Source organism: Hypanus sabinus, chromosome X1 (genome assembly GCF_030144855.1).
Source record: "Hypanus sabinus isolate sHypSab1 chromosome X1, sHypSab1.hap1, whole genome shotgun sequence".
Lineage (NCBI taxonomy): Eukaryota > Metazoa > Chordata > Chondrichthyes > Myliobatiformes > Dasyatidae > Hypanus > Hypanus sabinus.
In genome coordinates, this window is record NC_082738.1 from 60303029 (window position 1) to 60447207 (window position 144179).

Below are 144179 nucleotides of genomic sequence, written 5' to 3' on the forward strand. Positions count from 1 at the left end.
CCCTATTTATTTATTATTTCCCCCCCCCCTTTTTTCTCTCTCTGCCCATCACAGTGCCTGTTCTCCATCTTCCTCCAGTGCTCTCCTCCCCTTCCCCTTCCTTTCTTCCAAGGCCTCCCGTCCTATGATATTCCCCCTTCTCCAGCCTTGTATCCCTTTTGCCAACTTCCCAGCTCCCCCTCCTGTCTTCTCCTATCATTTCGGGTCTCCCCCTCCCCAATCTCTTACTATATCTTCCTTCAGTTAGTCCTGATGAAGGGTTTCGACCCGAAACGTCGACAGCGCTTCTTCCTATAGATGCTGCCTGGCCTGCTGAGTTCCACCAGCATTTTGTCTGTGTTGTAATTTCCAGCATTTGCAGATTTCCTCGTGCCAACGCGAGCAGCTGTCTATCACCCTCCTGCAACCACCCAGCTCAATACGTTCGTCGATGTTTCATTTTGAATTTGGAAAAATAACTAAGATACGCATCTCTCATTTCCTCAATTGCAGATAACAAGCAAGGTTCCTGCGGAATGTTTTTTTTAATGTTTATTTTCACTCTCGACAGGCAAATGTATTGGACGTAGTGACAGGTCTTTGCTCCGTAAGCGCGCAGTTGCCATGCGCTGCGGTCGCGCTGCCTCTTGGTTGCCCGTCGTCGGTCGGCCCCGTATTGTGAGCGGTGGGGTTTGCAGTTTTTTGTTATCGAAGGCTCTTTTTCCAGGGCCCTGGTTCGGATCCCATTCCGAGGAAACAGTCGTAAATATATTCCTTCCTGTAGCTGTTCCCTCCGGTTCTTAGCTATTGTCCGTTTCCCCCACCCCCATTTCACTGCTGGTCCTTCCGCCTTCTAGTGCACCTCGCTATTTAGGAGACCCCCTCTCACTGCGTTCTCCTCCCCACTGCTGTTAGTTTTTCCACACTACTATTACCCCCGCCCCGACTGCTTCAGGCTCTTCCATCCTCCCCCTTCCCCACTACTATTGCTCCTTTTTCTCCCACTGCCGTTTTAATCTAACTGGTAGAACTTCCTGCTCTTACTGGGGTTCGTTTCTTCTTCCACACACAACGCACCAGTGTTGTTTCTATTTTAAATTCTCGCTCTGATTTGTTAACTCAAAGCCGGGAGAAGGTAAACCAGCCTGCGACAGAGAATGAGGGGTTAATGTTGACTTGAAAACTATACTACATAATTTGTATTTTTTTCTTTCAATATTGAATAGCTGACTAAAGAATATAGAAGTTTTTGGCTATTCTCAGTTTCCTTTAAATGTTTTCCCTTTGCTTTCCTTAACCCTGGTTGATGAACTTATGGCCTTGCTTCTGAGGTGGAAGGTTGCAGATTCAGGAGCCAGTGCAGAGCACTTTCAATTCAGGATACCTTTTGTATATTTGTTGCAGTATTGCTTGAATATGATGAAAACCTGATATATTTTCTGCCTTTGACAGACAAGATGCTGTAACCTAGAGCACCAGATAAAGTGCTAGAGGAACTCCGTGGTCAGGCAGCATCTGTGGAGGGAATTAGACAGCGGACATTATTAGTCATGATCTTTCATCAGTGTTTCAGGTTGAGGTCCTTTGGTTTTTCCCTGAAATGCTGACTGTCCATTTTCATCGGGAGATGTTGCCTGATCACTATGTTTTACCAGAGAGGGTTTCCACCTGTAAAAGGCACCTGAAACCAAATAATGCATAGTTTCTGGAATCTGAAATAAAAGCAGAAAATGCTGGAAAGACTCAGCAGGTCAGGCTGTATCTGTGGAAAGAGAAACTGTTACTGTTTCAGATTATCAAGAGAAAGTTTTAATGATAATGCACGTGAAGCATTAAGTATTTTTTCTCTCCACAGTTAGTCTTAATAGCTGAGTCTTTCCAACATTTGTTTTTGAAAGTTACTTGTCAACATTTTTTTGGATCATCACCAAGAACTGAATGATTATTTATTATGCCAGAACTGTCGACAGTAACCTTTTCCATTGATGCTGCCTGGCCTGCTGAGATCCTCCAGCATCTTGTGTGTGTGTTGCTTGGATTTCCAGTATCTGCAGATTTTCTCTTGTTTGTGACTATTTATTATGGCCACTTTATTACTGTGTGAAAATTGATTTTTTTTGAAATTGTCATAATAATATTTGGGGTATTGGCTTTTATTTTGAGATTGTGAATCAGTTCCTTCCTTACTGAATTATTTGTTTAATAAATCACATACACTTAAGTTAGAATTAAACATTTTTTTGAAATTTATCAAAATGAAAGAGCTCTACTTGGTCCATGTTTTGCCTCAGTCTCTTTGCATAAGTTGAATGAATGAAAATGAAATGTGAGAACAGATTTTATTGACTGTATATCATAGAGATAGAATCAGGAGTAGGCCATGCAGCCCATGATTTATAAAATCATAAACCATGGCTATTTTACTACATTAATGCCAACCTCCTGCATTAAATACTTGCCGTTTAACATCAGAGATGATTTTCATGTTGGTGTACTTTTTCTGGCGTTATCAGAGGGAACAATATTGATGTTCCATCTGTTGATAAATGGGGCAAATGTATATATCATAGTTCGGAGCTCATTTGAGCTATGAGGAGGAATGCTAAATGCATTGCAATGTTGGTGAAATGAGTTGTCAAAAGGGTAGAATGAGGGAAATGTGAGTTTGTTTACATGAGAAGAAATAATTGAAAAACATCTCTTTAAATCATATGGACCTGTTAAATGTTGGTGTTCAGAAGGATTTTAATGACTCGTATGTGAAACAGTCAACATGCAGATTTCAAAAGCTAATGATAACTGTGACACAACATAGCAGTCAATCTTGTTTGCTAATAATATCCATCGTCTGAAGTTGCCCAAGTCAATTCAGATTTGCCTTAACAGTTGAGTTTGCTCTGTGAAAGGTAAAGACAGGGAAAGACAGGAAAGCAGATCAACATCTGAATGACTAAAAACAGTTGTGAACTGTGTTTATATTTTGGAATGACTATCAAGATTTGATAGTCATTCAAATGGAGGGTTATGGGCTGAGTGCAGGTAGGTGGGACTAGGTGAGGATAAGTGTTCGGCATGGACTAGAAGGGCTGAGATGGCCTATTTCTGTGCTGTAATTGTTATATGGTTATATTTGATAAAATAAAATTAATACAGAAACATTCTCCAGTATGTTGATGTAATTCTGAAGGTTTTGCATTGCATTTTCCAAAACCTCCAGGACTGGGAAGATGGGTTAATTTATTGCTGTACATTTTATGGTTCTGTTTATTCATTCAGCTATAAGTTATAAGTGTTTGATACCCAAATCAAAGTAAGTAAGTACATTGTTCAACTTGTCTACTTATTATAGATTTCCTATCATGGATACAGATTTGTATGATGAGTTTGGTAACTATATTGGTCCAGAGTTGGATTCTGATGAAGAAGATGGCATAAGCAGAGATGAAGATCTGGATGAGGTGAGGGGAAAAAATGTTCTTTAAACACTGATATGGCTCAAAAAAAAAATTCTTATAGGATGTTTTGATGATACCAAAATATACCCTTATGGATTGTAATTTGTATTATAAACACAATTGTAAAAATATCTTGTGTATTAAATAATATCTTAAATTTATATCTTGCCCATTTATGGAAACAATTGCTTTTTCATTAGAGTACCATTACAGATCCATTGTTTAGCTTTTATTGCATTGTTGTTCCTCTCTGCAGCTCGTGGCGCATCAGCGGCAACCTTTGCTGTTTCTTTAGCATTTTGTCTATTTTACAAGTCTGAGTTGCTAGCTCGATGCTCAACCCAGCACAGATGAAAAGCATGCAAGGTGCCGGTCAGATTAGAACTTGGGACCCCTCGCCTCGCAGTTCAGTTCAGATGCCACTAAACCACTGGCTGGGCTTTATTGCCAAGCACAATAATTTCTTTTATTATGAAAGTATTACACTAAAGATACATTCTTGATATCTGTCCAACTTGCCATGGCTTTGTTTATGTGCTTTGCACTTTATCTGTAGTTTGTGTATGGAATCCTCTACCTGGATATCATACAAAGTTTTTCACTATATCTTGGTACACATGACAAGTAATAAACTGATTAACTAGCTGTTATTTTTGATGTAAATTCCTCTAGAAATTCTCACAAATATTCTGTATTCTGATCTTTTGGAACAGTCATAAAATGTGATATTGTATAGAAGCAGTAAAGGTACACGTGACATTAAGATCCAGGTAGACTTACACACTATACTGTGTGCAAGTCATAGGCATGTTTGTACAGTTGCAAAAAAGAGTTTGTGAACCTTCTGTAATTACCTGATTTTCTACATTAATTACTCATAGTATGTGGTCTGCTCTTAATCTAAGTCATAATAATAGGCAAACACAATCTGTTTAAACTAATAACACCAGACAATTGTACTTTACAGAAACATAGAAACATAGAAAACCTACAGCACAATACAGGCCCTTCAGCCAACGAAATTGTGCTGAACATGTCCCTATCGTAGAAATTACAGTCGGCCCTCCTTATCTGTGGGTTCCGCATGCGCGGATTCAACCAACCGAGTTATCAGGAAAACTCGGAAGTTCTCTCTCCAGCACTTGTTTGAGCATGTACAGACTTTTCTTGTCATTATTCCCTAAACAAAACAGTATAACAACTATTTACATAGCCTTTACATTGTATTAGGTATTATAATTAATCTAGAGATGATTTAAAGTATACTGGAAGATGTGCATAAGTTACCACGGATCGGGAATTGAAAAAAAAATGGATGTTCTCTAAGTTGGAACAGGTACATCCGGTATTATTTAGGTGCAGTCAAACGTTTGTCTTAGTATATAGTATATATTTTACCTTTCTATACATATAAAACACTTAAGAAACATATGTATTTCAATAATTAAACCATTGCATTGTAGCTTTCATCAGGGCAGGGCCTTCACGTGCTCCATTATTCTCACTTTATCCTTTAAAATTGTTCCGATCATTGACCGACTGTAGCCTAAACGGTTTTCCAAAGACCGATGGCGTTTCACCTCTTTCCGATCGCTTTATTATTTCCACTTTTTATTTTCAATCGTGATCGTTTTCCGGAACAGAAACACTGCGGTCGGTGGGTCCTGAGCTCTGCCGGGTCCTAAAATCCACTGCACTGAGACAGGTTAAATAAGCTCCAGTGCTCCGCTGGGTCCTTAAGTCCACCAATTTAAGCATCCGCGTTTTTGGTTTCTGCAGGGGGTCCCAGAACCAATCCCTCGTGGATAAGGAGGGCCAACTGTACTAAGCTTACCTATAGCTCTCTATTTTTCTAAGCTCCATGTACCTATCCAAAAGTCTCTTAAAAGACCCTATCGTATCCGTCTCCACCACCGTTGCTGGCAGCCCATTCCATGCACTTACCACTCTCTGAGTAAAAAAACTTACCCCTGACATCTCCTCTGTATCTACTCCCCAGCACCTTAAACCTGTGTCCTCTTGTGGCAACCATTTCAGCCCTGGGAAAAAGCCTCTGGCTATCCACACGATCAATGCCTCTCATCATCATCTACACCTCTATCAGGTCACCTCTCATCTGCCGTTGCTCCAAGGAGAAAAGGCCGAGTTCACTCAACCTATTCTCATAAAGCATGCTTCCCAATCCAGGCAACATCCTTGTAAATCTCCTTTGTACCCTTTCTATGGCTTCCACATCTTTCCTGTAGTAAGGCGACCAGAACTGAGCACAGTACTCCAAGTGGAGTCTGACCAGTGTCCGATATAGATGCAACATTACCTCTCGGCTCCTAAATTCAGTTCCACGATTGATGAAGGCTAATATACTGTATGCCTTCTTAACCACAGAGTCAACCTGCACAGCTGCTTTGAACTTTATTGAACACATTGTTTAATCATTCACAATCCCAGCTGGAAAATTATGGGGACCCTTGTATTTAATAACTGGTAGAACCCTTTTTGGCAGCAATAACCTCCAGCAAATGTTTCCTGTAGCTGCTGATCAGACTTGCGCAATGACAATGAGGAATTTTAGAACATTCCTCCATACAAAAACTTTCAGTTCAAACAATATTTCTGTGATATCTTGCATGAACAGCCCTCTTCAAGTCATGCCACAGCACCTCAGTTGGGTTAAGGTCTGGACTTGGCCATTCCAAAACACAAATTTTCTTCTTTTTAAACCATTCTGTTGTTGATAATCTTATGTTTCGGATCATTGTCCTGTAAGCTTCAGGTGACGGACTGCCACCCTGACATTCTCCTGTAAAATGTCTTGATACAATTTTGAACTCATTGTTCCCTTAATTGAAAGCTGTCTGGGCCCCGAGGCAGCAAAGAAGCCCCAAACCATGATGCTTCTTCCACCGTGCTTCACAGTTGCAATGAGATTTTGGTGTTGTATGCGGTGCCTTTTTTTTCCTCCAAACATAGCATTTCTGCCAGAAAATTAAACATTGCCACAGAGCATTTCCTATAAGTATTGTGGAACATCCGGTGGTCTTTTGCAAACTCTATAATTCTTCTTCTCAGGTCCTCTGAAAGTTGTTTTGATTGAGGCATGGTGCTAAAATTCCTCATCGTCGTTGTGCAAGATCTTTCTTGAGAAGAGTAGGCTCTGTCAGTAACCTGACTTTGTGTGTCTTTTTTATAGGACAGGGCACCTCTGCAACCCACACCTCCAATTTCATCTCATTGTTTGGAACACCTGACTCCAAATAGCTTTTGTAGAAGGTGTTACCCCAGAGATTTATGTTCTTTTTTGACCCTAGACTGTGATTGTTTAAATGGTATACTCAGTATAGACAAGAGGTACAATTACACGCTGACTGTGGTTTTTTGCGGGAATGGGACTCGTTCTCGGGGTTTCATGACGGCTGTTATTTGGCACGCCAAGAGCTTGGCCTAAGAGTTCAGCTCGTCTTTGGAGGGCTGAGATCTCGTGGCTCTGCGGATGGGCGGATTGAAGGTTGGTGTCCGGGCAGATTGGTGTGTTGTGGGAGATGAAAGATCTAAGGCTGTGTGCCCAGAGATCTGAAAAAGCGATGCAACGGACTTCTAACATTGTAAACCAGTGCATTGTTATGTCTCCTCTCACTGTGAAATGGAGACACCTCTTTCTCCCGTATTAGAGAGAGAGAGAGAGCCTGTGGTATGTCGAATACCGGGTGAGCAAGTGGTATTTGGAGTACTGCAAGTCTGTCTTTGTTGCTTTGCTCACGTTTGAGTGCTCGGTGACAGGTGCTGATGCTTTTTTTTTCCCGGTGGGGGGAGGGCAGATCGTTGCTTGCTGCCGCTTACTAGCTGGGGGGAACTTTGGGGTTCCAACATTTAACTATCATTCATTCTTTGGGGGTACTCCTGTTTTCGTGGATGGTTGTGAAGAAAAAGCATTTCAGGATGTATATTGTATACATTTATACAATAGTATATTGTACTATTAATTTAGGCAGATTGTGTTTGTCTATTATTGTGATTTAGATGAAGATCAGACCACATTTTATGAGTAATTAATGCAGAAAGCCAGGTAAAGCAAAGGGTTCACAAACTTTTTCCTGCAACTGTAGCAAGGGTGTGTAATACTTCTGCACAGTTTTTTGTCAATGTGGAGTGGAGAGCGAGTTTGTAAATCTGGCAGGAGCAAAGGATGTTGGGAGAAGCGCGGCAGGTGAGGTGTGGTTGAGAATGAATGCTTGGGGGGGGGGGGGTTTGTGGTGCGGGTGCAGACAAACCCAGCCCTGAGACACCAGGCAAGGTAATTTGTTTCTAGACAATTGCTTTATTGATCATTACAGAATGTCTCTCTGGTGTTTTCTGCTCCCTTTCCACTCCCTTCCCTTTTCCCAACCATGATTCCCCTCTCCCTGCCCCCTACCCACTCTCCATTCACAATAGAAACGCATATTAGAATCAGATTTATTGTCACTCACAGATGTTACGAAATTTGTTTTTCTTTTTGCGGCAGCGGTATAGTGCAATAATAAAATTACTTTGGAGCTGTTGGACATAGATACAGTTGTCAGCCATACCTAGCATGGCCCCAATTCAGTTTCAATTAAATTAAATGTTAAATTTGTTTTAGTTTTCTTTTTAATTGTATAATTTTAAGAGAACATAGAACAATGCAGCCCATGATGTGCTGAACTAATTGGAATATTAATTATGTACCTAACTAAACTAATCCCTTCAACCTACACAATATATTTCTTTCTAAATGATTTAGCAGAAACTTATCGGACCTGTTGAGGTTTGGGTCCAGCATTCTGCTGCCTGCGACTTAGTTGCTACTTACAAATTTTGCTCTACAGGATATTAGGGGCTGTTCAACTGCAGGACATGTACAATGTGGGAGGCATACTAGAGTGCCTATTTAGCCATTGACCATAACTTTGCAATTTGTGGCTGAGGATGAATTATAAGGGTAGACCATCTATTTTGCTGCTCATTCTAGTCTGACACCTATAATGTTACAATCCTTGCCCAAATGCAAGGCACAAGCAGACATTTGGTAAGGAATGCTGTGAAGAAGTTTTAAAGATGATTGCTACCAAAATTGTTTTCAAGACTAAATATTCTTGGCAAAGTCACATTTTCTGTCCTGAAGTTGATACTTAAAAATGAAGTAGTTTTTTTATGTTGTCCATATTTTGATGTTAGTTAAAAATTCAAAATGAGAGCCTATAACAAACGTCTTAACGAGTCCAAATAAAAATTTGTTTTCTATAATGGATGGATGCATGCTCCTCAGCCAGGTGCCATTATTTATGTTGTATCAGGCTGGAGAAGAATTTTCTGAATTTTTTTTTATCATTGCATAAGCTCATAAGGGTCTTTTTTTCAAGCTACAAGTTTAAATGAATGGAAGGCAGCTGTAGGACATGTCATATTTATCTTTCAGCTAGTTACTCAGTAACATATACATATGTTTGTGTTGGAATAAATAAGGAGGATGAGGAAGATGAAGAAGCTGGAGATCAGGATGAAGATCATGTTGGAATGGAAGTGGTGCTGCATGAGGATAAAAAGTATTACCCCACTGCAGAGGAGGTATATGGACCTGAGGTAGAGACAATTGTTCAAGAGGAAGATACTCAGCCACTTACTGGTAAGTAAGGTGATACATTTTAAGTAAATTAATAATCTAATGGGTATTAAGGTATTGTTCACTGTAGTTAATTCTATTATTTGAAAACTGCTTCTCCTAGAGCCATAGAACATTACAGCACAGTACAGGCCCTTCAGCCCTCCATGTTGTGCCGACCCATATAATCCTTAAAAAAATACTAAACACACACTACCCCATAACCCTCTATTTTTCTTTTATCCATGTGCCTGTCCAAGAGGCTCTTAAATACTTATAATGTTTTAGCCTCCACCACCATCCCTGGCAATGCTCTGGGAAACAGGTACTGACTATCCACCCTCTCTATGCTTCTCATAATCTTGTAGACCTCTATCAAGTCCGCTCTCATTCTTCTACGCTCCAAAGAGAAAAGTCTCAGCTCTGATAACCTTGCTTCTTATGACTTGTTCTCCAAAGCAGGCAACATCCTGGTAATCTCCTCTGCACCCTCTCCATAGCTTCCACATCCTTCCTATAATGAGGTGACCAGAATTGAACACAATACTCTTAAAGTGCGGTCTCACCAAAGATTTGTAGAGTTGCAACATGACCTCTCTACTCTTGAAATCAATCCCCCTGTTAATGAAGCCTAGCATCCCATAGGCCTTCTTAACTACCCTATCAACTTGCGCAGCTACCTTGAGGGATGTATGGATTTGAACCCCAAGGTCCCTTTGTTCATCCACACTCTTAAGTAACTGACCATTAATTCTGTACTCAGTCTTCTGGTTTGTCCTTCCAAAATTCATCACCTCACACTTATCCGGATTGAATTCCGTCTGCCATTTTTCTGCCCAACTCTGCAGCCTGTCTATATCCTCTTGTAACCTTCGACAACCTGCAGCTTCATCCACAACTCCTCCAATCTTCGTGTCATCCGCAAACTTACTCACCCATCCTTCCGCCTCTACATCCAGGTCATTTATAAAAATCACAAATAGCAGGGGTCCCAGGACAGATCCCTGCGGCACTCCACTAGTCACCGACCTCCTACTTTCCTTCTGTAACTACCCTCTGCTTTCTTCCTTTAAGCCAATTTTTTATCCAAACAGCCAAGGTTCCACTTTAACCCATGCCTCATGACTTTCTGGATGAGTCTCTCGTGAGTGACCTCGTCAAATGTCTTGCTGTAGACCACATCCACTGCCCTACCCTCATCAATTTTTTTTGTTACCTCTTCAAAAAACTCAATCAGGCTTGTGAGGCACGATCTTCCCTTCACAAAGCCATGTTGACTATCCATGAGTAGACTACACTTCTCCAATGCTCGTAGATCCTATCCTTAAGAATCCTTTCCAGTAGTTTGCAGACCACCGACGTAAGACTCACTGGTCTATAGTTACCAGTTTTTTCCCTAATACCTTTTTTAAATAAGGGAACTACATTTGCCATTCTCCAGTCCTCCGGCACTTCCCCTGAAGCCAAAGAGGATTCAAAGATCATAGCTAATGCTCCAGCGATCTCTTCTCAATTCCCACAACAACCTGGGGTGTATCATATCTGGCCCTGGGGATTTATCAGTCTTGAATTTTTTAAGAAGATCCAGCACTACTACTTACGCAATCACATTGTCCAGCACACAGGCCTGCTCTATTTTGACCTCACCCTGATCAAGATCCTTTTCACTTGTGAATACTGAAGCAAAGTATTCATTTAGGACCTCCCCAACCTCCTCTGCCTCCAGGCACATGTTGCCCTCTTTATCCTTTAGCAGTCCCACCTTCGATCTCGTCATCACCCTGTTCTTCACATGCGCATAAAACGCCTTGGGGTTCTCCTTAATCCTACATGCCAAGGCCTTCTCATGCCCCCTTCGAGCCATTCGTTAGTCCTTCTAAGTCCTTTCTTTAGTTCCTTCCTGGCTACCCTATATTTCTCATGAGCCCCTCCTACTTCCTGCTTCTCATATCTAACATATGCTTCCTTTTTTCTCTTGACGAGTTGCCTCACACGTTTTGTCAGCCATGGTTCCATTTTCCTACCATTTTTTCCTTGCTTCAGTGGGACAAACCTGTCCTGAACCCAGCTCAAGTGGTCCCTAAACTTCTCCCACATTACTTCTGTGCTTTTCCCTTTGAATATCTGTTTCCAATTTACTCTCGCTAGTTCCTGCCTCATCCATTTAAAGTTAACCCTTCCCCAGTTAAGCAGTTAACCATTTTGTCTGATTTTATCCCTATCCATAGCTATGCGGAAGCTAAGGGAGTTGTAGTCACTCTCACCAAAATGCTCCCCCACCAAGAGGTCTGTCACCTGACCAGGTTCATTACCCAGAACTAGATCCAGTACAGCCTCTCCTCTCGTCGGCCGGTCCACATACTGTGTCAGGAATCCTTCTTGAACACACCTGACAAATTCAGCCCCATCTATCCCCCTTGCACTCAGGAGGTGCCAGTCAGAATGAGGGAACTTGAAGTCACCCATATCTACTACCCTGTATTTTGTGTACCATTCTAAAATCTGCCTATTTATCTGCTCTTCGGTGTCCTGAGGGCTATTTGGGGGCCTCTAGACTACTCCCAGCACAGTGATTGATCCCTTCCTATTTCTGACTTCCACCCAGACTGACTCCCTTTGCAGCTTCCTCCCTTTCTATAGCCGTGATACTATCGCTGACCAGCAATGCCACTCCCCCCCCCCCTTCTACCTCCCATCCCATTCCTTTTAAAACACCTGAACCCCTGGACCTGCATCATCCAATCCTGCCCTTCCTCCAACCAAGTTTCAGTAACGGCCACAACATTGTAGTTCCACGTACTAATCCATGCTCTAAGTTCATCCTCCTTGTTCCTAATACTCCTGGCATTCAAATAGACACATTTCAACCCCTTTAACTGGCTACAATTATGTTTCGTCCCCTGCCTGTCCTTCCTCAGAGCTCTTAGCATCATGCTCTTGTCCTTCTACCTTAATCCCTGCACTCACATTCTGATTCCCACCCCCCTGCCAAACTAATTTAAACCCTCCCCAACAACTCTATCAAACCTGCCCACCAGGATGTTGGTCCCCCTGGGATTCAAGTGCAACCTGTCCTTTTTGTACAGGTCACACCTGCCTCAAAAGAAGTCCCAATGATCTAGAAATCTGAATCCCTGCCCCCTGCTCCAATCCCTCAGCCACACATTTATCCTCCACCTCATTCTGTTCCTATTCTCACTGTCGCGTGGCACAGGCAGTAATTCTGAGATTACTACCTTTGAGGTCCTCCTTTTCAACTTCCTTCCTAACTCCCTGTAGTCTTCTTTCAGGACCTCTTCCCCTTTCCTACCTATGTCATTGGTATCAATATGTACCACGACCTCTGGCTGTTCTCCCTCCCACCGCAGGATATCTTGGACACGATCAGAAACATCCCGGACCCTGGCACCTGGGAGGCAAACTACCATCAGAGTTTCTCTCCTGTGTCCACAGAATCGCCTGACAACCCCCTAACTGTAGAGTCCCCTATCACTACTGCCTTCCTCTTCCTTTTCCTACCCTTCTGAGTCACAGGGCCAGACTCTGTGCCAGAGGCACGGCCACTGCCACTTCCTCCAGGTAGGCTGTCTCCCCCCACCCCCCCCCCCCCCCAAACACAGTACTCAAACAGGAGTACTTATTGTCAAGGGGTACAGCCACAGGGGTACTCTCTAGTACCTGACTTCCCCTTCCCTCTCCTGACTGTGACCCATTTTTCTGTCCCCCGTGGCCCCGGAGTGACCACCTGTCTGTAACCCCTCTCTATCACCTCCTCTCCCTGACCAGAAGGCGGCCATCGAGCTGCAGCTCCAGTTCCCTAACATGGTCCCTTAGGAGTTGCATCTCGGTGCACCGGGTGCAGATGTGGCCGTCCGGGATGCCGGGAGACTCCAGGACCTCCCGCATCTGACACCGAACACAGAAAACCTGCCTCACACACCTACTTCCTTTTGCAATCAGCAACTGCCACGCCTCGTCCTGTTACCGCCGAAGTCTGTTGCGCCAAAGCCCTTTCACTCTGCTGCCTTTCACTCCGCTGCCCACTACCAACACTGCCCGCTGGATATGGCTGTCTTTTTTTTAAACTGTTTGCGCTCAACTGGCTGACATCAAGCGCCTACGCAGTCTGGCCTCTCTCTTCCCCTGAGAACTCAAAATGTCTTCCAGCTGGAAATCCTTAGGTGCTCTCCCGCTGCCTTCTTGTTCCGAATGAAAATCCTCTCCCATTTTCTGTTCTCTTTGGTGTTCTGGTCCTATTGCCCCCCCCCCCCCCCACCCCCCACAAATATGCAGTTTCTAATTTCTAATGGATTTTATTTTAAAATGAAGGCAAGCTTATTTGATTAATGATGTTGGACCTTGTTTTGTGTTCATCATGTGGCTTCTTGGGACTTGCTGGTAAGGTAATCACTATGAAAATGGAAAGGAGTTTTTGTTTAAATAAAACTCAAATCGTTCTGCATCCATCTTTTTAGGCCTTGCTATTAATAGATCTATTTCAGCTGATGTAATAGTTGAGACATTTTCTGTTGAAGTATGTTTTTTTTAATTTCAGTTAATTGCTGTTTTTGAAATTGAAGAGTTTTCTGTCTTTCAGAACCCATTATTAAACCTGTCAAGAAAAAGAAGTTTACACTGATGGAGCAGGAGTTACCAGAAACAGTATATGATATGGAGTAAGTGAATGTTTTTGCAGTACATTTTAAGCCCATCTCAAAATTAAGTCAAGGTTAATTGGAAATAATGATTATTGTTATGGAAGGAGTTTTTGCTTAAAGAGTACAGAGAAAACTTACAAGGATATAGCTGCCTCTGGAGGACCTGAGTTTTAAGGGAAGATTGAATAGGTTAGGACTTTATTCCTTGAAATGTAGAAGATTGAGAGGAGATTTGATAGATTGGGTAATGCAAGCAGGCTTTTTCCACTGAGCTTGGGTGGGACTGCAACTAGAGGTCATGGGTTAAGGGCAAAAGGTGAAAAGTTTAAGAGGAACATAAAGGGAAACTTCTTCACTTAGGGTGATGAGAGTGTGGAATGAGCTGCCAGCACAAGAATGCATGCACAAGACTTTTACTCTAAAACACATTGATGAAGGAAGAGCAGTAGCTGTAGTGTATATGGATTTCAACAAGGCATTTGATAAAGTACCCCATGCAAGGCTTATTGAGAAAGTAAGGAGGTTGGTTCTGCTCGTAGCAAAGTGGTCTTTCTTAGTTGGCATCCAATAATGGATAAAATGGAAAGTCTGTTGCTTGAGTGGATTGATGGGTGTACAAAGTGTGGTGTTCCATTAAGTTATCTTATACTTACGGAGAAATCAGTCAGTCTTTTTAATAAGCTGAAACAGAAAGCACTATATGATCGTGATGAAAGTGTTGCGAAAGTGGAATTTAAAGGTAATCATGGATGGTTTGATCGGTTTCTGCAGCGAGGACAGCTTCATAGCTTAAAGTTTACTAGAGAGAGTGCTTCGGCTGATACTGAAGCTGCTGAAAAGTTCCCAGCAGAACTGAAGAAAATAATTACAGAAGGTGATTATTTGTATAAGCAAGTGTTTAATTGTGACGAAACTGCAATTTATTGGAAAAAATTGCTGAGCACCCCAACCTCCAACGATTTAGCCTAACACACCATCACCAGTGTGCTCGCTGTCTTCTCGATTCCATTAGGTGAAACTACACTGTACTTACATTATTTCTACTTTATATAGGCCGTGTATTTTTATGTGTTATTTGGTATGATTTGGCTTAAAGGTTACTGGAGAGAGTGCTTCCGCTATGTAGTGAGTTTAAATGCTACGCTAGACAGTGCTGCAATGATTGCAGAAAAGTATTTCTACTTTGTAGGCTGTGTATTTATCACATCATTCCTGCTTTTACTATATGTTACTGTTATTTTAGATTTTATGTGTTATTTGGCATGATTTTCTAGGTTTTTTTTGGGTCTGGGAATGCTCACAAATTTTTCCCATATTAATAAATGGTAATTGCTATTTCACCTTACAACATTTTGGCTTACGAACTGTTTCATAGGATCGCTGTACCTTTGGATAGCAGGGGAAACCTGTGTTCCCACACTTTGCCTCCTCAAATCAACCCACATTAATATCTTTCCTGTAATGCCATGGCCTCATATTTAACGGCCTCATGTGCAGCACCTTGTCAAAGGCCTTCTGAAAATCCAAGTGCACAACATCCACTGATTCTTTTCTTTATCTATCCAGCTTGTTATTTCATCAATGAATTCCAACAGATTAGTCAGGCAAGATTTTCCCTTAAGGAAACCATGCTGATGTTGGCCTAATGTCGAGTGTCTCCAAGTACCCCGAAACCATATCCTTAACAATTGCATATTTTCCCAACCACTGCAGTTAGGCTAGCTGGCCTATAATTTCATTTCTTCTGCCTCCCTCACTTCTGGAAGAGTGGAGTGACATTTACAAATTTCCAGTCTTCCAGAACCATGTCAAAATCTACTGATTCTTGAAAAATCATTACTAATGCCTCCGCAATCTCTTCAGTTACCTCTTTTAGAACACTGGGGTGTAGTCCATCAAGTGCAGGTGACTTATCTACCTTCAGACCTTTCAGTTCCTCAAGCACCATCTCCCTAGTAATAGCAACTGCACTCACTTCAGTCCCTTGACACTCTTGAACATCTGGCATACACAGTGAAGACTGATGCAAAATACTTACTCATTTATACATTTTGTCTGCCATTAATATCACTCCAGCATAATTTTTCAGCAATCTACTCTCCTCTCTTTTACTCTTTATAAATATTAAAAAGCTTTTGGTATCATTTTTATATTATTGGCTCACTTACCTTCATATTTCACCTTTTCCATACTTACGGTTTTTTATTTGCCTTCTGTTGGTTTTTAAAAATATCCCAATCCTCCAACTTCCCACTAATTTTTGCTTTATTATATGCCCACTCTTTTGCTTTTATGTTGGCTTTGACATCCATTGTCAGCCGTAGTTGCTTCATCCTGCCTGTATCTATCCTGCATCTGCTGTCATCCCTGCTAGTGCCCCTTTCCAATGAACTTTGGCCAACTCCTCTCTCATGCCTCTTTAAGTCACTTTACTCCACTGTAACACTGATACATCTGACTTTAGCTTCTCCTTCTCGAATTGCAGGATGAATTCTACCATATAAGACCATAAGATATCGGAGCATTTGGCCCACTGATTCTGCTCTGCCATTTTATCATCCAATTTCATTCTCAGCCCTAAACTCCTGTCTCCTCTCTGTATGCTTTCATGCCCTAATCAAGAATCTGGCTTAATCGATGCCTGCCTTAAACATAGCCAATGACTTGGTCTCCAGAACCGCCTGTGGCAATAAATTCCACAGATTCACCACTCTCTGGCTAAAGAAATTTTTCCTCATCTGTGTTCTAAAAGCACATCCCTTTATTCTGAGGCTGTGTCCTCTGGTCTTAGACTCCCCCACCATAGGAAACATCCTCTCCACATCCAGTCTATCAAGGCCTTTCACTATTCAATACGTTTCAACGAGGTCACCCCTCATTCTTCTGAATTCCGTGAGTAGAGGCCCAGAGCCATCAATTGCTCTTCATATGACAAGTCTTTTAATCTGAGGATCATTTTTGCAACCCTCCTTTGAACCTTCTCCAATGTCAGCACATCCTTGCTTAGATGAGGGGCACAAAATTGCTCTCAATACTGCAAGTGAGGCCTCACCAGTGCCTTATGAAGCCTCAACATGCCATCCTTGCTTTCGTATTCTAGTCCTAAATTAAATTAAACAAAACTTATCAATTCTGTCATCCCAATCATTGACATAGTACATAAAAAGAATTGGTCCCAATACAGACCCCTGTCGAACACCAGTAATCACTGGCAGCCAACCAGAAAAACCTCTCTTTATTCCTACTCTTTGCCTCCTGCCAATCAGCCAATGCTGTATTCATGCTAGAATCTTTCTTGTAAAACTATAGGCTCTTGTTAAGCAGCCTCATGGGTTGCACCTTGTCGAAGGCCTTCTGAAAATCCAAGTGTGCAACATCAACCAATTCTCTTTTGTCTATCTTGCTTGTTATTTGGCCCGTAAGAAATAGGAGCAGAATTAGGCCATTCAACCCATTGAATCTGCTCAGCAATTCCATTGTGGCTAATTCTGGAACCCACTCAACCCCGTACACGTGTCTTCTCACCATAATTCTTTGATGCCCTAACCAATCGGGAAATGATCACCCTCTGCCTTGAATATACCCATGGACTTGGCCTCCACTGCAGTCTATGGCAGAGCATTCCACAGGTTCACTACTCTGGCTAAAAAAAAATTCCTCCTTGCCTCTGTTCTAAAAGGTCACCCTCAAATTTGAGGCTATGCCCTCTAGTTCTGGGTACCTTTACCATAGGAAACATCCTCCCTATCTAGTCCTTCCAATATTCGGTAGGTTTGAGTGAGGCGCATCCCTGCATTCTTCTAAATTCCAACGAGTACAGGCCCAAAGCTGCCAAACGCACCTCATATGTTAACCCTTCATTCACAGAATCATCCTTGTGAACCTCCTCTGGACTCTCCACTGACAACACATCCTTTCTGAAATATGAGGCACAAAACTGTTGACAGTACTCCCAAGTACAGCCTGACTAGTGTCTTATAAAGCTTCAGCATTATCTCCTTTTGTATTCTGTTCTTGAAATAAATGCCAACATTGCATTTGCCTTCTTTACTACAGACTCAACCTATAAATTAACCTTCTGAGAGTCTTGCATGAGGACTCCTGAGTCCCTCTGCACCTTTGATGTTTGAACCTTCTCAGTCCACATTATTGTTCCTTTTATCAAAATGCATTATCATACATTTCCCAACACTGTATTCCATCTGCCACTTTTTTGCCCATTCTTCCAGTTTGTCTAGGTCCTGCTGCAATCACATTGCTTCCTCAGCACTACCTACCCCTCCACCTATCTTCGTATCATCCGCAAACTTTGCCACAAAACCATCAATTCCGTTATCTAAATCATTGACAAATAATGTGAAAAATAGTGGTCCCAATACTGACCCCTGAGGAACACCACTGGTCAATGGCAGCCAACCAGAAAAAGCCCCCTTTATTCCCAATTTGCTGCCTCCTGCCTTGTCAGCCATTCCATTATCCATGCCGGTGTCTGTCTTGTACCACCACAGGATTTTATCTTGTTAAGTAGCCTCGTGTGTCACCTTATCAAATGCCTTCTGAAAATCCGAGTAAGTGACATTCACTGCCTCTCCTGTGTCTACCCTCCTTGTTATTTCCTCGAAGAACTCTTAAAAGATTTGTTGGGCAAGGATATTGACCCCCTCAGGTTCAGGTGTAGCTCATCCTTTTTGTACAGGTCATACCTTCCCCAGAAAAGATGCCTATGATCCATAAATCTGAAACCCTGTTCCCTTCATCAGTTCCTCAGCTATGCTTTTATCTGCCAAATCATGGTGGTCTTGTCCTCATTGGTGCATGGCACAAGTAGCAAGCCAGAGATTGTTACTGTGGAGATCTTGCTTTTTGGCTTTCTGCCTAGCTCTCTTTAGACCTCTGCTCTTTTCCTTCCAATGTCATTGGTACCAGTGTGTACCCAGATTTTTCACCCTTTAGAAATGTTGCGGATATGATCTGGGACATCCCTGACCTTGGCACCTGGGAGTTAATGTACCACCTGGGTGTCGCTATCGTGTCCACAGACTCTCCTATTTACTCCTCTTAACTATTGAATCTCCTACCACCACTACATTCCTCTAATGCCCCCTTCCCTTCTGAGCCTCAGCGCTAGAGACTAGGTCACTGCTGCCACCCTATCTCCCAGTATCCGTATACTTGCTTGTTATTGAGCCTCCTACAAAGGTTTATTGATTCACAAGCAAGTAGGTCCTTTGTGTGTCATTCACTTTTCAGGTACCATTCATATTATGTTTAATGCCATAAGATACAGGACCAGAATTAGGCCTTTTGGTAAATTGAGCCTGCTCCATCATTTCTTCATGATTGAATGTTTAGATTCACAGCAGCTCACCAGTCATCCAGCTTTCTAAAATATATTTTCAGCTGTATGTTGAATGTTTCTTTTCTTTTGGCTGTTTTGTTGAATGCACCTAAAGAGAAATTCTAAACATCTATAAATCATGAAATTTAAAAAAAATTCATCTCAGGTTCCTTGCAGATTTGATGGATAATTCTGAGCTCATTCGGAATATTACTCTTTGTGGGCACTTGCATCATGGAAAGGTATGTATTTACGTGTGAAGGTGCTATTTTAATTGTAGAGAAGTTAGTTTAAAATATAGATTGACTGGAGTACACAAAAAATATAAAAACAATTTGTAATAATTTCTTTCAGACAAACTTTGTTGATTGCTTGATTGAACAGACTCATCCAGAGATTCGTAAAAAGGATGACCGTGACGTAAGCATTATTGGCAATTTTCTAAATATATGTTTATCTGCAAAATCTTTTTTTAAAAAAGCTGTATTATTTTTGGCTGTTATTAATATTTTCCCTATGTAGCACAGCAATATTATTTTTAATTCCGAAAGCAAGCTAATAATTGACTTAATGTTAATAAAATAAAAACAAATTTAAAGTCGTTAAAGTATATTTTCTCACCGGTCCATTGTTAGAAACATAGAAAACCTACAGCATAATACAGGCCCTTCGGCCCACAAAGCTGTGCCGAACATGGACTCACTTTAGAAATTACTTAGGGTTACCCGTAGCCCTCTATTTTCCTAAGCTCCATGTACCTATCAAAGAGTCTCTTAAAAGACCCTATCGTAGCTGCCTCCACCACTGTTGCCGGCAGCCCATTCCATGTACTCACCACTCTCAGCGTTTTTAAAAAAAAAAACAACTTGCCCCTGGCATCTCCTCTGTACTTATTTCCACGCACCTTAAAACTGTGCCCTCTTATGCTAACCATTTCGGCCCTGGGAAAAGGTCTCTGACTATCCACACGATCAATGCCTCTCATCATCTTTGCACCTCTATCAGGTCACCTCTCATACTCCGTCGCTCCAAGGAGAAAAGGCCGAGTTGACTCAACCTATTGTCATAAGGCATTCTCCCCAATCCAGGCAACATCCTTGTAGATCTCCTCTGCACCCTTTCTATGATTTCCACATCCTTCCTGCAGTGAGGTGACTAGAACTGAGCACATTACTCCAATTGGGGTCTGACCAGGGTCCTCTGTAGCTGCAACATTACCTCTCGGCTCTTATCCTCAATCCCATGATTGATGAAGGCCAATGCACTGTATGTTTCCTTAACCACAGAGTCAACCTGCGCAGCAGCTTTGAGTGTCCTATGGACTTGGACCCCAAGATTCCTGTGATCCTCCACACTGCCAAGAGTCTTACCATTAATACTATGCCATCATATTTGACATACCAAAATGAACCACCTCACACTTATCTGGGTTGAACTCCATCTGCCACTTCTCAGCCCAGTTTTGCATCCTATCAATATCCTGCTGTAGCCTCGGACAGCCCTCCACACTATCCACAACACCTGCAACCTTTGTGTCATCAGCAAATTTAGTACCCACATCCTCCACTTCCTCACCCAGGACATCTATAAAAATCACAGAGTAAGGGTCCGAGAACACCCACTGGTGACCGACCTCCATGCAGAATATGACCTGTCTGCAACCACTGTTTGCCTTCTGTGGGCAAGCCAGTTCTGGATCCACAAAGCAATGTCCCCTTGGATCCCATGCCTCCTACTGTCTCAATAAGCCTGGCCTTATCAAATGCCTTGCTGAAATCCATATAGATTACATCTACTGCTCTACCTTCATAAATGTGTTTAGTCACATCCTCAAATCTGTTCAGCTACTTTAATCTTCTGAATCCTTTTGAAGTCAAGTAGCTTCGGTCTTTTGCTGAAAGTTTAAATAACTTACATAGGAGAATAATTATTTTTAAAAAGTAACTTTTTTTACTGGAGGCCAGATATCTCCTGATTTTTTTTTAAACATCACAATATAGATGTCTTTGGTTCATTCCAGATTTAGATTTTGCCAAGGTAAAGTGGTCTTTAGGTTAGAATTTATGATGGATGTTAATTTCACATAGACTATTCCTGTAAGGTTATTGTAGTGCTGACTCTCACAACTGGTCATATTGAAGCAACTACTATGGGATGATTGGGTACTGGAGAAAGAAGGGTGAAAGAGCAACGGTTCAAAGCCATGGAATAGTCTACGTTGCAGCCATGTCAGTTATTTGGGACGTGTTAATTAAAACACTGTCCAGATATGCTAATAACTAGAAGGATACTGGAATATTAGAGTAGAATGGGTAGATAAGAAGAAATATTTTCTAATGGGTGTCCTGGGCTTTAATAAGTTGAAGCTGCATCAGTACAGCCAAATTGATCTCCAAATTAATAAATTATTATGTTTTGTGTTTTTTTTTCCTTCAGCTTCGATACACTGATATTCTCTTTACAGAACAGGAGGTAAGCATTCCTATTCAATCTTGTTAATTTATGGAAGGTTTTTGAAATTCTCTTGGATAATTTCTTGTATTTTTACTTAGAGAGGAGTGGGCATAAAAAGTACACCTGTCACAATGGTACTTCCAGATTCCAAAGGCAAATCCTATCTCTTCAACATCATAGATACGCCAGGTAAGTTCTGTGAACTGGTTTCAAATGTTTTTGATTTATCCAGTGAACTAAATAAAAATTATTGTATTATTTTATTTAGTTTTGTTATGTGGTTAAATAATGGTATAAAGTTGATGTTTACTTTAAATTTAAGTACTTGATTGTTCATTGGGGTTTCAGTTGTATGTATCAATATTTCTAAAAGAGAAAAATTCATTTATATTTTAAAATAGTGATTAATAGTAGATTGTAGCGATGCACTACATACAGAGCTGGAGACGACACGCAGCGGTAAGTCGTTTCGAGACTAGTTTATTCAAACTTCGCGGCACTGGCATTTAATCCCTAGCGCCTGCCCTAATGGCGGAAATGACGTCAGAGGTACATTACCAAAGACTCTCCCCGTGTGCTAGCTATCTGTGAGCCGGTTCGCCTGTGCAGAAAGTGGGTCACCACAAGATGTTTTTAAATGGTCTCACCTTAAAGCTCCTAACTATTTCTTTGTTTTCTTTACAGTACCTGCACTTAAAACTCATAAATGAAACTGTTAAAGTGACAGGAAACTTTAGAAGTTTAATCTTATGATTGCCAAGCTGTCAGACAGCTCTCCTACCTTTTTAATCTAAATTCTAAATCTATAATTTACTTTTCAGGACATGTAAACTTCTCTGATGAGGTTACAGCTGGTTTCAGAATCTCCGATGGCATGGTACTCTTCATTGATGCAGCGGAGGGGGTGAGTGGACACATAGACGAAGAGTAACGAATTTCTATAAAATGTATGAAATCCTGGTTCTGGGGCTGAAGATGCATGAGAACACAATTTGCTTGCAAACATGAAAAGAATGTACATTGTAGAAAGTTACTAACTTTCAAGGTGTGCATGAAATTAGAAGGCCATACAGATTTATGTAGCTGAAGATATCAATGTTGTTTAAAAAAATGGGTGACCTGGATTTTGGCTTTGAGTTCTCTAAAAGTGGAGTGTTACTGACTGTTTTAAAAAAAAAAACAGGATATCCATCAGCTGTGAGAGTTGGCAAGGGAATGGCAGAAGGAATTTAACTTGGAAAAGTGAAAAGTGATGCATTTTAAGAAGATAAACCAGAGCAGGACATACACAGTGAATGGCAGGGCTTTAGGCAGTATTATTGAACAGAGAACTTGGAGTACAAGTAGATAGTTCCCTGAAAGTGGAAACGCAGTTAGTCAGGATGATGAGGAAGGCACACCGCTTGTCTTCAGCAGCCGTAGCCAGTGAGTTTAAGAGTTGGGGCATCATGTTATAGTAGTTCTACAAAACAATGGTTAGATTGTACTTGGAGTATTATGTGCGGTTCTGGTCATCAGAATGTACGAAGCTCATGCTTAAGCGAGAGTGGATGCAAAAAAGATTCACGAGGATGTTGCTTCGATTGAAGGGCTTCAGTTATTGAGAGGGATTGGATAAGCCAGTTCTGTTTTCTCTGGAGCAAATGAAGCTGAGAGGTAACATGACAAGTATACAAAATTATGAGAGGCATAGAGTAGATAGCCAGTGTCTAATTCCTGTCATAGGAGTGTATAGAACTAGGCTTATATTGAGAGGAGGGAGATTTCAGGGGACCTGAGGGTTAATTTTTTTTACACATATCCTAATTAGTATTTGGAATGAGCTGCCTGAGAATTTGATGGAGGCAGGAATGATAACAGCATTTAGGCATTTGGACAGATACTTGAATGAAGGATATGGAATTAATGCAGATGGGATTGGTAGAAATTAGCACGATGGTTAGCCTTGATGCAGTGGGCTGAAAGGACTGTTTCTATGTCGTTCAACTCTGATTCTGAGATTTTATGTATATTACACAGAATTTGATTGTAGGATTCCCTTTAGTGTGGAGGGTTCTTGAGCCAGCAATTTGTTCTACCAGATGAGATGGTGAGTCAGGTAGTGCAGTGAGAGATTGTGGGTTGCTTTGGACGCACCTGAAGGCTGGGTTATCCATTGTTTGCGTTAGGAAGTAGGCTGATAATATTGCCTACAGTGTTTATTGGTGGATCCAGAGGAAACATTCTTGCTTTTGCTGAGCAAGAAGGCTCTTGCATGCAAACTCAAGTGCTTTCAGCTGCCCTGTTTTCCAAAGTTCAGCCATCTATTTTAAATATAACATGACTGCACAAATGAAAGACATTGCTGTACTGTTTCAAAGATGTCCTGGCTGAAGTTTATCCCTCAACCAACATAAAAGCAGCTAATTTCAATCTTATCACTTAACTGTCCCAAATTGATCACTGATTTTCCTTTGTTGCATCAGTAACTGCATTAAAAAGTATTGTTGACAGTAAAACAAAGTATTTCGAAGTGTACAGTACTGTGCAAAGGTCGCAGGCACATATATTTAGCTAGGGTGCTTAACACTTTTGCACAGTACAGTATGAAAGTCATCTTATTTGCTTCTTTGTCTGATGTTTTAGTCATCACTGTTTACAAAAGTTTTTTTAATATTCATTAATAGTTTGGCATTCTCCCTGAAGTTGAAAAAGCGACTGCTAAATAAACCCAATTCTCTTTAGAGGATGGTTATCTGAAATGGAAATTCACTGCCTGTTTACAATGGGGTTCTTTTCTGAATTTTAATTAAAGATCCAATGTAAGGGAAAGCTGTGAAAATATTAGTAAATTGAATTTATGGTTGCTGAGAAAGGAAATTTCCATTCCTTATCATCACCATGTCTCTTTATTTTGTAAGTCAAGTATATATATATATATAGAGAGAGAGAGAGAATAAACTTTAAAAAAAATAACAGTGGAGTAATTAAATGCCTGATCAGTTTTATTGACAACTCTTCTGTTTTTAAAGTATATACAATATGGATGATGTGATCTCTGTGTAATGTGCAGGTAATGTTGAACACTGAGAGACTAATCAAACATGCCGTACAGGAGAAGCTGGCTGTTACTGTTTGCATCAATAAAATAGACAGACTTATCCTGGAGCTAAAGCTGCCTCCAACTGATGCATATTATAAATTACGGCACATTGTGGATGAAGTCAATGGTTTGCTTAGGTAGGCTGTCATTTCTCTGTGGAAAATGTGTCACTTTTATGTTATGGAGAAGATTTTTGTTTTTGTGCATTTAAGATCTATTTTAAGAAGTTTTAAAGCAATTTCCTTTATTCAGACTCCGATAAGAATATATCCCGAATGAAGTAATGTAAAGATGTCGAATGTTTTAAAGCTGTCTCAATACTTAGAAAACAGAATCATGAGGTTGCAATTGTAGGCTATGTATTTTGTTTAGAAGGAAATCCAATTGAAAGTATTTTTTCTCATAGCAAATTAGTGCGAATTATTTTGGTTTTGTAGTCTTTTGCAGTGCTGCAGCCTTTAGTATATGTGGTCTCATCTGTGGGGTTGATAAAGCAGTATGGATATCTTCAATACTGAAATCATATAACTTGTTATTTTACTTTGTCTTTCTGCAGTGTCTATTCAACAGATGAAAACCTCATTGTTTCACCACTTCTGGGTAATGTTTGCTTTGCGAGTTCTCAGTACAGTATTTGCTTTACTTTGGGATCCTTTGCCAAGATCTATTCTGATACATATGGTGAGTATTCATTTTAGAGATGACAAATTGTTAGCGCTTATAACTTGTCATATTTTCATCTATACACTATTAAAAATTGTCAATCATTCAGTGCACTTAGGTGAAATTTGAGTTTACAAGTTTTCTAAAATTAACTTCGAGTGTAGTCAATTGTATGAAGGGTGGCCTTGGAAATAACCCAAAATGTGAAGTGCATTTATACACGGCACTAATCAGAATCATTCGGGAAGTTCAGGATCCATTTTGAAAATACAATTTTATGGATCAATATGCTGATATTGGAAGCTATCCAGGAATAATTCAACAACGTAGGGCTGAATCAAAAATCCTTGCCTTCAATAAGAGATTTGGTAATATATTCTTCACAGATGAGGTTGTGTTGTTTTGCTGACACAGTTAACAACAAAATGAAGGTGATTTATTCATTCAAAAGGCAATAATTCTCTACAGACTGAGAACTAAATTAGAGTCACATTTAGAAAATAAACTTTTCATACACATTGTCGAATTCACAGGTAGCTAAAGTGTTTATAAGTCAATAGGTAAGAATGTAATGTCAGAGTGGATATGGCATTAGATCTGAAATATGGATGGCGTGGATAAAATTAGAGTAATTTTAGGTAGTCATTGCATAGAGATAACAATTCCTGGTTATTCAGAGAGATGTCTACTCCATTTAGATAAGATAATTGACAATATACTTTTCAGATCTATGTTCTCCATAACATAAAGGAATTAAGGGGTATGAAACTATCACATTGACAATCCCCAAGCTAAGCTGTGAAAACTATCAGGAAAAACTGAACAAGCTGAAATGCTAATGATAAAACTGACAGGTCACCTTTTACTATGGTTCCATTTATGAAAGGGTGTGATGATCAGATGAATGGAAGGTGATTCAAGTGGGTGGATGGTGGGATAGGCAGGTGAACCATGTATAGGAACCAAAAATTCAAGTAGTCACTGAAAATTTTGAAAGGAAAACCTGATTGCAAATATTAACCCTGAGTAATTGGAATAGGGTATTTCCTATTTCAGAAGTCAGTCAAGTCTAACGACTTTGAGACCATGCTAAAACAAGCTTAGAGGGATGAAGACCAAAAAGCTGGGATAGTAGATTAAAATTTGCAAGGAGTTCACTGCCTTAGATAAGTTTGTCTCTCTGGCCTGTTTCTGTGTTGTATTTTCTGTATAGTTTTCTGCACTATTGTATTTATTAGCTGATTTTTTTGTAACTGAACTGTTTCCATGATCAAAGAACAATCAAGGAGTATTAATCACTTAATTTTATTTCACAAATTTGACATTTATTGTTCTAGTCTACATTTACTGATAGTTGCTTCTGAATCAAGTGCTTTACTCTGGATATCTGAAAATTAGAGGTACAAATCCAATCTCTTAAAATTAAAATGCTTCCTTTCCTGGCTATTATTCAGTGCAAAACTGCAAATTATGTCTGCTTACTGATCTGGATATCCTGTTTAGTATATTTGCCAGATAATACTGCTTGTTTTCATTGCTAGTTTAGATAGCTCTCTGCTAGATGCCTGAATGTTAATCAATCGCTCACTGATCCACTTGGATGAATGGTGTTTAAAGATGACATTCTGCATTCCTTTTTTGTGCATCACACTGAATTATTTTGGATTAGTTCAATCACAGACAGTGTCTTCATGAACATCCTGATCTATCCCCTTTAAACCTGCTTTAGTATAAACAGTGCATGTAAGAAATTGAAAGGTATAAAGTTGGCAACTTTGTAAAATAAGTTTTCTAGATAATTATGAGAATTTTCTATGTAAAAAAAAACTGTTTTACTCAAACACAACATGCTGGTAGAACACAGCAGGCTAGGCAGCATCTATAGGGAGAAGCGCTGTCGACATTTCGGGCCGAGACCCTTCGTTGGGACTAACTGAAAGGAAAGATAGTAAGAGATTTGAAAGTAGAGGGGGGAGGGGGCAATGCGAAATGATAGGAGTAGACCGGAGGGGGTGGGATGAAGCTAAGAGCTGGAAAGGTGATTGGTGAAAGTGATACAGAGCTGGCGAAGGGAAAGGATCATGGGACTGGAGGCCTCAGGAGAAAGAAAGGAGGGGGGGGGAGCACCAGAGGGAGATGGAGAACAGGCAAACAACTAAATATGTCAGGGATGGGGTAAGAAGGGGAGGAGGGGCATTAACGGAAGTTAGAGAAGTCAATGTTCATGCCATCAGGTTGGAAGCTACCCAGCCAGTATATAAGGTGTTGTTCCTCCAACCTGAGTTTGGATTCATTTCGACAATAGAGGAGGCCATGGATAGACATATCAGAATGGGAATGGGACGTGGAATTAAAATGTGTGGCCACTGGGAGATCCTGCTTTTTCTGGTGTACCGAGCGTAGGTGTTCCACGAAACGGTACAGTCTCCCAGTCTGCGTCGGGTCTCGCCAATATATAAAAGGCCACACCGGGAGCACCGGACGCAGTATACCACACCAGCCGACTCACAAGTGAAGTGTCGCCTCACCTGGAAGGACTGTCTGGGGCCCTGAATGGTGGTGAGGGAGGAGGTGTAAGGGCAGGTGTAGCACTTGTTCCGTTTACAACGATAAGTGCCAGGAGGGAGATTGGTGGGAAGGGATGGGGGGGAAACGAGTGGACAAGGGAGTCACGTAGAACCGGCTGGGTAGCCTCCAACCTGATGGCATGAACATTGACCTCTAACTTCCGTTAATGCCCCTCCTCCCCTTCTTACCCCATCCCTGACATATTTAGTTGTTTGCCTGTTCTCCATCTCCCTCTGGTGCTCCCCTCTCCCACTCCTTTCTTTCTCCTGAGGCCTCCCGTCCCATGATCCTTTCCCTTCTCCAGCTCTGTATCACTTTAGCCAATCACCTTTCCAGCTCTTAGCTTCATCCCACCCCCTCCGGTCTACTCCTCTATCATTTCGCATTTCCCCCTCCCCCCTCTACTTTCAAATCTCTTACTATCTTTCCTTTCGGTTAGTCCTGATAAAGGGTCTCGGCCCGAAACGTCGACAGCGCTTCTCCCTATAGATGCTGCCTAGCCTGCTGTGTTCTACTAGCATTTTGTGTGTGTTGTTGTTTGAATTTCCAGCATTTGCAGATTTCCTCGTGTTTGTTTTACTCAAAGGTGTTGTTCCTAGTTTCAGTTACTTAAATGTTTATTGAAATATAGAAACTTTTTTTCTTTTTAAAGGGGACATTAATTACACGGAGTTTGCCAAGCGTCTTTGGGGTGACATTTACTTCAATCCAAAAACGTAAGTGGAAACTCACTCAAGTCATTTCTTCACAGATGAATCTTGTCTTAACATGTTTTCTTTTCTTTAAAAAAGTAATTGAGGACAAGGGGTATTAATACTGAGTGATGTTCCTTTCAGGAACCCAAGCCAGTAATGGCTTAGAAAAGGAGCAAAATTCTCCATCTCAGATCCAACATTCTGCCTCAAAAGAGAAAATTCATCTGTTTTGAGATGACGGGCGTTACCTGAAACATGTTGAACCAAAAAGGAGAGAATTTCGCTCTTTTTCTATTGAATAAATAGCATTTTTAAAGTTTGCTTTAATTTTTTAATTGTTTTGAAAATATAGGTAATTTTATCTGCTTTATTTATAAATTTATAGAATCTAAATTAATTAATACATCACTTGGTCTTTCACAGCTGTTTCCTTCATTGAAATCAGTGGAAAGTAATCTCTGCACTTAGTTCAATCTGGCACCAGGTTTTGAGGTGAAGAATTCAGTTTAGGAGCACAGTTGATAAAATAACAGCAAAATAAAATGAAAAAATGCAACTGCATGACTTGAATTAATACAGAAATGCTGATGTTTCTGTCAGTTATGTGGGAAAATGCCATTTATATTGGAAGTTGACAACATTTTCCAACATCTGTGCTAATGCATTCTGTAATATCTAGATTTATCAGAAATGGACTACCAGCATTTACCCCACTGGTTCTCAATCAAAGAATGCATTAATATTACACCATTGTTATTGTAAAAGTTTTATTTTGTCATCTTTTACAGTAAGATGTAAAGAGTCACCCTTTAAAAAGTAGAATCACACTAATAACGTTTAGCTCTGACACTAGAAACTGAGTTTAATGTAAGTGACTGTTCATTAACTGTTGCACTGTAAATATACTCATGAGTTCACTAGTAACTGAGCTCTGACTAGTGACTAATCCGATCATCAGAAGTTTGCGAGGAAGGGATTTCACTCAGGTCCACTGCCTGGGTAGGAAAAAAGCGGCGGATCACGTCAGCGTAATTGAGCTCTGACCAGTGACCAATTAGTCTTTGATTAGCAAGAGCAAATTAAAGGCAGGGGCAAGCACTGTGGGCATCATCTGAGTGGACATATTCAGAGTGGTGATCTTGAGGCTTTAGCTCTTCAAGGCTTCAGAGAAGAGAGGCATCAGTTAAAGAAAGCAAAAAAAAAGGTCTAGGTAAAGTATTTTTTCCCCCTTTCCTCTTTATATCTGCTCAGTTAGGACAGTAGACATGCCAGACATAACAGTTGACTGCTCGTCTTGCGGAATGTAGGAAAGCAGAAAGACTCCAGGATGGTATGTTGCCGCCAGGGTCCGGGACATCTTGGATTGAGCCCTCAGCATTCTTAAGTGGGAAGGGGAACAGCCAGAGGTTGTGGTCCATGTTAGGTACTAATGACATGGGTAGGATGAGTGACAAGGTTCTGCATAGGGACTTCAAGGAGTTGGGTGCAAAATTAAAGAGCAGGACCCCCAGGGTTGTGAAATCAGGATTGTTACCCATGCCTCGTACTAGTGAGACCAGAACTAGGAAGAGTATATAGTTCAACACGTGGCTAAGGAGTTGGTGTAGGAGGGAAGACATAAGATTTTTGGATCATTGGTCTCCTTTCCATGGAACGTGAGACCTGTACAGAAGGGACAGTTTGCACCTGAACTGGAGGGGAACTAATAGCCTGGCAGGAGGGTTTGCTAATGCTGCACGGTGGGGTTTAAACTAGAGTTGCAAGAGGATAGGAACCAGAGTGCCAGAACAGCTAGTGAAGAGGTTGTGCAGACAGATGTTGGTAAAATCTCGTACAAAGTCAGAAATCAAAAGGTTGAGCATGGTGTGCCTAGAGTCCTGAGCTGCGTATATTTCAATGCAAGAATTATCGTAGGAAAGGAGGATGAGCTCAGGGCATGGATCGACTCCTGGAATTATGACGTTGTAGCTGTTAGTGAGATTTGGTTGCAGGCGGGTCAGGACTGGCAGCTCAGTATTCCGTGGTTTCATTGTTTTAGGTGTAACAGAGTGTGAGGGATGAAAGGAAGGAGGGGTACAGTTACTAGTCAGGGAAAACGTCACGGTACTAATCTGTCAGGACAGACTGGAGAATTTGACTAGAGATGTGTGATGCGTAAAGCTGAGAAATAAGAAGGGCATAACCACATTACAAGCCACCCAACAGTCCTAGGGATTTAGAGGAATAAATTTGTGGAGATCACAGACAGTTGCAAAAAACACAAGGTTGTGATAGGTGATTTTAACTTTCCATATATTGACAGGGAATCCCATACTGTAAAAGGACTAGATGGGATAGACTTTGCAAATATGTTTTGGAAAGTTTCCTTCACCAGTATGTAGAAGTCCCAACGAGAGAACATGCGACATTTAATCTGCTATTAGGGAATGAGTCCAGACAGGTGACAGAAATTTGTGTAGAAGAACACGTTGCACCTAATGATCACAGTACCATTAGTTTCAAAGTAAATATGCAAAAAGATAGGTCTGGTCCACGTTTGAGATTCTAAATTGGAGAAAGGCCAATTTTGATGGTATCAGAAATAATCTAGCAAATGTGGACTGGGACAAGCTGTTTTCTGACAAAGGTGTACTTGGTAAGTGGGAGGCCTTCAAATGTGAAATTTTGAGAGTACAGAATTTGTATGTTCCAGTCAAAATTAAAGATGAGGACAGCAGGTTTATGGAAACTTGGTTTGAGAGATATTGAGGCCCTGATTAAGAAAAAGTAGGTGTATAGCAGGTATAGACAGGCAGGAACAAATGAGAAATATGAGAGTATTTGAATATGAGAAATGCAAGAGAACACTTAAAGAAATCAGGAGTATTGAAAGAAGGCATGAAGATGCTCTAGCAGTCAAGATGAAGAAGATTCTACAGAGATTCTAAGAGATTCTACAGATATGAGCAAAAGGATTGCAAGAGACAAAAATGGTTCTCTGAGAAACCAGAATGGTAATTCATGTGTGGAGCCAAAACAAATGGCAGAGATCCCCAGATGCATTTTTCACATCTCCATTTACTCAGGAGACGGACACAGAGTCTATAGAAGTGAGGCAAAGCAGCATCAACTTCATGGAGCCTGTATGGATTACAGAGGAGTTATTTGCTACCCTGAGGCAAATCAGGGTGGATAAATCCCCAGAGCTTGACAAGGTGTCTCTTTGAACCCTACAGGAGGCAAATGCAGAAACTGCTAGGGCCCTAGCGGAGATATTTAAAACATCCTTAGTGACAGGAGAGATACCAGAGGATTGGAGAATAGCTGATGTTGTTCCATTATTTAAAAAAGGTTTCAAACATAAACTAGGATATTATAGGCTGGTGAGTCTGATATAAGTTGTGGGAAAATTATTGGAAGGTATTTTAAGCGACCAGATAAATAAATATTTGTATAGACTTGTACTGATTAATGATAGCATTGCTTTGTGCGTGGTAGGTTATGTCTGACCAGTCTTAGAGATTTTTTGAGGAAGTTACCGGGAAAGTGGATGAAGGCAAGGCAGTAGATGTTGTCCACATGGACTTTAGTAAAGCATTTGACAAGGTCCCGCTTGGGAGGCTGGTCAAGAAAGTTCAGTTGCTTGGCATTCAGGATGAGGTAGTAAATTGAGTTAGACATCGGCTTTGTGGAGAAGACAGAGAATGCAGCTGGATGGTTATTTCTGTGACTAGTACTGTGCTGCAGGGATTGGTGCTGGGTCCTTTTCTGTTTGTCGTCTATATCAATGATCTGGATGATAATGTGGTTAACTGGATCAGCAAAGATTATGGGGGACAGTGAGGAAGGCAATCGTGGCTTGCAGAGGTTTCTGTTATCAGCTGGAAAAATGGCAGGTGGAATTTAATGCAGAGAAGTTTGAGGCGTTGCACTTTGGGGGGGTGGGGTAGGACCAACCAGGGTAGGTCTTACCCAGTGAACGTAGGGCATCAAGGAGTGTAGTAGAACAAAGGGATCTGCAAATATAGATACATTATTCATGGTGTCACGGGTAGATGGGGTTATAGAGAGAGCTTTTGACACATTGAGTGATGGGATGTTATGTTGAAGTTGTATAAGACATTGATAAGCCCTAATTTGGAGTATTATGTTCAGTTTTCGTCACCTACCTACAGGAAAGGTTGAAATAGTACAGAGAAGATTTACTAGAATGTTTCTGGGTCTGGAGGGCGTGAGTTATAATGAAAAATTGATTATGTTAGGTCTGTATTCTTTAGATTGTAGAAGATTGAGAAGAGATTTGATAGAGGCACACTTGGACTGTGCTGAATGCTTCCTCGGAGATAGAGCACTATGTAAATCAGTGCTATGCGGGGTCTTTATAACATTACGTAAATGGACATGTGTATAAAAAAAAATCAAACCCAAGATACAATATTATTTTATGTATGCACAGTAATTCGTGGAGCAAACAGTAGAGCAGCAACACATTATAGCAGCAGCGGAGGGAAGCAGGTGGTGGTTACATTTTTGAGGGGATCCAGTCTGAGGGTCCTCCTCCAACTTTGGCTGCTTCTTCAAGTAGATGTTGAGATTTGACTGCCTTTTCTCATGAAGCAGTTTTCGGTAGTCGGAAATCATGTAGATCAAGAGAATGCCTCTCTTTTCCTTGTTGCTTTGCTCCCAGGCAGGGTCATTATTGATGAACTAGTCCATGGATTGTGTGATCGTGGTGATGCTAGTGCTGAGGAATTTTGTGGTGAGGTTTCTTGCTGGTGTTTCCTCTTCTCCATCTGTGTCCTCTGATTCACCCAGGATGCATTGCTCTGCCAATTATTAAGGCTCTCACCATGAGAATGCTGTAACTCTTCAACATCACCATCATTAGCATCCTCTAATCCCACTTCATTGGCCAGTTTAATGATGTTTTGGATGACTGGTTCTGCCTGAATTCCTAGAATGTCGTTACGTACTTATGACCATAGCTTCCTCCACGCTCCATTCATGCAGCTTGAAGTTACTTCATCTCAAGCTGCTCTGGTATTGTCTACAGCTTTCATGAGGTTGTAATTTTTCCAAAATTGCCTGATTGATTGTCTTGACCTTTTGTTTCTTCTACAAGTTGCTTGAATGTGCGATGAAGGTAGTAGGCTTTAAAATTCAATATTATACCTTGATCTGGTAAACCTCTTCTACAGAAATGTAGGTCCAAAGCATGGGGTGGCCTGTGGCATTACCATGCACCAACAATGCTTTAGATTCAAGGTCATGCTCTCACAATACCGCTTCACTGCTGGACAAAAATGTGAAGTAGACCATCAATCGTCATCCAGATTTTCTTGTTTTGATTTCCAAATCACAGTTAGACTTGAGTTTAAAATGTCTTTCATTGCTTACGTGTTTCAGAGTGATACGCAATGGGCTGATCCAATTCTTCCAGTCATTCCCACTCCCCTGCCTTCTCCCCATACCCTTTGATGTCCTGGCTAATGAAGAACTTAAATGCACCCAATGACTTGGCTTCCACATCCGTTCATGGCAACAAATTCTACAGATTTACCACCCTCTGACCAAAGTAAAGTTAACTGGTCCTTTGCAACATGTTTCTCTTCTTGGGGGATGAAAGCATTCTTTTCCAAAATAGGCTGTTTCATCCATATTGAAGACAAGCTTGGAAGGATATCCATCCTTTTCGATTATGGCTTGGGCAGGAAAATCCTGTGCTACCTTGCTGTCTGCACTAGCTGCTTCAGCAGAGATAGGTATGCTATGGAGGTTACTGCGCTGTTTAAATCTATCAAACCAACCTCTACTGGCTGTGAATGTTACCGATGTATCTTCTTGAATGTGATTGAAGATGTTTTTTGCCTTTTCCATTATTATCAACTGACTTTGGGGCATGTTTAATTGCATTTGGTCAACCACCCATATATTTAGTCTATTTTCCATTATTTCAAGCAAATGGCTGCTTGAATGAGTCATCTTTGTTGACGCTAACTTTGAGGTGGTCATTGCAGAAGCTTTTATCTTGTCTGCATTTTTTATAGTTGTTCTGATCATTGATGTAGCCAATTTCAAAGAGGCATCAACATCAACCTGATGCTCACCAGCTTCCAAACACTCTATCCCTTGCAGATTCACATCCATTTTCATGCTATTCCTGGACATCTTAGATGTACTACCTTCACTGGAAGTAGCAGGCTGTTTTCCAGACATTATGGCTAAAAAAATAATATGAAATTAATTGGCGAGGGATCAAGAATGTTTACACATGTAGGGGAGGCAGAGTGTGAACTAATACATGATTGACTGTGAATGGCTCAGAACGCATGTAAAGCACTCTCATTGGCTGATTGAATGTTTACTGTAATGGTGGCTGCTCTTGAAGTTTTAAGTGTTTAGAATGAATTTTTGTCATTTAAAAAAAATGTCAATAGAGAATTGAATAACTGCAAGGCACAGTCTGAGCGTATATAAAATTATGAGGGTAAATTGCAAGCAGGCTTTTCCACTAAGGTTGGATGGGACTACAAATAGAGAGCATGGCTAAGTGTGAAAGATGATAAGTTTGAGAACATGAGGACTCACCTAAAGAAAAGGGAAGACAATGTGCAACTAGATTTTTAATGTGTAAGTCAGATTTTTTTCTAATTGCGTATTTAATGAGATGTGTGAATTGGCTTGTTAAACATTCTATATCTACTGTTAAAAAGTAACATTTTGTAATGATTTTCAGCTAATGTACACAAAAACTAATTTTCCCTTTCAGACAAAGAAGGCCCCAACCAATAACTCAGAGGTTTTGTAGAATTTATTTTGGAACCTGTTTACAAAATTATTCTTCATTCAGAGGGTCATGAGAGTGTGGAATGAGTTGCCAACTCAAGTCAAGTCGCTTTTTATTGTCATTTTGACCATAACTGCTGTTACAGTAAACAGTAAAAACGAGACAACATTTTTCAGGACCATGGTGCTACATGAAACAGTGCAAAAACTACACTGAACTACGTGAAAACAGCACAGGAAAAAAACTACGCTAGACTACAGACCTTCCCAGGACTGCATAAAGTGCACAAAACGGTGCAGGCATTACAATAAATAATAAACAAGAGAATAGGCACAGCAGTTAGTGTCAGTCCAGGCTCTGGGTATTGAGGAGTCTGATAGCTTGGGGGAAGAAACTGTTATTTTGTCTGGTTGTGAGAGCCTGAAAGTGGCTTGATTTCAATGTTTAAGAGAAGTTTGATAGTTACATGGATAGTTGGGATATGGAGGGCTATGGTCCGGCTGCAGGTTGATGGGAGTTCGCAGTTTAAATGGTTTTGACGTTGACTAGATGGTCCAGAGTGCCTGCTTCTGTGCTGTATTTCTCATGATTCTATGACTGGTACTTTTGCCACCTGCCGTTAGTGTGGCATTGCTTTATAACTTGATCCAACTCGCCTAGAGAAAAGGAAAGGCAAGAATGTGTAAATAGATCTTTAATGTGTAAATTAGATTTTTATTGTATATTTTAATGAGATTTGTGAATTGGCTTGTTAAACATTGAAAATGTAACACTTTATCATTGATTTCCAGCTAATATATACAAAAACTAATTTTCCCTTTCAGACGGAAGTTTACAAAGAAGGCCCCAACAAGTAACTCTCAGAGAAGCTTTGTAGAATTTATTTTGGAACCCGTTTATAAAATTCTTTCTCAGGTATGTATTGCAAATATGTATAATTTGATGTGAGAGTTGCTAACGATATTAGAAGGAATGTTTTCTTTGGCAAAATACTGTATATGTTAGAAGTCTTGAACAAGAATAGAACTTAGAATATGTACATGTATTTGTGCAAAGAATAGACACTAGCATTCTGCACAAATTTTAGTCAAGGTATAAGGTTGGAAGGTGTTGAATCATTGTGGATAAAGCTAAGGAACTGTAAGGGTAAAAAAAAACCTTGATGTGGTAAGTATGTGGTCAACAAATTACAACAGGAGATAGAAAATGCATGCCAAAGGGCAATATTAATATAGTTTAGGGGATTTCAATATGTAGGTAGACTGGGAAAATTCCAGGAGGGGGCATTTCTAGAGTGCTTATGAGATGGCTTTTTAGAGTAGCTTGTGGTTGAGACCACTCGGGAACCAGCTATTCTGGATTGGGTGTTGTGCAATGAACCTGAATTGATTAGAGAGCTTAAGGTAAAAGAACAATTTGGGGGGTGGGGGGTGATCGTAATAGTGATCATAAGATAATCAAATTCACCCTGAAGTCAGGAGAAGCTAAAGTCAGATGTATCAGTATTACAGTGGGATAAAGGGAATTGCAGAAGCATGAGAGAGTAGTTTTCCAGAATTAATTGGAAAAGAACACTGGCAGGGGTGACGGCAGAGCTGTAGGGGCTGGAATTTCTGGAAACAATTCCGAAAGCACAGCATATATACATCCCAAAGAGGAACAAGTATTCTAAAGGCAAGATGACACAACCATGGCTAAAGAGAGAAGTCAAAGACAACATAAAAGCCAAAGAGAGGGCATATAATACAAACCCCATTTCCAGAAAAGTTGGGATATTTTCCAAAATGCAATAAAAACAAAAATCTGTGATATGTTAATTCACGTGAACCTTGATTTAACTGACAAAAGTACAAAGAAAAGATTTTCAATAGTTTTACTGACCAACTTAATTGTATTTTGTAAATATGCACAAATTTATGCAACACACAACAAAAGTTGGGACAGAGGCATGTTTACCATTGTGTTACAATTACACTTTTTAATTGTTTTGGAACTGAGGATACTAATTGTAGTAGATTTGCAATTGGAAATTTTGTCCGTTCTTGCTTGATATAAGACTTCAGCTGCTCAACAGTCCGTGGTCTCTGTTGTCTGATTCTCCTCTTCATGATGCGCCATACATTTTCAATAGGAGATAGATCTGGACTGGCTGCAGGCCAGTCAAGCACACGCACTCTGTGTCTACAAAGCCACGCTGTTGTAGCCCGTGCAGAATGTGGTCTGGCATTGTCTTGCTGAAATAAGCATGGACGTCCTGGACGTCGCCTTGAGAGCAACATATGTCTCTCTAAAATCCTAATATACGCCTCAGAGTCAATGGTATCTTCACATACATGGAACTCACCCATACCGTGGGCACTGATGCACCCCCATACCGTCACAGATGCTGGCTTTTGCACCTTTCGCTGATAACAATCAGGATGGTCATTTTCATCTTTGGCACGGAGAACTTAATGCTTGTTTTTTCCAAAAACTAGCTGAAATGTGGACTCATCTGACCACAGCACACGGTTCCACAGTCTTTCGGTCCATCTGAGATGAGCTCGAGCCCAGAGAACTTGCCGGCGTTTCTGCATAGAGTTGATGTATGGCTTCCTCCTTGCATAATACGTTTCAAGTTGCATTTCTGGTTGCACCGACGGACTGTTAAGTGACAATGGTTTTCCAAAGTACTCCCGAGCCCAGGTGGCTATAATCGTCACAGTAGCATGACAGTTCTTAGGCAGTGCCACCTGAGGGCTCGAAGATCAACGTTGGTTTCTGACCTTGCCCTTTACACACTGAGATGTCTCTGAATGTTCTGAATTGATTCAAGTAACAATCCGGTGTTACTTGAATATTCTGTGCACTATTCAATCTTATTTTAACTCTGTCCCAACTTTTGTTGAGTGTGTTGCAGCCATCAAATTCTAAATTTGTGTATATTCACAAAATACAATTAAGTTGGTCAGTAAAACTATTGAAAATCTTTTCTTTGTACTTTTGTCAGTTAAATCAAGGTTCACGTGAATTAACATATCACAGATTTTTGTTTTTATTGCATTTTGGAAAATATCCCAACTTTTCTGGAAGTGTGGTTTGTAGAGCAAAAACTAGTAGGAAGTTAGAGCATTGGGAAGCTTTTAAAAACCAACAGAAGGTGACTAAAGTCATTAAGGTAAAGGTGGAATGTTAAAGTAAGCTAGCCAATAATATTAAAGAGGATACCAAAAGTTTTTTCAGATACATAAAGTGTAAGAGAGGCAAGAGTAGATATCAAACTGCTAGAAAGCAATGCTGGAGAGGTAGTAATGGGACAAGGAAATAGCGGACAAACTGAATACTGTGGAAGATGCTAGCAGTATAGTGGACGTTCGAGGTGTCAGGGTTCATGAAGTATGTGAAGTTATCATAACTGGAGAGAAAGTTCTTGGGAAACTGAAAGGTCTGAAGGTACATAAGTCACCTGGAACAAATGGTATACACCCCAAGTTTCTGAAAGAGGAGGCTGAGGAGATTGTGGAGGCATTAGTAATGATCTTTCAAGGATCACTAGATTTTGGGAAAATTGCAAATGTCACTCCACTTTTCAAAAAGGGAGAGGCTGAAGAAAAGAGACTATAGGCCAGTTAGTTTGACCTCAGTGGTTGGGAAGACGTTGGTGTTGATTATTAAGAATTAGGTGTCAGGGTACTTGGCACGTGATAAAATAAGCTGTAGTCAGCATGGTTACCCCAAGGGAAAATCTTGCCTGACAAATCTGTTGGAATTCTTTGAAGAAATGACAAGCAGTATAGACAAGCAGGTTGATGTTGTCCACTTGGATTTTCAGAAGGCCTTTGACAAGTTGCCACACGAAGCTGCTTAGCAAGCTACAAGCCCATGGTTTCATAGGGACAATTCTAGCATGGATATAGCAGTGACTGACTGGCAGGAGACAAGGGTGGGAATGAAGGGAACCTTTTCAGGTTGGCTGCTGGTGACGAGTGGTGTTCTACAGAAGTCTGTCAGAAGTATGTCAATGATTTGGATGGTGGAATTGATGGCTTTTGGCAAAGATTGCAGATGAGATGAAGATAGGTGGAGGGGCAGATAGTTTTGCGGAAGAGGCCACAGAATGACTTAGACAAATTAGGAGAATGGACAGAGAGGTGGCAGGTAGAATACATTGTTAGGAAGTATATTGTCATGCAGGTTGGTAGAAGGAATAAAAGCATAAAATTCAAATATCCAAGTTGCAAAGCGATTTGAGAGTCCTCGTGCAGGATTCCCTGAAGGTTAATTTGCAGGTTGAGTCTGTGGTGAGGAAGACAACTGCAATGTTAGCATTCATTTCAAGGGGACTCGAATTTAAAAGCAAGGATGTAACATTGAGACTTTATAATGCACCAGTGAGGCCTCACTTGGTGTATTGAGAATGGTTTTGTGTCCCTTAATTTAGAAAGGATGTGCTGAAACTGGAGAGGGTTCAAAGGAGTTCATGAAAATGATTCCAGAATTGAATAGCTTGTCATATGAAGAGTGTTTGATGGCTCTGGGCCTGTATTCACTAGAATTCAGAAGAATGAGGGGTGACCTCATTGAAACATATTGAATGGTGAAAGGCCTTGATAGAGTGGATGTAGAGATGATGTTTCCAATGTCGAAGAGCAGAGGACATAGCCTCAGAACGGAGATGAGGAATTTCTTTAGCTAGAGAGTGGCGAATCTGGAATTCTTTGCCACAGACAACTGTGGAGGCCAAGTCTTTAAGGCAGAGGTTGACAGATTCTTGATTGGTTAGGGCATGAAGGGATATGGATAGAAGGCAGGAGATTGGGGCTAAGAGGAAAATTGGATCAGCCATGATGAAATGGTGGAGCAGACTAGATGGGCCAAATAGCCTAACTCTGCTCCTATATCTTATGGTCTTACTTGGATGAAATTTAAAACTATACAAGTAAAGACTGAACATCAGTGAAATCTGTAGCTGTTTTATTTAAATAGACAAATTGAGCAGCACAGTAACACTGCAGGTGGGGTACCTCCAGTGAACTGGGTTTATTTTTGATCTCCAGTGCTGCCAATGTAGAGTTTGCACATTCTCCCTGTGACCATGTGTCTTCTGCCTGCCCCAGTTTCCTCTCACATCTCTGATAATCACTTGATGGTCCTGCAACCATGAGGTGAATTGTGTCCTGTAAATTACCCCTAATGTGGTTGACTGGTAGAAAAATCAGGCTATGTTAATAGACACGTGTATGAAGAGTACAGGGAAAAGTGGAGAAATGGGATTAATCTGATAGCTGGTCGGTCCCTTTCTGCTAAAGAAAGTTATGAAATGATAACACAAGAAAATCTGCAGGTGCTGGAAATTCAAGCAACACACACAAAATGCTAGTGGAACACAGCAGGCCAGGCAGCATCTATAGGAAGAAGTACAGTCGACATTTCGCGTTGAGACCGTTCGTCAGGACTGACGGAAAAAAGAGATAGTAAGAGATCTGAGAGGGTGATGGGGAGACCCGAAATGATAAGGAGAAGACAGAAGGGGGAGCTGGGAAGTTGATTGGCAAAAGGGATACAAGGCTGGAGAAGGGGGAGAATCATAGGACGGAAGGCCTTGGAAGAAAGGAAGGGGGAGGGGAGCACCAGAAGAAGATGGAGAACAGGCAAGGAGTTATTGTGAGAGGGAAAGAGAGAGAAAAAAATACTAAAAATTAAAAATTAGGGATGGGATAAGAAGGGGAAGAGGGGCATTAACAGAAATTAGAGAAATCAATGTTCATGCCATCAGGTTGGAGGCTACCCAGACAGAATATAAGGTGTTCCTCCAACACCTTATGAAATGATACATGGAAATGTATGAAAAAGCAATACTTATGCCAAGTATGATAGAAATAAGACTAAACTTTCAGTTTTTAACTTTGATATAGTTATTGTGAATCCTCCCATTTCGTCAGAATGTGGACAGTGATGCTGATGAACTGGAATGATGTATCCAAGAAAGTTGTCACTGTTGTCCTGACGAAGGATCTCAGCCCGAAACATTGACTGTACTTCTTCCTATAGATGCCACCTGGCCTGCTGCGTTCCACCAGCATTTTGTGTGTGTTGCTTGAATTTCCAGCATCTGCAGATTTCCTCATGTTGTCACTGTGCATTCTTTCGGAGGCATTTTTTTTTGGCGAACCTCCTAAGCTAAACATGAAGTCGCATTATTTAATTTACTATTCATGGTTAGAGATTGTAATGGTGCACTTCCTGGTGCTTTTGTTTATTGATGACACTTCACTCAAAATATCAAGCAAAAAACTTTTCTCTGACCTTCAGATGTCTACAAAATGTAGAATCCAACTTTTCATGAGGAAATGAACTTTGTCATATCTTATGGATGTTGTTAAGCTCTTCATATTATGTTATTTCTCTAAGCAAGAAATAGCAATGTGTAGTCAGTGTTGAGAAGGTAAAGTGGGGCTGGCAGATGCAACAATAATTGGAGCAAGGTAGGAGAAGTGGGAGAAATGGGCAAAGAAATGGCCTCAATGGGGAGGAGAAATATCAAGAAATCATTTTAAATGTTATTAGAAGCTGCAGGATTATAAATAATGTGCTGAAGCTGTTTGTATGAACTCTGCAGGTTGTTGGTGATGTGGATACTACTTTGCCACGTACATTAGATGAGCTCGGTATTCACTTAACGAAGGAGGAGTTAAAGCTAAATATCAGGCCCTTGCTTCGACTGGTCTGTAAGAAGTTCTTCGGTGACTTTACAGGTAATTCACTGGCGAAATGCTTAAGATGCAGTAGGCAATTTTTTTGTGTACAAGTGGCCCCCGTTTTCCGAACATTGGCTTTACAATGCCTCGCTTTTACGAAAGACCTACATTAGTTACCTGTTTTCGCTAACCAAAGAGTTTTCACTTTTACGAAAAAAGGCAGCGCGCGTCAGCCAAGCTCCTCTCCAGGAACTGCATTCAGCATCAAGCCGCCAGAGCTTAAACACGTGTCTGTGAGCATCTGTGCTTTGTGTGTGTGTGCCCTTAAGCTTTTGCACGATCTTTTTGACGATTGCTCATTGTATGGCATGTGAAACCTGGCAGAGCCCATCCCTCTCCAGGTTTTTATTTTACTCAATCCAGGCACAGATGGAGAGTGTGCAAGGGAGCCAGCCGGATTCGAACTCGGGACCTCTCACCCAGAAGTCCAGCGCTGATGCCACTGCACCACCAGCCATTGTGCTTTATCTTGATTTATTTTGTGCATCCATTAGCAATATGTGTCCTAAGATATCGGAAAAGCCTAAGGGAGCTCATAAGGGTGTTACGCTTAGCGTAAAACTGGACGTAATAAAGCGTTTTGATCGTGGTCCACACATTGAACTTGCCTGCGTCCACCATTCGCACTATTTACATGCAGAGAGAAAGAATCTTGAAAGCTGCCAATGTTACTATTGGTTCTGCTCATAGCAAAGTGGTCTCTTTTAGTCTGCTGGGAACTTTTCGGCAGCTTCATAGTTTTAACGTTTACTGGAGATAGTGCTTTGGCTGATACTGAAGCTGCCGTAAAGTTCCCAACAGAACTGAAGAAAGTAATTACAGAAGGTGGTTACTTGTATAAGCAAGTGTTTAACTGTGACGAAACAGCAATTTATTGGAAAAAATTGCCGAACACACCAACCTCTGACTCAGCCTAACACACCATCATCAGTGTGCTCGCTGTCTTCCTGATTCCAGTAAGTGAAACTACACTGTACATACATTATTTCTACTTTATATAGGCTGTGTATTTTTATGTGTTATTTGTTATGATTTGGCAGCTTCATAGCTTAAAGGTTACTGGAGAGAGTGCTTCCGCTACGCTAGTAGTGCTACGTAGTGAGATTATACGCTACATAGTGAGATTTTCGTTATGCTAGACAGTGCTGCAATGATTGCAGAAAAGTATTTTTACTTTAATAGTCTGTGTATTTATCATATCATTCCTGCTTTTGCTATATGTTACTGTTATTTTAGGTTTTATGTGTTATTTGGCATGATTTTGTAGGTTATTTTTTGGGTCTGGGAATGCTCTCATTTTTCCCATATCAATAAATGGTAATTGCTTATTCACTTTAGGACATTCTGCCTCACGAACCGTTTCATGGGAACGCTCTGTCTTCAGATAGCAGGGGAAACCTGTATTTCTCTTTGCATTGATTAAAATATGAATAGAAAGAACCTTCAAAATTGATGGGTTAGAGGAGAGTGGAGAATATTTTTTGACTGAAGAGTAATGGAGCCGAGAACCCTCAACATTTAAAAGAAGAGTTATTTAATGGGTGTTAATGTACAAGGGTGGTGATGGTTAGGTTAGTCTAAGTTGTTCTTTTTCATTTGGCATGGATGCAATGGATTGAATGGAAATTATAACTTTATGCTTTTCTATGTACATAAATGTCCTTGACGTAATTAAAATTGAAGAAGCTATAATATTCAGAATGATTCAAATGTCTTAAAAGGGTAATCTTCATAAAGTAGCTGAAAATAGTACTTTTAGTTTGAACAGTATAACTTAGTTCTCGTATCTGTTATATTAATTGAGTTACGACAAAGAGTTATTGTACAAACCCCCAAGTTTTAAAATATAAATTATGGAAAAGCATTTGATTTTGTCTGTCAGAGCTGTTATAGGAAATCGATGGATAGTTGGTTAAGTTGAAAGCCTTAAACTGCCCATGCGTGGCACTTTGAGGTAAAAGTTAGGAGGATTTGAATGATTCCAAGATTTGACTTAGAAGTTATGTTAAAGTATTAGTATATTTTGTATTAGTAGCTATAAAAGTTCAGGACATGTCACAGTTAAGATTGCTATGTTACTTTATTCTTTATGGTGGGAGTAGATAGAGAGCTTTTTCTCTGTGTGATGTGTATTCTGTAAGAAATTTACAGAATAGCTGTAACCTGCTTAATCTATTAGAACCTGCATGTAAAGTCAATTTGAACAAATTGTTGCAATGAAAAGGACAATGCAGCCTTTTGTTTTCACAATTTATTGCAAATATTACATCTTTAGAAGAGACTTGCTAAAAGACCCATGATACCAAATACAATTTTTCTATAGGTTTGGTGGACATGTGTGTACAGCATATTCCATCACCTCAGTCGGGTGCAAGGAATAAGATCGAACATACTTACACAGGCAACCTGGATTTGGATCTTGGTGAAACAATGATAGAATGTGATCCAGATGTAAGTAAAATTCTTCGAAGTGATTTGCTTGCAGGCTCATGAGGGTGGGCTGATTCCATAACCATAATCAATGACTCACTTGTCAAATAGCAGCAACAGTGAACTAAACTATTTAGTATTTTATTGCTGACTAATGTGGAACATTGTTTTGTAATTTTGGGAAGATTTAAACATTCTAGTGTTCGTTTAATTAACAAATGTTTCTTCTGTTTATATTAATCTAAACCTACGACGATGGAACTGTTATGTATAATGCCTGCACTTTTTTCTTTACATAGGGGCCTTTGATGTGCCACACAACTAAAATGTATAGTACAGAGGATGGTGTTCAGTTCCATGCATTTGGCAGGGTGTTAAGTGGAACTATTCACGCAGGGCAGCCAGTGAAAGTACTTGGCGAGAACTACACATTGGAAGATGAAGAAGATTCACAAATCTGCACTGTGGGCCGGCTCTGGATCTCAGTTGCAAGGTCTTTATTAGCAATGCTTCAACCAATCCTTTGGATAGGTATCTGAACTTAGTGGAAAATTCTAACATCATTGTTCCATGAAAATCAGCTGAATTATTTAGTTTTTCCTTTAGTAAGGAGGCTCATAATACCTATTTAAATTTTTAAAATGGAAATTAGACTGAATACAATTAATTAAAAAGAAAGTAAAGAGAAAAATAATGTTTGCAAATAGTATGAAACTAAAATAGCGATTAATTTGGGGATTCCAATAATCTATCCATCTATCCTCAGCAAAGGTAAAGATGAGCTTTATTTGTCACATGTACATTGAAATACATTTGCATAATTTGCGTCAGTGACCAACACAATCTGAGGATGTGCTTGGGACAGTCCGCAAATGTAACCATGCTTTTAGTGCCAACATAGCAGGCCCACAGCTTTGTCTTTGGAATGTGGAAGGAAATTGGAACACCATGCTTTCACAGGGAAAACATACAAACCCCTTACAGACAGCAACAGGGTTGAACCCTGGGTCACTGGCACTGTAAAACATTATACTAGCCACTACATTAACCTGCAGCCCACGTAGTAAGAGATGAAGTGGGATCTGTTTGGAAAAAATATGATATATTTTGAGATGATGAGCATGTCTTGAATGCTAATATGTACCCTGCGTAAGGAAGACATTATCTGGATCATATTTGTAAAGGTAATAAAACTGGTAATTGCATTGGAAAGGTTCTGCTATAATTAGAACAAGAAATAAACAGGAGTAGGCCATCCAACCCCTCTTGACATGTCTGTTGTTCAGTATAATCGTAACTGACCTTTTAACTCGATGCTACTTTTCTTCACTAACCCCATTTTTGATTCTCCTAATATACAAGAATCAATTTCTGTTCAATATCAATTTCTCTTCCTAAGTATCTTACTCTTAGGCAGTCCTTTGCTTCCAATCCAATTCTGAAATGACTGTTTAGGTAATAATGTGACAAGGAGGTTCTTACACAGTGGATCAAGAAATGACTGATGTTATGGGTGGGTGGGTTAATTATGACACGTCCATCTTCTGTGCTAGACGTCTGTGTGCTTCTGACACATGGATCTGAGGTTCTCTGCCATGCCAGATACTCCCACTGTCAATGAACTTTCAAGGACCAGGAGTCATTTCCCTGGAGTCATTTGGGATCTTGCATCTTTTCAAGGAGGTTGAAAACATTCTTGAATCATTCCGTCTTTCCACTTCGTAATTTCTTCCCTCTTGACAGAGCTTGAAGTAATCGGTTTCCAGAATCTGATGTATGGCATACAAATGCTATAGCTTGCTTAACAATTCTAACTGTATATAATTGGAACTTGGAAGAGGATTTTGCATATTACTGCTATTCAAAACTAAATGGGTATCTGAGTAGTGACCTTTCTTCCTAAAGCTTGTCATGCCAATAGATCTGGGAATGGCTCACTGTTACAGACTAACTTTCCAAATTTACTTTAACTTCTTTACCCCTTAAACATTTTGCAAGTCACTCCCCGCACTCCCAACTGATTGTTTTCACAACATTTTCTGAATGTGAGTTAATCTAATTCATCCTGACTGTAGGAGTTGAGTTGCCTAGATGGTATAAATTCACTGTTTGGAAATGCTAGGACATCAGTTTATGGTTTGGATGGAACTGGGATTGGATCTTGGTTTCCTGCATTGTAACAGTGACCATTGCACAATACTTCCAGATCTCCAGCAGAGACATGGAAGGTGATGTATAAATGTCATTAATATCTAGCATAGGATTTCAGTTTTCCAGTGTGCTAAGGTGACCATGGTTACAATTTGCATCCTATATGACAATCAAACTGAGTGTTATGATTTTAAATTATTGTACATTTGTTAAGTATGTGTTTTTAATTAATAGAAATAAATTCTCAGATTGTGCATTGGTGAAGCATTTAAGTCACTTGTTTATGAATGTTTTAAAAATGTTATAACTTTTAAGGTATCACATAGAGGTTAACAGAGTTCCAGCTGGTAACTGGGTGCTCATAGAAGGAGTCGACCAACCTATTGTAAAGACAGCTACTATAACGGAACCAAGAGGAAACGATGAGGTAACACATTTTGGCTTCATATAAATCCGGTTTGAAAAAATGGAGTTTAATAAATTATCTTAATCTTTTATATAGAAAAGATAAAATCTACCTGTTACAATATGCGTCATTGTCACTGATCCATTTGGAATAATAATTGTTGATATTGATGTGTACTCTGACAGATGACACAATTGGGCTAAATTTCTTCGGTTTCACTTAACCGTCTGGTAAAAGAGCTTTGGAAACAATAATTATTTTTTAAGCTGGAATCAAGATGTGTCATGTATGCCAAGTTCCTTTGTTTGAAATGTTAATGTGGTAAATTCTGTTTAACTAATTGCTGGACTGTTAATAATTTCAGGCTCAGATTTTCAGGCCTCTCAAGTTTAATACAGCATCTGTCATTAAAATAGCTGTGGAACCTGTCAATCCATCTGAGCTTCCAAAAATGTTGGATGGCTTAAGGAAAGTCAACAAAAGCTACCCATCACTAACTACTAAGGTATGAATCCAATATCACTGTCCAGAAAACATTTGTATTTTCTCCAAAAAATGCATGTGTCATTAGTTTAGAACTGATACCTAACTTGAGGACCATATTTCAAGTTTAATTCGCCTATATCATCAGAAGAAATATCTTTTGCAATTTCTGCATTGTCTTCAGGGAAATCTCCTGGACCTGATGGGTTCCCCGTAGAATTTTATAAATCATTCTCTTCACTTCTTTCTCCTCAGTTACTCTCAGTACTATCTGATTCGTTTAACTATGGTAAATTGCCACCCTCTTTTAATGAGGCAACTATTATTCTTTTATTAAAAAAGGGTAAAGACCCAACAGAGTGTTCCTCATATAGGCCGATTTCTTTGCTTAATGTTGATGTTAAAATCTTGGCCAAAGTTTTGGCTTATAGATTAGAAACTGTTATTCCTGCTATTATTTCTGATGATCAAACTGGTTTTATTAAAAACCGTCTTCCTTTTTTTAATATTCGGCATTTATTTAACATTTTATATTCACCTTCAACTGGGATTCCTGAATGTGTTATTTCCCTTGATGCGGAGAAAGCATTTGATCGTATAGAGTGGAACTACCTATTTGCAGTTTTAGAAAAATTAGGCTCCAGTCAAAGTTTTATCTCTTGGATCAAATTGCTGTATCTGTGTCCTACTGCCTCTGTTTTGACTAATTTTCAGAAATCCCAGTTATTTAACCTCAAACGTGGCACCTGTCAGGGATGCCCTTTAAGTCCCTTTCTCTTTAATTTGGCTGTAGAACCTTTGGCGATAGCATTTCGAAGCTGTCCTGAATTGACCGGGATTTGGAAGGGGGGGTGTTGAACATAAAGTTTCTCTTTATGCTGATGATCTATTACTTTTTCTTTTAAATCCGTCTACATTCTTACCTCCAATGTTCTCACTTCTTGATCAGTTTAGCCAGTTTTCTGGCTATAAACTTAATTTACATAAGAGTGAACTTTTCCCAATTAATAAAGAAGCACAAGAATTAACATTTTGTGACCTCCCTTTTAAAGTAGTTCATAATCAATTTACTTATCTTGGAATTACAGTCAAAAGGAAGTTTAAAGATCTTTTTCGTGAAAATTTTGCCAATCTTTTATATGCTATAAAACAGAGTCTGTCACAATGGTCACCTCTATCTATGTCTTTGGTAGGTCGTATTAATGTTGTTAAAATGTATGTTCTCCCTAAATTTTTATATTTATTTCAATCAATCCCAATTTTTATTCCTAAATCTTTTTTTGATTCCTTAGACTCTATTATTTTGTCATATCTGTGGAAGATTAAACGTTCTAGAATTAATAAAGTTTATCTCCAAAAATCTAAAAAAGAGGGTGGCATGGCCTTACCTAACTTTCGTTTATATTATTGGGCAGCCAATATACGTTGTGCTACCTTTTGGTCTTCTTTCCATGGCCAACCCGAGTGCCCTAATTGGGTGGCAATGGAGTTGAGTTCCACTAAAGATTTATCTATTTCTGCACTTCTTGGCTCTGTACTCCCTAGTAGTTTGTCCAGATTAATTGTTAATCCTCTTGTTAGACACACTTTGCGAATATGGGCTCAGTTTAGAAAATTTTATGGTTTCTATGGTTTTTGCTTTTCTAGTCCTATCTTACATAATCACCTTTTTTTTACCTACTGTGTATGATTCAACATTCCATGATTGGTATAGGAAGGGCATTAGACATTTTGAAGATCTTTTTATTGATAATCGCTTCGCATCTTTTCAACAGCTCTCTGTTAAGTTCAATCTGCCTAATGCTCATTTTTTTAGATATCTCCAAATTAGACACTTTATTAATCCTTTAATCGCTAACTTCCCTGAAATGCCTGAGAAAAATGTTATGGATTTATTTCTTTCTATTAATCCACTGGGTAAAGGTTTAATATCATTTATTCGTGATAAATTAGCATTCTTACGGCGTGCCCCTGTGGATAAAGTTAGAATGGCTTGGGAGCATGATTTAAATATCTCTTTATCTGATGAGACTTGGGACTCGATTCTCAAATCGGTTAATTCAACCTCTCTTTGTGCTCGCCATTGCCTTTTACAGTTTAAGATTGTTCATAGAGCCCATATGTCTAAATCTAAATTATCTCATTTTACCCTAAAATAGACCTCTTTGTGATAAATGCAAAAGGGGCAAGGCCTCTCTTGTTCATATGTACTGGTTCTGTCCTAGCTTGGAGAAATTTTGGAAAGATGTCTTCATAACTTTATCTAATGTTCTGAATCACCACTTAGAACCTAACCCTTTAATTGCTTTGTTTGGTTTTTTGGGTGAGACAGATTTACGTTTGAGTTCGACTAAGTGTCGAATATTATCTTTTGCTTCTCTTCTGGCTAGATGTTTAATCCTCCTTAGATGGAGAGATGTTGCCCCGCCCATGCATGCTCAATGGCTTAATGATATTATGTCCTGCTTAGACCTTGAAAAAATTCATTATTCAGTTCTTAATTCGGATATAAAGTTCCATAAGGTCTGGGGACCTTTTATTGAGTACTTTCATAACCTTCCTCTTAACTAAGGTTTTTTTTTGGTCCCTTGCTTTCAGCTCTTTTTTTATTGGTAGTAGGCATTGTTATCTTCTGTTTTTAAGTGTATTTACAGTTTTGAGGGTTTGAATGTCCTGATTTATATTCTCTATATTGTGTTGTGGTTGGTCTGGAGTTTTTTTTTGTTGTGGGGCTTGGGGAGGATACCAATTTTATATGTCTTCAATTTGGGTGCTTTCTCAATTATCTTTTTTGTATTATATTATTGTATGTTTATTTTTGCACTGTATTAATTTTCTTCATTTTGATTTGGGTTTTTTTTCTATCTGTAGTAATGTAGAAAATGCATAAGTTTAAGATTAATTGTCATTCAACCATGCATGAATATAGCCAATGAAACAGTGTTCCTCCGGGGCCAAAGTGCAAAATACATCACCCACAGCACACTTCACGTAGCACAGATAGCACATATAGTTATGATTTCATAAAAATATACAGTCACAATGAGAAAAAAATAATATACCCCAAGTCCCTGAGTTGTCCTGGTCCAGCTAGTACTTCCAATCGAGCAAGCACCAGAGGGCAGCACCGACAAGAGAGGGTCATTCCCCCCCCCCCCCCCCCCCACCCAATATGAAATCCAGCAGCACACACCACCTTTGGTGCCTGCAACAGATCTTGTCTGTCCAACAAATGAGACAACGTGGCTCTTTGCCTTTGGCCTCGCCAAAGAATCAGTGAATCAGACTTGCAGTATTCTACATTACTAATGTCGAACAGGTTCTTGTGAGCAAAATAAAAACATCCAAGACAATCACTCGCACCTTTTTGGACTTCTCACCATCTCAGAACAACCATATGCAACAAGACCAGGTGACAACACAACAACAGCATACAATAAGTCCAGCTCCATTGCTATCAAGCAACTCGCTGATGAGATAGTTCTGCAGTACTTGATGTTCTTGGTATCCAGCAGTGACTTGCGATCTTAAAGGAGACATGCTGGACAAACAAATATGCCTTTGATGTGGAGTGGCCACTGCGTCAGAAGCTGCTGCCATCTTACTAGTAGTTAATAGTTTAATCTATATTTTAAATAAGCTGAAAGTACTGTGTTGATTTAGCTAATATTTACAATACTTGTAGTGCAAGGTTACCTGCACATATTGTATAGAAGAGAAGTGATGGGTCTAGGCTCAAATATAATAGAAAAATGTAAGCAGATTTTAAACCTATTCATTTTATTGCACATTTGTAGTTCAAGTTTCAAGTTTGCAAGCATTTCTTGTTATAGTTGGTTTAGGAAATGTGGATTTTAATTCATTTTGCAGTGTGAAGTTGAAATCTGAGCTATATTTTGGAATGTGGTAGCTAACATCCCTCAAGGTTGCTGCACAGGTTGATAGAGTAGTTAAGAAGGCCTATGGGATGCTAGGCTTCATTAACAAGGGGATTGAGTTCAAGAGTAGAGAGGTCATGTTGCAACTCTAGTATTGTGTTCAATTCTGGTCACCTCATTATAGGAAGGATGTGGAAGCTATGGAGAGGGTGCAGAGGAGATTTACCAGGATGTTGCCTGGATTGGAGAACAAATCATATGAAGCAAGGTTAGCAGAGCTGGGACTTTTCTCTCTGGAGCGTAGAAGAATGAGAGGGGCCTTGATAGAGGTCTACAAGATTATGAGAGGCATAGATAGGATGGATAGCCAGTACCTGTTTCCCAGGGCACCAATAGCAAACACCAGAGGGCATATGTACAAAATTAAGGGAGGGAAGTTTAGGGGAGACATCAGGGGTAAGTTTTTTTTATACAGAGGGTTGTGAGTGCCTGGAATGACTTGCCAGGGATGGTGGTGGAGGCTAAAACATTAGGGGTATTTAAGAACCTCTTGGACAGGCACATGAATGAAAGAAAAATGGAGGGTTATAAGGTAGTGTGGGTTTAGTACTTTTTGTAAGGATTATATGGGTGGGCACAACATGGAGGGCTGAAGGGCCTGTACTGTGCTGTAGTGTTCCATGGTTTATGGAGTATTGTAATAGGAGTATTGTTTATGGCAGCATTCAATATTTACATTGTCATAGTAAACTACATTCAAAGACCACTTAATACTACAAGTCAGTGAGTGAAAGCAAAGTTTATTGGTTTCTGATTATTCACGTGAAAATGTTTATTGCGGTACTTTTACTTAAATTTACTACCAACAAATTTCGATTACTATTAAGAAATTTCATGATGTATGCTGGTGATATTAAATCGGATTCCATCCTTTAGCACTTATGAAAGTATGTTGAGTTTTGTTCTGTTTACTGAAGCATTTAGAGAAATTATAAACTTTTGAATAATACTCATTGCTGTATTACAAAAACTAATCAAGGTAGTGTATGGTGACATATTTAATAATAGATTTACTTTTGAACTTCGGTTTTTACCATGGCATGACAACGCCAATAGGAAACAAAACTAAATTGGTTTGAACTCTCATCAGTGAAAATCTGAGTGTTTCTGTCTTTGCTACAAAAGCTGGCAGCTTTTCCAACAAGTAGTTAAGAAGGCAAAATGTCATGTTGGCATTCATTGCAAAAGGGTTGGAGCTGAAAAATGGGAAGTTTTGTTGAAATTGTACAGGACATTGATGAGGCATTACGTGTAATTTTCTGTGTAATTTCAATCTGTTTACCTTAAAATTTAACATTTACAGGCAGTACAAAGATTCACTAGACTATTTCATGGGATGTGAAGATTGTCCTTCTAAAGAGATAGTTTGGGATTTTATTCCTTGAAGTTCGGAATAATAAGCAGTGGTGTTACTCAAACTTATAAGAATGCTTGACTGGGTATATGTTTGGAGTGTTTTCAGTAATGGGGAAATCTCTGACAAAGGGACCTAACTACAAGCTAAGGGGCTAGTCATTCCAAATTGAGGTATGTAGGAATTTCTTCTCACAGAATGGTGAATCTGGAATTCTCTGCCCAGCATGTGGTGGAAGCTGGGTCAATAAAAGTATTAAGTATGGTGATGAATAAAATAAGTAATCAAGAAACAGAGGGATATGGAAAAATGTTCCCATTTTCTTCTTGTGTACTTGTATTTATATGTTTTATAAGCTATCCAGATTTCTCTAATATTTGTGCTGGAAACCACAGCGGAATTGAATTATCTCTGTGGTATTTCTAATGGAGTACAATTATACATGACACACAAAATTACCCCTGTATTTTAATAAAACTCATGGTAATGTAAAGTTACAATTTTCATCAAAGCGTGAAGTGAGCTTTTAAATTTTTCACTAATAGTAATTGGTCACTTACCCAAGTTATTTTCTGATTTTAGGTAGAGGAGTCTGGGGAGCATGTAATATTGGGAACTGGAGAACTCTACCTGGACTGTGTAATGCATGACCTCAGGAAGATGTATTCTGAAATTGATATAAAGGTAATGCAAATTCACTGATTGTGACTTCATAGCTAATGTATATTTGAGTATTTGATGGCAGTTAGAACATTAGAATGTTTTTGACAAAAACAGGCCATTTGGCCCAACGAAGCATGCAAAATTCCTATTCACAAAGTGTGTTGAAATAACTAATAAGTTTAGATTTGAAAGTCTCTAAGGTACTATTCTCAACTACACAACTAGGTAGTTTGTTCCATGTGTCCACAACTCATTGTGTAAAGAAATGCTCCTTGATGTTTGTCTGAAATCTCCCATTAACCAGTCTCTACCAATGGTCCTGTGTCCTTGTTGATGGATTGATTTTGAAGTAGTAGCTGGTGTCCACTTTACTTAAACCTTTAACGATTTTGAACACTTATATCATGTCTCCTCTCATTCTACATCTACTTAGACTGAAAGATTTAATTCTTTCAATCTTTCTTCACAGCTGATACCCTGCAGACCTGGAATGAGTCTAGTTGCCCTTCTCTGAACTTTACAGTGCCTTCACATCCCTCACACAATTTGGAGACCAAAACTGTACATAGTATTCAAGTGTGGCCTCACAAGCGCATTATACAGCTTAAGGAGAATGTCTCTTCTCTTGAACTCCACTGAGTGCATTATATAGCCCAACATTCTATTAAACTTCCTAATCGCTTCTATGCATTGTCTAGATGTTCATAGTGGTGAGTTTACCCAAATCCTTCTTATACAGTGCACTTTCTAACTCAAGACCACCCCCCCCATTCTATATTTATATCTAACACTTTACTTTAAATTTTGTCTGCCATTTATCTGCCCAGTCTGGATTTTGTTTAGATCCAACATCTGGATTTTGCTTAGATCTAACTATATTGATTCTGCTGCCTGAATGTTATCAGCCCATCCCTAATTTTGTGTTATTGGCAAATTTTATTCGTTTATTTGTTATGTGCTCATCCAAATCATGTAAATTAAAAACAGTTGCGGCCCCAAAACTGATCCCCGCAGAACCCCACTTATACCATCTTATATGTGTGAAAATGATACTCCCACCATAACTCGTTTACTGTTTTTTGAGTCAATTCTGCACCCATTCGCACACCTTACACTGAGCCCTACCTCTTGTAATTTGATTATTAACCTCTCGTGGGGTACCTTGTCAAAAGCCTTCTGAAAGTTCAAGTAAATGATATCAACCGCTCTATTGCTATCATAAATTTTAGTTGCTTCTTCATGGAGCTCCAGCATACTAGTACGACACGATTATCCCCTTTCTGAATCCATGCTGGCTTTCTGCTAACATATCTGTTATCAGCTGCTTTTCCTTTTCATTTTTTATTATTGTTTTCATTATCCTACCTGCGATGCATGTTAAGCTTACTGGTCTATAGTTACCAGGGTCAGTGTGGTCATCTTTCTTATATACTGGGACAAAGTTAGCCCATTTCCAGTCGTTGAAGATTTCATCAGTCTTCAATGACTTTTGAAAAATATATTTTAGTGGTTATATATCAACAGTATCTGCATCTGCAGATTTTCTCTTGTTTGTGATGAGTTAAGGATATCTGCTATGCCCTTCTCTGCATAGTTTAAAACTCCACTATTATTCTTAATGCACTTAACTTCCTCCTTGACTTTTCTTTACTACTAAAAGTATTGAAAAAATCTCTTGGGGTCAATCTTGGCATTATCAACAATATATTTCTCAGCCTGTCTTTTCTCAATCTAAATTTCCCTCTTGACTGTAGCTCACATATTTTCATATGACCTACAATTTAACAGCATTACTATATTTTCTGTATTCCTTATATAGCTGTCTGTTCAGTAATTTTTATATATATCTATTCATCCATGTCGTTGAGCTATTGTTTTTATTGCTTCTTCCAAACTTGGGTATGAACATTTCCTGCAGTGCATGTATTATCAAACTCATTGTTCCTCAACTGACTCAACGTCAAGCAGCTCCTTCCAGCTTATCTTCTGAAGTCTTCACCACATTTGCACAAACTTTGCCTTTCTGAAATTCTGTTTAATGGCTTTAGTTGTACAGTGCACTTCAAGTAAAATTATTGTTCCTATCTACAAAATTCTTTTGCCTCCTAGGTGGCTGATCCTGTTGTAACATTCTGTGAAACTGTTGTGGAAACCTCATCTCTGAAATGTTTTGCAGAGACACCCAACAAAAAGTGAGTTTCTTGTATTTGTTGGAATCGCTTTGTCCATTTACAATACTTAGTAACTTTCATTACTTTTAAGGCAGAAAGTGAATCATTTTATTTTACCCACAAGTTGTTTCTGTTTTGGTCATTACTATGTTGTTAGATCAAATGAAAAGGATTAATAAACTTTTACAATCAATTTTCACTTTTTCCTCAAGTAGTGAATTGGCAACACTTAACTTCCACCTGATTGTTCCGCAGAAACTCTGATATCCCTGTTTGCTAAGTCTCTATTTAACTTGTCAAGTATAGACAATACAATTACAGCACGGAAGCAGGCCATTTCAGCCCTTCTAGTCCATGCCGAACGCTTACGCTCACCTAGTCCCACCGACCTGCACTCAGCCCATAACCATCCATTCCTTTCCTGTCCAAATACAGTTGGCCCTCCTTATCTGCGAATTCCACATCCGTGAATCGTGAAAACCCAGAAGTGCTCTTCCAGCTCCTGTTGTTCAAGCATGTACAGACCTTTTTTCTTGTCATTACTCCCTAACCAATGAAGTGTAACAACTATTTTACATAGCATTTACATTGTATTAGGTATTATAAGTAATTTAGAGATGATTTAAAGTATACGGGAGGATGTGCGTAGGTTATCGTGGATCGGGATCGAAAAAAATTGTAAGTTCTCTTACTAAGTAAGTCGGAACAGGTACATCCAGTATTATTTAACGTCAGTTAGTCAAATGTTTGCATTCATATATAGTATGTATTTTACCTTTCTGTGCATATAAAACACTTAAGAACATATGTTTCAGCGCCGGGCTCGGGAAGTTCTCGAGTTCGATCTAGTGAGAGATTGCTATGGAGTGCGCCGAGTTGATGTGGAGGATTAGAAACCCAAAACCCAATAAGTAAACCACTATGTTGCTTAGTAATAACTGTAGCTTTCATCGGGGCACAGCCTTTCTCACTTTATCCTTTAAAATTGTTCCGATCATTGACCGACGTAGCCTAACACTTTTCCAATGACCGATGATGTTTCGCCTCTTTCTGATTGCTTTATTATTTCCACTTTATTTTCAGTCGTTATTGTGATTATTTTCGTGAACAGAAACACTGCGGATTCAGATCTCTGCTGCTGGGTCCTAAGATCCACCGCATTGATACAGGTTGAATAAGGGACTTGAGCATCCGCGAATTTTGGTATCCACGAGGGGTCCCAGAACCAATCTCTTGTGGATAAGGAGGGTCGACTGTACCTATCTGATTTTTCTTTAAATGACAATATTGAACCTGCCTCTACCACTTATACTGGAAGCTCGTTCCACACATCTACCACTCTCTGAGTAAAGAAGTTCCCCCTTGTGTTACCCCTAAACTTCTGCCCCTTAACTCTCAACTCATGTCCTCTTGTTTGAATCTCCCCTTCTCTCAATGGAAAGAGCCTATCAACGTCAACTCTATCTTTTTTTTACAATATTTTTATTCAGAAGAAAAAAAAACAAGATTTACAGAGTACAACACATAGATACATCTCAACATAACTTGTGTACATTCATATATTGTAATAAAATTGATCAAAATGTTATAGCATAATACAAAGGTATACCACTCTGTAATCAAAATTTTTAAGATAGGTCATACATCATAAAATAAATTTTTTATATAAAAAAACTGTATCTCCCTCATAATTTTAAATACCTCTATCAAGTCCCCCCTCAACCTTCTACGCTCCAAAGAATAAAGACCTAACTTGTTCAATCTTTCCCTGTAATTTAGGTGCTGAAACCCAGGTAACATTCTAATAAATCTTATCTGTACTCTCTCTATTTTGTTGACATCTTTCCTATAATTCGGTGACCAGAACTGTACGCAATACTCCAAATTCGGCCTTACCAATGCCTTGTACAATTTTAACATTACATCCCAACTCCTATACTCAATGCTCTGATTTATAAAGGCCAGCATACCAAAAGCTTTCTTCACCACCCTATCCACATGAGATTCCACCGTCAGGGAACTATGCATCATTATTCCTAGATCACTCTGTTCTACTGCATTCCTCAATGCCCTACCATTTACCAGGTATGTCCTATTTTGATTATTCCTACCAAAATGTAGCACCTCACACTTATCAGCATTAAACTCCATCTGCCATCGTTCAGCCCACTCTTCTAACTGGCCTAAATCTCCCCGCAAACTTTGAAAACCTACTTCATTATCTACAACTCCACCTACCTTAGTATCATCTGCATACTTACTAATCCAATTTACCACCCCATCATCCAGATCATTCATGTATATGACAAACAACACTGGACCCAATACAGATCCCTGAGGCACACCACTAGTAACCGGCCTCCAACCTAACAAACAGTTATCCACCACTACTCTCTGGCATCTCCCATCCAGCCACTGTTGAATCCATTTTACTACTTCAATATTAACACCTAAAGATTGAACCTTCCTAACTAACCTTCCATGCAGAACCTTGTCAAAGGCCTTACTGAAGTCCATATAGACAACATCCACTGCTTTACCTTCATCCACTTTCCTCGTAACCTCTTCAAAAAATTCAATAAGATTTGTCAAACATGACCTTCCACGCACAAATCCATGTTGACTGTTCCTAATCAGACCCTGTCTATCCAGATAATCATAATTACAATAAAGCTTTATTTCGTGGATTTCAGATACTCTATAAGTCTACAGCTCAGTTTGTGAATTGCTTGATGCACTGACATTGCCTGTATTCATCTTTGAGCCTAGATTTCTGTAGAAGAGGTTTACCATTTACATTGCTTTAATTAAGTGTCTTTATAATTGCAAAAATACCCAACTGAATTAGGTCACATATAAGTTAGTGTGCAATTCCTACCAGGTGAGCATAAACCAACCATCAGAAGGTATTATTAATGGCACAGGAGCATGATCCTTTATAATTTGTAACCATATGTGTTTCATTCAACTATCTCACAGTAGCTTGAAAGTTTAGTCTGTGCTCCCAAATTGTGTAATGGAAACAATTGTAATCCTACCTGCCTTTTTTTTTCTTTGTTGCCTGTAAATAGGCAATGGAAGGACTACTGAGATACCTGATTACAGATAACAACACAGGCTATATTTCAGATCACAACAATGATTTAGCAGTAATGCCCTTAGTTTTTGACTTTCTATTATGTAGGTAATTATCTGGCATTGTTTAGCATAAATCTACTTTATCATCTTTTGAATTTCCAGAAAACAAGCAACTTTCTAAATAAATGCTGATAATTTCCAATTAATGGGTGGTGTTAGAAGTAGAAACTGAAGGAGATCTCATAACTTTAACAATTCTCAAGTATTATAATATCCTACCTTAAGAAAACCTTCTGAGTTTTTTCAGTCCTTCTGAGATATTATTCTCAGCATTTTGATACTGCTAGTGCTGAAAAGTAAATAGCAAAGAGACTTTGATTCAGGACATTTGCTTTGTACATTTAAGCTAACAACCTGAAGATGGCAATATATTCACAGAAAGCAGGAAAAGACTACAGAGAATAATAATTGTAAGTAAGTTTTTAAAAATGTGTGCAGTGTTAACAAACACTCTTGTTCCTATCGATGTTTTTTCTTTGGAAGGAATAAGATTACAATGATTGCAGAACCTTTGGAGAAAGGGTTGGCAGAAGACATAGAAAATGAAGTGGTCCAAATCACCTGGAACAGGTATGAAATGCATGCTGTTGCGTTTAAGAATGGGAGTGTAATGTCATTACTGATATCAAATTTTTGCATATCAAATCATAATTGTGCATCAAGACCTTTGACAGTGAATTAAATCTAGGCCAAGAAACATCATTCAGCATATTTTACTTTTTAAAATATCTTAACCACTCACTGATTTCTCCTATATTTTTGTACTTAGAAGGTTTTTTAAATGCTTTGGAGTATATCCAAGGAAAATAATTTTTTAAATTTGTATTTATAGTGCCTTCCTGAACAATGCCAATATCACAAGATTTTTATGATCGTTCTATTTCTAGTTCATTTCTTGTTCAATTAAGACCTTAGATTATAAGAGATAGGGGCAGAATTTGGCCCATCAAGTCTGCTCCATCATTTTCTCTCTCAATTCCATTCTCTTGCCTTCTCCCTGTAACCTTTCACGCCCTAACTGATCAAAACCCATCAACCTCCACCTTAAATGCACCCAATGACTTGGCCTCCTCAACCGCCTGTGGCACTGAATTTCACAGATCACCACCCTCTGGCTAAAGTATTTGCTCCTCATCTCCTTTCTAAATGGACATCTCTTTATTCTGAGGCTGTCATCCGGTCCTAGACTACCCCACTAGAGGAAATACCCTCTTCACATCCACTTTATCTAGGCCTTTCAACATTCGATAGGTTTCAATGAGATCCCCTCTCGTTCTTCTAAATTCCAGTGAGTACAGTCCCACAGCCATCAAGTGCTCCTCGTACAATGACCCTTTCATTCCTGAAGTCATTCTCGTGAACCTCGTCTGAACTCTCCAATGTCAGCGCATCCTTTCTCAAGTTAAGGGGCCCAAAACTGCTCTCAGTACTCAAGTGATGCCTTAATGGTGCCTTATAAAGCCTCAATATCCTTGCTTTTGTCTTCTAGTCCTCTTGAAATGAATGCTAACATTGCATTTGGCTTCCTCACCACTGACTCAATCTGCAGCTTAACCTGCGCAAGGACTCCCAAGTCCATTTGCACCTCAGATTTTTGTATTTTCTGCCTGTTTAGAAAATAGTCAACACTTTTGTTCCTTTTACCAAACTGCATGGTCATACATTTCCTGACGCTATTCCATCTGCCATTTTCCCAATCTCAGTCTTCTGCAGTCTCCCTGCTTCCTCAACCCTACCTGCCCCTCCACCTATTTTTGTATTGTCCACAAACTTTGCCTCAAAGCCAACAATTCCATCATTAAAATCATTGACATAATAACGTAAAAAGAAGCAGTACCAACTCTGACCCCTGCAGAACACCACTATTTACTGGCAGACAACCAGGAAAGGCTCTGTTTATTCCCACTCCTTCCCTCTTGTCAATCAGCCAATCCTCCATCAATGCTGGTATCTTTCCCTGTAATACTATGGGCTCGTAGCTTGTTAAGCAGCCTCATTTGCAGCACCTTGTCAAAGGCCTTCTGAAAATCCCAAGTACACAACATCTACCAATTCTCCTTTGTCTATCCTGCTTGTTATTTCTTAAAAGAATTCTAACAGATTTGTCAGGCAAGACTTTACCTTAAGAAAACCATGCTGACTTTGGCCTATTTTATCATGTGCCTCCAAGTACCCTGCAACCTCATCCTCAACAGTAGACTCCAGTATCTTCCTAACCACTGAGGTCAGGCTAACTGGTCTATAATTTCCTTTCTTCTGCCTCCCTCCCTTCTTGAAGAGTGGAGTGACATTTGCAATTTTCCAGTCCTCTGGTGGAACCATGCCAGAATGTAGGGATTCTTAAAAGATCATTGCCACAATCTCCCCAGCCACCTCTTTCAGAGCCCTGGGGTGTAGTCTATCTGGTCCAGATGACTCATCCATTTTCAGACCTTTCAGCTTACCAAGCACCTTCTGCCTAGTAAAAATATTTGCACTCACTTCTGCCCCTTCTTGACATACTGTTACTGTCTTCCTTGTCCCCTGTTACCTCTCCAGAGTCATTTTCCAGTGGTCCAATACCTACTCTCACCTCTCTTTTACTCTATACATCTGAAAACAAAACTTTTGGTATCATCTTTTATATTATTGACTAGCTTTCCTTCATATTTAATCTTTTCCTTCCTTATGGATTTTTTCAGTTGCCTTCTGTTGATTTTTAAAAGCTTCCCAATCCTCTTAACGTCCCACTAATTTTTGCTCTCTTATATGCCCTCTCTTTTGTTTTAATGTTATATTTGATTTCTCTTGTCAGCCACGGCTGTGTCATCCTACCTTTAGAATATTACTTATTCTTTGGGATGTATCTATCCTGTGCCTTCTGAATTGCCTCTAGAAATTCCAGCCATTGCTGTTCTGTCACTGTCCCTGCAAGTGTCCCCTACCAATCAAGTAATTCATCTGCAACTGATAAATTGCAGGGTGAAATCTATCATATTATGATCACTGATGGTTCCTATTCTTTAAGCTCCCTAGTCAAATCTGGTTCATTACACAATAACTAATCCAGAATAGCCTTTCCCCTAGTAGGCTCAACCATGGGATGTTCTAAAACACACCTCATTGGTTGTAACGTTCTCCTTCGCGTGTAACTGATAACGCCGAATTCAACGTCGAGATAAACCAGTCAATGAGACCAGATCACAGTAAGATTAACCATTTACTGTTCACTCTTCACATTAACATATGGTGAAAACTTGATAAAACAATACAAGATTGATACAGTATTTGTTCCTTCCTTAATATCACATTTCAAGTGTAAATACTTGCAAAGGTGACTATAACTACATTACACTAAGGTGCAGTATACAGGGAGAGTTTACCTGCTCCATTGACTACTTTAAATACACTTCCATGCAAACTATCCGCGACTCTTTAACTAACGAAAGCATAAACATTATCTACCGTCGTTACTTCTAACAGGATCGGCATTAACATCTTAGTTCAATATATCGATTATCTATTAACTTACAGCGTAGCTCTCACTGTGATTTCTCATGCCTGCAAAACAACTTCTGCTCAGGTGAGCCTCGTGGTAAGCCCCCACCCTCGCGCTAATTTCAAACCGGTATTTTCCCACAAGACGCGGCGAAACCGGATGTGACGTCATCGCATGCCGATATATTTTACATGCAATGAATATACTTTAAACACTTCTAATTCTAACTAGAAAATACTATTGAATGAATTACTAAGCGAAAATATTATAAACTAAATAACTGTCGTAAAGACAGCACACTCCCCGCTTGACCTTCGTAAGGTCACAATGAGCAGAGTACAAAACTTAGTCTCTTAATCAGTCATTGGGTAGAAGTAGAATAACTTCTGTAACTGGCCTTTGGTAAACTTTCACATCGCCTTGGTCGGTAGTCTTCAATTCGATCTTCCTGACATGTCCATCCCCGCTAGGGAATGTAGCAGTGATTCTGGCCGTTGGCCAGCTGTTGCGGGCGATTTGCTTGTCCCTGAGCAGGACTAAGTCTCCAACTTGAAGATTCCTGTGGGGTTCTGTCCACTTTTGTCTCTGTTGCAACAAAGGTAGATATTCCTGTCTCCAGCGGGACCAGAACTGATTTGCCAGAGCCTAGACTTGTCTCCATTGCTTTGTGTACAAATCCTTGTCTGAGAAGTCTCCTGGTGGAGGAGGTGCTCCTGCCTTCTGCGTAAGGAGCGTTGATGGCGAAAGTATAAAGGGGTTTTCTGGGTCAGAAGACACAGGTAGGAATGATTGTGCGTCTATAATGGCTGTGACCTCTGCCATTAGGGTGCACAGTACCTCGTGGGCCAATCGGGTGCGTTGCTGCATCTCAGGTTTCCTTTTCTGGGTTTTCCGTAAGGACGTGAACCGTTTGACTGCCTGCTCTTTGTTATCTGGTGAGCGCTGGCGTGGTTCTCTGAAAGGCAATGGGGCAACCCCATTATTTGCTTCATCTCTGAAGACCTTGGTGTCTTTGGTTTTTAAAGAAATGGTATCTTGAGCTGATTGTGCAAGTTTGTTTCCGTGCTCGGTTCGAACGAAAACTGACTGGCCCAGCGACTCGTCGCTTGCCTCGCGCTTGTTAACGCCTTGTTGTGCTTCCTTGATATACATGGAACTTGTGCAGGGTTGAAAAATCGAATGGCGGCCACTCTCTAGCACATTGGCCTTGAGTGTGTCGACCGTCGGTTTGTGTACGTCACCGAGACACACCTCTCCTATCACCACCCAGCCCAGATCCAGACGTTGCGCGAAGGGGGCGTCGAGTGGTCCATTGACCTGCTGCCTAACCTTGTGTACCTGGATAACATCTCTTCCTAATAGCAGGAGTATTTCCGCTTTCGGATCCAGTTCTGGGATGTGTTTGGCGATGTGGTGGAGATGCGGCTGGTGTAGCACCGCACTTGGTGTCGGGATCTCAGCGCGGTTATTCATGATTTCATTGCACTCTAAGAGCGGAGGGAGACAGATGACGACTTTACCATCCAGGGACTCGATCTGGATGCCTTCTGCCTTCCTTCCTTGGGTTTCCATGTTGCCTGAGCAAGTTTTGAGGTAGTATGGGAACCGCTCACTCTCAATGTTGAACAATTTAAAGAACTCTGGACTGACTAGTGAACGATTGCTCTGATCGTCCAGAATCACATAGGCTTTGATGGCCTTGTCTTTGGCTCCTTTAGGGTACACCTTAGTGAGGCAGATCTTGGAACAAGAACGGCTTGACCGAGCTTGACCGCAGACTTCTGTACAGTTTGAGCTGACAACTGTTGTCCTGGGGTGAGCCTCTCCCTCCCCGCCGTCCTGTTGTGGGGGAGAAGGAGCGCTGTCGGTTTGCGGTGACAAGCCGGGATGCATGGCCCCGACGTGATCTGTGCTATCACATTCCGGACACTTCACGGCGATCGTACACTCTCTGGCGAGGTGAGAGGTTGAGGAACAGCATCTAAAACATATTCTTTTCTCCTTGAGAAGAGCCGTCCCCTCTTCAAGGGGTTTTTCCCTAAACATTCTGCATGCTTTCAGGGGGTGAGGTTTGTTATGCAATGGACAATACTCGCCAGGGTCGTTGTTAGTTGTAAGGGCTTCAGTCTTGAGCACTGACACGGGTTTATCAATGTTGAAAACATTCGAAGAGGATCTACCTGGACCCACGAGGCTAGGGTCGTTTCGCCTCTTCGCCTCCTTGCGCACAAACTCAGTGAGGTGCTCAAAGGGAGGAAATCGACCACCGTGGTCTTCCTTGTACTCTGAGGCAACAGTCAGCCACTTGTCCTGCAGCCCAAATGGAAGTTTGTCCACGATTGGTCTAATCCCGGATGGAGTATCTAGGTATACTAGACCAGCTGAATAGCCATCTTCTTTGGCGCCTTGGATCTCCATGAGTAAATCTCCGAATTCTCTTAACTTAAAGTGATCTTTGGCTGACACCTTAGGAAAGTTTTCCAGACGTCGATATACCGCCGCTTCAATAATGTCGGGAGCCCCATATCTCTCCCAAAGTCTCTCCCACGCTTCGCTTAAGGCTAGCTCGGGTTTGTTGATGTACACTGAACGCATGCGTCTCACCTGGTCGCGTGATTCTTTCCCCAGCCATTTCGCCATAAGGTCCAACCTTTGGGTTGCACTGAGCTGGACCCCGTCGATCACGTTGGTGAATGTGGAGTGCCATGCACGGTAATTTTCAGGTTTATCGTCAAACTGGTACAGTCCCGAAGTGACGAGATCCCGTCGTGCTAAATACTGCAGCGTGGGATCGGCTGTAAGCGGCATGCGGGCTGGAGAAGTACGTTGGCGCCTATATGACTGAGGACGCACGTTTCTCATGGAATTTGCCATCCTGGATTCGACCTCCGCGTCTCTTCGCATCGAACTTTGTAACTTTGGTGTCAAAGAATATCGGTTGTCAGCTCTTTCATTCTTGACTTCATCACGGAGCCGCGAGGGTAAATTTTCTTCCTCGTAGCTGGGGAAGTTATCGAATAGGTATGGAGAGGGGAGACGAGCCTGCCAGTCTGTTTGATATTGTACATAGTCGCTTGTGCGTTCCAGTCTGGTCCTTTCTAAAGTAGATCTTGCTTCGGTCAGATCACGTGACCCTTCAGCTTCTTCTATGTACTCTGCTTCCGCCATGGCAGCTTCTCCTTCTCTTTCTAGCTGCAGCACTTGCAACTCTGTCGATATTTTTGCCATTTCCAACTGGGTTTCGGCTTCTCTGGCGGCCTTTTCGGCTTCTCTGGCGGCCCTTTCTTTCTGGATTTCGGCTTCTCTGGCAGCCTCTTCTCTTTGTCTGGCGGCCTCTTCTCTTTGTCTGGCGGCCTCTTCTCTTTGTCTGGCGGCCTCTTCTTTTTGTCTGGCGGCCCTTTCTTTCTGGATTTCGGCTTCTCTGGCGGCCTCTTCTCTTTGTCTGGCGGCCCTTTCTTTCTGGATTTCGGCTTCTCTGGCAGCCTCTTCTCTTTGTCTGGCGGCCCTTTCTTTCTGGATTTCGGCTTCTCTGGTGGCCTGTTTCATTTTCAAAACTGCTTCTTGTTTGGCGTAACGCAGTCGCATCTTGGCAGCTTCTGCCTTGGCTCTTGCCTGTGTGGACTTACTTGATGTCGTTCTACTGCCCTTGTCGCTGGGCGCCATCGACTTGATCCCGGATCGAGCTGACATTGCAGCACTTGGAACACCTGATAACGCCTGGGTGGGCTTACTTGATGTCGGTTTACTGCCCTTGTCGCTGGGCGGCGTCGACTTGATGCTGGATTGAGCTGACATTGCAGCACTTGAAACACCTGATAATGCCACTTTTTCACTGTAACGTTCTCCTTCGCGTGTAACTGATAACGCCGAATTCAACGTCGAGTTAAACCAGTCAATGAGACCAGATCACAGTAAGATTAACCATTTACTGTTCACTCTTCACATTAACATATGGTGAAAACTTGATAAAACAATACAAGATTGATACAGTATTTGTTCCTTCCTTAATATCACATTTCAAGTGTAAATACTTGCAAAGGTGACTATAACTACATTACACTAAGGTGCAGTATACAGGGAGAGTTTACCTGCTCCATTGACTACTTTAAATACACTTCCATGCAAACTATCCGCGACTCTTTAACTAACGAAAGCATAAACATTATCTACCGTCGTTACTTCTAACAGGATCGGCATTAACATCTTAGTTCAATATATCGATTATCTATTAACTTACAGCGTTGCTCTCACTGTGATTTCTCATGCCTGCAAAACAACTTCTGCTCAGGTGAGCCTCGTGGTAAGCCCCCACCCTCGCGCTAATTTCAAACCGGTATTTTCCCACAAGACGCGGCGAAACCGGATGTGACGTCATCGCATGCCGATATATTTTACATGCAATGAATATACTTTAAACACTTCTAATTCTAACTAGAAAATACTATTGAATGAATTACTAAGCGAAAATATTATAAACTAAATAACTGTCGTAAAGACAGCACATTGGTATTCTACAACTTCTCTCTTGGGATCCAGCACCAACCTGATTTTCCCAGTCTACATCTTCTGATTTTATGTCACCTCTTTCTAAAGATTTTTTCTTTTTTTTTTTACCAACAGAGACACACCATGAACCAGTCCTTCCAATACAATTTGTAAGCTTCCAACTATGATGTTCTTTCAGCCACAATTCAGTGATGCCCAAACCGTTGTACCTGCCCATCTCTAATTGTGCTACAAGATCATCTACCTTATTCTGTATGCTGTGTGCATTCAAATATACCGCCTTTAGTCCTGTATTTGTCACCCTTCTCAATTTTGTCCCCATGTTACAGTGCAACTTAACCCATTGATTACAATTTTGCCGTATCGTCTGCTGCCTTTGACAGTCTCACTACACACTGCATCTGTTTGTCTACCAACTACCCCATCCTCAGCCCTATCACTCTGTTTCCTATCCCCCTGCCAAATTAGTTTAAACCCTCCCCAACAGCTCTAGCAAACTTGCCAGCAAGGATATTGCCCCCCCCACCCCCATGTTTGGGTATAACCTGTACCTTTTGTACAAGGTCATAGCTTCCCAGAAGAGATCCCAGAGATCCAGAAATCTGAAGCCCTGCCCCCTGCAGCAGTTGATCAGCCATACATTCATCTGCCAAATCATCCCATTGTTACCCTCACAGGCACAGCAATCCAGAGATAAAGGCCCCTTTCTTAACTACCTTTACTCGCCAATTTGGAGCTCTTGGTTTTCATTTATCCTCACTATTTTATCCCCTTGGACTTTTAGATAGTATTGTTCCAATTAGCTTTGGTTTTCTAATGTGCTATCTTTTACTGCTGAAATAATTAGTGGATAAAACTGGCTGGTCCTACCAACATCGACACCGGATACTCCAAAGGCATTTTTGGCTCATTGATCCATCAGTAACATTTGGGGTATTTTACCAAATCTTGCCAAATAATGCCAAATCACAGCATTAGGTCAAACATTCACAAGGAAACATTCTGCTGATAGCATCTTTTGTGGTTCCTCATTCAATGTGAGCTCTTTGGTTGAATAATTGGGAAGATTCCTAAGAAACCAGAAATTGCTGATTGAGGAACTTCAGTATCCATTATTAAATGCCAAAAACCATGTTGTATAAATGCCTAAATTGCTGGTTGCTAGGTCTGTAGCGGTTAATGAGCAGCCTAATCCAGGGAATAGCCTAATCTTTTCGGTCACTTGTTTATCTGTTAGAAGTGTCTGTACGTGACAGAATTGGTTGGGTTGGCCACCACTTCTCCTTGTGCAATTAAGTACTTTCTTCATGCTGAGGGATCCTGCATTGTATTGGTGTGGTGAGTGACAACTCCACTCTGCTAAATGAGAGATTCATAATAGAATAGATTCATAATAGGCTTATTGAGAAAGTAAGGAGGCATGGGATCCAAGGGGACATTGCTTTGTGGATCTGGTACTGGCTTGCCTGCAGAAGGCAAAGAGTGGTTGTAGACAGGTCATATTCTGCATGGAGGTCGGTCACCAGTGGGGGTGCCTCAGGGATCTGTTCTGGAACCCTTACTCTTCATGATTTTTATAAATGACCTGGATGAGGAAGTGGATGGATGGGTTAGTAAGTTTGCTAATGACACAAAGGTTGGAGGTGTTGTGGATAGTGTAGAGGGCTGTCAGAGGTTACAGCGGGACATCAACAGGAGGCAAAACTGTGCTGAGAAGTGGCAGATGGAGTTCAACCCAGATAAGTGTGAGGTGGTTCATTTTGGTAGGTCAATTAATGGTAAGGCTCTTGGCAGTATGGAGGATCAGAGGGATCTTGGGGTCCGAGTCCATTGGAGGCTCAAAGCAGCTGTGCAGGTTGACTCTGTGGTTAAGAAGGCATATGGTACATTGGCCTTCATCAATTGTGGAATTGAATTTAGGAGTCAAGAGGTAATGTTGCAGCTATGTAGGACCCTGGTCAGACCCCACTTGGAGTACTGTGCTCAGTTCTGGTCGCTTCACTAAAGGAAGGATGTGGAAACCATAGAAAGGGTACAGAGGAGATTTACAAGAATCCTTCCTGGATTGGGGAGTATGCCTTATGAGAATAGGTTGAGTGAACTCGGCCTTTCCTCTTGGAGCAAAGGAGGATGAGAGGTGACCTGATACAGGTGTATAAGATGATGAGAGGCATTGCTCATGTGGATAGTCAGAGGCTTTTTCCCAGGGCTGAAATGGTTGTTACAAGAGGACACAGGTTAAAGATGCAGGGGAGTAGGTACAGAGGAGATGTCAGGGATAAGTTTTTTACTCAGAGAGTGGTGAGTGCGTGGAATGGACTGCCGGCAACGGTGGTGGAGGCAGATACGATAGGGTCTTTTAAGAGGCTTTTAGATAGTACATGGAGCTTAGTAAAATGGAGGGCGATTGGTAAGCCTAGTAATTTCTAAGGTAGGGACATGTTCAGCACAACTGTGTGGGCCGAAGGGCCTGTATTGTGCTGCAGGTTTTCTATGTTCTAGAATCATAAGTACATCGTAGTTTGCTTTCAATTTATATGTCACTGAAAGCGGTGGAAACCTGTGGAAAGCGGCCAGTGAGTGAGTGGGCCAGCGAAGGAGTGGAGATTTGAGGCTTTGACTCGAGAGGCTTCGACGAGAAGAGGCGGAGGACGAGCTTGTTCTCAGTTAGCGTTTAGATAGAGCAGTGAAAGAAGTGCATGGAGTAAAGCCAGATCTAACATATAGAGAGGCTTTGAGGAAAGAGCAGCAGAATAAAGGCTATAAAGGTAGTAAGGTAGAAGGGCTAAAGTGTGTGTACTTCAATGCAAGAAGCATCAGGAACAAAGGTGATGAACTGAGAGCTTGGATACATACATGAAATTATGATGTAGTGACCATTTCAGAGACTTGGCTGGCACCAGGGCAGGAATGGATTCTCAATATTCCTGGATTTCAGTGCTTTAAAAGAGATAGAGAAGTAGGGGGGGGGGGGAGGGGAGGAGGGGTGGCATTACTGATCAGGGATACTATTACAGCTGCAGAAAGAGTGGGTAATGTTGCAGGATTCTCTTTTGAGTCAGTATGGGTGGAAGTCAGGAACAGGAAGTGAGCAGTTACTCTACTGGGGGTATTCTATAGGCCCCCTGGTAGCAGCAGAGATACCGAGGAGCAGATTGGGAGGCAGATTTTGGAAAGCTGCAAAAATAACAGGGTTGTTATCATGGGTGACTTTAACTTCCCTAATATTGATTGGCACTTGATTAGTTCCAAGGGTTTAGATGGAGCAGAGTTTGTTAAGTGTGTCCAGGATGGATTCCTGTCACAGTATGTTGACAGGCTGACTGGGGGGAATGCCATACTAGATCTAGTATTAGGTAATGAACCGGGTCAGGTCACAGATCTGTCAGTGGGTGAGCATCTGGGGGACAGTGATCACCGCTCCCTGACCTTTAGCATTATCATGGAATAGGACCGAGAGGACAGGAAAATTTTTAATTGGGGAAGGGCAAATTATGAGGCTATAAGGCTAGAACTTGCGGGTGTGAATTGGGATGATGTTTTTGCAGGGAGATATACTATGGACATGTGGTCGATGTTTAGGGATCTCTTGCAGGATGTTAGGGATAAATTTGTCCCAGTGAGGAAGATAAAGAATGGTAGGGTGAAGGAACCATGGGTGACAAGTGAAGTGGAAAATCTAGTCAGGTGGAAGAAGTCAGCATACATGAGGTTTAGGAAGCAAGGATCAGATGTATCTATTGAGGAATATAGGGTCGCAAGAAAGGAGCTTAAGAAGGGGCTGAGGAGAGCAAGAAGGGGTCATGAGAAGGCCTTGGCGAGTAGGGTAAAGGAAAACCCCAAGGCATTCTTCAATTATGTGAAGAACAAAAGGATGACAGGAGTAAAGGTAGGACCGATTAGAGATAAAAGTGGAAAGATGTGCCTGGAGGCTGTGGAAGTGAGCGAGGTCCTCAATGAATACTTCTCTTCACCACTGAGAGGGAACTTGATGACGGTGAGGACAATATGAGTGAGGTTGATGTTCTGGAGCATGTTGATATTAAGGGAGAGGAGGTGTTGGAGTTGTTAAAATACATTAGGATGGATAAGTCCCCCGGGGCCTGACGGAATATTCCCCAGGCTGCTCCACGAGGCGAGGGAAGGGATTGCTGAGCCTCTGGCTAGGATCTTTATGTCCTTGTTGTCCACAGGAATGGTACCGGGAGATTGGAGGGAGGCGAATGTTGTCCCCTTGTTCAAAAAAGGTAGTAGGGATAGTCTGGGTAATTATAGACCAGTGAGCCTTATGTCTGTGGTGGGAAAGCTGTTGGGAAAGATTCTTAGAGATAGGGTCTATGGGCATTTGGAGAATCATGGTCTGATCAGGGACAGTCAGCATGGCTCTGTGAAGGGCAGATCGTTCTTTGAGGAGGTGACCAGGCATATAGATGAGGGTAGTGCTGTGGATGTGATCTACATGGATTTTAGTAAGGCATCTGACAAGGTTCCTCACGTTAGGCTTAATCAGAAAGTCAGAAGGCATGGGATCCAGGAAAGTTTTGCCAGGTGGATTCAGAATTGGCTTGCCGGCAGAAGGCAGAGGGTTGTGGTGGAGGGAGTACATTCAGATTGGAGGGTTGTGACTAGTGGTGTCCCACAAGGATCTGTTCTGGGATCTCTACTTTTTGTGAGTTTTATTAACGACCTGGATGTGGGGGTAGGAGGGTGGGTTGGCAAGTTTGCAGATGACACAGAAGTTGGTGGTGGTGTAGATAGTGTAGAGGATTGTCAAAGATTGCAGAGAGACATTGATAGGATGTAGAAGTGGGCTGAACAGTGGCAGATGGAGAAGTGTGAGGTGGTACACTTTGAAAGGACAAACTCCAAGGCAGAGTACAAAGTAAATGGCAGGATACTTGGTAGTGTGGAGGAGCAGAGAGATCTAGGGGTACATGTCCACAGATCCCTGAAAGTTTCCTCACAGTTAGATAGGTTATTTAAGAAAGCTTATGGGGTGTTAGCTTTCGTAAGTCGATGGATAGAGTTTAAGAGACATGATGTAATGATGCAGCTCTATAAAACTCTAGTTAGGCCACACTTGGAGTTCTGTGTCCAGTTCTGGTCGCCTCAGTATAGGAAGGATGTGGCAGCATTGGAAAGGGTACAGAGGAGATTTACCAGGATGCTGCCTGGTTTAGAGAGTTTGGATTATGATCAGAGATTAAGGGGGCTAGGGCTTTACTCTTTGGAAAGAGGGAGGATCAGAGGAGACATGATAGAGGTGTACAAGATATTAAGAGGAATAGACAGAGTGGACAGCCAGCGGCTCTTCCCCAGGGCACCACTGCTCAGTACAAGAGGACATGACTTTAAGGTAAGGGGAGGGAAGTTCAAGGGGGATATTAGAGGAAGGTTTTTCACTCAGAGAGTGATTGGTGCGTGGAATGCACTGCCTGAGTCAGTGGTGGAGGCAGACACACTAGTGAAGTTTAAGAGAGTACTAGACAAGTATATGGAGGAATTTAAGGTGGGGGGTTATATGTGAGGCAGGGTTTGAGGGTCAGCACAACATTGTGGGCCGAAGGGCCTGTAATGTGCTGTACTATTCTATGTTCTATGTTAAATCAGTAACTTTGTGACCCTGTGCACACTCAAGCTACCACTAACATCATGCAAAGGGAACAAGTCTGCTTTAATGTAATTAATCTAAAAAGAGCATGCTAAGAATAGCAATGCATTCACCTAAGTTGAAGCTATGCATTAGGGTCATGTCCATGCTAAATAGCAAAAGAAAAAATCATATATTAATATGGTCCTCATTTTTGAGACTTGAGAGGGGACGTAGCCTTAAGATTCGGGGGAGTAGATTTAGGATGGAGATGAGGAGGAACTGCTTTTCCCAGAGGTTGGTGAATCTGTTGAATTCTCTGCCGAATTAGATTTGTAAATATATTAGTAAATATATCTAAGACAAGGTTGGATAGATTTTTGCATGGTAGGGGAATTAAGGGTTATGGGGAAAAGGCAGGGAGGTAGAGATGAGTGCATGGCCAGATCAGCCATCGACAGGCCAGATGGCCTACTCCTGCTCCTATTTCTCATGTTCTTATGTTAATCATCTAACCCCTCCCCCTGGTGGCTTAATCAATGACTTTCTCCACCGATGTAAGTTAGAAGTGGGAATATACTTGTTTTAAATGCAGTGTTCAGTTCAGTTTGCTACTCTTCAGATAATGGAATAATGTGTGCAGCAAGAGCTGGGCAACACTCAAGTTTATATGTATTATTTTTTTATATATATATATAAAAAATATACGTGTGTGTTATAGATACGTACACTTTTTTATTTAACTAATGAAAAGATTGATAAAGAAAGGAAGCTTGGGATGATAAATGCCTAATTGCATACATGCTAGTCAGACCACCTTCCTTTGATTATGAATTGCTTACTTTTAACATATTCTTAACTTGATCCTGGAAGCCAGCTTTCACCAAAAGCTTAACTGGAGTTGTCACACAAACTGTGACTGCAAGAAGAGGCCAAATGCTGAGTATTCTGCGTTATTGTCTTACTTGCTGATGCCATAAGATCTTACCGTCATCTTTGAGTTGCACTTACCACCCAGAGAAACAAAGACTGGAGGTGTGTAGCTGTGTGGAATCTCATTACCTGTAGGCTTCGATCCAAATCTCACTGTTCTGTATTGCAAGTATAATGCTGTTCCTTCATTTCTACTGACTCAAAATCCTAAAACTTGCCAGTCTGATGTCCACTGAGCATTTTTTGGTTGCATAAGGAGAATGAATTAATTCAAGATAATAGCTCATTGACTTCATTATAGCAATGAAGTTTAGGCCATGTTTGCAAGGAAGGAATAAATATCTTTGGAAGGAATAAATTGACAAATTAAAGCAGCAGATGACTTTGAAACTGATATGGGCAGTTTCCCCATTAGGAGAATAGCAGTAATATATCAGACCTTTCCAGATGGTTTGCTTTTGTTTAAGTATGCTAAACCTATGTTGAAATCCTTTTACGTACAGCATAGTTAATTGTACGCCATTCATTGGTTTGTAAAAGTACAATGTACACTCTGGCATTGTGGGGAACAGTGGGGGGGGGGGGGGAATGCAGGTTGAATAAGAATTGCTTAAAACCATTTCTGCACATCACACACATGTATTGCCTTGTAAAAATATTCAGCCCCCAATGCTTTGCTCACATAAATGAGTATTACGACCAGGGGTTTTGAGCAGTTTAACTGAGAATTTTTGTTTGTGAATCACATGCTCCTTTTTTTCCCCCACAGTAGAGCCCCAAAAAAGGGAAAATTCTAAAGCTTTGAACTAGAAATTCAAAAACTGGAATGTCAGCAGTTCAGAAGTATTCATCCCCCTTTGCTCAGTACTCAGTTGAACCACCTCACAGCTATTACAGCCAGTAGTCTTTTTGGATAAGTTTCTATTAACTTTGCACAACGTGATGGAACAAGATTTGCCCATTCCTGCTTGCAAAATTGCTCAAGCTGTGCCAGGTTAGTTGGGGAGTGGCAGAGGACAGTATCTTGAGTTCTTGCCAGAGGTGTTTGATCGAGTTAAGGTTAGGCCTCTGACTGTGGCAATCAAGAACTTCAATTTTCTTCATTTGAAGCTACCCCATGGTTTCTCTAGCGGTGTATTTTGGGTCGTTGTCCTGCTGCAAGGTGAACTTACTCACCAGTTTAAGTTTTCTGGTAGAGGCTAGCAGGTTTTTATCCAAGAGCTCACTATTTGGCAGCAATCACCTTCCCATCAATCCTGACAGATTTCCATCCCTGCTGCTGAAAAGAATCCCTGTAGCATAATGCTACCTCCACCATACTGTACAGTAGGGATGTTGTTACCTAGCTGATGTGCTGTATTCAATTTACATCTTGCATACCATTTGGCATTGAGGGCAAAAAGTTCCACTTCAGTCTCAACCAACCAGAAGACCTTCTACATCTTTAGAGTATCTTCTAAGTGAGGCTTTGCAGAGTCTTTATGGGCAAGGAAATGCTTTTTTTTTAAACCAGGGTCCATGCCACTCTTCCATAAGTATCCTTTGCAAAGCCTTGGAGATTGTGGAGCCATGAACTTTGTGCCCGTTTGCAGCCGCTGACTTCTGCAGCTCACTAAGAGTGACTGTTGACATCACAGTAGCCTCTCTTACAAGTGCCATTCTTCTCCTGTGACTAAGTTCAGAGCGGCAGCCTGACCTTGGCAGCGTGGCTCTGCTTTCATATTTTTCATTTCTTCATGATGGACTGCTCTGAACTCCAAGGTATATTCAGTACCTTTGAGATGGTCTTGTACCTTTCCCCAGATTTGTGCTTCTCTATTATCCTGACTTATTGCCCTGACTTACCTTGTTTTGTTTTCATTTTGGTTTGGCTTGTTGAAAATCCATTATAAAATTTACTGACGTCTACTACATACGGTTTTGAACAGCAGCCAATTGAAGAGAGGAAGCCTGAAGAGACGTAGTTTGACTCAGGTTCGCTGATCAAGGAGAAAAGGGTGCGACTCATGGCAGTTCTTGGAATTTGAGCAGTGGTCTATCAGCGTTCGGGATTAATTGACAAGAACAGATTAAAGTAAGGCAGGGGTTAGCGGAGTGACCATCATTGCAGTGGACAGAGTTACGAGTGGAGATTCTGAGGCTTTAGCTTTTCAAGGTGGTAGAGAAGGCAAAAAAAAAAGCTGCAGGTAGACTTATTCCCTCATTCTTTACATTTGTTCAGTAGGAACAGTAGAGATGCCGGGGGGAGGAGGTTACCTAGCAGAGGGGAGACACAGTGGTTGGGTCTCTGACATTGAGTCTGACTGTGCAATTCTAAAGGGAAAGGGAGAGAAGAAGCAAGCTGTGGTAATTGGGGGTTCATTAGTTAACGATACAGCAACCAAGTTCTGTGGATGAGAATGTTATTCTCATATGGTTTGTTGCCTCCCAGGTGCCAGGGTCTGACATCTCAGATTGACTCCTCAGCTTTCTTAGGTGGGAGGATGAACAGCCAGAGGTTGTGGTCCATGTAGGTACCAATGACATGGGTAGGAAGAGTGACAAGGTTCTGCAAAGGGAGTTCAGGGACTAAGTTAAAGGGCAAGACTTCCAGCGTTGTGATCTCAGGATTGCTACCCATGCCACGTGCTAGTGAGGCCAGAAATAGGAAGAGTATGCAGTTTAACATGTGGCTAAGGAGTTGGTGTAGGAGGGAGGTCATAAGATTTTTGCATCATTGGGCTGCCTTCCAGGGAAGGTGAGACCTGTTCAGAAGAGCTGGTTTGCACCTGAACTGGAGGGGGGCAGGAACGTTTGCCAGTATTGCACGGTAGGTTTCAAACTGGAGTTGCAGGCGGGAGGGGAACAGAATTCCAGAACAGTTAGTGGAGAGGTTGTGGGTACAGAAGTTGGTAAAAACCTCAGACAAAGTCAGGAATCAAAAGGTTGAGCATGGTGCGACCAGTGTCCTGAGCTGTGTAAATTTCAAAGAAAGGTGGATGAGCTCGTGGTATGGATCAATGCCAGGATTCATGACATTGTAGCCTTTAGTGAGATTGGGTTGCAGGAGGGACTGGACTGGCAGCTCAATATTGCGGGGTTCCATTGTGGTAGACATAACAGAGCGGGAGAGATTAAAGGAGGACAGGTGATACCACTAGTCAAGGAAAATGTCACGACAATGCTCAGTCAGGACAGACTGGAGAACTCAACTAGTGAGATGTTATGGGTGGAAATAAAAGGTTTGATCATGTTAATGACGCTATATTACAGGCCACCTCTAATCCCCTGAGAATTAGAGAAACAAATTTGTAGAGAGAGTGCAGACTCTTGCAAGAAGGTTATAGTCGGAGATTTTAACTTTCCACATATTCACTGGGAATTCTATACTGTAAAAGGATTAGATGAGATAAAGTTTGTCAAGTATGTTCAGGAAAGTTTCCTTAGTCAGTACGTAGAAACCCGAATGAACGAGTATGCAATACTTGATCTGCTATTAGGGAATAAAGCAGGCAGATGATAGAAATTTATGTAGGAGAAAGCTTTGCATTTAGTGATCACAATGCCATTAGTTTCAAAGTAAATATGCAAAAAGATAGGTCTGGTTCATGGTTGAGATTCTGAATTGGACAAAGGCCAATTATAATGGTATCAGAAAGCATCTAGCAAGTGTGGATTGAGGCTACGTCCACAATAGACTGGATAACTTTGAAAACGCCGGTTTCGCGTAAAAACAACAGGCGTCCACACCAAACATTTTTGAAAATACCTCCGTCCACATTAAAACGGGTATTTGGGAGAATCGCCTCCTACTCGGCATACGCAGGACACATCAACAGAAAACAAGCGACAGGTGTTGAATCTCACTGTGAAAGTGCGAGTTTGCAGTTACAGACTAGAAAAACTTAAAACGAAATTGCCAAACGAATAGCTATTTGCTCTCGCGCAGGTGGACTTCAAACTTAAAAAAAAACAAACAAGTACTAGAGCATATGGAGGCAACTGACAGGGGGTTCACGGACAGTATGGCCCAGCTGACGCCGAACATTGAAAAACTGACTTACTCTGTTGCATTAATAAAGCACCTTGTTAAATGTATACTACAGTGTTACCTTGTTACAATGTTACATTAAGCTGTTACACATCTATTGTCAGAGAAGTACTTGCATAAGTAGGTAAAGCATCTTTATAAAGCAAGGACAGAAAACAGGGCAAAGTGAGTATACTTATTTATCCAGTAAGTTATGGTTCAAAGTATTTGGTGAGTACATTTCTAGCTCCTCTGGCTTCAGTCTTGTTGCCGTCTGTTCTGAAATTGTTAGGTTGTATGGGGGGTTGCGTTCAGGAAAACAATGAAATGCTGCCATCTGTTCCGGCACGTTATGCCAGCGTTTCTAGATATCTCTGTGGTCACCCCGTCCACACCACTCTTGCCCAAGTGGTGTTTTCAAATTTACACACTCTGGAGGGCGTTTTAGAAAAGCTCCATTTTTCGGGGAGGAAAACGCCATTTTAGTGTGGACGGAGGGTCATAACAAAGAGAAAAGGCTTCATTTACGGATTTATCTGGCCTAGTGTGGACGTAGCCTGAGACAAGCTGTTTACTGGCAAAGATGTACTTGGTAAGTGGGAGTTATTTAAAAGTGAAATTTGCATAAAAGGTAAAAATAATGTGTAGGGAACCTTGGTTTTCAAGATTTATTGACCCACACTGGTTAAGAAAAAGAAGAGGTGCATAGCAGGTCTAGGCAGGTGGGAACAAATAAGGTGCTTATGGAGTATAACAAATGCAAGAGAATACTTTAAAGAGAAATCAGGAGGGCTAAAAGAAGGCATAAGGTTACCCTAGCAGACAGGTGAATGTGAAGGAGAATCTGAAGTTAAGAGCAAAAGAATTGTAAGGGACAAAATTGGTCCACTGGTAGATCAGAATGGTAATTCATGTGTGGAGCTAAAAGAGATGGGGAAGACCGTAAATACACTTTTTGCATCTGTATTTACTCGGGAGGCAGAACCATCTATAGAAGTGAGGCAAACCTACATCAATTTCTGGACCTCATATAGAGGAGGTGTTTGCTATCCTGAGGGAAATTAGAATAGATAAATCCTCAGGGCCTGACAAAGTGTTCCCTCGTACCCTACAGGAGGCGAGTGTAGAAATTGCAGAGATATTTAAATCATCCTTCGTGACAGGAGAGGAGCCAAAAGATTGAAGGATAGCCATTGTTGTTCAGCTGTTTAAGAAAGGCCTAGAGCAACTTGCACTTGAGCCTACTCGAGGAAAGGCTATCATAGATTGGACATTGCGTAATAACCCAGATCTTATTAGGGAGCTTAATGTAAAGGAACTATTGGGAGGTAGTGATCATAATATGATTGAATTCATACTGCAATTTGAAAGGGAGAAGTATAACTCGCATGTATCAGTATCACATGAAATAAAGGAAATTACAGAGGCATGAGAGAGGAGCTTGCTCAGGTGCATTGGAGGAGGATACAGGAGGAGATGATGGCAGAGAAGATGTTTCTGGGAATAGTTCACAAGGCGCAGGATAGATATGTCCCACAGAAGTAGTTCTGAAATGGCAGAGCTAGGTTGACAAGGGAAGTTAAGGACTACATAATTGCCAAGGGAGGGGCATGTAAGGTAGCAAAAGTGAGTGGGAAGTTGGATAGTTGGGAAGCTTTTAAAATCTGAAAAAAAAAACAACTGAAAAAGTTATAAGAATAGAAAAGATGAAATATGAAGGCGAGCTAGCCGATAATATAAAGCAGATACCAGAAGTTTTTTCAGTTATATAAAGAATAAAAGGAAGGTGAGAGTTGATGTTGGACCACTGGAAAATGGTGCTGATGAGGTAGACAAATGGCAGATGAACTTAACGGGTACTTTGTATCTGGAAGACACCAGCACTTAAGCCAGAGGTGCTTAAGTGTCATAGAGCAGGAGTGAGTGTCATTGCTATTACAAAGGAAAAAGTGCTAGGCAAACTGAAAGGTCTTCAGGTGGATAAGTCACCTGGACCAGAAGGACTACATCCCAGAGTCCTGAGAGAGGTTGCAGAAGAGATATAATGGATGTATTGGACATGATCTTTCAAGAATGGCTTGATTTTGGCAGGGTCCCAGAGGACAGGAAGATTGCAAATGTCACTTGACTCTTTAAGAAGGGAGGAATGCAAAAAAGGGGAATTATAGGCCAGTTAGCTTACCCTCAGTGGTTGGAAAAGTATTTTCTTAAGGATGAGGTTTTGAGGTACTGGGAGATCAATGCTAAAGTAAGTCTGAGTCAGCATAGTTTCAGTAGAGGGAAGTCTTGTCTGACAAATCTATTGGAACTCTTCGAGGAAGTAACATGCAGGATGGACAAAGGAGAGGCAGTGGATGTCATTCACTTGGATTTTCAGAAGGCATTTAATAAGGTGCCACACATGAGGCTGCTTAACAAGATAAAAATCTATGGTGTAACAGAAAAGATACTGGCATGGATAGCAGGCAGGAGCCAGTAAGTGGGAAATAAATAGGGCCACTACTTTTCACATTGTTTTAGATAATAGAATTGATGGATTTGTGGCAAAATTTGCAGATGATACAAAGATGGATGGAGAGGTAGGTAGTGCTAAGGAAGCAATGTGATTGCAGAGAGTCCAGAGGAGGTTCGGGGATGATTCTGGGAATGAATGGGTTAACATATAAGGAGTGACCAGCAGCATTGTGCCTGTATTCAATGAAATTTAGAAGAATGCATGGGGATCAACCTACTGAATATTGAAAGGACTAGATAGGGTGGATGTTGAGAGGATGGTAGGAGCCTCAAAGTTGAAGGGCATATAAAATACAAAATAATTAATTGCACAAGTATTCAACAGCCCACCCCCCCCCCCCCCCCCCCAAATATGACATACCAAATCATCACTGGTGCAGCCAGCTGGCTTTAGAAATCACATAATTAGTTGAACAGAAATGTGTTTTTGGAGACCTGTGTGCAGTCAAGGTGTTTCAAATGATTATAGTAAAAATAGGTGAGTTGGTGTCCTGGCAAAAGCTACACCATGAAGATAAAAGAACATTTACAAGCAACTCCATGAAAATCATCTTGAAAAAAAAATCAGGAGATGGATACAAGGAGGTTTCCAAGTCACTGAATATCCCTTGGAGTACAGTTAAGTCAATCATCAAGAATGAACATAATATAACACAGCTGTAAATCTGCCTGGAGCAGGCTATCCTCAAAAACTAGGTGACCGTGCAAGAGGGGACTAAGGAGGGAGGCCAACAAGAGAACTATGACAACTCTGGAAGAGTTACAAGCTTCAGGGGCCAAGATGGGAGGGACTGTTGCCTGGGTGCTCCACCAGTTGCATCTTTATGTGAGAGTGGCAAAGAGTGCCACTGTTTGGGGGGGGGGGGGGGGAAGAGAGTAAAAAACTCACATGAAATCTCAGCTAGAGTTTGCCAGAAGGCACATGGGAGACTCTGAAGTCAGCTGGAAGAAGGTTTTATGGTCTGATGAAACTAAAATTGAGCTTTTTGCCATCAGACTAAACACTGTTTTGTGTAAGCCAAACACAGCACATCATCGAAAACAGAAAACACGCCATTCCTACCGTGAAGCATGGTGGTGGTTGTATCATGCTGTGGGGATGCTTCACTGCAGCAGGCCCTGGAAGGTTTGTGAAGGCAAAGGGTAAAATGAATGCAGCAAAATACAAAGAAAATATAGGGAAATCCTGATGCAGTTTGCAAGGGAACTGCAACTTGGGAGAAGATTTGTTTTCCAGCAAGACAATGACCCCAAGCATAAAACCAAAGCTACACAGGAACGGCTTAAAAACAACAAAGTTAATGTCCTGGAGTGGCCAAGACAGAGTCCAGAGCTCAATCCAATTGAGAATTTGTGGCTGGACTTGAAAAGGGGCTGTTCAGTCACAATTGCCATGCAATCTGACAGCTTGAGCAGTTTTGTAAAGAAGATTGGGGAAAAGTTGCAGTGTCCAAAGCTGATAGAGGCCTATCCACACAAACTCAAAAGCTGTAATTGCTGTAAAAGGTGTATCTAGGGGTGGAGTTTCAAGATGGCGACGTAAACATCTGCCTTTTAGGCGCTCTTCATTTTTTCAACTATAATCACCCTTTAATCAAATCTTTTCGAACTTAATCATATGAGTTGATACTTTTGATTAACTTTTTTTTTCCTAAAACAATATTTGATTTAATCTTGTCAAACTTGCTACAAGCAAGAAATCGTCTAAGGATCCTTTGTCCATCGACGCAATTTCTCATCTTCTGGATGCTAAACTTGCAAGTTTGGAAAGCAGGCTAGAAAGTAAATTGGTAAGTAAACTGGCAAGTTTGGAAAATAAGCTTACCATGAAAATATCTGAACTTGAAGGAGTTGTTAGATCGCTTGATACTAAGCTTCAATCGCAGGCATCAGATATTCAGCGGCATGAAGATAAGATCACGAACTTACTACAAGATGGTCTCCTTTATTTTTATCATTAATTGGTCGGATTAATGCTATTAAAATGATGATTTTACCGAAATTTTTATACTTATTTCAAGCCTTACCAATTTTTATTTCTAAATCTTTTTTTGATAACATTGATTCAAAAATTTCCTCATTTGTGTGGCAAAATAAAAACCCTAGGTTAAGTAAAAAGCAATTACAAAAATCTAAAAAAGATGGTGGTTTAGCTTTACCTAACTTTAGATTTTATTATTGGGCAAATAATATTCGTAATTTAATATATTGGAAACTAGATTTGGATTCACCATTGTGCCCACAGTGGGTAAATTTGGAATGTAATGAGGTAAAGGGATATTCTCTATTCTCTGTTCTCGGTTCTTGTCTTCCTGCTGATTTAGTTAAATTTAATAAACAAATATCTAATCCTGTTATTAAACATACATTACGAATTTGGTTTCAATTTCGTAAGTTTTTTACTTTGAAAAACTTTGTTCTTGATAGCCCTATCTTACTTAATTTCTTTTTCAAACCCTCTTGGACAGATCAAGCTTTTAACATATGGAAAAGGAAAGGTATAAAATGTTTTCGTGATCTTTTCTTTGAAGATACTTTGATGTCATTTGACCAACTTTCCAACAAATTTGAATTACCTAAATCTAATTTTTTCAGATATTTACAAATTAGAAATTTCTTACATAAAGTTTTACCATCTTTTCCTAGTTCAACTTTAGTGGATTTTACAGATTTGATTTTTACCTTAAACCCTTGTCAGAAGGGATTAGTAGCTTTTATTTATAATATGATTATGAAGATACAACCAGAAATATCAGTTAGAATTAAACAAGAATGGGAAAAAGAACTTCGATATAATATATCAACAGATAAATGGGAAAAAATTTTGCAAATGGTTAATTCCTCTTCTATATGTGCTAAACATGCTTTAATACAATTTAAAATTGTACATAGAGCTCATATGTCTAAAGATAAACTTGCTCGATTCTATTCTCATATTAACCCTCAATGTGACAGATGTCATTCAGAAGTGGCCTCATTGACCCCTATGTTTTGGTCATGTCCCACTTTACATAACTATTGGAAGGACATATTTACTACTATTTCCTCAATTTGGAATATAGATTTACAACCTCATTTTATTACTGCAATTTTTGGCATACCAAATGAAGATGGTAATCAGTTTTCCCCTTCAATCAGACGAATGATTGCTTTTGTAACATTAATGGCCAGAAGGTCTATATTACAAAACTGGAAAGAAGTAAATCCTCCTACCACGTTTCAGTGGCTTTCTCAAACTATTTCTTATCTGAGCCTGGAAAAAATTAGAAGCACTATTTTTGACTCATCAATTAAATTTGAAGAAACTTGGAGACCGTTTATTTGACGTTTTCATATGAATTAATTTGGCCTTTTCCAGACCTTCTTTCTGCTTATTCATGTTCAGGTATGGAGTTCTGGAGTTTTTTTGACACTATCATATACTTGTAAGCTATTACTATTGCCCATGTTAGTTTAGTGTTTTATTTTTCTTAATATATACTTTTTTCACATATTTTCAAATTTTTTCTTCTTTTAATGGTTATTTTTGTTTTTTTTCATATAATCATATGGACTTGATTGATTAAGGTATTTTTTTCTGCTGATGTTTAATAGGATATTGTTATCTTATTATCAACGTGACTTCAAGTCTATTGTATTCATAATTTACTCATTATTATGTTATGTTTTTTTATATGTATATATGAAAATCAATAAAAAAATTGAAAAAGAAAGAAAGATAAGATCACGATTCTTGAAAAATTAATTTGTGAAAAAGTACGTACAATTGGAAGCGCTGGAGAAGAAGGTACATTCGACTGCTAAAACAATAGATCAGTATAAGTTTAAAATTACTGATCTCGAAAACCGATCTCGCAGACAGAATTTGCGAATCATCGGGTTCCCCGAAAAAGTTGAGTCCGGTGATTTAACTGAATTTTTCTCTAAATTATTGTGGGAAATTTTCGGTGGTGAAGGTTTGCATACTAAACCTGTTATCGATCGCGCTCACAGAGTTGCGAGATTTTCGGCTGCGAGTGGCAAACCACGAGCTGTGATTGTTCGCCTTCATTATCCTCGGGAGAAAGAGCTTTTAATTCGATTAGCTCGTAAAAAAGGTATGATTTCTCACAATAGCAACACATTTCGAACTGTTGAAGATTATTCATTCGAAGTAATGAGAGCGAGAATCGCTTTTAAACCAGTGATGGCAGAGATTCATTCAATTGGACTTAAACAAGCTTTAAGATATCCAGCGAATCTTAGAATTATGTTGAACGACAACAGTCAGCAATTTTTTAACACAGAAGCGAAGAAATTCGTTGAAGAATATCAATCTTCTAGTGCAAGTTGAACTATGTGTTATGCTGAAGATTTTTTGGAGAGAAGATGCCATTTCATTTTAAGTTTTAACCTATGAAGCTGGGTTATAACTACTTACCCTGATCTACGGGTCTGGTTTCTTTTTTTTTTTACTATCATCATCGTTTATAAATGCTTTTTTAATTTTTTATAATATCTTTTTTTAAATTCTTTTTTCTGTTTCGGATATACACGTTTATATTTTGTAATAAGGATTTACTTTTTTTAAGATGTCGTTTCTTCTTCCCATAAGACTTTGCTTTCTGTAAACATTTATTTGTTTGCCTGCACTTGGAAATGGGATGAATGTTTTGGATTTTTTTGGTCTTTTTTTTATATATTGTAGTGTCTATTAAATCTTTTTTTAATCCTATTTTGATAACTTTTTTTATTCTATTTTTTAATAGATTGCTGAACTTACATTTATATTTTGTAATATGGCTTTTTCAAAATGTCGTTTCTTCTTCCCATAAGTCTTTGCTTTTGAAACGTCATTTTTCTTGTATTTGAACATGGAATTTTTTTTAAAAGGTATATTACACTTTCAAATTTTAATGTTTATACTTTTTTTTATTAATGATCATTTGTTTTATTATATTATTTTTTTCATTCTGATTGATATATATTCTCTCTTTGCAACCCTATATTTAAATCTGGGTGTTATATAGTTTTTTTTATCTTTTTATGGAGCTGCCATCTTGAAATGGGGGTAATATTAGAGTTAGTTTATGCGCCTGCCGCTTGGCTTTTTTTCAAGGGGTGGGGGGAGGGGGTAGGGATCTTTTTTCACGCTTTTGCTTTTTATTTTTTTGCTTTTAGTTCATGGGCCGACTTCAAACTATTAATATTGGTGAGGTGTCATGTTCTCTGGTTGCTTCTGTATCATTTTTCCTTCTTCCTGAATTATGGGTTATGTGTTTTTTTTAACCTTTCATGATATATACAATTAATATTAGCATGATGGATAAGTCTATTAATTTTATTTCTTGGAATACTAATGGTTTAAATCATACGATTAAACGTAAAAAAATATTTAAAGTATTCCATAGACTAAATGCTAATATTATCTTTGTACAGGAGACCCATATTAGGAGGGAGGATAATCAACGCTTTTTTAGGTTCTGGGAGGGTCAACAATTTCATTCGAATTGTACTGCTAAAATTAGGCGTGTGTCTATTTTTATAGACCCCTCAATTTCGTTTATACATCATGAAATTATATCTGATCCACAGGGCAGATTTTTGTTGATTACAGGTTCACTTTTTAACCGAAAAGTGGCCTTAGTTAATATTTACGCTCCAAATTTTGACTGCCCTGATTTTTTTAAACGTTTATTTACTGCCCTTCCTAATCTAAATGAATATATGTTGATAATGGGTGGAGATTTCAATTGTTGTTTGAATCCTTTGATGGATAGATCTTAACCTATTCGAACTCTTCCCAGTAGATCAGCTTTACTTATTAACTCTTTTATGGTTGATTCGGGAATTACTGAAATATGGCGGTTTTTGAACCCTAAAGATAAAGAATTTTCGTTTTTTTCACATGTATATCATAGTTATTCTAGAATTGATTATTTTCTTATCGATCATCGTTTATTAGCAGATGTTATTGATTGTAAATATGATTCTATTGCTGTTTCGGATCATGCACCTTTGAAGTTATCTATCAAGATTTCGGACTCTTTCATTAATACTAGATCTTGGAGACTCAACGCTACTTTGCTTCAAGATCCAGAATTTATTACCTTCATAAAACAGCAAATTGACTTATTTTTTTCAACAAACTATACCGAAGAGATTGACAGAGGATACCTTGGGACTCTTTTAAGGCTTTTATTCATGGACAAATTATCTCATATTCTGCTGGTAAAAGAAAACAAAGATATATTGGTGGATAAAATTAAAGAAATTGATAAGATTTATTCCGTTACTCCTACCAAGGAACTTCATAAGAAGAGAGTTGAACTGCAAATGGAACATAGCTTACTGTTATCTTCTTCAATTGAGAATCAATTAATTAAGACCAGGGCTCAATTTTATATTCATAGTGATCGAACTGGTAACTTGTTAGCTAATCAATTAAAAGCTATTTCGACTAAGCGACAAATTATTAAAATTCGTAAACAAGACGGTAATCTGACTACTGATCATAAAGAAATTAATAATACTTTCCAAGATTTTTATAAATCTTTATATCAATCAGAACTTGATGGTGATCTGTCTATGATGGATAATTTTTTTAACAATTTGAATATTCCCAAACTGACAGATGAAGATCGAAGTTTATTTGATGCTCCTATTTCTATGGCTGAGGTAGGAGAGGCTATTTCATCGATGAATTCAGGGAAAGCTCCTGGCCCTGATGGTTATATTATAGAATTTTTTAAAACTTTTTCTTCTTTGCTTTCCCCTTGGCTATGTGAAATCTTTAATGATGCATTTATTAAGAAGAGACTACCCCAGTCTTTTTATGAAGCTCCTATTTCTTTAATTCTTAAAAAAGATAAAGATCCTACTTTATGTGCATCTTATTGCCCTATATCGTTACTAAATGTAGACTCTAAGATTCTTACAAAAATTTTAGCTATTAGGTTAGAAAAGGTACTATCACAGATCATTTCAGGAGATCAAACTGGTTTCATTAGGAACCGATACTCCTTTTTTAATGTTAGAAAATTGATTAATATAATTTACACTTCCTCACCCACAACCCCAGAATGTGTTATTTCATTAGATGCTGAAAAAGCTTTTGATAGAGTTGAATGGACATACTTATTTAATGCCTTGAAGAATTTTAATTTTAGTTCTAATTTTATATCATGGATTAAATTAATATATTATAAACCTGTGGCTTCTGTTCTTACGAATAATTATAGATCCTCTTTTTTTCAATTGTCTCGTGGTACGAGACAAGGTTGTCCCTTAAGTCCTTTATTATTTAATATTGCATTAGAACCTTTAGCCATTGCTATTCGTGAATCCCCTAATATTTTTGGTATTACCCGTAATGAGAAATTATACAAGTTATCGCTCTATGCTAATAACTTGTTGTTATATATTTCTGATCCTGATAATTCTATTCCCGCTATTCTATCCTTGTTGGTTCAATTTGGTAGTTTTTCTGGTTACAAATTAAATTTGGATAAGAGTGTACTCTTCCCTTTAAATCCACAAACTTTACTGAATGACAGGATACCATTTAAAATTGTTACTGATAATTTTATTTATTTAGGTATAAAAATTACCAAGAAATATAAAGATTTATTCAGATTGAATTTTTTACCTATGCTTCATCAAATTCAACAACTTACTACTAGATGGTCTCCTTTATCCTTATCATTGGTTGGTCGGATCAATGCTGTTAAAATGATGATTTTACCGAAATTTTTATATTTATTTCAAGCCTTACCAACTTTTATTCCTAAGTTTTTTTGATAGCATTGATTCAAAAATTTCCTCATTTGTGTGGCAAAATAAAAACCCCAGATTAAGTAAAAGACAGTTACAGAAATCTGAAAAAGATGGTGGTTTAGCTTTACCCAATTTTAGATTTTACTATTGGGCGAATAATATTCGGAATTTATTATACTGGAAATTAGATTTAGATTTACCATTGTGCCCACAGTGGGTAAATTTAGAATGTAACGATACACAAGGATATTCTCTATTTTCTGTTCTTGGTTCTTCTCTCCCTGTTGATTTAGTTAAACTTAATAAACAGATATCTAACCCTATTGTCAAACATACATTATGAATTTGGTTTCAATTTTGTAAATTTTTTACTCTAAAAAACTTTGTTCTTGATAGCCCTGTCTTACTTAATTTTTTCTTTAAACCCTCTTTAACAGATCAAGCTTTTAGTATATGGAAAAGGAAAGGTATAATATGTTTTCGCGATCTTTTTTCTGAAGGTAGTTTGATGTCTTTTGATCAACTTTCTAACAAATTTAAATTACCTGAATCTAATTTTTTTTAGATATTTACAAATTAGAAACTTTTTGTATAAAGTTTTACCATCCTTTCCTAATTCAACTTTGATAGATTTTTCAGATATGATTTTTTACTTTAAATCCCTGTCAGAAGAGATTAGTGGCTCTTATTTATTATATGATTATGAAGATACAACCAGAGATATCAGGTAGAATTAAACAGGAATGGGAAAAAGAACTTCAATACAATATTTCAACGGAAAAATGGGAAAAAATTTTACAAATGGTTAATTCTTCTTCTATATGTGCTAAACATGCTTTAATACAATTTAAGGTTGTACATAGAGCTCATATGTCTAAAGATAAGCTTGCTCGGTTTTATTCTCATGTTAACCCTCAATGTGACAGATGTCATTTAGATGTGGCTTCATTGACCCACATGTTTTGGTCATGTCCTACTTTACATAATTATTGGAAGGACATATTTGCTACCATTTCCTCAATTTGGAATATTGATTTACAACCTCATTTTATCACTGCAATTTTTGGTATACCAAATGAGGATGGTAGTCTATTCTCCCCTTCAATTAGACGAATGATTGCCTTTGTAACATTAATGGCCAGGAGATCTATATTACAAAATTGGAAAGAAGTAAATCCTCCTACCACATTTCAGTGGTTCAAACTATTTCTTGTTTAAGTTTAGAAAAAATTAGAAGTACTATTTTTGATTCATCAATTAAATTTGAAGAAACTTCATTCGACACTTTCATATGAATTAATTTGACTTCTTCCAGACCTTTACTCTTATTATTCTTGTTCTGGTATGGAGTTCCGGAGTTTTTGACACTATCATATACTTATAAACTATTATTACTGCCCATGTTAGTTTAGGTTTATTTTTTTTTATTATTTCCTTAAATATACATTTTCGCTTATATTTTATACTTTTTTTCTTTTGATGATTATTTTTAATCTTTTCATGTATAATCAATATAGATTAGATTGATTATTATATTATTCTTTTTCACTGATAGTTTAATAAGATATTGTTATCTTGTTACTAATTTAATTTCAAATCTATTGTATTTATAACCTATTGAATATAATATTATGTTACGTTTTTTTTAAAAAAACTAATAAAAAGATTGAAAAAGAAAGGTGTATCTACCAAAAACTGACTTGAAGGGGGAGAATACTTATGCAAACAATTATTTTGAGTTTTATATTTGTAATTGATTTAGATCACTTTGTAGAGATTTGTTTTCCACTTTGACACAGAAGAGTCTTTTTCTGTTGATCAGTGTTTATATCCACTATGATTTGGTCTATGGTCTCCGGTCAAAGCTCAATGGCTTGATCTCTATGGTCTGTAGTATATGATCTCTGACCTAAACTCTATGGTCTTTGGTCTCTGACCTATGCTCTATGGTGTGTGGTTCATGTTTCTGGCCTAATCTCTAAGGGCTGTGCTCTATGGTCTGTGATCTGTGGCCTCAGCTCTATGGTCTGTGGTCTCTGGGCTAAGCCCTGCGATCTGTGCTCTGTGGTCTCTGGCCTAAGCTCTACTGACTATGATCTCTGGTCCGTGGCTTAAGCTCTTTGGTCTGTGGTCTCTGGTCTAAGCTCTACCGTCTGTGTTGTAGAATCTTTGGTCTGTGGCTTCTGGGGGATTCAAAGTTGTAAAACAATAAATCATGAACACTTCCAAGGGGGTTGAATACTTTTTATACTGTAGGCACTGCAAGTTAATATACAGTATTGCACTTGAGGGAAGCTAGTGTTGTAATTACAAAGGGGATGAATACTTTTCAGTCTTACAGTTTTGGTTATTAATAAATTGTTGGCAGGTTTTGGAATTTTTTTGATTTGACAATGCACAATGTTTTGTACATTAGCTAAAAAATTCTTCAATGCATTTTAAGTTTAGAAAATGAGATTATAAAATGTGAAAATAGTTGTGAGGGTGGAATACTTTTTCAAGGCACTGTAAATTCTATGACTAAACCTCTAAATAAACTACTAAGCTCTATGCCCTTGCCCTTTCAAAGAAGAGTTTTGCACTGCAGTTCTGTATTTTAAGGCTAAACAGGCTATAGCATGAAAAAAGTGTTCAGATTGACAAAGTCCCGAATTTAGAACTTCACTACCCTTATGTGTAAGCATAAGTAAACATATTTATTCACATTTAATTTTATAAAACTTTTTGGTTAATTAAGGAATTGCTTACCTTTGGTTGTATGAGAATTATGAGTGTGTAGCAATGTGCTACACACAGCGCTGAAATAACGACATGCCGTTTCAAGACTAGTTTATTCAAACTTCGCAGCGCTGGCATTTAATCCCTAGCGGCCGCCCTCTCCAGGCGGAAATGACGTCAGGTGCATTACCAAAGTCTTCCCCCCCGCGCGCTTGCTATTTGTGAGCCAGTTCGCCTGCGCAGAAAGTGGGTCGCCACAAGTGCATATATAGTGGATACAGAATTTATGGTTTTGTTTTTTTTCTGTGTGAGCATTACCTATGGTTATTGTCTTCAATAAGGTATGTTCATAAATAATTATGGAGAGTTCTAGTATCCTTTGTGTTTTGGAACTGTTTCAAAGAAACATTAGAAAAATGTTGTTTTAATTTGCTCACAAAGGAAATCATTACAATTTTACTTCTCATGATGCATTAAATAGCTTTTAAAGGTTTGTCATGATGCATCTCTTTCTATACTAATCTAGGAAAAAGCTGGGTGAATTTTTCCAGACCAAATATGATTGGGATTTGTTGGCTGCCCGTTCCATTTGGGCTTTTGGACCTGATACTACAGGACCCAACATTTTGGTTGATGATACTCTTCCATCTGAGGTAAGTCCATCTAGGAATGAAAGGGTATTTTCACTGATTGATCTATTTATTACATCTTCATTATTAGTACTTAACCACACATTGCTCTGCGACAACACTGGTGCCAAGCTGTATGGGTCCTAATGCCCTTCCCTTGGACAACATCGGTGGTGTGGAGAGGGGAGACTTGCAGCTTGGGCAACTGCCGGTCTTCCATTTAAAAAAAACCTTTCCCAGGCTTGTACCCTGGAAACTTTCCAAGGCGTAAATCCATGGTCTATCAAGACTAATGGAGGCCTACTGCTACTGCTACAAGTCTGAATGAAAAGAATAGTAATAAGCTGTTTGGTGCCTCGGGCTGCTTTACTATTCAACAAGTTACACCTGTAGTTGCAGATTTTCAATCAGTAAAACAATTGCACCATGACCCATTGCTTCCTATCATTCAGCCAATCTTGGATCCAGTTCACCAATACACCTCAGATCACTTATGCCATAACCTTCTGGACCACGCTGCCATGCTGGAGTTTGCTAAAGTCCATACTTGCGTATTCTATTCTGGCTTTATCATTTACTTAGTCCCTGTCTATCCAAATACTCAAACGCGGTCCTTTAGAACACCTTCCAGTAACTTTCCCACTACAGATGTCAGGCTTACTGGCCTGTAATTTCCTGACAACACACACAAAATGCTACCTAGCCTACTGAGTTCCTCCAGCATTTTGTGTGTGTTGCTCGGATTTCCAGCATCTGGAAATTTTCTCATCTCTAATTTCCTGGTTTACTTCTAAAGTCTTTCTTAAACAGCGGAACATTAGCTCCATTCCTCCAGTACCTTACTTGTCACTAAGGATGACTTAAGTATATCTGCTAGGGCCCCTGCAATTTTTGCACTTGCGTCTAACGGGGTCCAAGGGCACATCTTGTCAGGCCCTGGGGATTTGTCCACCCTGATTTGCCTCAAGACAGCGAACAACTCCTCTGTAATCTGTACAGGGTCCATGACCTTGTGCGTCGTTGCTCCACTTCGATAGACTCTGTGTCTGTCTCCCAAATGCAAAATTAAGATCTCTCAATTTCTTTTGGCTCCACACATAGATCACCATTCTGATCTTATCTTCTAGAGGACAAATATTGTCCCTTGCAATTCTTTTAATGTACATGTATTTCCCTTGGGATTCTCCTTCACCTTGTCTACGAGACCAATCTCATGCCTTCTTTTAGCCCTCCTGATTTCTTAAGTGTTTTCTTGCATGTCATAACTCCATAAATACCTCATTTGTTTCTACCTGCCTAAAGTTCTGCATCTCCTTTTCTTCTTAACCAAGGCCTCAATATCTCTTGAAAACCAAAGTTCCTGTTATTTTTACCTTTTATTCTGACATTGTGCTGTCAAAATTTCATTGTTGAAGACCTCCCATTTACCAACACACCTTTGCCAGAAAATGGCTTGTCCCAATGCCCACTTGCCAGATCATTTCTGATATCATCAAAGTTGGCCTTTCTCCTATTTAGAATCTCTGTCTGGACCAGACCTATCATTTTCCATATTTACTTTTAAACTAATGGGATTATGATCACTCAATGTCAAGAGTTCCCTTGCACAAACTTCTGTCACCTTCCACGGAACATTACAGCACAGAAACAGGGCTTTTGGCCCTTCTTGGCTGTGCCGTACCATTTTTCTGCCTAGTCCCACTGACCTGCACCTGGCCCATATCCCTCCACACCCCTCTCATCCAAGTATCTGTCCCAAGTTTTTCTTAAATGTTAAAAGTGAGCCCACATTTATCACTTCATCTGGCAGCTCATTCCACACTCCCACCACTCTGTGTGAAGAAGCCCCCCCCCCCCAATGTTCCCTTTAAACTTTATCCCCTTCACCCTTAACCCATGTCCTCTGGTTTTTTTCTCCCCTAACCTCAGTGGAAAGAGCCTGCTTGCATTCACTCTATCTATACACATCATAATTTTATATATCTCTATCAAGTCTCCCCTCATTCTTCTACACTCCAGGGAATAAAGTCCTAACCTATTCAACCTTTCTCAGTTTCTCAAGTTCTGGCAACATCCTTGTAAACCTTCTCTGCACTCTTTCAACCTTATTAATATCCTTCCTGTAATTCAGTGACCAAAATTGTACACGATACTCCAAATTCAGCCTTACCAATGCCTTATACAACCTCACCATAACATTCCAACTCTTATATTCAATACTTTGATTTATAAAGGCCAATGTACCAAAAGCTCTTTACTACCCTATCTACCTGTGACACCACTTTTAGGGAAGTTTGTATCTGTATTTCCAGATCCCTCTGTTCTACTGCACTCCTCAGTGCCCTATCATTTACCTTGTATGTTCTACCTTGGTTTTTCCTTCCAAAGTGCAATACCTCACACTTGCCTGTATTAAACTCCATCTGCCATTTTTTAGCCCATTTTTCCAGCTGGTCCAAAATTTTCCAGCTGGTCCAAATCCCTCTGCAAGTTTTGAAAACCTTCCTCACTGTCCACTACACCGCCAATCTTAGTATCATCAGCAAATTTGCTGATCCAAATTACCACATTATCATCCAGATCATTGATATAGATGACAAATAATGGACCCAGCACTGATCCCTGTGGCACCCCACTAGTCACAGTCGTCCACTCAGAGAAGCAATCCTCCACTACCACTCTCTGACCTGTAGACAACATCCACTGCCTTCCCTTCATCCACTTTCCTTGTAACTTCCTCAAAAAACTCAAATAGATTTGTTAAACGTGACCTACCATGCACAAAGCCTTGTTGACCCTCCCTAATAAGTCCCTGTCTATCTAAATACTTGTAGATCCTATCTCTTAGTACTCCTACTACCGATGTCAAACTTACTGGCCTATAGTTTCCCGGATTACTTTTAGAGCCTTTTTTAAACAATGGAACAACATGAGCTATCCAATCCTCTGGCACCTCGCCCGTAGATACCGACATTTTAAATATATCTGCCAGGGACCCTGCAATTTCAACACTGGTCTCCTTCAAGGTCCGAGGGAATACCCTGTCAAGTTCTGTGACAGCTTGTGCATTTTATTTGAAGCTAACTATACGACAGTGCTTTTTTCTGCCAACCGGTTATAAATCATATCAATCAGATCATGAAAGCTGCATTGAATGTCGTGAATCATATTGATGGCTACCATAACAACTAATGTTAGCTGAAAAACAACAAATCATTTTTTGGACCTGGACAATTATGTTAACCATTTTTTCTTGATAAATTTTTAACTTGATAACAAGAGCACTTGTGTGGAGTTGTACCAGATTTAGCACTAATTTTCTATTTATCACTGATCCAATAATAGGTGGATAAAGCACTTTTGGGTTATGTGAAGGACAGCATTGTCCAGGGATTCCAGTGGGGAACGAGAGAAGGACCACTTTGTGATGAACGTATGTATTAGTTAGGAAGTATTCAAAGTAAATATCATTATTTTGTATTTAAGCACTGGATTGAATCATTTTAAAAACCAAAACATGTAAAATAAGAAATGTCTTGTTATTGTCTTATTTGCATAGTCGGTTTATTCTTTGATTTCTCAAATACCTACTCTGTTAATAGATGTTAGCATGCTAATTTGCAGAGCCCAATCATTTTAAGTTGTGGATTATAATTAAAATGATTTTCTACGTCCTTTTTCTTCCCAATACATCCCAGATAAAATGTATGTAATCTTGGAGAAAAATTTATATCAATATCTTTCGAGCTATTTACTTCCTATTTAATGATATTAAACTCTAATCTGTGAAGACTTGCACGAGGAGTGATTGATATGTTCTGGGCCTAAGGTAGAAGAACTCAGTTTCAGAGAACCTAGCACCTTTATTTTTCAACATAGTCCCCTCCTACATTTACATACTTAGTCCAGCAGTTGTGGAGCATACGGATCTTACCTCCAGAAAGTGTGCACAGATGGGTGATTGATAAGTTCATGGCCTAAGAAGGAGGTGAGTTATACAGCTCTCGTTACAGGCACATGCAGGTCAACTCTTTGAGTGATTATGCTTAAAGTTTGAAGTTAGTAACTCATCTCCTACCTTAGACCACAAACTTATTAATCACCCCTGCTGTGGACACTTCCTGGAGGTCCAAGATCCGTATGTTCCACTAAGTGTGTAAATGTAGGAGGGGACTATGTTGAAAAATAAATGTGCTAGGTTTTCTAAACTTGACTCCTACCTTAGGGCACAAATATATCAATCACCCCTTGTATATCTCTATATTACTGCAAGTGAATGTGAGGGAATATTTTCTTCATTGAGAGAAGGAAATCTTGGAAAGGCAGCCCTTTGTTCATTTTGCATCTCCTTATAATGAATCTTATTGTGTCAGTGACAGAGGGTCTGAGAACAAATTAGAAGCTGCTGGCTACAGCTGAGATCCAAGGAATGAGGCTGCACAAAATCATTTGACTGTTCATAGTGAATCAGTAAGGAACTTCATCCCATCACAAGATCAAGAAAACTTGCACCGAGTCAATTTTAAAAATTGTGTACCCATTTTCTAAATTAATTATTGCCCAAGACGCTGCAGTCTGACTTGTTTCACTGTCTCTGACCATCCTAAACTAATGAAGTAACTTTTGAGTGCAATCACTGTTGAAATATATAAAGCATTGTTAGTGCATTGCAGCTCAGATAATATAATACTGATCCTTCATTGCACACACAAAGTCAGATTATATTTATTATGTTCCAGTCTCCATTATTAATTGTCTCTGGATTATTATTTATTGTCCAGTGGCATTAACATCAACCATAGCTTTGAGCAGCTAGTCATGGGGCACATTAAAGTCTTACTCCCAACTACATTGGATCCTTAGTGCTCGAATCAACCCACTGACGATGCAATATCCTCTGTCCTGTTCCACCAGGAAAATGGGGTCTTGTATGCCAGGCTGCTGATTATAGTCTTAAGTTCGGAATTTAACACCATCATACCCCAGAAACTGGTGGGAAACTGTCCTTACTGAGTCTCAACACCTCCCTCTGTAGCTGCATCCTGGAATTCCGAACAGTACGGCCCTCAGTCAGTTCATGTGGGTGGCCCATTACACTGAGCACTGGCACTCCCCAAGGCTATGCGCTCAGACCTTTGCTGTTTACACTGCTGACGCATGACTATGCTGCAAGATTAAGCTCAAACCGTGTCATCAGAGAAAATAATACAGTGGTGCTCTGGCAGGATAGATTAGAGAGCTCGTCTAGGGAGACTATTTGGGTGGAATTGAGGAATGGGAAAGATAAAACTTATAGGGGTGTATTATAGACCACCTAATGGGGAACGAGAATTGAAGGAGCAAATTTGCAAGGAGATAGCAGATATTTGTAGTAAGTACAGGGTTGTGATTGTGGGAGATTTTAATTTTCCACACGTAGACTGGGAAGCCCAGACTGTAAAAGGGCTGGATGGTTTGGAGTTTGTAAAATATGTGCAGGATAGTTTTTTGCAGCAATACATAGAGGTACCAACTAGAGAAGGGGCAGTGGTGGTTGGATCTTCTGAAATAGGTCAGGTGACGGAGGTATGTGTTGGGGAGCATTTTGGGTCCAGTGATCACAATGACATTAGTTTCAACATAACTATGGAGAAGGATAGGACTGGACCCAGGGTTGAGATTTTTGATTGGAGGAGGGCCAACTTTGAGGAGATGTAAAAGGATTTAGAAGGGGTGGATTGGGACAACTTGTTTTATGGGAAGGATGTAATAGAGAAATGGCGGTCACTTAAAGGTGAAATTTTGAGGGTACAGAATCTTTATGTTCCTGTTGGGTTGAAAGGAAAGGTTTAAAGTTTGAGAGAGCCATGGTTTTCAAGGGATATTGGAAACTTGGTTTGGAAAAAGAGAGAGATCTACAATAAATATAGGCAGCATGGAGTAAATGAGTTGCTCGAGGAATATAAAGAATGTAAGAAGAATCTTAAGAAAGAAATTAGAAAAGCTAAAAGAAGATACGAGGTTGCTTCGGCAAGTAAGGTGAAAATAAATCCAAAAGGTTTCTACAGTTATATTAATAGCAGAAGGATAATGAGGGATAAAACTGGTCCCTTAGAGAATCAGAGTGGACAGCTATGTGTGGAGCCGAAAGAGATGAGGGAGATTTTGAACAATTTCTTTTCTTCGGTGTTCACTAAGGAGAAGGATATTGAATAGTGTAAGGTAAGGGAAACAAGTAGGGAAGTTATGGAAACTATGATGATTAAAGAGGAGGAAGTACTGGCACTTTTAAGGAATATAAAAGTGGATAAATCTCCAGGTCCTGACAGGATATTCCCTAGGACCTTGAGGGAGGTTAGTGTAGAAATAGCAGGGGCTTTGACAGAAATATTTCAAATGTCACTAGAAATGGGGTTGGTGCTGGAGGATTGGTGTATTGCTCATGTGGTTCCATTGTTTAAAAAGGGTTCTAAGAGTAAACCTAGCAATTATAGTCAGTTTGATGTCACTGGTGGGTAAATTAATGAAAAGTATTCTTACAGATGGTATATATAATTATCTGGATAGACGGGGTCTGATTAGGAACAGTCAACATGGATTTGTGTGTGGAAGATCATGTTTGACAAATCTTACTGAATTTTTTGAAGAGATTACAAGGAAAGTTGACGAGGGTAAAGCAGTGGATGTTGTCTATATGGACCAGTAAGGCCTTTGACAAGGTTCCACACGGAAGGTTAGTTAGGAAGGTTCAATCGTTAGGTATTAATATTGAAGTAGTAAAATTGATTCAACAGTGGCTGGATGGGAGATGCCAGAGAGTAGTGGTGGGTAACTGTTTGTTAGGTTAGAGGCCGGTGACTAGTGTTGTGCCTCAGGAATCTATACTGGGTCCAATGTTGTTTGTCATATACATTAATGATCTGGATGATGGGGGTGGTAAATTGGATTATTAAGTATACAGATGATACTAAGGTAGGTGGCGTTGTGGATAATGAAGTAGATTTTCAAAGTTTGCAGAGAGGTTAAGGCCAGTTAGAGTGGGCTGAAAGATGGCAGATGGAGTTTAATGCTGATAAGTGTGAGGTGCTACATTTTGGTAGGAATAATCCAAATAGAACATAAATGGTAGGGCGTTGAAGAATGCAGTAGAACAGAGTAATCTAGGAATAATGGTGTATAGTTCCCTGAAGGTGGAATCTCATGTGGATAGGGTGGTGAAGAAAGCTTTTGGTATGTTGGCCTTTATAGATCAGAGCATTGAGTATAGGAGTTGAGATGTAATGCTAAAATTGTACAAGGCATTGGTAAGGCCGAATTTGGAGTATTGTGTACAGTTCTGGTCACCGGATTATAGGAAAGATGTCAACAAAATAGAGAGAGTACAGAGAAGATTTACTAGAATGTTACCTGGGTTTCAGCACCTAAGTTACAGGGAAAGGTTGAACAAGTTAGGTCTTTATTCTTTGGAACGTAGAAGGTTGAGGGGGGACTTGATAGAGGTATTTAAAATAATGAGGGGGATAGAGTTGATGTGGATGGGCTTTTTCCATTGAGAGTAGGGGAGATTCAAACAAGAGGACATGAGTTGAGAGTTAGGGGGCAAAAGTTTAAGGGTAACATGAGGGGGAATTTCTTTACTGAGATAGTGGTAGCTGTGTGGAATGAGCTTCCAATAGAAGTGGTAGAGGCCAGTTCGGTACTGTCATTTAAAGCAAAATTGGATAGGTATATGGATAGGAAAGGAATGGAGGGTTATGGGCTGAGTGCAGGTCAGTGGGACTAGGTGAGAGTAAGCGTTCGGCACGGACTAGAAGGGCCGAGATGGCCTGTTTCTGTGCTGTAGTTGTTATATGGTTATATCTATTTTGATGACACAACATCAACAATGATGTCGGAGTACAGAGAGGAAGTGGAGCATCTGGTAGATTGGTGTGAGAAGAAAAATCCAAGTCTGAATGTGAAAAAGACTTCAGGAAAGTGCAGATGAGCCATCCCCCTCTGGGAATATAGGGCTTCTCTCTAAAAGAGTTAATTGCACCAAGTTCCTGGGAATTCACATCCTGGATTACCTCACTTGGTCCCTTAATATCACCTCCCTGAGCAGCGTCTCCACTTCCTAAGGAGATTGAAGCAAGCAAGGCTTCCCCTCCCCATCTTACCTGAATTTTATAGGAGAGTGTCCTGTCCTGATAAGTTGTGTCTCTGTCTGGTATGGGAGTAGACAAGTATTGGACCGAAAGTCCCTACAGAGGACTGTGAGAACATCTGAGAAAGTCATAGGGATCTCCCTGCCATCCATCAGAGCATTTATCAAGAGTGTGCAGGATCTCCCACATACCTTCTGGCAAACTCTAGCCGATATTTCATGTGAGTTTTGTTTTCCAACAGTGGCTTTCTTTTTGCCACTCTCCCATGGTAGCCACGACTTGTGAAGCACCTGAGCAACAGTTGTATGCGCGGTCTCTCCCACCTCAGCCACTGAAGCTTGTAATTCCTCTGGTGTTGTCATGGGTCTCTTGGAGGCCTCCTTCTTGCTCTAGGCAGATTTAAACCTGTGCCATATTCTTTCCGTTTCTGATTATTGACTTACTTATACTGTAAGGGATATTCAGTGACTTGGAGATTTTCTTGTATCCATCTCCTGACTTGTGCTTTTTGATAACTTTTTTGCAGAGCTACTTGGAGTGTTCTTTTGTCTTCATGATGAAGTTTTTGCCTGTATACTGACTCACTTTCCAGATACAGATGTATTTTTACTACAATAAATTGAAACACCTCAACTGCACGCAAGCTTATATATAGCTGGAACACCTTAAAGCACCTTATGTGACTTTAAAACCAACTGGCTACACCAGTGATGATGCGGTGTGTCAATAGACAATAGGTGCAGAAGTAGACCATTCGGCCTTTCGAGCCTGCACCGCCATTTTGAGATCATGGCTGATCATCTACTATCAATACCCGGTTCCTGCCTTGTCCCCATATCCCTTAATTCCCCTATCCATAAGATACCTATCTAGCTCCTCTGCATCTAGCGGATGCATTGGTAATCATTTTCCAATGTTCCTTAGATTCAGGATCAGTTCCTGAGGATTGGAGAATGGCTAATGTTATCCCACTTTTTAAGAAGGGAGGGAGAAAACAGAGAACTATCGACCTGTCAGCCTGACATCGGTGGTGGGGAAGATGATGAAATAGTGGCATATCTAGATAGCAGTGATAGGATTGGGCCGAGCCAGCATGGATTTACCAAGGGTAAATCATGCTTGACTAATCTGTTGGAGTTTTTCAAGGATGTAACCAGGAAGTTAGATGGGGGAGATCCAGTGGATGTAGTGAACCTCAATTTTCAGAAGGCATTTGATAAGGTCCCACATAGGAGATTGGTGGGTAAAATCAAAGCTCAGGGCATCGGGGGGAAAACATTGACATGGATAGAAAACTGGTTGCCAGATAGAAAGCAAAGGGTAACGGTGAATGGGTGTTTCTCAGAATGGCAGGTGGTTGACTAGTGGGGTGCCACAGGGCTCGGTTTTGGGACCACAGCTGTTTACAATTTACGTCAACTATTTAGATGAAGGCATTGAGAATAACATCAGCGAATTTACTGATGATACTATGCTGGGTGGCAGTGTGACATGTGATAAGGATGTTAGGAGAATTCAGGGTGACTTGGATAGGCAGAGTGAGTGGGCAGATACTTGGCAGATGACGTTTAATGTGAATAAGTGTGAGGTTATCCACTTTGGGAGTAAGAACAGGAAGGCAGATTATTATCTGAACTGTGTAGAGTTAGGTAAGGGAGAAATACAAAGAGATCTAGGAGTCCTTGTTCATCAGTCACTGAAGGTGAATGAGCAAGTGCAGCAGGCAGTGAAGAAGGCTAATGGAATGTTGGCCTTTATTACAAAGGGAATTGAGTACAAGAGCAAGGAAATCCTCTTGCATTTGTACAGAGTCCTGGTGAGACCACACCTGGAGTACTGTGTACAGTTTTGGCCTCCAGGGTTAAGGAAGGACATCCTGGCTGTAGAGGAAGTGCAGCGTAGATTCACAAGGTTAATTCCTGGGATGTCTGGGCTGTCTTACGCAGAGGTTAGAGAGACTGGGCTTGTACACGCTAGAATTAAGGAGATTGAAAGGGGATCTGATTGAAACATATAAGATTATTAAGGGATTGGACAAGATAGAGGCAGGAAATATGTTCCAGATGCTGGGAGAGTCCAGTATCAGAGGGAATGGTTTGAGAACAAGGGGTAGGTCATTTAGGACAGAATTAAGGAAAAGGTTCTTCTCCCAGAGAGTTGTGGGGGTCTGGAATGCACTGCCTCGGAAGGTAGTGGAGGCCAATTCTCTGGATGCTTTCAAGAAGGAGCTAGATAGATATCTGATGGATAGGGGAATCAAGGGATATGGGGACAAGGCAGGGACTGGGTATTGATAGTGAATGATCAGCCATGATCTCAGAATGGCAGTGCAGACTCGAGGGGCCGAATGGTCTACTTCTGCACCTATTGTCTATTGTCTATCCACACGATCAATGCCTCTCATCATCTTGTCCACCTCTATCAGGTCACCTCTCATCCTCCTTCACTCCAAGGAGAAAAGGCAGCGTTCACTCAACTTATTCTCATAAGGCATGGTCCCCAATCCAGGCAAAAGGGATCGAAAGATCATGGACCCGAGGGCCAACAATCTTAACCTGTTCTTCAACAGATTTGACACTGTGGCCCCTGCCCATCCTCCACATGATTCATCTGTTGTCGGCCCCCAATCAACATATACTCCACTCTCCCCTCCTACCCCTCCTCACAGCCCCCCACTCTGCTCTCATGACTATACCTCTCCCCCACCTGAAACCACCAGGGTGGGCTTCACAGCTGAGCAGGCCCGGATGGTGTCAGCCCCAGGGTGCTCATAGCCTGTGCCCCCCCCCCCATCTATGTGGAGTACTTCACCATGTCTTCAACCTGAGCCTGAGTGTCCAGAGGGTTCCTGTGCTGTGGAAGACGACCTGCCTCGTCCCTGTACCGAAGATGCCACGCCCCGGTGGCTCCAATGACTACAGACCGGTGCCATTGACCTCCCACATCATGAAGACCCTGGAGAGACTTGTTCTAGAGTAGCTCCGGCCTATGGTTAGGCCACACTTAGATCTCCTCCAGTTCGCCTACCAGCCCCAACTAGGAGTGGAGGATGCCATCGTCTGCCTGCTGAACCGTGTCTACACCCACCTGGACAAGCCGGTGAACACTGAGGGTCATGCTTTTTGACTTCTCCAGTGCGTTCAACACCATCCGTCCTGCTCTGCTGGGTGAGAAGCTGACAGTGATGCAGGTGGATGCTTCCCTGGTGTCATGGATTATTGATTACCTGACTGGCAGACCACAGTGCATCCGCTTGCAACACTGTGTGTCAGACAGAGTGGTCAGCAGCACTGGGGCTCCACATGGGACTGTCCTGTCTCCCTTTCTCTTCACCATCTACACCTCGGACTTCAACTACAACACAGAGTCTTGCCATCTTCAGAAGTTTTCTGATGACTCTGCCATAGTTGGATGCATCAGCAAGGGAGATGAGGCTGAGTACAGGGCTATGGTGGGAAACTTTGTCACATGGTTTGAGCAGAATCATCTGCAGCTTAATGTGAAAAAGACTAAGGAGCTGGTGGTGGACCTGAGGAGACCTAAGGCCGGTGACCCCTGTTTCCATCCAAGGGGTCAGTGTAGACATGGTGGAGGATTACAAATACCTAGGGATACTAAATAACAATAAACTGGACTGGTCAAAGACTGAGGCTGTCTACAAGAAGGCTCAGAGCCATCTCTATTTCCTGAGGAGACTGAGGTCCTTTAACATCTGCCAGACGATGCTGAGGATGTTCTATGAGTCTGTGGTGGCCAGTGCTATCATGTTTGTTGTTGTGTGCTGGGGCAGCAGGCTGAGGGTAGCAGACACTAACAAAATCAACAAACTCTTTCGTAAGGCCAGTGTTGTTGTGGGGGTGGAACTGGACTCTCTGACTGTGGTGTCTGAAAAGAGGATGCTGTCCAAGTTGCATGCCATCTTGGACAATGTCTCCCATCCACTCCATAATGTACTGGTTAGGCACAGGAGTAGTTTCAGCCAGAGACTCATTCCACCGAGATGCAACACTGAGCGTCATAGGAAGTCATTCCTGCCTGTGGCCATCAATCTTTACAACTCCTCCCTCGGAGTGTCAGACACCCTGAGCCAATAGGCTGGTCCTGGACTAATTTCTACTTGGCATAATTTACTTATTATTATTATTTAATTATTTATGGTTTACATTGCTATATTTCTGCACTATTCTTGGTTGGTGCAACTATAATGAAACCCAACTTCCCTCGGGATCAATAAAGTATGTCTGTCTGAGTCATGCCAACCACAAACCGTTCCAACAGCTACCATCTGGGAAACAGTACTGCAACGTAAAAGCCAGAGCTAAAAGGCTCTGGGACAGCTTCTTCCACCAGGCCATCAGGCTGATTAACTCGCACTGATTTTAGTGTATTTCTCTACTCTCCAATGGACTCTCCAATTTATTATAAGTTACTATGATTGCACATTTAGAGAAAGATTTTTACTCATGTATGTGAAGGATGTAAGAAACAAAGTCAATTTGTGTTGTTTCTGCACAGCAATTCGTAATGTGAAGTTCAAGATTCTCGATGCAGTGATAGCACAGGAGCCATTGCACAGGGGTGGGGGACAAATTATTCCCACAGCCAGACGAGTAGTCTATTCAGCTTTCTTGATGGTAAGCATTTAAGTTTATCATGTCATTTGGTTGGTAAGATTATACAAAAGCACAACACTTGAATGTTGCAATTTGTAATAGTTTCATAAATAAAATATTTTCTTTTATAATTGCTTTTTTTTTAAGAGTGAAATTGCCTGTAGGTGTACTCTTTGAGCAAAATGATTTTTTTGTTTCTGATTTCTCCATTATCTCATCCAAGCAACTGTTGGTTAAGGGAGGGAGTTTCACTGTTTCATTGCAGTAAAGGCTGATCTAAAATTGACACAATTATAATTTGTAGCAGCTGTTAGAAGACAGCGAGCAGTTGTGAGATGCTTGAAATTTATTCAGATTAAAATGTTAGTGTTTTGTATAGTAACATGTCTATCAAAATACAGTATGCCTCTTGCATTCTAATGGTAGGACTGCCCATAAATGATTTTTTTATTATATAGGCCACTCCTCGTCTGATGGAACCATATTACTTTGTGGAAGTGCAAGCACCGGCAGACTGTGTTTCAGCCGTGTATACTGTGTTAGCCAGGAGGAGGTATGCACATTAATTGTGTTCCTGTCATGTTTTCAGCCTTGTCTTAGATTTTTAAAACATACACAATCTCTCTTGCTGTATTCACTGAAAATGTTGCAGCATAGACTGGTTGCAAATGGCAAAATAACCAAATAATCTGAATATTTCATTGTGGACTTGAGGGGTCTTAACACGAAACATCAATTGCCCGTTTTCCTCCAGAGGTGCTACCTAACCCGCTGATATTTCTCCAGCATCTCGTGTTTCTCTTGAATAACTAACTACGTGTTTTATCTACCAAATGCTTACATTTGTTTAACTACTAATTCTTTTGTTGTTGTTTATTTAAACCATTTAATTGTACTACTGGAAAAAAGTGGACTTGAACCTTATTGGACTATTCAAAAATGGAATAATTTACAATACTTATTTAATGTATGACAAATTAACATTTTACTACATGTATTATGGACTTCATCCAGTAAGTGTGTAATCAGAAAGATACGAGTCCAGTTATTTCTCTGTTAGTTGCCTTTCCTTTCCTCCTCCCCTTAAAAAAAATAAATTTACATTAGATTAGTTCTATGTGCATTTGCAGTTCTCAGCTGCCTAATAATGCCATCCATAGCTTCTGCACTCCACTCTATCCTGTCCCACCTGGAAAATGGCGCCTCATTTGCCAGGGTGCTATTTATCAAATTCAGCTTAGTGTTTAATATGATCATCCCTCAGAAGCTGGTGGATAGATGTCCTCATTGTGTCTCAACATTCCTCTCTGTAACTGGATCTTGGACTTCCTGATGGAAAGATCATAGTCAGTCAGTGTTGGCAGCAACATCTCTAGCTCCACCATGCTGAGCACAGGCACCCCCACCCCACCAAGGTTGTGTGCTCAGCCCACTGCTGTTCACATTGCTGACACATGACTACTGCTCGATCCATTTCAAACCGAATCATCAAGTTCACTGATGATTCACACAATAGTGGTTGGCCTCAACAACAATGACAAGACTGTGTACAAAGAGGAGCTAAAGTGACTGGTAGTGAGAGTGCGAAAGTGCTAAAGCTAAAGTGCGAGCACAAGAGTCTCAATGTGGACAAGAGTAAAGAGATGATTGCAGGCTGACGACTCCTCCATGGAGGGTCAGGAGCACCAATTTCTGCGAGTGCATATGACAGATGATCTCACCTGGTCCCTCAACACCACCTCTTTAGCCAAGAAAGCACAGCAGCGCCTGCATCTCCTGAGGAGATTGAGATGAGTGAGGCCCCCCTCCATTTTAACCACTTTTTACAGGAGCACCAGTGAGTGTCCTGAGCAACTGTATCACCATCTGGTATGGCAATCATAAGGCATCTGACCACAAGACCCCACGAAGGATTGAGAGGACTGCTGAGAGGATCATTGTAGTCTTTCTTCCATCCAAGATGCTTGTCAGGAGTGCTGCATTAGCAGGTCCTTTAACATTATCAACGATCCCTCCCAAGCTGTTTCCCATTCTGTCAGGCAGGAGGTACCATAGCATTAAGATAAGGATAAGAAGCAGCTTCTTCCCCGGGATGTAAGTTGACTGGATTCCCTGCCACCACCCAGGTCTCAACACATGTGAAGTGCGAATAGCATATACTGTTTACTTTTTGACTTGTCATGAATACACCTTGTTATTTGTAGTAATATTACTTTGTGTTGTGTGTCAGCTACTGTGTTGTGCACTTTGACCTGGAGGAATATTGTTTTGTTTGGCAGTATACATGTATGTAGTTGAATGACAATACCAGCTATTCTTTTCTGCAAATCTCCAATCAAATAAGAGCATTTTACGTGTTACTTTGAAAAAGGTACCAATTTAATGCACACTTATTGTAGGTTATAGGAGGTTAATGATGAGAATTTGCATTAAAAGGTATTTTAGATGATAGACAATAGGTGCAGGAGTAGGCCATTCGGCCCTTTGAGCCAGCACCACCATTCACTATGATGGCTGATCATCCACAATCAGTACCCTGTTCCTGCCTTCTCCCCATATCCCTTGACTCTGCTATCTTTAAGAGCTCTATCTAACTCTTTCTTGAAAGCATCCAGAGGATTGGCCTCCACTGCCTTCTGAGGCAGAGCATTCCTCAGAGGGATCTGAGGCAGATCCACAACTCTCTGGGTGAGAAAGTTTTTCCTCAACTCCTTTCTAAATGGCCTACTATTCTTAAACTGTGGCCTCTGGCTCTGGACTCCCCCAACATCAGGAACATGTTTCCTGCCTCTAGTGTGTGTCTAATCCCTTAATAATCTTAAATGTTTCAATCAGATCCCCTCTCATCCCTCTAAATTCCAGTGTATACAAGCCCAGTCACTCGAATCTTTCAACATATGACAGTCCTGCCATCCTGGGAATTAACCTCATGAACCTACGCTGCACTCCCTCAATAGCAAGAATGTCCTTCCTCAAATTTGGAGACCAAAACTGCACACACTACTCCAGGTGTGGTCTCACCAGGGCCCTGTACAATTGCAGAAAGACCTCTTTGCTGCTATACTGAACTCCCCTTGTTATGAAGGCCAACATGCCATTAGCTTTCTTCACTGCATGTTTGCTTACAGTGACTGATGAACAAGGACACCTAGATCTTGTTATACTCCCTTCTCCTAACTTGACACCATTCAGATAGCAATCTGCCTTCCTGTCTTTGCCACAAAAGTGGATAACCTCACATTTATCCACATTAAACTACATTTGCCATGCATCTGCCCACTCACCCAACCTGTACAAGTCACCCTGCAACCTCATAACATCCTCCTCACATTTCACACTGCTACCTAGCTTTGTGTTATCTGCAAATTTGCTAATGTTACTTTTAATCCCTTCATATAAATCATTGATGTATATTGTAAATAGCTGTGGTCCCAGCACCGAGCCTTGCAGTACCCCACCAGTCACTGCCTGCCATTCTGAAAGGGACCCGTTAATCCGTATTCTTTGTTTCCTGTCTGCCAACCAATTTTCTATCCATGTTAGTACCCTACCCCCAATACTATGTGCTCTAATTTTGCCCACTAATCTCCTATGTGGGACCTTATCAAAGGCTTTCTGAAAGTCCAGGTGCACTACATCTACTGGCTCTCCCTCGTCCATTTTTATAGTTACCTCCTCAAAAAGTTCCAGAAGATTAGTCGAGCATGATTTCCCCTTCGTAAATCCATGCTGACTCGGATCGATTCTGTTACTGCTATTCAAATGTGCCGCTATTTCATCTTTTATAATTGACTCCAGCATTTTCACTGATGTCAGGCTAACTGGTCTATAATTCCCTGTTTTCTCTCTCCCTCCTTTCTTAAAAAGTGGGATACCATTATCTACCCTCCAATCCTCAGGAACTGTTCCTGAATCTAGAACATTGGAAAATGATTACCAATGCGTCCACAATTTCTAGAGCCACTTCCTTAAGTACCCTGGGATGCAGACCATCAGACCCTGGGGATTTATCAGCTTTCAGTCCCATCAGTCTACCCAACACCATTTTCTACCTAATGTGAATTTCCTTCAGTTCCTCTGTTACCCTAGGTCCTCTGGCCACTATTACAACTGGGAGATTGTGTGTGTCTTCCCTAGTGAAGACAGATCCAAAGTACCTATTCAACATGTCTGCCATTTCCTGTTCCCCATAATAAATTCACCCATTTCTGTCTTCAAGGGCCCAACTTTGGTCTTAACTATTTTTTTTCCTCTTCACGTGACTAAAGAAGCTTTTACTATCCTTTATATTCTTGGCTAGCTTACCTTCGTACCTCATCTTTTCTCCCCGTATTGCCTTTTTAGTTACCTTCTGTTGCTCTTTAAAAGTTTCACAATCCTCTGACTTCCCGCTCATCTTTGCTATATTATACTTTTATTTTTATATTGTCCTTGACTTCCCTTGTCAACCACGGTTGCCCCTTACTCCCCTTAGAATCTTTCTTCCTCCTTGGAATGAACTGATCCTGCACCTTCTGTATTATTCCCAGAAATAACTGCCATTGTTGTTCCACTGTCATCCCTGCTAGGGTATCCTTCCATTCAACTTTGGCTAGCTCCTCCCTCATGGCTTCATAATCCCCTTTGTTCAGCTGTAATACTGACACTTCCGATTTTCCCTTCTCCCTCTCAAATTGTAGATTAAAACTTATTATGGTCACTACTTCCTAATGGCTCCTTTACCTCGAGTACCCTTATCAAATCTGGTTCATTACACAACACTAGATCCAGAATTGCCTTCTCCCTGGTAGGCTCCAGTACAAGCTGCTCTAAGAATCCATCTCGGAGGCACTCCACAAACTCCCTTTCTTGGGGTCCAGTACCAACCTGATTTTCCCAGTCTACCTGCATGTTGATATCCCCCGTAACAACCATAGCATTAACTTTGCAATGTGCCAATTTTAACTCTTGATTTAACTTGCACCCTATATCCAGGCTACTATTTGGGGGCGTGTAGATAACTCCCGTTAGGGTCTTTTTGCCCTTACAATTTCTCAGTTCTATCCATACTGACTCTACATCTCCTGATTCTATGTCACCCCTCGCAAGGGACTGAATTTCATTCCTCACCAACAGAGTGACCCCACCCCGTCTGCCCACCTGTCTGTCCTTCCGATGAGACGTATGCCCATGAATATTCATTTCCCAGCCCTGGTCCTCTTGCAGCCATGCCTCTGTTATTCCTACAACATCATACTTACCAACTTCCAACTGAGCCTCAAGCTCATCCACTTTATTTCTTATACTTTGTGCATTCATATATAATACTTTTAATCCATTACTTCCCTCACCTCTCACACCGATTCCTATTACACTTGGCCATTCTTTCCAGTCCCTTCCTGAGCTTTCCTATATCTTATGGTTTCATGTTTTATCCATAGAGGCCACGTGACACAGGATGCACCAATCCCAGGTTCTCCACTTTATACAATTAAAGCGTTTGTACCTGCTATTGACTCGTTTGGTTTTGAGACTGACTTGCGGACACACACTCAAGGGCAGGCTTTCTCCCTCTCAGTCTTTCATCATTGGCAGGTAAGATTTATTGTGAAGTAAACTGTTCCAACATATTAGTTGAAAAAATCTCTCGTTATTTGAATAGTGTAAGTCCTTAATCAGGAGACATCAAAGTTGACATGTTTGTATGAGAGAGGCTTGTGGAAGGAATTTTAGCATAAATTAGCCAAGGTTGCTTGAATGTGTTTGATGTGCTTTCTGAGACACAACTGTGAATAATGCAGATTCAGTGTGCAGATTTACCTCTGAACCTCTATTAAATTTGGAGACTGATACGTCATTGTACTCCTTGTAGTGATTGAAACTGAATGTTGTAAAAGGCTATATTTTATAGATAACAGGTTGGAACGGGAACACATCTCATGAGAATGTGTATGTGCTTTTTGTCTATAAAAGCTACCAATCTCATGAGTGAATGTGTAGTATCCCATTTAATGAGACCTGAATTAATTGAACATTTTAGCATTTTATATCCAATAATTAAGAGGCATATTTAGAAATTTTAACTCTCAGCCTGTGACACTCAGTTTGTTACATCACCCCAATGAGTTTCCTAACCTCCTTTAAGAAAGGAAGCCTACCGTCCCTGCTAGTCTGATCCGTACATTGATTTGCTCATGCATTTTAAAAAAACATTAGGTTGTAATAATTTCAGCATGTAAGTAATCAATCATCATCAACATTGTGTGAAATGTCATATGATGTGCCTGTGATTGTTCTTGGCAATATTTTCTACCAACGTAGCTTGCAATCGCCTTTTTCTGGGCAGCATCTTTACAAGATGGGTGATCCCAGCCACTATAAATACTCTTCAGAGATTGTTTGCCTTGTGTCAGTGGTCACATAACCAGGACTTGTGATACGCACCAGCTGCTTCCATGGCTTCGTGTGACTGTGGCCAGGGGTCTAAGCAGGTGCTACACTTTGCCCAAGAGTGACCTACAGGCTAGTAGAGGGAAGGAGTGCCTTACACCTCCTTTAGTAGAGACGTATCTGCACTCCATCATTCCCATGTAAGTAATAAATGGATAATAAATGAAAGGTGCCAATACTGTGGGAATGATTTGAATATTAAAATAAAGTTCCACTAAATTCCAAAGATGTTTATGAAATGCATAAGAATAATTTGTGAAAGTAAATGGAAGCATTATTGTAAAGATTTAAAGTAATAAAAGTTTTGGTCATTTGAATAGATTGTGCCAGGTGATCCCTTGGACAAGAGCATCATTATCAGACCCTTGGAGCCACAACCTGCACCTCACCTGGCCAGAGAGTTCATGATCAAAACCAGGAGGAGAAAGGTAATTATACTGTGGCACAGTGTTAAACAAACATATATTCAATCCTTTGTAATGCTAATTGATGGTTGTATCATCCAGCTACATAAGGACATCATTTTTCTTGATATTGTAGGATGAGCCACTATTAGTATTGTTCCATTTTTAAAATTCCGTCCTTTTAAAAATATTACGGCATTAGTAGAACAGAGTGATCTAGGAATAATGGTGTATAGTTCCCTGAAGGTCGAATCTCGTGTGGATAGGGTGGTGAAGAAAGCTTTTGGTATGCTGGCCTTTATAAATCAGAGCATTGAGTATAGGAGTTGGGATGTAATGTTAAAATTGTACAAGGCATTGGTAAGGCCGAATTTGGAGTATTGTGTACAGTTCTGGTCATCGAGTTATAGGAGAAGATTTACTAGAATGATACCTGGATTTCAGCACCTAAGTTACAGGGAAAGGTTGAACAAGTTAGGTCTTTATTCACTGGAGCGTAGAAGGTTGAGGGGGGACTTGATAGAGGTATTTAAAATTATGAGGGGGATAGATAGAGTTGACGTGGATAGGCTTTTTCCATTGAGAGTTAGGGGGCAAAAATTTAAGAGTAACACGATGGGGAATTTCTTTACTCAGAGAGTGGTAACTGTTTGGAACGAGCTTCTAGTAGAAGTGGTAGAGGCAGGTTCAATATTGTCATTTAAAGTAAAATTGGATAGGTATATGTATAGGAAAGGAATGGAGGGTTATGGGCTAAGTGCAGGTCAATGGACTAGGTGAGAGTCCATTCGGCATGGACTAGAAGGGCCAAGATGGCTTGTTTCCGTGCTGTAATTGTTATATGGTTATACTAACCAGGGCTAAGTAATCTGAGTTACTGATTTGTTTTATGTTGGATGCTTTCATTTGATTCATGTATCACAAGCATTCATGGATACATTTGCATTTTGAGTTTTTACATCACTATCAACATGACTATGACTGACTTGAAGGTCAGATTTTTCATATTATTGCACACAAAGGAGCCATTCATGGAATATTACAGAAGTAATCAGATATTTCTCCAAGGCCAAGATCAAAATGTTAGACAAAGAAATAGCCAGCCAGGCTGGGAAAGTTGGAAACTTGTTTCTTTTGGACTCATCAATCTTACCTAGTGTAATTTTTGTTTTCCTGAATATTGTAGGACGGCTAATGTTTTAAAACTGATTCATGAATGAAAAACACTTAAGTAAGCTGACTTGCTCTATATCGCAAATTTAGAGAAAGCTTTCTGAAGGTGAGAATGCCAATATTTCAGACTGCATTTTGATACTGATCCACTGCCCTGTGGCTACACTTCCATCAAATTAACATCCTCTTCATTCCACCTTTTAATCCAATGATGTTGTACCTTACGCCCTTTTACACTTGAATATGCTCTTCAGTTTTAGTCTTTTGCTCCAATTATTTGCACAACCCACCCAGGAAACAGCTTGATCAGCTTTCTTAAGCACAAATGTGCCTTTGTAAGTTAACTGTTCATTATACAAGCAGACCATAACGATGATAAAACAAGAAATCTTTCAATATATCTTATGGTTTCAGCTTATTTTAAGGAGGGAGCTTTTAACTTAATACTTAAACTGTAGCCTTGGATATTTAATGATGTAAAAGCTCTGAAGTAGCTCAATAATTATATACTAGGTTACCTTCCACTATGTATTGAATATTAACATTTTTTAAATTGAACACATGGGAATAAATCTGACATGCCATTGCTTTTATTTACAGGGTCTCAGTGAAGATGTCAGTATCAGCAAGTTTTTCGACGATCCTATGTTGCTGGAACTTGCAAAACAAGATGTAGTTCTTAATTATCCATTGTAACTGAAGCAGCAATATAGGAGCTAGAGCCAATTCTTTGCATCTCGTGACAGGATTTTTCTACGTTAGTGTTAGGCAAAATAAGGCTGATGGCAAGGAATACCGTAGAAATATGGATTGAATAACCCAGAGTGAGCTGACTTGAATGTTATATTTTGTATTGTACGTAGAATGCTACTAAAATAAAACGGCTGAATTTTCATTTCACTTGTGATGAAGTTTTATTCCAAATGATGAAACTGACATGCCAAATAGACTAATTTTACAGAACAAACTGAAAATGCTGGAAATGTACAGCAGATTGGGCAACATCTATAGACATAGGAAACAACGTTTATTTGATTTATTAAAGAACAAAAATCCTGTGCAAAGGTGTGCCAATCCAAAGCTCATTCTTGAAAAATATATTGCTCAATTGTGAAAATGACAATCTGTTGCTTTCATAGAACATAGAAATCTATAGCACATTACAGGCCCTTCAGCATACAATGTTGTGCCAGCCATATAACCTATTCTAGAAAATGCCTAGAATTTCCCTGGCGCATATCCCTCTATTTTTCTAAGCTCCATGTACTGATCTAAGAGGCTCTCAAACGACCCTATTTTATCCACTTCCACCACCGCCAACGGCAGTGGGTTCCAGGCACCCACCAGTCTCTTGAGTGAAGAACTTACCCCTGACATCCCCTCAGTATTCCAAGCACCTTAAAACTATGCTCCTATGTGTTAACCATTTCGGCCCTGGTAAAATGCCTCTAGCTATTCACACAATCAATGCCCCTCATCATCTTGTACACCTCTATCGGGTCACTTCTCAACCGAGTAAAGGCCAAGCAAGTATGCTCAACCTATTTTCATAAGGTATGCCCTCCAACCCAGGCAACATCCCTGCACTCTATAGTATCCACATCTTTCCGGTCAGAAAAACCATAGAACATTACAGCACAGAAACAGGCCTTTTGGCCCTTCTTGGCTGTGCCGAACCATTTTTCTGCTTAGTCCCACTGACCTGCACCTGGCCCATATCCCTCCATACACCTCTCATCCATGTACCTGTCCAAATTTTTCTTAAATGTTAAAAGTGAGCCTGCATTTACAACTTAATCTAGCAGCTCATTCCACACTCCCACCACTGTCTGTGTGAAGAAGCCCCCCCCCCCAATGTTCCGTTTAAACTTGCCCCCCTTCACCCCTAACCCATGTCCTTCTGGTTTTTTTCTCACCTAACATCAGTGGAAAAAGCCTGCTTCTATCTATACCTATCATAATTTTATATACTTCTATCAAATCTCCCCTCATTCTTCTACACTCCAGGGAATAAAGTCCTAACCTATTCAACCTTTCTCTGTAACTCAGTTTCTCAAGTCCCAGCAACATCCTTGTAAACCTTCTCTGCACTCTTTCAACCTTATTAATATCCCTACTGTAATTTGGTGACCAAAACTGCACATAATGCTCCAAATTTGGCCTCACCAATGCCTTATACAACCTTCCAACTTTATAACATTCCAACTCTTATATTCAATACTTTGATTTATAAAGGCCAATGTACCAAAAGCTCTTTACTACCCTATCTACCTGTGACACCACTTTTAGGGACGTTTGTATCTGTATTCCCAGATCCCTCTGTTCTACTGCAATCCTCAGTGCCCTATCATTTACCTTGTATGTTCTACCTTGGTTTTTCCTTCCAAAGTGCAATACCTCACACTTGTCTGTATTAAACGCCATCTGCCATTTTTCAGCCCATTTTTCCAGCTGGTCCAAATCCCTCTGCAAGCCTTGAAAACCTTCCTCACTGTCCAATACACCTCCAATCTTTGTATCATCCGCAAATTTGCTGATCCAATTTACCACATTGTCATCCAGATCATTGATATAGATGACAAATAACAGTGGACCCAGCACTGATCCCTGTGGCACACCACTAGTCACAGGCCTCCACTCAGAGAAGCTATCCTCTACTACCACTCTGACTTCTCCCATTGAGTCAATGTCTAATCCAATTTACTATCTCACCATGTATAACTAACGACTGAATCTTCCTAACTAGCCTCCCATGTGGGACCTTGTCAAAGGCCTTACTGAAGTCCATGTAGACAACATCTACTGCCTTCCATTCATCCACTTTCCTGGGAACCTCCTCGAAAAACTCATAATAGATTTGTTAAACATGACCTACCATGCACTTTAAAATTAAAGATCAAATAATGCAGCAGGCAAGAAAACAGAGTTTTCTGATTTAACGAATCTGAGCTCTGTTTTTATGAAAATTGCCCAAAAGAAGTAATGGAACAAAGATCAAGATTTGCTTCAGTAATGAAACAAGCATACGATAAGAAATTATTTCCCTCTCTGAGATATCCAACAAGAATGAAAGTTTCTCCTCCTAATTCTTCTCCACGTACTTTCTTCGACCCCAAAGCTGCGCTGGATTTTGTTCAGGCTATACCTATCACCGTCACTGATATTACTACCGAATGAATTATCTGAAAAGCTGTTTGATTATTTGTATATTATTCATAGTTTAAAAAGAATATATATTAAGGCTAATTGGATATTTTATTGAGAGATTAATAAAAGAAGATAAGAAAACCTGCTTATTATATCCGATTGGATTATTTTTTTGGAAAGAAGATTTACGGCTCAAGTTTGACTGTTTAAATGGCTAATTAGATAACTGACTGAGAAGAGAGGATAAAGGGATTTGTTCCTTTTATCTAATATTTGGTTTTGATGTTTCTTTTTGTTGTTTCTTAATTTACTAACTGGTAGTTTTCTTTCCTATTAATAGGGTTTCTTTTATACATATATATCCGGGAAGGTTTAGTTACTTATGGTATTGCTAATTAATATTTCTGTAAATTTAGTTCGGCTAAATATAGTATTAACCCTTCTTTTTAAAATCTGTTTTATTATAGTGATATATAACCAAAATTAATAGTTTTCTTAAAGATTTAAAGCTTAATTTAAGATGGCGCTGGTTTTTCTCTAAGAGATTATATTATTTTAGTTTTTTGTTTAATACATGATGGAATGTTTTTTGTGTGCAGGCACTCGCTGGGGGGGTGGGGGGGTGGTTAAGGATGAGACCGACAGATAGATGGCTTCGCATCTATCTCAGTTCGCTTGCCTTTTTTCGGGCTTTTGGGAGGGTGGGTGGGTTTAGAGTCAGGAGTTTTTTTTCCCATTGGTGGTTCCGGAGCATGCGTGTTTTCTATATGGTTGTATTCCTCATCACCGCCATCTTTGATAATCCCATATTGGTATGTGCTCTGCGCATGTATAAAGTAAATTAGAATAAAATTATACTATGGCAGTCAAACGGATTAATGTAATACACGTTTGTAAGTTGGAATATACGTGGTTGGAATTATCCTATCAAACGAAAAAAGACTTTTAAAATTATTAATCGATTCCAACCTGCAGACCAAGAGTTAACTCCTTTTTGATCAATTTTGGGTTGATCGACTTATGGAGGTATTTACACCCTGATAATAGAGAATATTCCTTCTTTTCACATGTCTACAAAAAATATTTGAGGATTGATTATATTATAATTGATCACCACCTTTTGCCTAATGTTAAAAACTGTGAATATGATGCTATTGCTATATCTGATCATGCACTTTTGAGTTTGTCCTTTGAATTTGACGATGTCATTTTTGTCTGTCCATCATGGTGCAGACTTTATTGCAAAATTCTGATTTTATCAGTTTTATTGAAAGCTAGATAAAAGAATTTTTTTCTTTTTAATGATGTAGGAGGTATGTCCAAATTAATTATATGGGATACATTCAAAGCATTTGTACATGGTCAGATTATTTCTTATTCAGCTAAACTCAAAAAACAGACAAAATTTCAAAACAAATTAAAGATTTAGATAATGTCTATGCGGTTTCCCCTAATATTGACTTATTTAAAACAAGGGTGGAACTTCAATCACAATATAATCTATTATTAACTCATCCAATCGAAGGTTATCTACTTAGAGCCAATTTTATATGTTTGGAGATAAAAATAATAAATTACTTGCATTTCAATTAAAATTGGCTGGAGCCAAAAGGCAAATTTTGAAAATTTGTAGAAAGGATGGTACCTTGGCTCGGGAATATAAAGAAATCAATAAGATTTTCCAAGATTTCTATACTGAACTTTATAAATCTCAATCTTCAGTTGATTCTTCTGAAATGAATGCTTTTTTTTACGAAAGATTGTTTTCCCTAAAATTTCTGCTGAGGATCAAAAAACTCTTGATGCCCAAATTACTGAATCCGAAATCCATAAAGCTATTTTTTCAATGCAATCTGGTAAGGCCCCGGGACTTGATGGTTACCCTGTAGAATTTTATAAAAAATTTGGAAAACTGCTTTCTCCATATATGTTGGAGATGTTTAAAGATTCTTTTGTGAAAAGTGACTTACCCTCCATTTTCTATGAAGCTTCTATTTCTTTAATCCTCAAAAAGGATAAAGATCCTACTGATCCTGTCCCTCATACAGACCTATTTCATTACTGAATGTTGATGCTAAGATTCTCTCAAAGATAATGGCCAATCGGTTGGAGAGTATTTGGGTAAAATCATTTTTAAAGATCAAACAGGCTTTATAAAGGGTCGTTATTCTTTTTCAAATGTTCAGAGATTTAACAGTATATATTCGCCCTCTTCTAAAACTCCGCAATGTGTTATATCTTTGGATGCTGAAAAAGCGTTTGATCGAGTCAAATGAAAATATTCATTTTCTGTTTTAGAAAAATTTGGTCTTGGTATTAATTTTAATAATTAGATTAAAATGATATATAAAGCTCCTGTTGCTACTGTTGTCACCAATAACTGTAGGTCTCCCCTTTTTCAGCTATCATGGGGGACAAGACAAGGTTGTCCATTAAGTCCTTTGTTATTTAACTTAATATTAGAACCCCTTGCTATTGCTCTTTGTGAAGCTAGAAATATTCATGGGATTTTTATGAATGAGACCATGCACAAGATCTCTCGTTATGCTGATGATTTATTGGTGTATATATCTAAGCCTGAAGAATCTATTCCTGCTTTGCTAAAATAATTTGACAAATTTGGAGATTTTTCAGGATATAAAATAAATTTTAGTAAAAGTGAATTAATTCCTTTAAATGAATTTGTCTCTATATATGATAATATTCCTTTCAAAGTTACGGATTCTTTTAGATATTTAGGGGTCAGAATTACAAAAGAAAAGGATCTTTATAAAGCTAATTTTCCTCCTTTAGTGGACTCTATGAAGTACTCATTTAGTAGATGGAGCCCACTTACATTTTCACTTGTTGGTCGTATTCATATAGTTAAAATGATGATTTTACTAAAAAATTTTTACATCTATTTCAGAATATTCCTGTTCTTTTGACTAAGAAGTTTTTTGATCGGATTGACTCTATTATTCTATCTTTTATTTGGGATAATAAAAGACCTAGAATCAGTAAAAATCATTTACAAAAGTTGAAAAAGGATGGCGGTCTTGCTTTGCCTAATCTAAGAATGTATTATTGGGCTGTTAATTTGTGATATATATCCTTTTGGTTATATTGGGGTGGTAGGAATGACTGGCCAGTCTGTGTAGACCTGGAACTGAGAGCTGTGAAACAGTTTTATTTAACTTCATTATTAGGAGTTGCTCTACCTATACAATTAGCTAAAGTTGCTAATTTAAATTTATATCCTGTGGTTAAGCACTCTTTACAAATTTGGCTTCAGTTCCTCAATTTTTTTAATCTTAAAAAATTTAAACTTTGTAGTATAATTTATCGTAATTACTTTTTTAAACCTTCCTGGAGTGATCCAATTTTTTTACTTTGGAAAAATAAAGGTATTAAGTCTTTTTTGGACTTATTTAAAGAAGGCAGATTGATGTCTTTTGAACAATTAGTCAATAAATAGTCTCTTTCATGTTCACACTTTTTACAATATCTTCAAGTTAGACATTTTTTACAAAAATATTTAAGTAATTTTCCTTATATATTGGAGGCTGACTTGTTAGATACTATTATGAATATGAACCCCTTGATGATAGGTTCTATTGGAAGAATTTTACATTTATTATTGCAATGGGATAAGCGTCCTTTACTTAAGATTAAACAGGATTGGGAGCAAGAACTCAATTTGACTTTTATATGGGAGGATTGGACGCGGATTCTGAAGTTGGTTAACTCTTCCTCAGTCTGTGCTAGTCATTCAATTTAAAATTGTACATCGTTACCATTGGACAAAAGAGAGACTTTCTAAAATACTTCCCAATGTTGACAAGTATTGTGATAGATGTAAAACTGAGATAGCCACACTGACACATGTTCTGGTCATGTTCTATATTAAAACCGTTCTGGAAGTCAGTCTTTTCGACAGTTTTTAAAGCACTTAGAACCAACTTACAACCTAATAAATTGACTGCTTTTTGGAATAATTCCTCAAAATGTTCATGGTATTTCTCTGTCAGACCAACATGTTATTGTGTTTGTTACATTGATAGCTAGGAGGGCCACCTTGTTGAAATGGAAGGATATATCAGCTCCTACTTTGTCACAATGGTTCTCCCAAGTGATGCTGTGTCTCAGCTTGGAGAAAATCAGAAGTCGAACCTTTGAACCTTTATTTGATTTTGAGAAGAGATGGGGCTCATTTGCTTGTTACTATCATTTCAGTTAACTGATAGATTTTATCCATGATCTAAGTGTAAATTTTATTTTGATATATTTTTTCTTCTTGTTGGCAGTTTGATGTTTATTTTTAGAAGCTTTCTATATGATGCATGGCACCAGGGTTGTGCCCTCAATGGGTTCTTTTTTTCTCTCTCACTTTTCTTGCTTAGTAGGGTTTTTCTTTATTCACAAAAAATTTCAATCTTTAAGATAAATTTTAAAAATTTTATGAAATTTGGAGAGGTATAATATGATGAGGAATAGTTAAAAATGGCTTTGTCAAGGGCAGGTCGTGCCTTATGAGCCTGATTGAATTTTTTGAGGATGTGACTAAACACATTGATGAAGGAAGAGCAGTAAATGTAGTGTATATGGATTTCAGCAAGGCATTTGATAAGGTACCCCATGCAAGGCTTGTTGAGAAAGTAAGGAGGCATGGGATCCAAAGGAACATTGCTTTGTGGATCCAGAACTGGCTTCCCCACAGAAGGCAAAGAGTGGTTGTAGACTGGTCACATTCTGCATGGAGGTCAGTCACCGGTGGGGTGCCTCAGGGATCTGTTCTGGGACCCCCACTCTTTGAGATTTTTATGAATGACCTGGATGAGGAAGTGAAGGGATGGTTTAGTAAATTAGCTGATGACAGAAAGGTTGGATAGAGTGGAGGGTTGTCAGAGGTTACAACGGGACATTGATAGGATACAAAATGGCTGAGAAGTGGCAGGTGGAGTTTACCCCAGATAAGTGTGAGGTGGTTCATTTTGGTAGGTCAAATATGATGGCAGAATATAGTAGTAATGATAAGTCTCTTGGCGGTGTGGAGGATCAGAGGGATCTTAGGGTCCGAGTCCATAGGACTCTCAAAGCTGCTACGCAGGTTGACTCTATGGTTAAGAATTCATACAGTGCATTGGGCTTCATCAATCGTGGAATTGAATTTAGGAACCGAGAGGTAATGTTGCAGCTATATAGGACCCTGGTCAGACCTCACTTGGAGTACTGTGCTCAGTTCTGGTTGCATCAGTACACGAAGGATGTGGAAGCCATAGAAAGGGTGCAGGGGAGATTTACAAGGATGTTGCCTGGATTGGGGAGTATGTCTTATGAGAATAGGTTGAGTGTACTCAGCCTTTTCTCCTTGGAGCAATGGAGGATGAGAGGTGACCTGATAGAGGTGTTCAAGATAATGTGGATAGTCAGAGGCTTTTCCCCAGGGCTGATATGGCTAGCATGAGAAGGCATAGTTTTAAGGTGCTTGGAAGAAAGTACAGAGGAGATGTCAGGGATAAGCTTCTTATGCAGAGCGTGATGAGTGCGTGGAATGGGCTGCCGGCGATGGTGGTGGAGGCGGAAATGGTAGGGTCTTTTAAGAGACTCCCAGATGGCTACATGGAACTTAGAAAAATAGAGGGCTATGGGTAATCCTAGGTAGTTCTAAGGTAGGGACATGTTCGGCACAGCTTTTTGGGCCGAAGGGCCTGTATTGTGCTGTAGGTTTTCTATGTTTTTAATATTAGTAGAGTTATAGTAGAGTTATTGCCCCTTCCTGTTTCTGACTTCCACCCACACTGACTCAGCAGACCATCCTTCCATGACTTCTCAGTTGCCAACTAACCCACTATTCAGCATTAGTACTTAAATATAATTCTTCCATATATAATTTGTCAGATGTTACTAAAACTAACTAAATAATCAGCTAGTTCACAATGACCTATCCTGACTTTGACATGCAGTGAGCTGGTCTGCATGCCTCTTCTGACTACAGGATAAGGATTTATTTTAAAAGAACAGCTCCTCTTTCTTGAGGGACTGCAATTTTTAAAGTTGGGCTAAATGAAAAATGATTTGCTTGCTGGCACACTGATGTTACTATCAGAGCAGGCTACTGATGGGCCGAGGAGGGCTTTGAATTATGCAACCCAAGTCAGAAGCAAAACCCAGTTTCAGGATGAACTGAACACTCATTAATTGGATGGGGACCAAGTCATATCTTCAGAACTCTTACACATGCACTAAGCCTGCCTGAGACTTGAATAGGAGCATACCCTGCTCCAACTGCAATGTTGAGGAAGTCATAAATGAATACTTTGCTTCAGTATTCACAAGTGAAAAGGACCTTGATCAGGGTAAGGTTGAAATAGAACAGGCCTGTGTGCTGGACAATGTGGAGATTAAGGAAGAAAAAGTATTGCATCTTCTTAAAAACATCAAGATTGTTAAGTCCCCAGGGCCGGATGTGATACACCCCAAGTTACTGTGGGAAGTGAGGGAAGAGATCGCTGGAGCAGTAGCTATGATCTTTGAATCCTCTTTGGCTGCAGGGGAGGATTGGAGAATGGCAAATGTAGTTCCCTTGTTTAAAAAAGGTAATAGGGAGAATCCTGGGAACTATAGACCGGAGAGTCTTACATCGGTGGTCTGCAAACTACTGGAAAGGATTCTTAAGGATAGGATCTACGAGCATTTGGAGAAGTGTAGTCTACTCAAGGATAGTCAACATGGCTTGGTGAAGGGAAGGTCGTGCCTCATGAGCCTAATTGAGTTTTTTGAAGAGGTAACAGAAGAAATTGATGAGGGTAGGGCAGTACGTGTGGTCTACATGGATTTTAGCAAGGCATTTGACAAGGTCCTCCACGAGACACTCATCCAGAAAGTCATGAGGCATGGGATCAGTGGAACCTTGGCTGTTTTGATAAAAAATTGGTTTACAGGAAGAAAGCAGAGGGTAGTAATGGAAGGAAAGTATTCTGCCCGGAGGTCGATGACTAGTGGAGTGCTGCAAGGATCTGTCATGGGACCCTTTTGTACACAGTGTGTACAAAGTTAAGGGAGGGAAGTTTAGGGGAGACATCAGGGGAAAGTTTTTTTACACAGAGGGTTTTGGGTGCCTGGAATAACTTGCCAGGGATGGTGGTGGAAGCTAAAACATTAGGGGTATTTAGGAGCCTCTTGAGCAAGCACATGGATGAAAGGAAAATAGAGGGTTACAGGATAGTATGGGTTTAGTGCTTTATTTTAAGGAATATATGGGTTGGCACAACATCGAGAGCTGAAGGGCCTGTACTGTGCTGTAGTGTTCTAGTGTCTAGTGTTGAAACAACACAATCCACTCCAGCTCCCAGCAAAATATAACTTAACATTTCAGACATGGTTCTTTAAAAATGTGCACAACAGATTAAGGTGCTATCTTACTGGGAAGTGAGCTGCTGGGCGAGAGCAGTGTTAATCATGGTGGCTTGTTGCATTTGCTGATTAGAATAACTGGTCATGAATTGGCGTTCCAGTGAGGGTTGACTGTCAGGGTTCTACAGATCAGATAATAAAGAAAGTGCTTATGAACAGAGTTGAAATGTAGAACTGGTGACTTTTGTGATAGACAGTGTATCCTGTTGTCAATATACTGACAATACTGCTTGCTGCATTCAGGAGAGTATATACTGCTTTGGAGAGCATTTACACACTTGACCAAGTTAATTTTTCAAAACCCCACTAATAAGCAGACTTAGCATTTTTTGGTTCATCTATTCCCATATACGATTTCTGAGGTTAAAGTGTGTTAATTATCACCACAAACAGTGAAGGGGCGAGTGATGGCAAGGCAAGATGGTGTGTTGCAGAATTGTTGCAAATGGAGTTCCAATGCAGCTGGCCCAGGAACGAGGTTGAATTGTCTGGGTTCCGAAAGGTGAGGTCGTAGAGAAGATACTGTGCTCATTCAACTGGCCCAGGTGCGAGGTTGGATTGCTCTGGACACCAAGCTGATTTGAATGAGCTGGAGAGCAGCTTTGCACTGCACAACAAATTCTGGGACCGTAGCAAGTCACTGGGTGGCGTGGTCTAGGCCTTCTGCAGCAATGGTGCCCGGGTCCTAGTCCGAGGTATGATATGCTGTTTAAACAATTTAAATACTGGCTCAGTTCAGAGGCGAAAATCGATTTCACTCGTTCTCAGCGATCTTCACTCCTCTCTCCAGGGTGCCAGAGCTTACAAAGTTAAGTTACATCATTCAGCTTTTCATTGTAATTTAACTTTGGCTCAGAAGGACAGGGAAAGGAAGAGGAAGGCAGAAGTAATAGGAGACTCTATAGTCAGGGGGTCAGACACATGATTCTGTGTAGGCAGGAAAGAAACTTGGATGGTGGTTTGCCTCCAAGGTGCCAGGGTCCAGGATGTTTCAGATCGCATTCAAGATGTCCTGCAGTGAGAGGGAGAACAGCCAGAGGTCATGGTACATATTGTTACCAACGATATAGGTACTTAAAGGGAAGAGGTCCTGAAAACAGACTACAGGGAGTTAGGAAGGAAATAGAGAAGCAGGACTGTAAAGGTAGTAATCTCGGGATTACTGCCTGTGCCACGTGACAGTGAATATAGGAATAGAGTGAGGTGGAGGATAAATGCGTTGCTGAGGGGTTGGAGCAGGGGGCAGGGATTCAGATTTCTGGATCATTGGGACCTCTTTAGGGGCAGGAGTGACCTGTACAAAAAGAACGGGTTGCACTTAAATCCAAGGGGGACCAATATCCTGGTGGGGTGGATTGCTAAGGCTGCTGAGGAGGGTTTAAACCATAATTGTTGGGGGGTGGGGAGCATACTGAAGAGACTGGGGAAGAAGCGGCTGGCTCACAAATAGAGAAAGCTTGTAGACAGTGCGAGAGGGAGGATAGGCAGGTGATAGAGAAGGGACACACTCAGACCGAAGATGTGTCTATTTTAACGCAAGGAGTGTTGTGAACAAAGTGGATGAGCTGAGAGCATGGATCAGTACTTGGAGATATAATGTGATGACCATTACAGAGATATGGATGGCTCAGGGACAGGAATGGTTACTTCAAGTGTTGGGTTTTAGATGTTTCAGAAAGGACCGGGAGGGAGGCACTGTTGATCAAAGATAGTATCACGGCTGCAGAAAAGGTGGACGTCATGGAGGGGTTGTCTACGGAGGCTCTGAGGGTGAAGGTTAGGAACAGGAAGGGGTCAATAACTTTACTGGGTGTTTTTATAGGGTGCCCAATAGTAATAGGGATATCGAGGAGCAGATAAGGGAAACAGAGCCTGGAAAGGTGTAATAATAAGAGTTGTCATGATGTGAGATTTTAATTTCCCAAATATCGATTGGAATCTCCCTAGAGTGAGGGGTTTAGATAGGGTGGAGTTTGTTAGGTGTGTTCAGGAAGGTTTCTTGACACAATATGTAGATAAGCCTACAAGAGGAGAGGCTGTACTTGATTTGGTATTGGCAAATTAACCTGGTCAGGTGTCAGATCTCTCAGTGGGAGAGCATTTTGGAGATAGTGATCATAATTCTATCTCCTTTACAATAACATTGGAGAGAGATAGGAACAGACAAGTTAGAAAAGAGTTTAATTGGAGTAAGGGAAATTATGAGGCTATCAGGCAGAAAATTGGAAGCTTAAATTGGAAACAGGTGTTCTCAGGGAAAAGTACGGAAGAAATGTGGCAAATGTTCAGGGAATATATGTTCTGCATAGGTACGCTCCAATGAGACAGGGAAGTTATGGTAGGGTACAGGAACCAAAGGCTGTAATAAGTCTAGTCAAGAAGAAAAGCTTACAAAAGGTTCAGAGAGCTAGGTAATGTTAGAGATCTAGAAGATTATAAGGCTAACAGGAAGGAGCTTAAGAAGGAAATTTGGAGAGCCAGAAGGGGTCATGAGAAGGCCTTGGGGAGCAGGATTAAGGAAAACTCCACAGCATTCTACAAGTATGTGAAGAGCAGGAGGGTAAGATGTGAAAGAATAGGACCAATTAAATGTGACAGTGGGAAAGTGTGTATGGAACTGGAGGAAATAGCAGAGGTACTTAATGAATGCTTTGCTTCAGTATTCACCCAGGAAAAGGATCTTGGTGATTGTAGTGATGACTTGCAGCAGACTGAAAAGCTTGAGCATGTAGATATTAAGAAAGTGGATGTGCTGGAGCTTTTGGAAAGCATCAAGTTGGATAAGTCGCAGGTTGGATGAGAAGTACCCCAGGCTACTCTGGGAGGTGAGGGAGGAGATTGCTCAGCATTTGGCAATGATCTTTGCATCATCAATGGGGATGGGAGAGGTTCCGGAGGATTGGAGGGTTGCAGATGTTGTTCCTTTATTCAAGAAAGGGAGTAGAGATAGCCCAGGAAATTATAGACCAGTGAGTTTTACCTCAGTGGTTGGTAAGTTGATGGAAAAGATCTTAAGAGGTAGTATTTATGAACATTTGGAGAGGTATAATATGATTAGGAATAGCCAGCATGGCTTTGTCAAGGGCAGGTCGTGCTTTACAAGCCTGATTGAATTTTTTTGAGGATGTGACTAAACACATTGATGAAGGAAGAGTAGTAGATGTAGTGTATATGGATTTCAGCAAGGCATTTGATAAGGTACTTCCTTATTGAGAAAGTAAGGAAGCAAGGGATCCAAGGGGACATTGCTTTGTGGATCCAGAACTGGCTTGCCCATAGAAGGCAAAGAGTGGTTGTAGACAGATCATATTCTGCATGGAGGTCGGTCACCAGTGGGGTGCCTCAGGGATCTGTTCTGGGACCCTTACTCCGTGATTTTTATAGATGTCCTGGATGAGGAAGTGGAGGATGTGGGTACTAAATTTGCTGATGACACAAAGGTTGGGGGTGTTGTGGATAGTGTGGAAGGCTGTCAGAGGTTACAGAGGGACATTGATAGGATTCAAAACTGGGCTGAGAAGTGACAGATGGAGTTCAACCCAGATAAGTGTGAAGTGGTTCATTTTGGTAGGTCAAATAGGATGGCAAAATCTAGTATTAATGGGAACACTCTTGGCAGTGTGGAGGATCAGAAGGATCTTGGGGTCCGAGTCCATAGGACGCTCAAAGCAGCTGGGCAAGTTGACTCTGTGGTTAAGACGGCATATGGTGTATTGGCTTTCATCAATCGTGGAATTGAATTTAGGAGCAGAGAGGTAATGTTGTGGCTATATAGGACCCTGGTGAGACCCCACTTGGAGTACTGTGCTCAGTTCTGGTTGCCTCACTACAGGAAAGATGTGGAAACCATAGAAAGGGTGCAGAGGAGATTTACAAGGATGTTGCCTGAATTGGGGAGCACACCTTATGAGAATAGGTTGAGTAAACTCGCCCTTTTCTCCTTGGAACAACAGAGGATGAGAGGTGACCTGATAGAGGTGTATGAGATGATGAGAGGCATTGATCGTGTGGATAGTCAGAGGCTTTTTCCTAGGACTGTAATGGTTGCCACAAGAGGACACAGGTGTTGGGGAGTAGGTACATAGGAGATGTCAAGAGTAAATTTTTTACTCAGAGAGTGGTGAGTGCGTGGAATGGGCTGCCAGCAATGGTGGTGGAGGTGGATATGATAGTGTTTTTTTTAAGAGACTTTTGTGTAAGATCATGGAGCTTAGAAAAATAGTGGGCTATTGGTAATCCTAGTCCTTTCTAAGGTAGGGACTTTGTGGGCCGAAGGCCTGTGCTGTGCTGTAGGTTTTCTATGTTTCTATGTTTCTATAATCCATGAACAAAATATGTTTTAAAGTGATTTACTTGCTATGGGTGTGGAGTGACAACCAATTTACATCCTGTTCCTGAATAACCAAGAACTTTAGAGTGCCCAGAAATTTGATACAGTGCCTATAAAAATTATTCACCTTCTCTTGGAAGTTTTCATGTTTTATTGATTTACAACAATGGATTTAATTTGGCTTTTTTTGACACTGATCAACAGAAAATGAATCTTTCATGTTAAAGTGAAAATAGTACTCTCAGAAGTGATCTAAGTTAATTACAAATATAAAACACAAGATAATTGATTGCATAAGTATTCACCCCCTTCAAGTCAGTATTTAGTGGATGCATCTTTTTTGCATCAATTACAGTCTGTGTAAATAGGTCTCTAAATTGCACACTGCAATTTTTCCCCATTCTTATTTACAAAACTGCTCAAGTTCTGTCAGATTGCATGAGGATCATGAGTGAACAGTCCTTTTCAAGTCCAGCCACAAATTCTCAATTGGATTGAGGTCTAGACTCTGTCTTGGCCACTCCAAGACATTAACTTTGTTGTTTTTAAGCCAGTCCTGTGTAGCTTTGGCTTTATGTTTGGGGGCATTGTCTTGCTGGAAAACAAATCTTCTCCCAAAATGCAGTTCTTTTTCAGACTGCATCAGGTTTTATTCTAGAATTTCCCTATATTTTGCTGCATTCATTTAATCCTCTACCTTCACAAACCCTCCAGGACCTGCTGCAATGAAGCATCCCCAAGCATGACGCAGCCACCACCATGCTTCACAGTCGGGATGGTGTGTTTTGATGATGTGCAATGTTTGGCTTACACAAAACATAGTGTTTAGTCTGATGGCCAAAAAGCTCGATTTTGGTTTCATCATACCATAGTTCTGGATCCAGAAAGCAACGTCCCCTTGAATTCCATGCCTCCTTACTTTCTCAACAAGCCTTGCATGGGGTACCTTATCAAATGCCTTGCTGAAATCCATATACACTACATTTACTGCTCTTCCTTCATCAATGTGTTTAGTCACATCCTCAAAAAATTCAATCAGGCTCATAAGGCACGACCTGCCCTTGACAAAGCCATTTTTAACTATTCCTCATCATATTATACCTCTCCAAATTTCATAAATCCTGCCTCTCAGGATCTTTCCATCAACTTACCAACCACTGAAGTAAGACTCGCTGGTCTATAAATTCCTGGGCTATCTCTACTCCCTTTCTAGAATAAAGGAACAACATCCACAACACTCCAATCCTCTGGGACCTCTCCCGTTCCCATTGATAATGCAAAGATCATCAGCAGATGCTCAGCAATCTCCTCCCTCGCCTCCCACAGTAACCTGGGCAACATCTCATCCGGTCCCGGCGACTTATCTCACTTGATGCTTTCCAAAAGCTCCAGCACATCCTCTTCCTTAATATCTACATGCTCAAGTTTTCAGTCTGCTGCAAGTCTGCACTACAATCACCAAGATCCTTTTCCATAGTGAATACTAAAGTAAAGTATTCATTAAGATATAAGAATGATAAAAGTCCAGGAAGTATTATTTTATTATATAAATTCGATCAAAGCTATTCAGAAAACAATCTTCCTCAAATGACCTTCGCATATTATATTACAGATCAATGCAACAGGAGATTGAAATATTCCTTTATAGTTAAAGAAATATATAAAGGGTGTTAGCTTTCATAAATCAAGGGATAGAGTTTAATCCCTCACGAGGTAATGGTGCAGCTCTATAAAACTCTGGTTAGGCCACACTTGGAGTACTGTGTCCAGTTCTGTTCGCCTCACTATAGGAAGGATGTGGAAGCATTGGAAAGGGTACAGAGGATATTTACCAGGATGCTGCCTGGTTTAGAGAGTATGCATTATGATCAGAGATTAAGGGAGCTGGGGATTTACTCTTTGGAGAGAAGGAGGACGAGAGGAGACATGATAGAGCTATACAAGATATTAAGAGAAATAGATAGAGTGGACAGCAAGCGCCTCTTCCCCAGGGCACCACTGTTCAATGCAAGAGGACATGGTTTTAAGGTAAGGGATGGGAATTTCAAGGGGTATATTAGAGGAAGGTTTTTTACTCAGAGAGTGTTTGGTGTGTGGAATGCACTGCCTGAGTCAGTGGTGGAGGCAGATACACTAGTGAAATTTAAGAGACTACTAGACAGGTATATGGAGGAATTTAATGTGGGGGGTTATATGGGAGGCAGGGTTTAAGGGTCAGCACAACATTGTGGACTGAAGGGCCTGTACTGCGCTGTGCTATTCCATGTTCTACATTATTAAGGTCAATTTATTTCTGCTATAAATATCTTTGTTCATTATTTTCTGTTTCTTTGCATCTTTAGTTACCCAAGATTTTTTGCCTTTCTTGCAGAATTAAACCCATTGCTGTGGATTCTGAGATAGGTCTGATATTTATGTAAGATATACATTTCCAGGCTTTAGAAACTTTGATTCATTTTCAAATGCATCCCTATCCAAAAGAATAAGGTCCTATGCAATGGCCGGGCCTCATGTGATGTGATGTTCTCTATTTCTTGTTTTTACTTTCTTGCTGACTGTAAAACCCAAAGTTTTTGAATGTTCTGGAAATTGCAAAATATTAAAAATCTATTTAAAATAATCAAATTGCTAAAACACCATAAAATGTATAAGCATTTGAAAAAAAACACACAAAACATTAACATAACTAAAACCATTAAAGTAAACAATTGGAAGAACATTAGTCACTTTATACGAATCCCTTGCAATATTGTTTTGTAACTGGCCATGTAACATATCTGATTTAAGGACGATAAGGGCATTATAAAATTGTGAGGTATAACTTTCTGGAAAATATTGAAATCTTGCTTTGACCATTCAGTAAATCAGTAAAATGAATCTCTGCATTGTTCTTTTTCTTCTTTAGGCAAATCTTCTGGATTCCTCGCAGAACCACATGCGATCTCTCATTGGAGATAAACAAGAACTTTAGTTATCCCAGTAAAGAATGTGTGAGTCACCATTGACAGAGATTGGAGGTGGGAAAATATGTAGGGTGGAAGGTTTTTGATCGGTATCCAGGCCAACCAAGATACAATATGTGGATTAAACAATGAAACCAGTGTGCAATGGACAGAGCCAAATAATCCCACAACCAATGTATTAAATCAGAGCTGTGTCATGCTGACACATTTAATCATTAAAGATAAATAAATGGCAATTAAACAACTTACAGCAGTAGGTTCTGAAAACATTCTTATCCCTCACGATAGTGTACTCAGCACAAGGCTGAAACCATTGCAACTGCCTTAAGTTAGGCACACTGAGCAGATGATTTGTTACAGCTCTTCACGAGATCCTTACCATCAATTCATCCAATTGCATTCCCCACTTTAGGGAAATTGTGTCTAGAACTGTATGCATCTTACAGCATAAGTGCTTCAAGTTTGTGAGCATGGAAATTCTAAGCTTGCAGGATGAGCCCCCGTCCCCAGTGATTTCACAACAGTACTCTAATACTCCAACTGCTGGGAATGAACTTGCTACATCTGCACACCATAAACTGGTGAAAATGCCTGTGACAATTTAGACCCAGAGCAAGAACAGTGAAGCCTTATCTGAATGGAGAGTAATGGCTGCAGTGGAAAGGTTACATTTATTTTATAATCTATTAAATGTTTTAGTAATATTTAATCTTTTAATTGTTTAAAAGTATTAAGCATACTTACTTTTTAAAATTATTAATATTATTAATAAATGTCATTATTAACTAATGTCATTGTTTTAAATTGATTTTGAATATTTCTGTGTCATTCTGTAGCACTCAGAAGTCTCGTCATATTTGACAGCCAGCAAGCCTTATGGTTTAGCCAGTTGCAAAAGTCTCTTGCGGCAGTTTCATGGGGGAACCATGTACTAGCCTATCTATATAACATTACTGAAGGCAACTGTCATGTGGATGGCCAGTTTGGATTTGCATTTCCCAGCAAATTCTAGATCCTTCAGTTCCCAGTGCCCCTTTAATTGAACCAGGTTCTGCATCTCTTCAAATTCCTTTTGTGCATTTACATGGAGCGTTGCCACAAGAAAGCAGCATCCATCATCAAAACCCCCCACCATCTACGCCATGCGCTTTTCTCATTAATACTATTGGGCAGGAAGTACAGAAGCAAGAGGTCCCATACCATCAAGCTTGGGAACGGTTATTACTCTTCAACAATCCGGCTCCTGAACCGACACACATAACTTCATTCACCACTACACTGCTATCTGCAGACACACTTCCAAGGACTCTTTATAACTCATGTTGTTTTATTTTTAGTATAGTACAATATTATTTTTATTTGCATAGTTTGTCTTTTGCACATTGGTGTTTGTCAGTGTCCATCTGTTTATGTATATTTTTTCATAAAATTTGATTGCATTTCTCTTTTCCTGTAAATGCCTGCAGGAAAATGATAATAAATTTCCATTCCACATGCAATTCATTACATGCACTTTTAATCCATCCTTATCTGATTAGTCTGTTATTTCTGCCAGTCAAAACATTTAATTCCAAATGCATTGGAAACCCCTAAATCAGATTGCAAGCTGCTAAAATTTGTTACAAGATGATTAAAATTGAAGTATAGCACCAAACAATATGAAGGTGCTACCTTCAGAGATAATAAAGCACTGCACTCAAATTTAATTGCCTAAGATTATCATCTTCAATATTTTGGACCAATTTTGTGTTCATTTGGAAACAATTGTGCTGGATTTCTACAGCTTTTGACGTGGTAACCTATTGTGAAAGTCAGTCCTGAAGAAGGGTCTTGGCCCAAAATATCGACTGTTCATTCATTCCCATAGAACTTGCCTGACCCGCTGAGTTCCTCCAGCATTTTGTGTGTATTGTTTTGGATTTCCAACATCTGCAGAATTTCTCAAGTTTGTCCTCTTCCAATCAACTTTCACCAGAGGTCTGTACATAACTCTTTTTACCTTGCAATTTTTTAAACTCTACCCACCAGGATGTTATATCTTCTTATCCTATGTCACATCTTGCTAAGGATTTGATTTCCCTTTTTACCAACAAAGCAATCAATGCCTTCTGCCCACCTGTCTGTCTTTTAGTTAAGACGTGTATCCTTGGATACTTAACTCTCAACTGTGATTTTCATTCAGCCACAACTCTGTGATGCCACAACATTGTAGCTGCCAATTTCTAACTGTTCATCTACTTTGTTTTGTATACTGTGAGCATTGAAATATAACTACCCAGCGCTGCCTCATTAAACCAATATTCTTCCTTTTTGCCATGTGCACAAAAACAGATGACTTCATATTTTGCCACATTATATTCCATCTGCTATGTTCTTATCCCTTTGCTTAGCTTGCCTGTTTCCTATTGAAGCCTCGTTATGTCCTCCTCTTTTTTCACAATCCTACCAATCCTTTCCAAACATGGAAATATGACATTTGTGCCCATTAACCAGATCATTGACATTAACTGTGCATAGCTAGGGCCCAAATACTGGTGGCTGAAATACCCCTCTGGACAAACCTTTCCAAAGAATGGAAGGTCTGTGATTTGATTTGCTTGAATAACAAGTTCCCAATCCATGTCAGTATATTACTTCAATTCCATGTGTTTTAACCAAATTGTGGGATCTTATCAATGACAATTACACATCAATTGTTTCTTAAATGCCACTACCATAGCTGTTTCCACCACAACCCCAGGCAACCTGTTCCAGACACCCACCACTCTGTGTAAAAAAAAAATTGCCCTTTGCACCTCCTTTAAATTTTCCCTTTCCATCTCCTGCAGATTAATCATCCACGATCTTTGTCAGGATCCTGGCAACCTCTTGGCTTTCTTATACCTTGGCGATTTGTTTATTTTATTGCAGTATTTTGGAGAAATCATTTTGGCTCATTTGGTGGATGTGAAAGTTAGTCAAAGAGATAGCTAGTATGATGATACCCCAACTGCATTATGATCTGGAAGAGGGGATCGAGTGACGATATACATTAACAATCTGGAAGAGGGGACCGAGTATAGTGTATCTAATTTTGCTGATGATACTGCATTGAGTGGAAAAGCAAATTATGCAGAAGATACGGAGAGTCTGCAGAGAGATATAGATAGCTTAAGTGAGTGGACAAGGGTCTGGCAGATGGAATACAATGTTGGTAAATGCCAGGTCATCCACTTTGGAAGGAAAAATGAAAGAGCAGATTATCATTTAAATGGTAAAAAAATTGCAGCATGCCGCTGTGCAGAGGGACTTGGGAGAGCTTGTGCATGAATCACAAAAGGTTGGTTTGCAGGTGCAGCAGGCTAACAAGAAGGCAAATGAAATGTTGGCCGTCATTGCTAGAGGAATTGAATTTAAGAGAAGGGAGGTTATGCTGCAATTGTACAGGGTACTAGTGAGGCTGCACCTGGAGTACTGTGTATAGTTCTGGTCTCCTTACTTGAGGAAAGATATACTGGCTTTGGAGGTGGTGCAGAGGAGGTTCACCAGGTGGATTCCAGAGATGAAGAGGTTATACTATAAGGAGAGATTGAGTCGTCTGGGACTGTACTTGCTGGAATTCAGAAGGATGAGAGGAGACCTGATAGAAACATATAAAATTATGAAAGGGACAGATAAGATAGAGGCAGGAAGGTTTTTTTCCACTGGTAGGTGAGACTACAACTAAGGGATATATCTTCAAGATTCGGGGGAGTAGATTTAGGATGGAGATGAGGAGGAATGGCTTCTCCCAAAGAGTGGTGAATCTGTGGAATTCTCTGCCCGTTAAAGCAGTGGAGGCTACCTCAGTAAATATATTTAAGACAAGGTTGGATAGACTTTTGCATAATAGGGGAATTAAGGTTTATGGGGAAAAGGTAGAAAGGTGGTGAAGGGAAAGATCAGCCATGATCTTATTGAATAGTGGAGCAGGCTGGATGAGCTGGATGGCCTACTGCTTCTCCTATTTCTTAAGTTCTTATATAATGATCTTCATGAGTGTGACTTACAGAGTAGGTTTTATTCACCTCATATGCTAGAACAAAGCACATGATAGAACATGTAAGGAAAAAATTATGAAAAGCTCTATTTTAAAATCCAGCAGGCACATGACCTGCCTTACTTTCAAATCGTAGAACTGTCAAAGGTAACTTTTTTTGACAATCGTTTAGAAATAAGTACAGCTGTGTTAATCTTTTCTACAGTATGCCATTTAAGGAATAAGACCGACAATGACCTTCAGTGAACAGAGTTGCCTCTGAACTTTGTTTATTCTAAATGCTGAATCAGTGGAGGCTTTGTTTGCCAGAGTAAGATTTTATATAATGAATATGCAACCGCAATAATTGGTGTGTGATGTACAATTTTGGCTGCTGTTGCCTTACTTGCACTACTTCACCCCCACCCTTCTAAAATCCAATCTCTAAATGCAGGTAGTAATAGTATTGCACAACGCTGGATGTGGCCTGGTGGTCTATTGGTTACCACAAGTGATCTGCCATTCATACAGTAGTGTAACACTATTGCAGCACCAGGGACCTGGGTTTAATTCTCCTGCTGTCTGCAAGGAAATTGTACGTTCCCATGACCGTGTAGGTTTCCTCCAGGTGCTCCAGTTTCCTCTCAAATTCTAAATACATACAGGTGAGTAGGTTAATTGGTGTAATTGGCTTGTTGGGCTAAAGGGCTTGTTACCATGCTGTATCTCGAAATAGGGAATCAAATAAATAAATCCAGCAGCAAAAGCAGGTCTTGACGGGATTCCCCAGCATTACCCTAGGGAGTTGCCATTGGGGAATTACAGCAGGTTTAGAGTCCCCATTTGAATAGGAAAAGCTAGTGGCATAATTTCTTAAATTATGCACTTTTGTTAACTGTTCTTTTGGACATTTGTAAGTCTATCTTCGGCATACTACAAAGCTCAATGAATGTTTGAGGAATAGTGGATACCGCCTGGCCTGCTGAGTTCCTCCAACACTTTCTGTGTGTTACCAAGAAGAGGAGATTTGTGATATAGGATTTTAGTCAATAGAAGTCAAGAACATCAGAAGCAGAAGAAAAAAATCATTCAGCTCCTTGTTCCTTTATTGCTCCTTGATAATGTTGTGCACAATTTTTGACCTCAGTAGCAACCCTTTGCTGTAACCCTGTGATTCTCTGAAAATCCAAAACAGTCTTCGTTACCATTTTGAAAATATTCAGTGACTCCGCCAGAATCATTAGGTGGCAATTTCCAAAGCTTCATCACTCTTTGGATGAAGAAATATCTATTTAACTGTTCAGAATATCTTGCATCTTATCAGATGTCTGGGCTGTGAAAAGCAATATCCTTGAATCTTCCATACCACACCACAAAAAAATTTACTGCTCCTCATTTTACTAAACTTGTTTCTATACCCTAGGTAAATTCTAAAGTAAATACATATTCGGCCCAGCATTGTGGGCCAAAGGGCCTGTATTATGCTGTAGGTTTTCTAATAATAGGATATTACCTACTTTACAGTTGTTAGGTGTCAACATTGAATTCGGCATCCTCAGGTAACCATTCATTGTAGTTTGTGTCAAAACTGGTCCGTTTTGATGGAAGTTCATCAATGTTTAATGTAACTTACAAGGGAAAACCAAACTGTGCGATGACACAGTGTTACAATGTCTAAGAACCAGCAATGTTTCACCTGATTAGTATGTTTTCAGATAAACATAATGTCATGATTATATTCTGTTGACAAAAAGGTAAACTTCATCTTCCTTCAAGATTCAAGATTCAAGATTGGTTAATGTCATTTCCAGTAGACAAATGTAAAGGTGAATGAAATTATTATATAACCATATAACAATCACAGCACGGAAACAGGCTATCTTGGCCCTCCTAGTCCATGCCGAACCCTTAATCTCACCTAGTCCCACCTACCCGCACTCAGCCCATAACCCTCCACTCCTTTCCTGTCCATATACCTATCCAATTTTACCTTAAATGACACAACTGAACTGGCCTCTACTACTTCTACAGGAAGCTCATTCCACACAGCTATCACTCTTTGAGTAAAGAAATACCCCCTCGTGTTTCCCTTAAACTTCTGCCCCCTAACTCTCAAATCATGTCCTCTAGTTTGAATCTCCCCTACTCTCAATGGAAACAGCCTGTTCACGTCAACTCTATCTATCCCTCTCAAAATTTTAAATACCTCGATCAAATCCCCCCTCAACCTTCTACGCTCCAATGAATAGAGACCTAACTTGTTCAACCTTTCTCTGTAACTTAATTGCTGAAACCCAGGTAACATCCTAGTAAATCGTCTCTGCACTTTCTCTAATTTATTGATATCTTTCCTATAATTCGGTGACCAGAACTGCACACAATATTCCAAATTTGGCCTTACCAATGCCTTGTACAACTTTAGTATTACATCCCAACTTCTGTACTCAATGCTTTGATTTATAAAGGCCAGCATTCCAAAAGCCCTCTTCACCCCCCTATCTACATGAGACTCCACTTTCAGGGAACTATGCACAGTTATTCCTAGATCTCTCTGTTCCTCTGCATTCCTCAATGCCCTACCATTTACTCTGTATGTTCTATTTGGATTATTCCTGCCAAAATGTAGAACCTCACACTTCTCAGCATTAAACTCCACCTGCCAACGTTCAGCCCATTCTTCTAACCAGCATAAATCTCCCTGCAAGCTTTGAAAATCCACCTCATTATCCACAACACCTCCTACCTTACTATCATCGGCATACTTACTAATCCAATTTACCAGCCCATCATCCAGATCATTTATGTATATTACAAACAACATTGGGCCCAAAACAGATCCCTGAGGCACCCCGCTAGTCACCAGCCTCCATCCCGATAAACAATTATCCACCACTACTCTCTGGCATCTCCCATCTAGCCACTGTTGAATCCATTTTATTACTCCAGCATTAATACCTAACGACTGAACCTTCTTAACTAACCTTCCATGTGGAACTTTGTCAAAGGCTTTGCTGAAGTCCATATAGACTACATCCACTGCCTTACCTTCGTCAACATTCCTCGTAACTTCTTCAAAAAATTCAATAAGGTTTGTCAAACATGACCTTCCACGCACAAATCCATGCTGGCTACTTCTAATCAGATCCCATCTATCCAGATAATTATAAATACTATCTCTAAGAATACTTTCCATTAATTTACCCACCACTGATGTCAAACTGACAGGTCTATAATTGCTAGGCTTCCTTCTAGAACCCTTTTTAAACAATGGAACCACATGAGCAATACGCCAATCCTCCGGCACAATCCCCATTTCTAATGACATATTAAAGATCTCCGTCAGAGCTCCTGCTATCTCTACACAAACTTCCCTCAAGGTCCTGGGGAATATCCTGTCAGGACCCGGAGATTTATCCACTTTTAAATTTCTTAAAAGCGCCAGTACCTCCACCTCTTTAATTGTCATAGGTTCCATAACTTTCTTACTTGTTTCCCACACCTTAGACAATTCAATATCCTTCTCCTTAGTGAATACCGAAGAGAAAAAATCATTCAAAATCTCTCCCATCTCCTTCAGTTCCACACATAGCTGACCACTCTGATTCTCTAAGGGGCCAATTTTATCCCTCACTATCCTCTTGCTTTTAATATAACTGTAGAAACCTTTCGGATTTACTTTCACCTTATTTGCCAAACCAACCTCGTATCTTCTTTTAGCTTTTCTAATCTCTTTCTTAAGATTCCTTTTACATTCTTTATATTCCTCGAGCAATTCCTTTACTCCATGCTGCCTATATCTATTGTAGACATCCCTCTTTTTCTGAACCAAATTTCTAATATCCCTTGAAAACCATGGTGCTCTCAAACCTTTAACCTTACCTTTCACCCTAACAGGAACATAAAGATTCTGTACCCTCATAATTTCACCCTTAAATGACCTCCATTTCTCTATTACATCCTTCCCATAAAACAACTTGACCCAATCCACTCTCTCTAAATCTCTTCGCATCCCCTCAAAGTTAGCCTTTCTCCAATCAAAAATCTCAACTCTAGGTCCAGTCCTGTCCTTCTCCATAATTATATTGAAGCTAATGCTATTGTGATCACTGGACCACTTACTGAACTTATTGTTACTCCAGATCCAATGCAGCACAAAAGATAAAGAACACAATAATAAAACAAACACAATAAATATAAATATGTAAGATAGCTTATATCCACAGACTGATTATATGTACAGAAAGTGATGCTAGATGCAGGAGTGTCTGTACATAAGGTGACTATGAGGCCCTCTGCTGGTCGGCATCTACCATGGATGTTGTGTCCTATGATCTCTGATATGCAAGCCAAAGCAGTACAATATAAAGAGCAAGCTGTCACCCATACAGCAGGCTATCCCTCTCCATGCAGCTGACGCATCTAAAGGTACAGCAGAGACCAGTACAATTTGGGACCAGTGGCATCACAGGAGTTTCCAGTCAGTGTTGATCTCAATGTAGGGATTTTTCCTTTGGTTTACTCCAAAGACTTCATCATAACTGGGTATAGCCGCAAGGCAGCGGAGGGTTGCGATCAGAGTTTTCCTTCCAAACACAGCTTACGAACCCCATCTACCTGAAGAGACTGGTTTCAAGGCACTAGTAACCTGCCTTAGCCCCTCCTGTCAGTAGAAACAGTTCCGCCTGGCTTAGTAGCCAGGAGGCCAGGAGCTGGACTTGGTTATCAGAGGCTATTTGAAATGTACGCCAATAGTTAGTGGGAGCTCATCCCCACTGCCACCCCTGGCTATGACAACCTTCGGGAACTAGTGACTCTGACAGGAAATGATGAAGTAGTGGTGGTGAGGGAGGCTGGAGGCATTGGGCCTTACTGCTTGAGGAAAGTGACTGCTTTTAAGTCTGTTGGTCCTAGTGTGGATGCTATATGTTACCTTCTCCCTGATGGAAGTCAGACAAACAGTCCATGAGCAGGGTGGGAACAGATTAGTGGAAATTTATAAAATCATTATGGTAGGTATTTCTTTTTTGACAGTGAGTTGGTTTCTGGACACCTTGAGGTGCTTTAGATTCAATGGAACATATCTATAGTATTGTTATGTTTTATACCTTGTGGCGCATCGGGCGGCATTTCATTTTTGTCATTTCCATAACATTTGTCAGTTTATTACGAGGCGAAGATGGTAGCTCAACACTCAACCCAGCATGATGCAAGTAGCTGGCCAGATTCAAACTTGGGACCATTCACCTCGAATTTCAGTGCAGATGCTACTACACCACCAGCCGGCATATCTGAAATATAGTTACCAAAAATGCCCCATTGCACTTTATGAAGTACAGTAAACAGGGTGGCTAGTCTTTCTCTTACCAAAGTGCAGCTTAATGTAAGGGCAAAAAAAAACGCATGAAGACTTGCCAATAATTGACAGAATCTGGCTAGTAAGTTTGCAGATAACTTGAAAATTGGTGGAGTTGTGGATAAGGTTGTCCAAGGCTTCAGCAGCGTATGGATCAGATGGAGCATTGGCAGATAGAATTTAATCACACAAGGAGAACATTGGAGTTCAGGTCTATTGTTCCCCTGCAGTGGTAACACAGGTAAACAGCGTTGTGGAGAAGGCCCATGGTGGGCTTGCCTTTGTAGGTTGAGTGTAGAACATGAAAGCCAGGATGCTATGTTGCAAATTTACAAAGCTCTGGTTATACCGTACTTGGAATATAGTGTACAGTTATGGTCATCACACTATAAGAAGTATATAGAAAATATTAACAAGTATGTTGCCTGGAGGGGAGAGATTGTTTTAATTTTCCCTGGAGCAAAAGAGGTTGTGGAGAGATCTGAACAAGATATATAAAATTATAAAAGGTATGGATTGGGTAGACAATTGCTTTATCCCCCATGGTAGTGGTATCAAAAATAAGAGGACATAAGTTTAAGATGAGAGTAAAACATTTTAGAGAAGATTTTTTTTTACACAGTGAGTGGTGAGTGGTTGATAGCTGGAACTTGCTGTCAAAGGAGATGGTAGAATCAGGTACAATCACAATATTAGGAGACATTTGAATAGATGAGACATAGAAGGATACAGATCTAATGCAGTAAATGTGATTAATAAAGATGAACACAATATCTAGTGAGGACATGGGCTCGTACTTCTGCTGGACAATTTTATAATTCTAGCTTTAGAATTCCAGGTACATAACATGTTGGAATTCATATCCAGATTCATATCACCAAGCCCAAGGACAGCCTCTATCAGACTTTTGAATAGACCATTTGCACAATAAGATGTACTCTTGGCCTCACAATCCTGGCCCTTATAATCTTGCACTTTACCGTTTACCTGCACTGCACTTTTTTTGGTAGCTTTGACATTTTATTTGGCATTGTTATTGCATTGCCTTATCCTAGCTCAGTGCACTGTGTAATGAATTGATCTGTATGTACAGTAAGACAAGCTTTTTCACTGTATCTTGGTACATGTGACAATAATAAACCAATACCAATTTCTGCTAGTCCTGTAACAGAAATACGTTACCAGCTGTAAAACCCATGATGAGTGATGGTAAACCCTTTACAATTGTTGTGTCTGAGGCACATTGTGACTGTTATCCATGAGTTCACACATTGTCTATGTACCATTCTCTATAAAAAAACTTCTATTAATTGAAAATCAATTTTAGATAAGTCTTCCCATAATAAATAGCTTGGACTTTAACTATAAATAAAAGTCAGTCAACTTCAATGTGAAAATTGTATCAAAACTTGGAAACAATAGCCTATGATTAAAAAATGCCTATTTTCCATGTAAAACAGAACTCCCCAGATAAGACCATAAGATATACAGTAGGAGCAGAATTAGGCTATTTGGCCCATCAAGTCATGGCTGATCCAATTTTCCTCTCAGCCCCAATTTCCTGCCTTCTACCCATATCCCTTCATGCTCTACCTTAAATATACATCAAGGCTTGGCCCCCACAGCTGCCAGTGACAAAGAATTCAACAGATTCACCTGTCTGGCTAAAGAAATTCCTCCTCATCTCTGTTCTAAAAGGATGCCCCGTATTATGAACTGTGTCTTCTAGTCTCATTGGAAACATCCTCTCCACATCCACTCTATCAAGGCCTTTGAACAGATTCATGTGAATCTATTTTTAATTTTCTAAAATTTGAAACAATTTTGCATGATTTTTATCTAAGACACCTCCATAGAAGTAAATGGTGCATGTCTTTTCCAGGCTATGAACACCTGACTTATTGTATGGCCCTTACAGATGTTTATGCTGAATTTCCCAAGGAAAATGTAGCATTCCACTTCTGCAGTCGAAATCACAGTCATCACTTGAAGATTAGCTCACCACATTTTGATGTCAAGCCGAGCTTAAGTCAAGTTTATTGTCATTCAACTGTATACCACCAATCGAAAAAATGTTCCTCTGAATCACATTACATAAAACTCACACACAACATAAAGTAATATTATCACAACTAAGTAATAAAATATATTCCAGAAGATTGACAGTTGTATGCAGTTCTGGTAACCATACTTTAGGAAAGAAAAAATTAAGCTCAAAGGGTTGCAGAAAGGATTCTCAAAGATGTTGTGGGCAGAAGGAGAAAGTTGATAGACTGGGACTGTTTTCCCTAAAATGAACAAGGCTAAGGGGTGACCTTACAGAGATTTTAAAAATCATGAAAGGAATTGATAAGGTGTATGGTTGCCTTCTTTTACACAGGATAGCAGAGTCTAAGACGAGAGGGCAAAGATTTAAAGAGAATCTGAGGGACATGTATTTCACTAAGACAGTGGTGGGTATATTGAACAAGCTGACAGAAGAATTGGTTGAGGCAAATACAATTACAGTATTTGGACAGACACTTGGACAAGAAATGTTTAGAGGGATATGGGCCAAGGAAAAGGCAAATGAGACCAGCTTAGTCAAGTACCTTGACCAGTATGGCTGAGTTGGGGAAAATGGACTGTTTTCTGTGCTGTCTAACTCTAGGAGTCCGTTTCAATGACAAGTTTCACTGTTTCAAGTGGCACCCTCTGCTGTTCATATATGGTATTTTTTCTATCAGAAAAGTGTAAGTGGTTTTGCTATAATGTGGTAGTTATGTTCCTCAGAAACCTCACATTATAGGAAGTAATTTTATAGCAGAATATGCTGTAGTTTCTTTCAAAGCACAGAATTTAAGAGGTTTTCCTGCTGACTATCACAGAATTTCACAATTTCAGAATCATGATTACAGAAATCTGAAGTTGCACACCACACAGTTCAAGAACAAACAGCTACAGTGGTGCTCAAAAGTTTGTGAACCCTGTAGAATTTTCTCTATTTCTGCATAAATATGACCTAAAATGTGATCAGGTCTTCACGTAATTCCTAAAACTAGAAAAGGGGAATCTAACTAAATAAACAACAACAAAAATATTATACTTGTTCATTTATTTATTGAGAAAATGATCCAATATTACATGTATCTGTTGGAAAAAGTATGTAAGCCTCTGGAGTAATGCCTTCTACAAAATCTATTTAGAGTCAGTTGTTCCAATCAATGAGCTGAGATTGGAGGTGTGGGTTGCAGAGGTGCCCTGCCCAATAAAAAAGACACACCAAGTCAGGTTACTGATAGATCCTGCTCTTCTCAAGAAAGATCTATTAACGTGCACCTTGCCTTGATCAAAATAACTTTCAGAGGACCTTAGAAGAAGAATAGTAGAGATGCATGAAACTGGAAACAGCTACAAAAGCATTTCTAAAGACCAGAGCATTCATCAGTCCACAGTAAGAGAAATTGTCTATAAATGGAGGAAACTCAGTACTGTTGCTACTCTCCCTAGGAATGGGCATCCTGCGAAGATCATACCAAGAGCACAATGTGCAATGCTGAAGGAGGTGAAATAGAACCCAAGGGTAACAGCAAAAGACCTGCAGAAATCTCTAGAACTTGCTAAAGTCTCTGTTCATGTGTCCACTATAAGAAAAGCACTGAACAAGAATGGTGTTCATGGATGGACACCACAGAAGAACCCACTGCTCCTCAAAAAAACATTGCTGCACATCCCAAGTTTGCAAAAGATCACCTGGATGTTCTACAACATTACTGGGACAATGTTCTGTGGATAGATGAGGCAAATGTTGAACTTTGCAGCAGAAATGCACATTACTATGTTTGGAGGAAAACCAACACCAAAACCTCATTCCAACTCTGAAGCATAGTTTGAGTATCATAGTTTAGGGCTGCTTTGCTGCCTCAGGGCCAGGACAGCTTGCAGTCATTGAGGGAACAATGAGTTCAAAATTGTATCAAGATATTTCACAGGCAAATATCAGGGTAGCAGTCCATCACCTGAAGCTTAATAGATGTTGGATGATGATCAGAAGACAATGATCAGAAAAACAAGAGTAAATCAACAACAGAATGGTTTAAAAAGAATAAAATTCATGTTTTGGAATGGCTGAGTCAAAGTCCTGACCTTAATCTTCTAGAAATGTTGTGGAAGGAACTGAAGCAAGCAGTTCATGCAGGAAAGCCCACCAACATCCCAGAGTTGAAGCAGTTTTGTACGGCCCAGAATTCCTCCAAGCCGATGTGCAGGAAGGATCAACATTTACTGGAAATGTTTGGTTAAAGTTATTGCTGTACAAGGGGGTCAGACCAGTTAGTGAAAGCAAAGGTTCACATACATTTTCCAACAAATACATATAATATTAGATAGATTTTCTCAATGTGTAGTGTAGGCCTCCGTTAGTCTCGATAGACCATGGATTTGCGCCTTGGAAAGTTTCCAGGGTGCAACCCTAGGCAAGATTTTTTTTTAATGGAAGACCGGCAATTGCCCAAGCTGCAAGTCTCCCCTCTCCACGCCACTGATGTTGTCCAAGGGAAGGGCATTAAGACCCATACAGCTTGGCATTGGTGTCATCGCAATAAATTTTCTCAATAAATAAATGAACAAGTATAATGTTTTTGCATTATTTATTTAATTAAGTTCTCTTTTTCTAGTTTTAGGATTAATGTGAAGATCAGGTCACATTTTGGGCTATATTTATGCAGAAATAGAGAAAGTTCACAAACTTTCTAGCACCACTGTACTTGCCCTCAAACATTTTGGACCATCCAGCATATCCTTATTTATTACCTAACTATGGTCACTTAGACCACTTTGCAATAAAATGGGCTTTGCTTTTTTGTTCTAATTGTGCGCTTTCTTGTAAAAATTGGGTGTAATTTATGTTTTTCTTGTGAATGTTGCTTATATGATGCTATGACCTTTGTGATGCTACTACAAATAGATCTTTCATTGCAACTGTACATACATGTACCTGTGCATATGACAATACTCTTTGATGACTTTTGGACACAGTCTCACTATAACTAATGTCATTGCATAATGCATATCATGTTTCCTAATCCATCAATTGCATTATAACTATATTGTGTTATGGAAATATGTGTTACAGCAGAACTACCTGTTCCTCAGACTTTAACCTGCAGAAATCTAAAATACTGCCTACTGGAAATAAAAACAGAAAATTCTCATGATACTCAGCAAGTTAGGCAGCATCTATGGAGAGAGGAGTGAAATTAATGTTTCAGATTGATGACCTTTCTTCAGAACTGGGAAAGGTTATAAACAAAATTCGTTTAACAACAGAAAAATGGGGTAGGGTAAGGGGTAGCAGAAAAAGCAGCCACAGCAGCTTTGCATTTCACATATC

General features: G+C 40.0%; 1 protein-coding gene across 4 annotated transcripts; it reads left to right on the forward strand.

Moving 5' to 3' along the window:
- Window positions 1-594: 594 nt before the first annotated feature.
- On the forward strand, window positions 595-112518 carry eftud2 (elongation factor Tu GTP binding domain containing 2). Of its 4 annotated transcripts, none has more exons than XM_059956649.1 (28): window positions 595-664; window positions 3329-3437; window positions 8916-9075; window positions 13649-13727; window positions 19214-19289; window positions 19402-19467; window positions 21484-21519; window positions 21600-21690; window positions 22323-22405; window positions 24554-24720; window positions 25140-25264; window positions 28467-28530; window positions 36100-36190; window positions 41874-42009; window positions 44336-44463; window positions 44742-44935; window positions 46909-47020; window positions 47364-47504; window positions 53357-53458; window positions 55547-55629; window positions 59230-59316; window positions 90776-90902; window positions 94224-94311; window positions 103520-103638; window positions 104076-104170; window positions 109038-109191; window positions 110367-110474; window positions 112224-112518. In XM_059956649.1, exons 2-28 carry the CDS (start codon window positions 3339-3341, stop codon window positions 112317-112319), a joined length of 2907 nt encoding a protein of 968 aa, XP_059812632.1. In that variant the 5' UTR covers window positions 595-664; window positions 3329-3338; the 3' UTR covers window positions 112320-112518. The 4 variants fall into 4 exon arrangements, with proteins under 4 accessions (XP_059812632.1, XP_059812631.1, XP_059812633.1 ...); XM_059956648.1 differs by having other exon boundaries at window positions 598-741; XM_059956650.1 differs by having other exon boundaries at window positions 619-738.
- Window positions 112519-144179: the final 31661 nt, after the last annotated feature.

Bases quoted from the DNA above. Each gene is read 5' to 3' on its own strand.
- eftud2 (XM_059956649.1), top strand. From the start codon at position 3,339: ATGGATACAGATTTGTATGATGAGTTTGGTAACTATATTGGTCCAGAG. The intron at 47,021-47,363 runs GTAACACATTTT...TAATAATTTCAG, and splicing joins AACCAAGAGGAAACGATGAG to GCTCAGATTTTCAGGCCTCT. The intron at 90,903-94,223 runs GTAAGTCCATCT...ATCCAATAATAG, and splicing joins ATGATACTCTTCCATCTGAG to GTGGATAAAGCACTTTTGGG.